This window comes from Tenrec ecaudatus, chromosome 14, assembly GCF_050624435.1.
Source record: "Tenrec ecaudatus isolate mTenEca1 chromosome 14, mTenEca1.hap1, whole genome shotgun sequence".
NCBI lineage: Eukaryota > Metazoa > Chordata > Mammalia > Afrosoricida > Tenrecidae > Tenrec > Tenrec ecaudatus.
Window position 1 is genome coordinate 117,290,329 of NC_134543.1, and position 109,936 is coordinate 117,400,264.

The window sequence follows — 109,936 nt, forward strand, 5'->3', positions numbered from 1 at the left end:
TGTATAAGCTAGGCCACGGGTATTTCAAATACCAGCAACGTCCCTGGTGGTGGTCAGGTTCAGCAGGGCTTCCGTTAAGCACGTTAGAGAGCGGTGGCTCACTTCTGATTAGCCACCGAAAACCTTACCGAGAGCAGTGGACACTGTCTGATAGTGTGCGTGAGCCCAAGTTGGAAGGCATCGTTGATCCTAATGAGGTAGCTGGAACATTTTCAGGACCTGCACTTGCTAACTGGCCACAACTCAACATGCGAAGAAACACTTGCAAACACCCATTAATAAACCAAACGTGGACTGTAGGAGGTATAACTCGAGGAGAATGCTAAGTCTTCAAAATGAAATGGAAACGTGTAAAGCTCTTTATCATTGGGAAGAATGAGAGTTCCACACACTGGGTTAAACAAAATGCGTCCACGGCGGCGTTAACAGGCAGTCGTTCACACAGAACAAGGGAGACTGCCTGACTTCAAATGAGGAAAAGTGTGCATTATGGTTGCATCCTTTCACCAAACATATTCTAGTCAGTAAGCTGAACAAATATTCCAATAAGCTGGACTACATGAAAAATGCAGCATCAGGATGGGAGGAAGCTTCATCGACAACCTTGACTATTTAACACAAGCCTGTTGACTTGAGGGGTTGAAGTACTGGCTGATGAGGATCAAGAACGGCAGTCTTCAGTATGGGCTGCAACTCAATGTAAATAGAACCAAAAAATCCTCACGCCGGCACCGAGAGGCAGCATCACGATAAACGGAGAGTACAGTTGCCACGGATCTCATTTTACTTGGATACTCAGTAAACTCATGGGTGCAGCAGTTTCACAGGGACAACGGCAGCAGATGTCAAAGCCAAGCATCAGGCATATGCACGGAGCCAAACTACTGCACAAGACTTCTTTCACAGTATCGGAAGGCAAAGATGTTACTTTGAGTACTGAGGCGCATCTGACCCAAGCCAGGATATTTTCAATCGCCTCATACACATGTGCAAGCTAGACAACCAAGACCACAGAGAATTGATGCCTGAGTTACGGTGTTCGTGATGGACACTGTGTACTGCTAGAGGAACATACACATCTTGCAGGAAAGACAGGCAGAATACGCCTTGAAAGCAAGCATGACACGGCAGTCTCTGGTCCGTGGAAAGACATCACGATTGTTTAGGTAGGAGGGCAGTGAAACGAGGAAAGCCCTCGGGGAGGTGGACTGACACCGTGGCTGCAACAATGGGCTCCAGCACCCCAACCACTGAGGCTGGCGCAGGACCAGGGTGTGTGTCATTCTGCGGCGCGTAAGGTTGCTCTGGGTTGGAACAAAGCAACAAACCTGAGAAGGGAGCGAAAGAAGAGAAGAGACGGCGGCTTTGGGGACGGCATGAACCTTCCACCACTGGTTTATCACCGGGAGCAGCAGAGTACCAAGAAACAGGGTTCTGTGTCTCATCCACCTGGATTAACAGCAGAAAGCAGATTGGCAGCACTGTTTTGCCTTGTACTGGTTTTTATTCACTTCCTTGAATTTCATGCGAGCCCAGGAAGAACGATACTGGGTCAGTTTGCACAATAGCATGCGGTTTATGTAGGAAATAGTTCATAAATCACTTTAAGTTCCAGTCAGTTTAATATAAAATGTTTTAATTGGTTTTGAAAACATTTAAAAAACAATTTTTGAGCACTTTCAATAAAAAAAGAGAACTGAAATGCTACTGCAATATTCAACTACTGTAGTTTCAGCAGGTACAGCAACAGACAACAACAAAACACCGGGGGCGGGGCGGGGGGGGGGGGGGCGGGAATCTGACTTTTTGCACTAAATGAAAACATGGATCAGGGCTTGGTTGTCATTTATGGTGTAGTAAAGCACATTATAGTACAAGACTATTAGATGAACCTCGGATGCACTGCACAAAAAAACACTTTTCCTTCTTTTCAGTTCAAAAGTCAGTGCTTATTGCAATCAAATGCAAAATTATTTACTTCATGAAGTCTTATCATGATAAACATTACGCAAAATGTTTTAAACATCAAAACAATGAAAATAATCTGAGAAGAGAACATAGTCAATAATAACTAAGTAGAATTAGTAAAACATAAAAAGAAACTTGTGACTAACTATGCTTGCCTGGTTGACACTGAACCAGTTTCAATACAGCCAAGGGGGGAAAAAAAAGTGGTTACAGGAATACCTAGTACTGTACAAGATAAGTCAATAACACTCATGCACATTTTGTGATCATGTATTAACATGGTGAAGCAAACTAAACTTAATTCTTCCTGCTGTAATATTCTCATGTAAGAGAATAAGAAATAGAAATATCTCATTGAGATCAATGCACATTGCTACATAAGACAATTTAATCTGTCACTTTGATGACATTTTGTCTTTTAATAATGAAACACATTTAAAAAGTTTAATCTGTGGATTGTATTGGTTGCATTTATCCTAAGAGATGTGCCTACCACAGGTTCAACAAATTTAGTGCAATATAGGAACCCCAGAATGTTTTTTGGACGAATTCAACCAAATTTAAAGTGTTTGCTGCAATACTGTACAGGGGGTTAAAAATCTCCCAGTCTTTATTATTATTATTTTTATCAAAAGAGATTTCCATTATTTTTATATTAGTAGGAAGCTAATAATGTAAACGAGGGATCAGAATGGCCTCAAAATCTCCGTTGCAGAGTATCTCCGATAGAAAGGCTCTCAGCGTTAGTGAAGAGAAATCACAGTTCCCTTTGGGTATTGCGTACTTTGGTGTGCAGTAGTGCTGTGTCTCAATGTACAGTGAAGAAATAACTAGCATCAAGAAAAAGGTAGTAGGTATCTAACAGATTATTAAATCAAGATTAACAGCAAACACACGAATGCCAATAACGAGGACATATCAATATATAAACCTCTGAGCCAACCCTAGCACCATTTATTTATCAAAATATGTTGATACTCTACCTTGCAAATTTATGGAATAATGAAACCTTATTAAATTAAACCCTTCATCACATCTGTTAAATATTCGTTGATTGTAGTCTTCTGATTGACTTAATTAAGGTCAAGGAAAGCTTAGCAAGGTTCAAGGTTGCATAACAATGGTTTAATGTTAGCTCTAAAGACTTAAAACAATCTTAAAATCTCTTTGAAAGTGATTTCAAAACTCACTAAATGGATCTGTCAACAAGTGAGCAGAGTTGTGTTTACATGTAATTTATATATAATTATTTCTAAAACAAAATGAGAGCAACAACAACAACAAAATACAAAACAAAACAAAACGGGAGCCATAAAGAGAACATTTTAAAACAAATCCTGAGTGCTTCTTTTGCAATTGTGGTTATCACAATAAATAAATTAAGCATGTAATAAAATGCTCCTCTTCTTCAAGTACTATTGCTATCCCCTTTGTTTTAGCAGAGATAGAAGATGTGTGGCTTCAGACCTTAGGTGGTAAATATTTCTGTTTAGTTTTGATGTTAACTCCTTCCTGCTTATTTGATTTTCATGATCAAATTGCATTAGTTATATTCAGGAGGAGCAAATGAGTCGGTCACTAAATGGAGGGGTGGAGAGGGCCCGGAAGATTACTAAAGTATATTATAATGAAAAATTTAAAGAGAACCCTTACATAGAATTTTAACATGTGCATGCAGCTATAGCGATAAAAACTAAGAAAATACTTGAATTCTCTTTCTTACTTCCCTTATCTCAACTACCAATAAGGAAACATGAAGCATTTCCCTAACATGCTTGCATTTACTCTATTCAAATGAGCCTGGAAGGTCTTTGTTTCCTGGGTGTGTCTGTTCGCCAAAACCAACATTTAAAAATAAGCCTAGTGCAAGCAAGGTCACACACACAGTGGCTACTCGTTTTTCCTCTTAAAATTTTCCATGCAGCTTTTGCTTTCCTTAAATATTTAATTTTTCCATTATTTTCTCCTATTTAAGCCCTTCATTGTAGGTTACGTGGTACTGAAGCCCCAGAAAGTCCTACAGAGATTTTTCACTCTACAGTAGCTTTATGCTTCAAGCCTAAATACTTATAATAACCTGAATGTCCCTGTTTGAAGGAAGACCTTCTTGTCTACATACAGTTCACTTCAGCTATGATTCCACACCTAAAATACCCACAACAACAAAAAACAGCCTAACCCTAAAATCAATGGTTCCTCCTAAATTCTGTGCAGATCAACAGATGAATTAAAATGAACTTATGCAAAATAAAAAAGATCTAAGATTGCTCATGAAAGCTGGTTAGTCAATTGTTTACTAGCTAACAATGTGATTAAATGGGGGACATTATAAAATTTAAAACCTAATACTGGTTCTTCTACAGCCTACTGTCTTCAGAAACTTGTTAAGAACGGAGGCAAGTCTAAACCATTTCCTACTGAAGAAGAAACCACTTCTGCAGCAAACGCTTTTTAAAATGTCACAATTAATAGTAAGTGTTTCTGCTGCGGAGGCACTTCCATTAAGACAAATACAATACATATGTCTTTCGATACAGTGTGCTACATATTATAAAACTCAATTTAACCCAGCATTTCAACAGTCGGATGGTCCTTGCTTTCTATCCATTCGAAACCTGATGAAGTCATGGGGTTCAGGGAGTCACTGCAAATTTGTTGAAACAAGGGATCGTTCTTTAATTCTTCCAGTGTAGCTTCATCATCTTGTCCCTGCTGACGACCTGGATCAAACAGCAGATTTGGATCTAACGTGTTCAAATCATTGATGCTGCCTGAGAGCTCAGAAGACAACCTGATATCGTTGGAGAAATCAGACGCAGTATTGGTGAGATCAGACGCTACCTGACCTACCAGCTGCTGGTTGGTTTGCAAGCTGTCTCCACTCAACAGGTCTTTAACAGTGCTATTGAAATCTATTTGTTGCTCTCCAATTTCTGATTGTGCTTGATTATCTCCAGGAGAAAAACTGATCTGATCGGTGCTATTACTTTTGGTGAGGTAAGATGGTGTTTGGAATTCATAAACAGAAGTGCTGGAATCAATCATAGTCTGCGGGTTGGCACTAGGAAAAACAGTGGAAGTTTCCAAAATCTGAGTGAGATTCATCCGGGCGGTGTAATTGGAAGGCAGGTTGTTCATTCCCAAACCTCTCACTGCATCATCATTGTCTGAATCAAGTTTGCTCAACAAAACATTGGTTATCTTTTTACTGTTCACTTGCTTCTGAAGCGCATTCGGGAAGGCTGTCTGCATCATGACTGTCAATGGAACCGACTGACTTCTTTGAGCTATGTTGTTGGCACATGCGTCTGTGTGAGCATTCGTGAAGACCTGAACTTCTGGGGTTACTGGACTTCCAAAGGAAGCCACGTTAGACCGTGGGATATTCGATACTGGATAGAGGGTGCTTCCACTAAGATTTCGCTGGCGATGAACAGCAGGGCTCACACTCCGGCATCGGAAGTTGCTGCTGGCAGACGAATTCGTTCCTTTATTATCAAGAGGCGCGGGGACCGCAAAACCCTCCTGTTTACTGTTGTTGCTGACAGTGGCACCTTGATGTTGCACAGGAGAGACAGGAGTCAAACGGCCAAAATGACTGTCATGATATCTGGATTGAGACTGATAAGACTGTCCAGGCACGGCAAAAGCGTGAGGTTTCCTGAAACGGTCTTCTACTAGTTCCTGATAGCTTGGGAGAATGCCATGGCTAGAAACTGATGAACTGCCCACCCCACTGTACCCATTATTCATCCATTCAAGCTTGGTTTTGTCAGGGTGGGTGGCCATGGGTCTTTGCATTGGCTTCACAGGGCTACTTGAGACAATGCTGGCATCGTGATATGCCATACTGGAGCTTATTGGGGTAAATGCAAATGGATTCCTGCATTCAACAGGGCTGGGAGGGACGCTACTGCTGCAGTTAGAATGTGGAGTACCAATGGGTGTATGTCGGCTACTTCCTAAAGCACTGTCCACAGGGGTAGTCTGGGCGAGCCTGGAGCAAGGGCTCTCCCGAGAGAGACCCTGAGACCCAGCAATCATTTCAGACGTTGGGGTTGGAGTTGGGGTCGGGGTCGGGGTTGGGGTTGGGGTGGGTGTGGGTGTGTGGATTGGAGTGCCATTGCTATGGATTGGATGATAGAAGTGGGCGCTGGAGGCATGCGAGGACATTGGGGCTCCTGGGGTGACTGGCTGACTCTGAAGGGGCATTCCCAAACAGCTGCCGAAAGCATGAGAACTGTTCATGGACATCTGCTGCTCCATAAGCACCAGCTCCTCCACGATACTGTCTTGGGTAAGCTCATCGTCAAAAGGGAAGTAGCTCTCACTCGTCTGAGGAACAGAAGACTCAAATTCCTTCAGGTCGGACTGCAGAGGTAACTGATCCGAAGACTGTGCTTGCATCGGATTCAAAGACGAGTCTTGCATCTGGCTATGTAGCTGCTGGCTGTATGTGTCCTGTGGCATTCCCTCCAATTCCCAAACAGATTTCTCTAAGTCGTGGATATCGGGGTGCTCAGAAATTGCCATAACGCTGATATCTTGCTGTTGTTCGCAGTTGGCAGAGATAAACGCAGAATCCTTAGTGACCTGTTGCCATTCGTTTGGATTAAAGCTGCCATCTGACTTGGAATCACTGTCCAAGAGAAAGACGCTTCCTTCAAGTTTTACTTTTATATCTGGAGATGACGACGGTGTGGTTTGCTGGTCCACAGCCGAATCACTGGGAGTAAGGGCAGAAGAATTCAAGGGTTGACTTGCCACTACATGTGAACTGACACTTACGGAGACCGTGCTAGGGCCTTGAGCACCGGTTGTTGAGCTTTCTGTTTTCCCTGAATGTGGAACCTTTTGGTCCTTTGTAACACTGTCTGGTTTCTGACCTTCAATGATAACCACAGAAAGCTGTTCCACAATTGGTTTCTTTACAGGAGGCACCTGGGACTCTTGTAAGGTTGAAGACAGTCGCTTTCGTGGACTTTTAGTGCATAATTTAGGGTCCTTATTTATTGAGTCACCATTCGATGGTGAGCTGGTGCTGGTGAAAGTTAAGCTCTGAGTGGCAACTGAGAGAGTGACCGTGCTCTGATGATTGCCCGTGGAAGTGCCTGGCAGAATTTCATTACAACGACTTTTACATTTGGTCCTCTGGTCACAGACCTTATTTGCTTTTAGTTCAGTGAGTCCTTCATTTGAAGGTTTTTGCACTACTCCATCTGCATGACTTTTCTGCCCTAGAAGGGCACCAGGTGTTGTTTTGGGAGCTTTAGCCCCGTCAGAGTTGTCTTGGCACTGCACAGGCTGCTCATCTGACAGCGTTTCAGGTTCCATTTTGACTTCCACAGCAGATGGCCCCCCAGCACTGCTGGTCCTGGGCCCAGGAGACTGAAGGGAAACAACAGACCCATTCTTGATCTGTGGAATGGTCCTCGACTCTTCTGTCGCTCCTGCAGCGCTGTTTACCGAGGCAGAGTGTTTCAGAGGAGCACTGCTGTTGCTGGGGGTCAGAGATATTGCTGTCATCTTCACCACATTCAGGGAGCTCATGTGGGAAGCAGGGACCACAGCAGTTTTGATGGGGCTGCTAGTAAAGAGGACAGTGGTTGGAGAGCGGATGGTGAGCGCGCTGCTGTTGGCTGGCTTGGGCAAGATCTGAGGGTACCGGTGCCGGGCAGAACGATCCCCACCAGGACTGGCTGGAACGTTCTGAGGGGTCTTTGGTGCCTGTTTCACAGACTGCATGTGCTGAGTGACCACCTGCACATTGAGAGGAAGAACTTTGCCATCAGAAGAACTCGCTGGGCCTGGTGAGGTTACCAACTGCCTGGTCCTCTGGACCTGTTATGAGGAGGAAAAAAACAAACACCAAAAGCCAGATTTAGTCCGTCTGAAATGTCAACAGTAATTTACAGATGAGGCATTTATTAAATGTTATTTTTTTTAAAAAAAGGACAGTTCCTAGGGCAAAAGAGAGTTCTCTCGGACGATGCCCTACATTGTCATAAATAATTATAATAAATACAACCACAATGCAACAATGTCACAAAATAAAGTAAGAAAAATAACATTTTTCCATTTACAAGATTAAACATTTCCCATGAATACTTGGTGAAATAATGACTTTTAGGGGTCTTTTAAGAAAAGGATAAAATCTTGAAAAAAACATACAACTAGAAAAGGGTCTACAGGAGTCTACGCCATGTAACTCACTTACGAGGAAACGGTCTTATAACTAAGTCTACCTTGGACTTTGATTTCTATGTAGCACAATACTGGGGGTGAAAAAGGCCCGGTGATCTGCCTCTACGAAGATCTCAGCCAAGAACACCCCATGGAGCAATCCCACTGTGAAACACATTAGGGTACCAATGGTCAGAACTAACTCCGTGGCAACTGACAACAATTAACATCTCGGACCTTAGCTACACTACTATGAATACAATTCCAGAAAGAACTACCATGTGCCCAAGTTTACTTTTTAGCAAATCGTGCCAGAGCGTATAACCAGACAGTCCACGTTTTAATAACATGATGATGGTGATGATAAATACAACAAGAACAAGAGAAAATAAAATACTGCCCAATAATAGCATCAATAATGACGTATCACGGTCCTGTAGCAGGAAACTCCTTTATTTGAAAAGCCCTCTCCTCTAACTCTGGTTGTGTGCAGCAGGAAAGGAAGGTGCGATTAACCTCAGATAAGGAGAAACAAAGCTCAGAGTCGTTAAGGAAATTTCCAATGCTAGCAAAACAGGCCATAATTTTCTCCATCTGCATGTATATTTTTAAAATAATACATTTTTTAAAGTTTGCAATTGTGTCATCTTGGCTCAGTCAGAGATTAAACAACTCAAAAATGACTCATTGTTTATGTAAGTTCTCGGTATTCACATATGCTCATTTCGCATCGCGCTTTGTAATCAACAGCACATAGCTTGAATGAAAGGCAACTTGATCAAGCCAAATCTGTCTATGGCCACAAAACCAGCTTCTCACTGCATCTAAATATGCACCTTCCTCCTTTCCATCTACCACGTTTTACTTCTCTGACTGACTGCCACCACCTCAATAAAGCCGACCAGAATTCAATGACATTACCGGGATGGGACTAGGGACAGCTGCAACAACGATACCGATAGGCTGAGGAGAAAGCATCGCAGGATTGCCATTAGAAAGATTAGGGACTCCGTTGCTTGTAGCACTTTCGGATTTTTTTGCTGAGGCTTCTCCTGGCAGAGGGGACTGCAGTTTCTGTTCTTGTTGCTTCTTTTGGATTTTCCGTTGCAATTGTTGTTTAGCATCAATCGGAGATGGCAAAGTCTTCACTTGAGGCTGGAAGGAATTACTTTCAGCTGTAGGTATAAATGCAGAAGGCTGGGCAATTCCTTTAATACCTGTAAACAAATGGAAAGAAAAACTAAAGCAAATACTCTTGTTTACAAAGGGTAGTTAGCACTCAGTCTCTTTGGATGTGCAGCCATCTACTGGACAAAACAACCAAAGCAGCAACTTTCAAGTCATACTTTCTTTTTAAACATGCTTCCAATTTACATATATTTGTCAAAATGGTTTTAAGTGATACCTTAAAGTACAGTTCAACTCAGGTTAAGTTTTCAAAAAAAGGGGGGAAAAAGTCCATTTTCATTTGTAATGTGGAACTAGGAACATCAACAACGATGATGGGCAAAAACAGAGTGGGAAAGAAAACAGAGGGAAACACCCTCCTCCTGGCATGACTTGGTCTTCCTTTTCGGAGTCCTGTCTCTGCTTTTCCTTACCCTCACTGCCACTGAGTCCATTCTGACTCCCTTGTGTGGGTTTCCGAGCTCTGCCTCTTGCCAACTGCAGCCCAGCTCAGGTCAAACGGCTCCGCCGCCAGGCTCCTTGAGATGATTGCCCTTTACAGGAGTGGGATGCCTCGGCTTTCCCCCATGGAGTGCCTGCCCTCGAGGTTAGCAGCTCGGTTCGTAACCTGCTGTGCCACCAGAGTTCCTTTTTCTTTACCCTAGTCCACACCAATAATTGGGGGTGGGGAGAGCAGCAGAGAGGAAGACCAGAGTGGAAATCCTCTTCCGCACACGCAATCGTGACCCCTTTCTTATTCCCTAAGTGCTATTTTCTTCTCCTCAAATCCAGCTCACTATCCCTCGCAGACCCGCTGCATCTCCGGCTTCCCAGCCACTGTACCCGAGAGCCTCAGTCAATGGCGCACAGCTCAGGCGGTTTTACCCCGTCAGTGTTTGTAGAGAGAAGTGATGAGCTCCAAGCAGCTAACAAAAGCAAAAGGGCATTTGGAACACAACCTGTTTTTCATATATACATGTCCCCAAATTCACCTTCAAGGGACAAAGATAAATCACCACTATGATGGATATTCCTAATAATGTAAGAACTGAGAATATTTCTAGAAATTCTAAAACTCCCTTGAGTAATAATACAATCATTAGTGTCTAGCCTCCTCAGGTGCCTGCTTTCAGAAAGAGAAAACACACACACATGTAATTTTTAGAAGTTTTGTTAAAAAAGCACGTTATACTTTATGACCCATTCATTATTTCTTTAGGCCAGCCTCGGACTAATGTGGAGGATGAGCGAGAGAAAGGATTCTTTTCTCCATGACGTTTCCTAAATCCTCTACCTGTTAAAGCACTACACTCTAGGAGTCAGTAGGAGTCCTGGTGGGGTAGTGGCATTGGGCTGAGATCTGCAAGGTCGGCAGTTTGAAACCACCAGCAGCTCTTTGGGAGGCAAGTGGGGCTTTCTACTCCCCAAAACAGAGTCTCAGAAACCCACAGGGGCAAGTTCTATACCCTTCCCTCCAGGGTCATTATGAGTCAGTACTGACTCAATGACAGTCAATCCATCCAGGTACCAGTAGTGGTTTGAGAGAGAGAGAATACAGAAAAGTCCACATGTTTTAGAGCCTCATCTTCCCAGAAAATGAGATTCAGCCTCCTCAAGTAGTCTGTTTCCCAATCATTAAAATGAAATAAATACCACCGACCTCACAGGACCCTTGGAATATTATGTGGGTTATCTAGGCTATACGGTCAGTCAAATCCTACTTGGTGAACAGGTTTAGGTGTTACAGCTTGCACTGAAGCACTCGGGTGATGTGACTAGACTTCAAATTCAACTAGAGTTTACTTTGTAACACTGTTCCCCAGTTGACCATAAAAGACAGAGCAATACACACACACTCTCTTTTTCCTCTGGTGAAAAGGTAAAGCACCCGAGGAATGGAAACTGAAAGAGAAATGACAATATGGAATTAAAATGTACCAGAAACCAAAAGTTTTTTAAAAGCCAAGCTAATTAAGACACTACAATTCTGGATGGGAGAAATCTGTAGGTTTTAAAAGCTAAAATATTTAGATTTAATCATGAGAAGAATCAACCTTAGAAAACAATTTTCACATTAATATGTTTTCCACAGAAGTAATAATTCCTAACAGTAATGACACAATTTAATCTGCTAGTTCTTTAGGTTTCATGGTATTACTGCACAAGGTATTTTTAAATTTTCATAAGAATTGATACTTAACAAATTTCAGTTAACATTTTAAGAGGAAGAGAATTACTCTAACAACACCATCAATTCCTCAAACATCCCTCTTTGAATGAAAATATCATTTAAAAGAAAATATCACTTAAACACATATTAAAAACATATCACTTTTGCTACCTGTAATGCTTTATACAGTCTATCTTTTCTAAGATTGGGGTACCTTTCACAGTGCCCCCAGATTATTTTATTTATAAGCATTAGTTTCTTGAGGAACTAATTTCAAAATTCAATCTTGTTATTTTACTTCAAGTCAATTTATCAATTTAGTTGCACATATGTGGAGGTTACAAGAAGTTTGCCAAAATCTTTCATTTCATCCTTCCACAGACTTTTTGAAGCCCTTTCACCTACACGGACAGTCACATCTGTAGAGCACATGTAGTCACTTTCTTTAACACTTTTAAAAAGCAATACAAAAAACAATACCAATGGGGAAATCTTACTTTTCGTATGTACTCCAGCAAAACAAGAGACAAAAACAGTTTCAGTTTTATAATGAGAGGACTGTTATTTTGTGGTTGCTGGTTCAGCAAACCAGCCCGAGTTTAGTGATTAAGTGGAACCAAAGTGAAGGTGTATACACACTCCACAGGTGAAGTTCTTTGGCTCAACTCTTCTTTCACTACTCATTCTACATTAGTAACGTTCTGGTCTCATCAATTTAACAATAGTTCATTCCGTACCTGCTGGTGCTGCCGCCATTACCGTGAGAGCTGCCATTGACTTGGTGCCTATATAGTGGCTCTTTACAAGGAAGCGGGCTAGTTCCAACACTGTGTCAAATGGTTGGCTTAAGACTTTCTGGGCCCATTCACACACGAGACGGCAAGCAGAAGAGATAACTTCTTCATCAATATTTTGAAGCTGCCCAGAAGGTTCAGCTCCTTCCAACTAAACAAAGGAAAAGGAAAATCAACCTTTAAAGTTTGAAAACAAGTTTAATTCAAGCCCACCCTTAATCAGGAGAGGAAATCTAAATGGGTTGGGTTAAAGTGGTATGAAATGACCTTTGGGTACCTTCCACCAAACCAAATCCCCTGCTATGCGTTGGTTCTGTTCTACAGCCACCCCATAGGACAGAGTAGAACTTCCAAAATGAAATCTTGATGGAGGCAGACTGCTACTTCTTTCCCCCATGGAATGGCCTGTGGGGTCGGGATGCCCACCTTCCAGTTAGCAGCTGAGTGCTTTAACCACATGTTTCCAAGGCTCCTTCTGGAATATTAGAACCTTACACACAAGAGCTCTACACCTGCCAGTGGACAGTCACAAGCTGCGCTGTCAATATAACATACTGAACAGCATGAAACAAATAAAAAAGCCAGTATGAAGGGGCTTTCAAAAAGTTTATGAGGAAAATCCCATTGCGCTATAAGCTTTCGGAAGCTCCCTTGATCTGAACAACCTTTCTAAAAGAGCTTGACCACATTATAAAACACATTATACTGCTAGCCTAGCTCTACTTTCTCTGTCAGCTGTCTTTATGTCTTCTTCTGGGGAAAAAGCACACATGTATGACCTAGGAACTTGTGTTTGAGCTCCTGGTACTATATCCTGGCTATATTTATGAATCAGTCATCTCAAACTATCTCTCATTTCCCCAGCAGTATTGACGTAAATCAGATATGCTAACAGGTTGCTGACACTAGGCTTTTTTGGTTTTACCTACTTTGTGCGGTTCCTGGTCCTCACTGTGATCCAAATCTGACTATGCAGTATGCATCATTAATAGAGAAGTACAATTCTGCTTATTACAAATAAAAGAAAGAAAGGCTTACCCCATCTCCAGTTTTGTGGAAGTCAAGGTTGGGCAGTGTCGGCATATGCACAAGAGCTTTTTTTCTTAATCCACTGTAGCAATACGTATTAGAGAGTTAAGGTCTAAAAATAAGGCAAATTCAATGAACTATTTATAATATATGTATACATTAAATCTTGCATCTGAGCAGTAACTATATATGAAATTGGAATAAAATTAGCATGAGATAACCCCTTTCTGCATTCCTGAGTAAGAAAAGCATTACTATTAAAACTCAAGAAAAGTTTACTCCATCAAAGCCGGAATAATCATTGTATGATGTTAGTATCGCAAATAAAGTGATTCTCTTCTGTTATAAATGTCATGAATAAATGTTCCTAACAGGTTGTGCCAGCCACCAGAGACAAACAGGTCAGAAGGAAAGGCCTAGCCAGATGGAACCTGGCACAAGGGAGGGAAACTTCAGCCAGGGCATAGAGACAAAAACATCTCTTAAGAGTGTCACAAGGGCTTTAACCTTTTCATTTTTCTTTTTCCACTGAAACACACAAGATTATCACCTGTAACATGCCAGAGACATATCAAGACACTTCTGCTTGTATTCAGGAAACAAGGAGCATTCATGGAGCAAGCGGCTTAGGAACATCTGGGACCATTCAGAAAGGGCCTTCCTCCTTCCCCTGTCCTCAGACTCCCCCACAGTGGCTACTTTTATTCTTTACAAAAGATCAACAGCTATGCAGGGAGAAAATGAGTTATTTCTAATATAATACAGAGACCTTCTATTTTACATTATTTTTCCCAGAGCAGAAAGAGTTTGACTAAATTTTTAATCTTGCAGTTACATTTCCACAACAAATTTTTTGGATTATTTTATATATGTACATATATGTATATGTGTGTGTATATATATGATCTCAATATGTCTAAGTTACAGACAGAAAAAAGAGGTAAAGATTAATATATACTATACCATTGCTGAACTATCGTATGTCCGTAAAATTCTAACTAGTAAAGAAAAAAGTCAGAAAAGAAAAAAGATTAGCCCATTAAATACATAGCAATGATGAGTAAAGTATACTCTATACCAATCCTAATACACAAAAAACATTATCTGCCTAATACACAAAAAAACATTGTAGTTTAATAAGTAGCTGGAAAAATAAAATTTGCAATTTTTCTACCAAGAACTTGTAAGTTGTTTATATTTGCTGATTTAAATTTATTTCTAACTATAGCTGTTAGTTGAATGACTACAACAGATGTTCTGTAATAAGTGAAAACTTCGGAGATTCCTAAAACCCTTTTGGTAAAGGATATTTCGATTTGCCTCTCGTGCCCAGGCGCCGAGCCTTCATATTTGGAAAGACGTTTTTCATGATCTTCCCGAAGTCAGCAGCACTCAATGGGTGGTAACCAAGATTGTCACAATAGCTCCTGCAAAAGAGGGAGGGATCAATCTACAGAACAACCCATCAAAGTGATGCATAGCATGGAGCAAGACAAGCTCATTCATATGATTATCACGTTTATTTCTTCTGAATTTTACCTTGTTGAGAATATACACAGGAAAACTTGTATCAATTCCAAACTGAGTTAACCAACACTGATTACATTTGTTTGAGTTGGTAACTAGTCTCACCTTCCTTTTCTGAGTTGTTCCTTCCTCCTCACATCAATTGGCCCCTCAGGTTTCCATTTAATCTTTGAGATGCTGTTATATATTTGAAACTATGGAAATAGTTCTTACAAAAACATATCCTCAAAAAAGCACCCCCCCTCAAAATAGCAAAGCTAAATTGTGGTATGATTTAAAGATGATTCAGGGGGTTATCTTTTGGTTTCTGACTTACACATTATCTCAGGGCAATCATTTTAGTTCATCTAGCTTCCAAAGCTCCAGAATGTCTAGTGTCTGTCAAAGTATGAAATTCTGTTCTATGTTTTCCTTCTTTTGATCAGGATTCCTCTACAGAATTCTTTGATCAAACTGTCCAGTAACAGCGGCCAGGCACTGCCCAATTCGTCTAGCCTCACGCAGAGGAGGCTCTTTATGAAGGATTTGGGCACTGCAATACAGTCAATTATTTAATGAAGCTCTTCCAGCCACGGTTTCTGTAACTCTCACTCACTGGCCTTGTCCTGAGGAGCCTGGGTCATTTGAAGGTGGGGAATATACTCAAAGGTTTTAAGGTGTGCTTGTTACAGGCTTCATTGTGACTGCCATCCTGCTGCATATAAAATAAGTCAGGACCAGATGGTGTTTAGTTCTGTTGTGCATGAGGTTGCTATGAATCAGAAACTATTTGAAGGAGCCGAGCAAGAACAAGAAAGATGTTTCATTGGCTACGCAAAGGCATTCGACTGTGTGGATCCTCACAAAGGATGGACAGCCTTGAGAAGAATGGGGACTCTGTGCTCATGCAGAACTTGCGCATGGATCAAGAGGCAGTTGCGTGAACAGAATACGGGAATACTCTATGGTTTAAAATCAGCAAAGGTGTGTTTCAGAGTTGCTTTCTCTCACCACGTTTACTCAATTTTCACGCTGACGGCTCAGCAGAGAAACTGGATCACATGAAGACAAATCCAGCATCGGGGTGGGAGGAAGGCTTAACAGCCTATGATTATAACACAACCTTGCTTGCTGAAAAGGTGGACTTGAGGGCACTTGCTGTTGAAGATCAAGGATTGCAACTTACAGTCTGGATGACAACTCAATATTAAGAAAACCCAAATCCTCACAACTGGACCAGTAGGTAACATTATGATAAACGGAGAAAGGGTTAAAGTTGTCAAGGATTTTGTCTTGCTTGGATCCACAATCAATGCCCATGGAAAGCAGTGGTCAAGAGATCCAAAGATGCATTGCATTGTGTGAATCTGCTGCACAAGACCTCTGTAAAGTGCTAAAACAGGAAAGACTACTTTGAGGACTATGGGACCTGACTCAAGCCATGGTATTTTCAAGCCATATGAAAGCTGGACACTGAGTAAGTAAGACAAAGGGAAAATCAATGCATATGAACTACGGTGTTAGCAAAAAATATTGAAGGTATCATGGACTCCCAAAAGAGCAAATAGATCTGTCTTGGAATAAGTACAGCCAGAACGCTCCTTAGAAGCAAGGATGGCGAGTCTCTTGTATTTTGTACATGTTATTAGGAGAGACCCAAACCTGGAGAAGGGCATCATGCTTCAGTAAAAAGGAGAAAGGCCCTCAGCAAGATGGACTGACACACTGGCTGCAACAATGGGCTCAAACATAAGAACAATTGTGAAGACGGCAGAGGACAACGGGCGGTGTTTCGTTCTGTCATGCCTGGCGTCGCTATGGGTCGGATCGGACTTGAAGGCACTTAACAGCAACAACAAGCTATGCGAGACAAGTGGTACCGTCATTCCCTACCATCTTCCTATTCCTGATTCTCCTCCGTCTGTTTCTCTAGGTGAAAAGAGATCAAGTGCTGTGCTCTGGATGACTACTTGCAAGCTTTTAAGACTCCAGTCACTGGCCATTCCAGTTCCACTGGGGCAGTAGAACTGAAGTACCACTATTACTGAGCCGATTGACTGGGGTGTCTCATGAAACTATGAGCCTCAACTTCCAAAGTAAGAAACGAAATCTCATGAGATAAACGTTTCTACTTTTGCTGCAGTACACAAACCATCACACAACTACTACTGATTACTTTTCTTTAAAACAGGTGTACACCTTACTGACAGCAGCTGTAATCACTGGCTGTACAACTTCTACCTTTAATCAATGTGATTTTCCCAAGGCCATGAATACCTTTATCCACTTCTTCCACCCCAGTAAAGCCCAATAAACTTTGTTCTCTACATACTTGCTTTTTTCCTGTCTTTTTACTTATTTCATTACTCAACAGGAACTGGTGCTTTTTTTTGAAGGATGATTTATTTTACAATGACCTTATTTTCAAAATATCTTTAGTGGACAATAAAAGAACTGTGTAAGCATCTAAAATAGATAATTATAGTCTTTCTGGACCAAACAGAAGGTGCCCTAGTGGTGCTGTAGGTTAAGCACTGGACTGCTAACCAAAGGACGGCAGTTCAAAACTATTAGCTGCTCTTCAGAATGAGGCTATCTGTACCCGGAAAGATTTACAGCCTTGTAAACTCAAAATAGGGCCAGTATGAGTCAAAATCAACTTGATGATAGTGAGTTTTTAAACTAAATGATTATGATTCAAGCTTCTATCTTGATACTTCTTCATTTAAGAAAAAAGAGAATCTCAATTTAAAATGAACAGTAACAATTTATATTTCCTCAATTCCTTCATTTTGGATGGAATTGTGTGAGCTGGAAATGAATTCAGAAGTTTCCTAATTCAACTTCCTTCCAGATGTAGTCTTGGCCATACTCCCAAATAATGTGCTACCAAATATGAACATTTACCTCATGTAGAAGATCTATACTGCAAGATATCTTATCCAGTTTTCATCAATTCTACGTTTTGTAGAAAAAGAATTCCATTAGGATAAGTCCTTTAACCACTGGAAATCTCTGGATATTCAATGATTGTTTTAAAACCTAACTTAATAAGTATTATTATAGTATCTATTTGTAATTTTGAAACCAGTACTTTATAACAAGCCATGAGGTCATTCCAGGCCATATAGAGAACGTGGTTAGTTTCATCTCACTTTCCTGCGTCATAATTTTAACTGCTGGTTGATCAAGCAAGATATGGTATCAATTAACACCTAACGCAGCATATTATATTTATGCAAGGTTCACAAATGTTCTGTTCACAGACTAACACTAATGCATTCTTAAAAATGCAATAATTTTTTCTTTAATTCTCTCTTCAGGAGATGAATGTGGATGGGGACTGGGGATGGGGACTGGCCTTCCCTTGAGGATCCCAGCCCTGCCCCACCTCCAGATTACATGGACACCCAGTCCTGCCCCACGTCATCTTTCCTTCACCCCTGGACTCACCCTGGCCCACCCAGAGTTGTGTTCCCCGGGGCCACGACAGAGATTGGTGCCACTCCAGAGCCCAACTTACACAGCATTGGCTGAGTGGACCTTGAAGGAGAGGCTGCTTCCTAGCCTCCTTCCCGCTGACACGCCTGCCCCTGCAGCTTCACCAGCCACAGCAGCATTAAGGGCAGAGCTTCCTTCCTGAGAGCCCCCTCTGCAGGAGGCAGCTACCTCAGCCCCACTCCAGGGGTCACCAGCAGCTGGGCTTGTGGCCCTGATGGGAACAGGTGGTGATAGTCAGCAAGAGGAGGAACACGTTCATGGAGAACTATGAGTGGGACTCAGAATTTCCTGGGGATATAAAACTGCTGGAGACCTGGCACCTGGGGCTTGGCAAGCCTCCAGCTTCAATTTGAAGTGGAGCCAGAGCTAGGCACTAAGACCCCAGACAAGTGCTGACCCTGAATGCTGCTCATGCTGCTGGCCCTGAGGCCCACTGTGCTGCCCTTCCAAAGGAATTCCTGGCCTGCTGCTGCTGAAATGCCACTCAGGCCCATTTCCCAATCTATGGACAGCCAACCCCCTATCCTGGAACAGGCCCCTTGGCTGTGCTCACCCCTGGTGTGAGCCTGGGCACAGGCTCATGGACCCTGTAAAAGACGCCCCCAAGACCTAGCTCCAATCTGGGCAACCCCCCAGCCCTTGGTGCCATGACAGAGTCTATTGGTGGTGGGCTGGATCCGAGACATAGGTGCATCTCGGGATTGGTTCTTAGGTCTGCCTTTGTGGTGTGCGTGCATGTTTTGTTTCTAGTGTGGGCGAGGTTTTTTGCAGGTGAATAAAAAATTTGAAAAATGTAAAAAAACAAAAATTCTTTCTCTCTTAAACATATGCCTCATTTTTAGACTTTGAAATTAAGTCTAATATTCAAAATGACCTTAAACAGCCATTTAAAATTCATGGTAGCAATTAAATTTCTAATGTTTATTCATACCATTTACAACTTAATGTGATAACTTAAACATTGTCTAAGGATATAAAAATATAAGTAAACATATTAAAAAGATGGATGGAAAAAAATAAAGACATACGATAACCAAGCATTCCTGACTTTTTTGTTGTGGTTGTTGAGATTTTATGAGACTGTATTACCTCATTTAGTCATACCAATGCCCTTAGGCAAGTATTATTATTATTATATAAAATATATAACATGAAGATGAGGAATTTACACAGAGAAATAAACCTGAAAAGGATCTTGGTCATTCAGTCTAAGTTAACTTAGAGATGAAATGCTTTTGTTGTTAATCACTGTAAACATAGTGAAAGCCTTTAAAAACCCAAATGTTATGTTTTTCTAGTATTTACAAAGAGAAAATTTATTGAGACATCAATTTTTAAATCATAAAGCTTGTTTTGTGCAAAGACCTACACTGTTATTTCGCTGTGTAACAGCATTCATTTATGATACGATAAAAAATGAGTACAGAACTTTAGGGATGGTTCTAAAGATGATAAAAGTACATTTCCTTATAAGTATTAATCAAACAAAGCATCTTCTAGGTGATCTGGAGGACAAATGAGAAAGTAACATGAAAGAGGACTTAGATAACCCTTCTCTGACACTGCCGGAATACGACCATATTCCTGAGAATACAGACGGTTGCACATCTACACAGGGCTGTGTGAATCACCAGGACAGACACAGACGGTCCTAAGCTGTCCCCTCTGGCTACTGAAGCAGGAAGTGAAGGCTACGGCAGAGTTGCCAATGTCCTGCCTGACTGCTGACAACATGAGAAATATGCACACAGTCTCTAGGGAAAGGCTGAGACTGACTGTGCTCAGGTGTTTAAGGGACTCTGTCAGATCATTAGTTGGAAGTTAAGCTAACTGAGTAAAACTGTATTCATGCAAGACAATGAATACAGATGTTACAGAAGTTGTTCAGCAAAGCAACAACTGAACAATCAAACAAAACCAACAACATGAGGCGGTCTACATGTCTGACTCAGTTGACAAAGATCGTAATCAGCAACTTAACCACATTCAAATAATTATGGGAAACCATGCCTCACCAAATAGAGAATCTCAACAGAAACAGAAGTTACAAATAAAGAAACAAACAAATTCTGGAGTTGAAAAGTAAACTGATGGAAATGAAAAACTGAGCAGAGGGACTCAGAACAGATTAGAAGCACTGGCAAACATGAACATAAGCTATTAAAATGATCCTTTCTGAAGAAGAGAAAAATGAACGAGGAAAAACAAAGCATCCAGAAACCCCTTGAGACAGCAATATACATACGGAAGTCTCAGAGTAAAGTAAAGCAAAGAGAGCCGCAGGAAGCACTGAAGAAATAATGGTCACACTTCCTAAGTCTGATGAATTGCATTAATCAAAACAACATAGTTGTAGTAACAATGTAGTTTGAAGTTCAAAAAGACCCAAGTACACTGAAATACTTCACAACCAAACTTTTGAAAGTTACAAAGAGAATCAAGAAGAGATACACAATTCATTATGTACAAACAACACTCAAGGATGACAGCTTATTTTTCATCAGATCTCATGGAAGCTAGAAGGAAGTGGGATGACCCATTTTTAAGAAAAAGATTGTCAGTTAAGATTTCTACATCCAGCAAATAGTTACTCTTCAGATATTAAGGTGGAAGACATTAAGGTAGTCCCTGTGAAACAAAAATTTGGAGAAACTGCCACTAAAACATTTACCCTACAAGAAATACTAAACTTTAAATAAAAAGACAATATACTCAAGTTCACATAAACAAATAATGACCACGGGTAAAGGCTATGTGATTGGCCTCACATGTATTACTTCATCTTATCCATATGTTTATTTAAAAAAGAGTGTAATGGAGCACAGACAGAAATAAGAGGGCAACTTCTTTCAATTGTTGTAATTGATTGCCAGCATTCCTTCTCATTAAATTTCCTGATGTTCCAAACCAAACCAAACTCACTGCCACTGAGTCAATGCTGACTCATAGTGAACATGCTGTGGGTTTCTGAGACTGTACCTGTTGACTTGAATAGACCGCCCAGCCTGTCTCCTGAGTAGCTGCTGGTGGTTTCACGCTGCCTACCACTTGGATTGCAGTCCTACGGGTAACCACTACACCACCAGGGCTCATACAGTGTTACTTAAAGGTTAAATGATTTTGAGTACTTTCTCAAACTACATGCAGTCCTCCTTCATTGACTATGTTATCCGACATTTTACATTAGAACACCTTTCACTGCTGGGTCAGTGAGAAAGAGAAAGAGCCTGGATGAGACGGACTGACACAATGGCGGCAACAATGGGCTCAAACATAACAACTGTGAGGATGGCGTAGGTTAAGAGCAGTGTTGCATCCTGTTGTACATAGGCCCACTATGCGTCGTCGCCAACCTGATGAAACCTAGTAATTCCAATTTGTCACTTGTTGTATTTTATTTCTCTGGGTAGACCATTTACCATGTGCCATCCTTATGGGTAGACTGTAACATCATGTAACAGCCTTATTTTAAAATTTTCATGATTACATTTAATAGACGTTCCACTTTTTAAAAACAGCCAAAATAGGATTCATTTTCTCCTACAGTTCTGTATTAAAATGAGTTACAGTGGACAGATTTTTTGCTTCTTAAAATAAAATATGATGGGGTTTACTATTTTTATATCTATTGAGATCATTATATAACCCTGCACAGGGTTTCTGAGACTATAAATCTTTACAGATAAATAAATCGCCTCATCTTTCTCCTGCAAAGAGGCATGGTGGATTTGAATCACGGATCTTGAGGTTAGTTAGCAGTTAATCGATTATATGACAGTATCACCCTCCATTCAAATCCTCTTGCCCAAAGAGCTGAACATCTACCTGTCTGTTAATGCCCTGTACCTCATAGATGGGTAATTCATTTCTTACAGTGATATCTCAGATACACTCACCGTCTTGCCAGCCATTTCCCAACTCTCTACCCCCAACATCCTTCCCTTCTCTACCTCCCACCCCCTAATAATGGTCTTTAAACTCTCTAGCCCACCTGCCTGCCCCTCCTTCACTCCTACTCGGTACACTTTTCCTGCTTTCTCTGACTACTACCACATTCCAGTGACTGCCACCACAGGAAGAGCTGTGGCCTTAGGCCTGGGAATCACATAGAGCGTCCTGGCCAAGTAGGATGATGCTTCAGCATATTAGGCCTGAAAGCATTTGCACCCTTCCTGCCTGGGGAAAGCACAGTAAGACAGGCAATCACAGATGGGCACTGGGACCCTTCCCACCCTGCCTCCGTAGGACTACTTAGGCAGACATGGGAGGGTCCTAGAAAGGTAGTTTTAAAAAAACAACATTATCGGATACTTAGCAAAATATTTCTGCCACATTCTGCTCTCCCACTAGGGTTTTGGAACTCTATTACAACTATTATAACTCTATTATAACCTCAGGTGTTTCCATGAGTATTGATTATGTATCCAATCAAAATGAAATTCCTGACATAGTCCATCTTTTCTATGTGTATCATGTCTACTGGTACAGTGGTAAAATATGGTTTTGTTTTCACGTTTATCAAATCCACATTGATTTGATCTTTATTAGCAAGTGTAACAAGGTAGGTCCTGTCAACTGCAGGTTGTTAATGAGCTTTCCTGCAATCCAAATGCTGTATTTTTGTTCATGCAATTCATGTTCTAGTATATAGATTCTACCAGTATATTGAAATACAACCATGACACACGCCTTCCTAATTTTAAGCCATGCAATATACCCTTGTTCTGTTCAAATAACTGTCTCTTAGTTTATGTATATGTTCTGCATGAGCATAATTAAGTGCTCTGGAATTCCCATTCTTCACCCTATAATCCAGTTTGTCATGATTCACGTAGTCAAATTTCTTAGCATAGTCAGTAAACACAAGTAAACATTTTTCTGATATTCCCTACTTTTATCAAAGATCTCTCTCAACAATGATATGCCTCATTCATTTTCTAGAATCTAGCTTGAATTTCTAGAAACTTTTTTGATGTATTCCTGTAACCATTTTTGAATGGTCTTCAGCAAAATTTTACTTGCATGTGATATTAATGGTATTGCTGACAATTTCCACATTCTGTTGGACCATTCTTTTTTTTTTCCCCAGGGGAGAGCGTGAACACACAGGGGAGAGCGTGAACGCAGTCCTCCACTACCACAAATTATGCAGTCGAGTTTCCTGCATTTGGGGAAGTCGCAGGGGTCAGCACAGCTGCAGTGCAATGGATGAGCCTCACCCTGGGAAAACCGCCTTCCTGATCATGGTGTCTCCCCTGGCAGGTGGACCATTATTCTTTGGAATGGGCACACGCAGAGTGCATACAGTTGGTTGGCTGGGTAGCTGTCTTTCAAATTGCTTTGCAAAAACTACTGTTTACAGTGCTGCATCGTTGTTGAAACATTTCAGTGGGTTTTCCATTTTCCTTTTCAATAACGTCTTCAGTGCGGCTTAGAATTTTTCCTTAACATTGCTTCTTGATCATATGCTACCTCTTGAAGTGATTGAATGCCAAATAGTTCTTTCTGTACAATGACTCGGTGGATTCCTTTTATCTTTTTATGGTTATTACATCATTCAACACTTCCCCCATAGAAACCGTCAATACTGCAAGTCAAGGTTTGAATTTTTTCTTCAGTTCTTTCTGTTTGGGCCATGCTAAGCATATTTCCCCTTTTCGATTTTCTTACTCCAGGTGTTTGAACATTTCATTACAATGCTCTGTCTATGAAAACTGCCCACAGCTGGTCTGGTCATAAATGTTGAGTATGTTCTGCCTTTTCTTTAGATGGTCTCTAAATTCTGGTGCCGTATGCACAAGGTAGAACCCTCTTAATGTTACCTAACACCATAATGTGGAAAACACTGCAGAGAATACAATAGTGTGTAAAGTACAATCGCAGTGAAATGATTATCATTAACACTATTGGATAGATTTAGGAGAAATTACCAAGGGGAAAAAAAAGTCAAATTCAAAGAGGAAAGCAGAAGGAAATAGAGGAACGAACTAAGAGGCAAAGGGTATTTATAGAGGTCTAAATTCAGGCATGTACATATGTAAATATATATATGACGGAGGGGAAATAGATCTACATGCATTTATTTATAGGTTTAGTATTAAGGGAGCAGATGGACCTCCACTCAAATATTTACTCAACGAAAGAACACTTTGTTCTATTAAATTGGCATACCATAATGCACACCTTCCTGATATGATCAGTGAAGACAAATGTGTACATAAGCAAATGTGGTGAAGAAAGCTGATTGTGTCCGGCTATCAAAAGATATAGCATTTGGGGTCTTAAAGGCTTGCAGGTAAACAAGCGGCCATCTAGCGCAGAAGCAACAGAGCCCACATGGAAAAAGCATACCAGCCTGTGTGACCACGAGGTGTAGAAGGGACCAGGTATCAGGCATCAAAGAACAAAAAATCGTATCATTGTAAATGAGGGTGAGTGCAGAGTAGAGACCCAAAGCCCACCTGTAGGTATCTGGACACCCCCTTACAAAAGGGTCGTGGGGAGGAGAAGAGCCAGTTAGGGTGCAGGGTAGCAACGATGAAACATACAACTTTCCTCTAGTTCTTAAATGCTTCCTCCCCCTACTATCATGATCCCAATTCTACCTTATAAATATAGCTAGACCAGAGGATGTACATTGGTACAGATAGAAACTGGAAACACAGGGAATCCAGGACAGATGATCCCTTCAGGACCAGTGGTGATACCTGAAAAGAGGGTGGAGGGAAGGTGGGGTAAAAAGGGGGAATCAATTATAAGGATCTATATATAACCTATGCCCTGGGGGATGGACAACAGAAAAGTGGGTGAAGGGAGATGTCAGACAGTGTAAGATATGACAAAATAATAATATAAATTATCAAGGGTTCATGGGGGGGGGAACAGGAAGGAGCTCATATCAAGGGCTCAAGTAGAAAGAAAATGTTTTGAGAATGATGGCAAAAAATGTACAAATATGCTCGACACAATGGATGGATGTATGGATTATGATAAGAATTGTACAAGCCCCCAATAAAATGATTTAAAAAAAAGTCAAACCCAAGTATTCTGTATGTAGTACTATTTTGATCATAAAGAGGAACACAATCATTAGCACAATTACTTAAAATTCCACACACAAAATTGGCATTTCTTTCCCAGCCATGTTATTTAAAAAAAATTTCCTTATAGGCTACTTCCTTTGTAAGTTTTGTTTTCTGTAAGCCACTTTTTAACTCTGTTGCTCTCTATTGAACTGCAATTTAATTACTTAAAATTAGAGCTCCAGAATCCCCCAAACACAATGTGATGCTTTTAGTCTATTTGTTTAGAATAAACCTTTTCTTAGTATTAAAACAAAACACCCCTAAGATTTATGGAAACCTAAGAGAAAAGTTTTCATGAAAAATGCAAAGAAATACTATAGAAGCATAAAATAAGGCATCCCCTCAGGGAGGACATGCTTATGAACCTCAGCCTCACTGAACGGGCCAGGGTCGCACTTCAGTGAATGCAGGGTGTGCTGACGAGTCCTCAGAACTATCACAGGGTCTGCAGACTGAGGAAATATCCATAGCTGTAGACTAAGAAATGAACTTACAGACTTGGATCCTACGTACTCTGTCTTATTCTTTCTACAAAGAAAGTAACTTATAGCTCTTTGATTTAACTACCGTCCCTTGATCGTTTCAGACTTTTTCCCTCTAGACTTTCACTGGCTCCATACATGTCTTAACACGAGGGACCAGAATTTCAGTTACGTTAAAAGTTTCTTTGCAGATACCAATTACCTCCCTTAACAGGGAACACCAGTGGTTCAGTGACAGACTTCTTGCCTTCCACCAGGGAGAACCAAGTTCAACTCCAGGCCACAACCCAACTGTCAGTATAGGTTTGCAGGTAGCCATAATGTCTAGCAAGTTTAAGCAATGCTTCCAGAGTAAGATGCACTAGGAAGAATGGCTTAATGATCGAATATTGAAACATAGCCAACACAAACCCAGTGGATCAAAATAATCTGATGTGTAAATGATCAAGGGCATAGCCCAGGAAGAGGCACCATGTTGTTCTATTATGTGGGGTTGCCGTGAGTTGAGATAGACTCACTGGAGGCTGGTAATAACTTTTTCATTGTATGTAGTTCCTTTGCATTACTTTTTGCATTGGTTAGCAACGGAATGCATTTGACACCTTAGTGATGGCATAAACACTTCTAAAGATCTAAACAGGTAATACATTTTTGTTTTGCTTTATGTGTTGACTTCTTGTCTTCCACTTTCGCTTCAACCCCAGATACATGATTATCATCCTTAAGCCTACAAAGGAATCCTTTTATTTGGCTATCCTGCCCTGTATTACAAGTCACTAGAGTCATCGCTGACTGATGGCAACCACAGTTGTTAGAGTGGAATTATGCTCCAACGGTGGCACAAATGGTTACACACTCAACTATTAGCCAAGAGGTTGGCAGTATGAACCCACCTAGAGGAACTTTGGACAATAGGCCTCCTGATTTCCTTCCGAAAGGTCACAGCTTTGAAAGTCCTATGGAACAGTTCTATTCTGCTCACACGAGGTTGCCATGGGTTAGAATCAACTCGATGTCAGCTAACAACTCTCACTACCATCAAGCTGATTCATAGTGATCCTGCAGGACAGCGTAAACTACCTCTTTGGGTTCCTGAGACTAACTCTTTTCAGGAGTCGATCACGGCATCTTTCTCCCGAGGAGTGATTGGTGGGTTCAAACTACTGACCTTGTGGTTAGCAGCTAAACACACAGCCTACTCCACCACCAGGGTGTTTCAACAAAAACAGTACCGTTTTATTACAGACAATATAACAGAAGCGTAAAGCTAGGAGGAATCCTGGAAACTTCCAGTGCAACTCCCACATATCAGTTTGATATTCAACAATGATAAAACAAACCAGTGAAGCCAAATACAGTAAGCCAGTTTTTGAATGCAGCAGCATGGCTGTGTATACACATAGTACTTACTTGTACTCATCATAGACTTCCTGTTTGGGCAGGGATGTCTCAGCATGTTCTTCTAAGGTATTCCGAATCCAGGAAAAGGCATGCATTTGCTGTGCCCGGCTGGATGACATGGCATTCTGATCACTAATCATAAAATGAAAGCATGGTTGAGCTGAACTAGATAGTTCATTGAAAAATTCTCCAATAAAGCAAAAGTAAAGCTCCCGAAATATGTGCAAACAAGTTATAAATGACCAAGTCAAACTTGGGCATTTAGTTAGTCTAGCTATCTACGTAAAAATTGTTCTCTTCTGGTTGTGAGGCATGTTCCACAGCTCGCTTGCAACTGTTTACTGCCCTGGCTCCATCCCTCTGTTCCACGGTTAGCCAAAATAACCTTCAGATGGGCATTTTTTTCACATCCTTGCCTATTATTTTGTCTGAACTTACTAAGTTATTAAACTTATAAAATTATGGGGAAATGACTATTTTCTATTTAATCAATACACTCGAAGAATATATAGAGAAAGTAATTCTTAGGACAGCACTAGATGCTCCAGAAGGGAATTCATGTAAGACAGATCTTGATGAGAAAAATTCCCCCCTTCTGTCCTGTCCACTGGGTACCTTGTCCTAGGTCAACACTTCAGCCCAGTAATTGATTAAGATAGCAATAAAAGTAGCTTTGTTGATGTGTCTACAAAGTCAGTAAGCAAATCTTCTCTTGAGAAATTAACACTTAAAGGAGCCCCATGAAAAAGACACCTACAGAGCACGGGGAAGCTACACTGTCATTTCTGACATTCATCTCAGTTAACTGAGAGAATGATTTCTTTAGTTCCAAAGAAACTACCACTACAGTTTGCAGGACATGCAATTATTTGAATAGTTATAAAACTTGGTCTTTTTATATACAAACTTTAAATTAATAGAATGTTAGGGATAATATATAAATTATGAGCAATATTTAAAAGGGTAAGGAAACTCCATATTTTCTTGAAGAGAGATTCAAATGCATTTAATAATGAAAACATTGTAAATCCAGCCATTAAATTACCTTAAGTTTATATGAATATTGTTCTTTATAAAGAAAATCTCGCCACCACCTTCCTCTCCCAATTAAAAAATAGTCACCCTTTATTCTTCAGAATTCTTTATCTATTTATCCTGTTGGTTTCTGTTCAATTTTCACATGATCACAAATTGTGTACATATATCCATCTGTCTATAAAATATAACCCAAACTACATTTCACAGCATTTACTCGGGTACCAAAATGTAAACTACAAGTAAATATGAACAAAGACTACAAACATCTACTGTTTGTTTTCCGATGCTTCCAAAGATAATGTGAAGTAGCAGCAACCACATCACACCCCCGGGTGTCCTTATGGGTGCCTTGTAAACAATGCAATTATGGTAGAGACAAAAATAAATTACCTTTTCTCTCCATTGCTGAGACCAGAAGGCAGCTGAAGGTAGAGGTAGAGTTTCTCTATGTCTGTAAACTTCTCAACTTCTTGCTATTACAAAGAATTAAAAAGAAAGATCATTTTTTAAAAGCCTGTCGTTGCCCCAATAAAATTCATGAATAACTCCCTAAAAATACTGTTTAAGTTTAAAGTAGATTAAATGACTCACTCTGCCAAAAAAAAACCAAAAATCTGTTTGTCTTTTCCTCTCACCACTAAAAGAATAGTTAAATTGAATTGTTAGTAAGGAGAAATGGTGCTTTGTTATGAATTCTTATGTTTTTAGTATAAATATAATCAAAGATTAACACAGACGAAGGTTTCTCATTTTCACACCTTTGATGAAGGAGGGTTATATAGCATTTCAACAGTAACACTGGGACTGGGAGCCAAAAGATATATTTATTATTTATTGTTAAACTAATCACTAACTGGCTCTGAAACTTCAGTGTTGTGGCAAACTTCCCCTGCAACCGTAAAATGAAGAAGAGGATTTCTAGGATCCGTTACTTAAATATTACAGCATGTGACTAATGACTATTGTCATCTGTGGATGGAGCTGAAATGACAAATACTGAAGTATACAACCAACCACCTTTTCTTTGGAATTATTCTTTGACTTGCAGAAATGGCTAGAACCAACTTTAAAAATTCTCTATTCTATGGTTTCTGTAATTATGTAATTTGTCTTTAAATGCATTCTTTAAAGTAATTTGTTTCTCTTTTTAGCTTTCCTTTCCAGCTGAGTTTGCTATAGAACACTTCAAATATGCTACAAATCCTATTACAATAAAAATATTCAGAGTACAATTTTGGTGGTTGAATTTGAGTAATTACAACTTATCTGTCAGTTTATCATATGGTAACAGCACGCTGCTGTGAAACTATTGAGGTTTCACTGGTATTTCAAATGCAAACAGGGTTGCCCAAAGTGAACAAGTTTCAACGGAGCTCGCAGAGTAAGAAGAAAGAATAGACTGTCCCCGTCAGAGGAATTAGCCACTGACAACCCTAAGGATAGCACTGGAACACTGTTAATTACGGACAACCTAATGAACAGAAGGGGAACACTGCCAGAGACGGTGTCAGAGATGAGCCCCTCAGGAAGAGGGTACTCAAAATGTGACCGAAGAAGAGCTGCCTCTCAATGTGCTGACCGCAATAACGAGGATGTGTAAGCTTGTGGGAGTAACGCCTTCAGAACCTTCATTTGATGATGGGGCACAACTCAGCGTGAAAAGAAACAGCTGCAAACGTCAATTAACAGGACCCAAAGTCTGAACATTATCAACAGGTAACATCGTGATAAATGGAGAGATTTAAATTGTCGGGGATTTCATCCTGCTTGGATTCACAAGCAACATCTCACAAAAGCAGTGATCAAGAGATTAAACGACGTACTGCATTGGGTAAATCTGCTGCACAAGATCTCCTCTTTCAAGTGCTGATCATTAAGGTGTGCCGGACACAAGGCATGATATTTTTAATTGACTCATATGCACATGGAAGTTGGACATTGTACAAGGAAGACTGAAGAAAAACTGATGCACTTGAATTATAATTTTGGTGAAGAATATTAAAGTACCACAGAATGACAAATGTATAAACTTAATCTGTCCTGGAAAAATCTGTCAGGAACTCAAGCAGAAAGCGAGTTTTGAGAATGATGAGGGCAACGAATGTATAAGTGTGCTTTACACAACTGATGCATGTGTGGATTGTGATAAGAGTTGTATGAGCCCCAATAAAATCGTTTAAAAAATTGCTGTCATTTCACGTCCCTGTTCATTTGCAGAAACCAAAAAAAATCACATGGAGCAAAGTCAGGTGAGTAAGGTGCATGGGGCAATAGAGGCATGCTGTTTTTTGCCAAAACCTGGCACACTGAGATAGCTGTGTGCGCAGGTGCCATGACATGGTGGCAAAACCAGTCCTTGGCTGCCCAAAATCAGGCCTTTTGGGTCACATACTGTTATACAATCTTTTCAGAATCTCTATAAATAGAAAGCTTAATTAACAATCTGACCTGTCGGAATTAACTCCAAATGCATTATCCCCCTCCCATCAAAAAAACAAATGAACATCTTGATCTCTGATTTCAGTTGACGAGCTGTTCTTGGGTGCGGTGATGATGGCTTCTTCCACTGGCCTGTTTGATGTTTACTTTCAGGGTTGTAAGAATAGCACCATGTCTCATCACCAGTAATGACCTTCGAAAAAAATCTTGGTCACTTTAGAGCTATTCTTTCAAAGCATGGCATGTTTCCACTTGACACTCTCTTTCCTGGTCAATCAGAACCCGAGACACACATTTCACAGTCACCCTCCGCATTTCCAATTCGTCTGCTAAAATTCTCTGCACCAAGCTCCAATATAGTCCAGATAACTTCCCCACCTCTTCAGTGGTCTCTTGTCATCAGTCTTCGAACACAAGTGCATCAATTTTGTTGACATTTTCTTCCATTTGGAAGTTGACAGATGTCCAGAATGAGGTTTGTTTTCAATTGACATGTCACCTTTTTTGAAATGAGAAAAACACTCATACACTTGCGTTTTTCCCACAGCGTTGTCCTTGTAAATTGTGTTCAACATCACAACAATTCCATGGCCTTTTCCTGAGCAAGAAACAAAATTTCATAGCCATGCACTGTTCTCTTAAAGCAGCCATCACAAAAAACGAAGTTTGAGCAAAACTCCTTTTATGAAAAAATTCACTGTGACCAAAGAGAACCTTCTCAGGCGATGCCACTGGATACACTAACTCAGAGTGAATTGCTGGATGCTCACTTAGCAGGAAAAATGCATACTATGTGCGGTAGTCACCTGATCTGACGTCAATTTAAGGATTAAGAGTGTAGGGTGGCGTCTAGACTGTCAATCTGGAGTTAGCCAATGAGACTTCTGGGGGCATGGCCTTCTCCTGAGAATTCTGGGATATTTGGTACTTCCTTCTTGGAGAGGGAACACACATCTCTTTCTGCTACTCCCTGAGAGACATTCCAGAAGACAAGCCACATGGATGCAACCAGACCGCAGAAGCTGGAGAAGCCACAGAGACCCCTGCCAGTGCTGAGATGTTTCCAATGACACTGGACTTTCTACCCACTGGCTTGAGAACTTCTGCATTCGGCGTCATTGCATGTGTTTCATGAGTCTGAAGAGGACTTTATAGATTGATATTGGGTTAATATCAGACTTATGAACTTGATCTGAACTGGGATGTTTTCTCAATATTCAATTGCTCTTATAAATAAATCTCTTTCTTATACACATGTGTGTTCATGGATTTGCTTCTCTAGTCTACCCAGACTGACATATTATGGTACCAGGAGTGGGGTGACACAGACCTTCATTCCTGAGGGGGTCTGTCATTAGATGTCCTGTCAGGATTGGGTTGCTGTGTCTCATCATTTACTTTAATCACAGGGCATCGTAGCATTAAGAGTTGGCCTATGGGATCTCCTTGGTAATCAGGATCAATCACACCACTCAGTAAAGTGACACCCTTCCTGACCTGTTGGTTCAAGGGCATGAGAAGCCCAAAGTGACCAGGGGCATTCTCAGCTGCCAGTTCAGTGGAATCCGTGCTGTGTTTCCAGGTGGGAGAGTTCCTTCATTCAGGACCAGGACCACCATGCCTGAAGCACACAGGGTGGCTGAGACAGGAAGCAAAAATGTTGCAAGGGGACCACTAGGAGTAATAGTGAGTGGTGCCACGCCAGTTTCCACCCCTTGGTTCCTGGACCCATGAATTCTGGCTATTGGAGACACAGCACCATATACTGGCTACTGGTTTAGAGCATATACAGCTTCCTGGAGAATATTGTCCCAGCCCGGCAAGTTGTTGCCACCTTGTTGGCACCATAATTGTGTCTTTAGGAGCCCATTCCATTGTTCTAGCAAGCCAGCAGCTTCAGGATGATAAGGAACATGCCATGACCAGTAGATTCCATGGGCATGGACCCATTGCCACACTGCAATTGCTGTGCAGTGAGTTCCTTGATCTGAAGCAATGCTATGTGGGATGCCATGCCGGTGGATGAGGCAATTGGTAAGTCCACGAATAGTAGTTTTGGCAGAAGCATTGCCTACAGGGAAAGCAAATCCACATCCAGAGTAGGTGCCTATTCCAGGGAGAACAAAACACTGTCTCCTCCATGATGGAAGTGGTCCTATGTAATCAACCTGCCACCAAGTTGTCGGTTGATCTCCCATGGGAATGATCCCATATCTTGGACTTAATATTGGTTTCTGCTGCTGGCAAATGGGGGACTCAGCAGTGGCAGTGGCCAACATCCCAATAGTTCTGTGGCCTTTTTCCCGAGCAGGAAACAAAATTTCACAGCCACACACTGTTCTCTTAAATCAGCCATCACAAAAAACGAAGTTCAAGCAAAACTGTTTTGAGGAAAAAAATTCACTGTGACCAAAGAGAACCTTCCCAGGTGATGCCACTGGGTACACCAACAGAGTGAATTGTTGGATTCTCACCTAGCAGGAAAAATGAGTACTACGAAAGCCCAGAGCAATTCTGTTTTTTTCCTGGATACCCAATCATAAGTCAAATTCTATCAGCAAGTACCTGAGTTCAGAATTGAAAATTTAAGTTACCTTCATCTTAAGAAACTCAGGAAATACTTAAGCTGGTAGCTTTCACCAACTCAGGTGATATAACAGAATAATGAGGCTCCACGTTTTCTTTGAAAGAACGAGAACTTGACTATAAGATACTAAAGACAATGCTCTGGAAACACAGGCCTTGGTTAGGGTGGGTGCATGGATATAATCCAAGTCAGAAAATATTTGACAACAGTTTTCCCAACCAGAAATCAATCTAAATAGAACAGGTCAGAAATAACAGCTCTTCCCAAATGGAACAAATTGTGTAAATTTTCTCTTATTTTTGTCATTAAAGAAAAAAACCAACACCAAACTGAAACAATAAACTGTATTTCAAATACTGAGTTAATTTGTGATGTTCCTGTTTGTTTGCTTGGGGCTTCTATTTCTTTTTTGAGGGGGCATGTAATTTTCTTTATTAATATGAAACCTTGGAGGCATTGTTCGCTAAACAAATAGTTTAAAAAACAGGTGTTTGTTCTGGGTGGTACAAATGGTGGCGCTTGAAAAGCAGGCAGTTGGGAGTCCAAAGGTGCCTGGGAAGAAAGACCAGTGATCTATGCTCAGAATTTCCATCACTGAAACTCCCATGGAGCACTTCTTCTTCTGACACACATGGGGTCATGACACAGACGTTTGGGATTGAATCCATGGCCACTGTTTTTTTGAGGCTGTTATTGATGTTGGTTCATTTAAAAAATGTTAATAAATCATTTTATTGGGGGCTCTTACAACAATTTATTTATCTATGGTATCAAGCATATTTGTAACATGTTGTCATCACCCCTTTCTTTAAAAAATCATTTTATTGGGGGCTTGTACAACTCTTATCACAATCCATACATATACTCATTGTGTCAGGCAGATTTGTACATTTGTTGCCAACATCATTCTCAAAACATCTGCGGTCTAATTGAGCCCCTGGTATCAGCTCATTTTTGCCTCTCCTTCCCAGCGCTCCCCTCCCTCATGAACCCTTGATAATTTATAAATTATTATTATTTTGTCCTATGTTATACTGTCTGATGTCTCCCTTCACCCATTTTTCTGTTGTCCGTCCCCAAGGGAGAAAGTTATATGTAGATCCTTGTAATCAGTTCCCCTTTTCCACCCTACCCTCCCCCCATCACTTTTTTCAAAACATTTTCTTTCTACTTGAGCCCTTGGTATCAGCTCCTTTTTCCCCTCCTTCCCCCATCCTCATAAACCCTTGATAAATGATAAACTATTATTATTTTCATATCTTACACTGTCCACTGTCTCCTTTCACCTATGTTTCAGTTGTTCATCACTCTAAGGGAATTGAAGGGAGGGGTTAATATGTGGATCATTGCTATCAGACCGCCCTTTCCTTCCCCCACCCCTCATGGTATCACTACTCCCATTACTGTTCCTGAGGGGTTTATCTGTTTTAGATTCCATGTGTTGAGAGCTCTTATCTGTACCAGTGTATATGCTCTGGTGTAGCCGGATTTGCAAGGTAGAAGTGGGGTCGTGATAGTGGGGGGGAGGGGGCACTTGAAAGAATAGAGGAATCCTGGCTAGCTCGTCCCTTCCTTGTGACCTTTCTGTGAGGGAATGTCTAATTGTTTACAGATGGGCTATGGGTCTCCACTCTGGTCCCCCTTTTACATTGATATGATTGCTTGTTTGGGGTCTTCTGAAGCCTGATACCTGATTCTGTCAACACCTCATGATCACACAGGCTGGTGTGCTTCTTCCATGTGGGCTTTGTTACTTCCTAGCTAGATGGCCGCTTGTTAATCTTCAAGGCTTTAAGACCCCAGATGTTATATCTTTTATTAAGAGCTTCTGTTTCTGTCAGTACACATCAGGGCTTAAAGCAGATAGTAAGTGTGGTAGTTAAATAATCTCCTGTCAACTTGCGAAGGGGTGGAGTCTAGCCTGTCAATCAGGGTGCAGCTTGATGACCTCATTTGGAGACATGAAGGAGATAAATAGCTCACTGGAAGTCAGATACACACACTCTGTCTCTCTCTGCTTTGTCTTTCTGTTGACAAGACACATGGTGCTACACCAATGCAGCGAGAGCCCTGGAGCTGGAGGAGCCACATGGAGACCTATGCCAGCGCTGAGATGCTTCCACTGCCACTGGATCCACAAGAATTTTCTCCCACTAGTCTGTGATCTTCCTGCATTCAGCATCATTGCATGGTTTCCTGAGTCTAAAGAGGAATTTATGGACTAGTATTGACATATGGGTTAATACCGGACTATGGACTTGGTCTGGACTGGGCTGGATGTTTTCTTAAGGTACAATTGCTCTATTGATATAAAGTTCTGTCTTACACTGAGTGTTTATGAATTAGTTTCTCTAGTCTACCCAGATTAACACATTAAGGAAATATGCTCCCCTCATTTATTGACATTGAGCACCCTTTCAAAGCCTGAAGAAATTTTCTGTTTCTAGGGGCCTTATATTTCTTATATAGGGATCCCTGGTAACATAATGGTCATGTGTTGGGCTGCAAACTATAAGGTCAGCAGTTTGAAACTACCAGCAGCTCCATGGGAGAAAGATGTGGCTTTCTACTCTTGTAAACAGTTACAGTCTTGAATCTGGATTCAGTATTGGCTCGATGGTAGTGAGTTTGGTTTTGGTGTATTTCTCTTATATGAAATCAAATTCCTGTCAAGTGATAGGTTTCCTTTATGAGAATCTTCCCTCTCAGGTGTCTTTCTCCTTTTTTTTTTTAACAAGGTCACAAAACTGGAGAAAGGATATTGTTTATAAAAACTCACTGCTATCCAGTGGATGCCAACTCAAGGTAACCTATAGGTCAGGGCAGAATGCCCTTGTGAGTTTCTTAGGGGAGTAGAAAACCTTTCTCCTGGGAGAGCAGCTGGTCATTTTGAACTGCTGACCTTGTCATTAGCAGCCCCATGAGTAAGTTAGGCCCCAAGTGCTCTAATGCGCATGAAGATCGTAAAAACTAAGGACTTGATTGTGGACTTTTCATGCAGAGGGTTGAAGGCACATTCACACCCAAGGATCATTATCTTTATTTCCAGAAGTAGAGAGTCTCCTGTGGGAAGTCACAAACACCTTTCAAAGAATTGGCCATTTAACAATGGCCAAGTTCTGATGGAAGATAACTAAACTTTCAGAGTTGAATGCCTTTGCAGAGTCAATAAAACACAAGTAACACTTTTCTGGTACTCTTTTGCTTTCAGCCAAGATCCATTTGACATCAGCAATGATATCCTTTCCACGTCTTCTTCTGAATCCAGCCTGATGGTAGCTCCCTGTCCAAGTACGACTGAAACTGTTTGTTGAATGATCTTCAGTAAGATTTGCACATTCTATTGGATCACTGTTCTTTGAAATAGGTATAATATCAATATCTTCCCATCAGTTGGCTAATTAGCTGTATTCTAAATTTCAGAACAAACCCTTACACTTGGGGTCAACTGATTTTGACAAAAAGTGCTAAGCAACTCAGAATAGAAAAGAATAATCTTTTCAACTATTGGTGTGGGACAACTAGATAACTATATGTGTGGGCAAAGGGAGAGGGAGAGAAGAAAACTGTTCCGTTCCTTATATATATAACACTGAACTCCCCCGCCCCCGCCCCAGGTAAGAGCTAAAAGTATTAAACTTCTAGAGAAAATCCTTGTGATCTACATTATGAAACTATGTCTTTTATGTAACATCAAATCATAAGCGGTAAAGCAAAATCGTTATCAACAGATTTCATAAAAATGACAATTGTTCTTCACTGACATGAAGAAAAATTAAAAGTTGAGGTCTAAACTGAGAGAAAATATTGGAAATTATGTATTCCTAATGTATTGGAATTATGTATTCATTATGATAAAGGAATTATAAGGAATTCAGGTGTCAAATTGGGTTAAACATTGACCAAAAGGCCTGCAGTTCAAATTCATCAGCCACTCCTTAGGAGAAAGAGGAGGCAGTCTGTCTCTGGAAATTATACAGAGCAGCTCTACACTGGAGCTACGGGTAGGGCTTTAAGGAAGTTCTATCTAAAGTACGCGAAGAATTTCAAAACAAAACAAAACCCAATTTAAAAAAGGGCAAGAGATCAGAACACATGAAAAAATGTTCAACATTGTTAATTATTACGGAAATGCAAATGTAAAACAAAATGAGAAAACTTCACCCAGTAGAATGTCTAAAATCAGAGAGATAAAAAAAAGGTAAGGATATAAAAAGATTTATATAAAAGGATTTCTAATGAGAATATAAAAGGGGGCAGCCACTTTGGAAAAGTTTCACTAATTCTCAAAATACTACACAAAACTACTATACACTTTAGAACAATTTAACTTGATATCTACCCCCTAAGATGAAAACAGAAACCCGCACAAAGACACATGAATATCCATAGCAGCATTACTCATCATAGACCAAACTGGAATAATCTAAATAGCCATTAACTGTGAATGACAGGAAAATATATGGTAATGGGCATACATGTATAAAAAATACTATTCACCAATACAAGAAAACTAACTACTGACACACGCTACATTAACGGACCTCAAAAATATGCTAAGTGAAAGGAACAAGGACACTTGTAAATTTCCATTTATAAATTTATAGAAGGAAAGTAGATTAGTGGTTGCCTGGGCGGTATGCATAAGTATTAAATATAAATGGGCAGGCAGGATCTTATTGTCAATGAAAATGTGATAGTTACACTACTCACTAAATTTAGTAAAAATCACTAATGCATATATTTGAATGGGTTAATTTTATGATATATATAAAATATACCTATTCAAGAAGAAAAAGTATGCCACTAAGTCTTGCTACAACATGGATGACCCTAAAAATTATGCTCAATCCAGAGACAAATGGTCACATATTATATTACTCCATTTAAAAGAAATTTTCCAGCAAAGAAAATTCTGTTAATGTAGGAAGCAGCTAAGTAGTTGTCTGAGAGTGGTGTTCCTAGACAGGAAAACAAAGAGGGAGGACATTCAAGTATGGCAGTAGGAAAGTCTAAAATAAAGTATGAGAGCTATTACAGAGGTAAAGAAATGCATAGGGGTTGGGAATTGCACAGGGGGTAAGGACAATAAAGCAGTAGCAAAGGAGAGAAATATGTCCATGACAACTCCAAGAAATTAAGTCCAATTGACAAAAGTATCATTAACAGAAGGAAGGGACAGTGAAGTAGCAGCAGATTTAACAAGGAAGGAATTTAGTTTTAATATGCTAGAGTTAAAAAAAAATTTTTAAAACAGCAGCAGCCCTGGTGGTAAGTCTTTGGCTGCTAACTGAAAGGTTAATGGCTTAAACCTACCAGCTGCTCTACAGGAGAAAGAGGCAGCAGTCTCTTAAGATGGTATTATAGCCGCAGAAACCTTCTAAGGCAAGTTCCATTCTGCCCTTTAGGGTGGCTATGAGTAGGACTTGACTCCAAGGTAATGGCAAAAATTAAAAAGTAACACTGTATATAAAATCAAAAGTCTTGGTCTCTATTATGGTTCTATTACTCAGAAATGAGACATTTTTACTTAATATTTTATATGAAAGTATAAATCTTAGTATGTTATAAATATTTCCTAAGTACCCTTCTGTTTTCTCTGCAGTTTCTACTCTGATCTCTAGATTTCTACTCAAGAGCAATGTCATCTATAAAACTCCTGATTCTCCCAGGCATTTAGTTGTTCATTACCTACACTTCTATACTTAATATATAGTAGGACTACATATGAATGAACACTGATTTGTTGGATGTTAGCTCAGTTATATTTATCTTAGGAAACACGATGGCTGGATTTTCCTTTATTATAATACTGATAGGTGCCATAAAGCTTTTTGTTTGCCTATCTTCTTTCTTCTACTAACCAGTGAACTACTTGAAGGTGGAGTTAGTTTGATAAGATCGGCATTTCTAGTACTAGAGCTATGTTACTGTGATAAACATCACCAATTAGAGATTTTCTAATAAATTTGAGATAGTCAGTTCCTGAGTTATGAATGTCAGACTTAAGGACAGACAACTCATATTTGCCCTTGAGTGAAGGGCTTCAAACCATTTCTATCTTGGTCAACAAAGCAAAATTGTACAAAGAGTTTGTACTATTTGAGCAATTCATCCTGGTTACCAAAAGGGAAAAAAAAAATTATGAGCCAGAGCCCTAGAATAGGAGACTTGGGAGAGGTGTAATGAGCTCTTTCAGGAGCCTGATGCTTAAGACTGAATCACTGGCAGGACTGCTGAGAGAGCCACACATATTCCAAACTTATAATCAGCTCTCATCTATGAGTGTGACAACTCCATCTTTGCAGCCCTGTTTTACTGTGACACTTGCCTTCACTTTGAAATTACTGATCCAACGTAACTTGCAACAAATTCTTCTTCACTATCACTGCTACTTCCTGCAAGAATAGCTTTGGAATTATAGAAAAGGCTTGTCTACCAACAAATTCTGAAGGACACCATCAGAAACAGATCTCATTTGCAACCTGATACTATCTATAAAGAATAACATTTAAAACTGTGATGGTGTACGGCTTCCAAATCCACATGGTTAACTTTCATTAGCTTTCACATAAACCACTTATATTCAACCCAGTTTTAAAAGATTTCATTTATTTCCACTTTAATCTGAATTATTGCTTCCCTTCTGCTTCATTTGAGTTTGTTCTTTTTATAGCTTCTTAAGGTTAGAGGTTAGGTTACTGATGTACTGTTTTTCTTCTTTTTAAAAATAACTTTCATAGCTATAAATTTTTCTGAAAGCACTGCTTTTGCGGCTCTTCATAATTTTTGCTATGCCGCATTTTAAATAATATATTTCTTTAATTAAAAGATCATCTTATTGGGGGCTCTTACAACACTTAATTGCAATCTATACATCAATTGTATCAGGTATATTTGCACATATGTTGCCATCATTTTTTCTCTAGACATTTACTTTCTATTGAGCCCTTGGTGTCAGCTTCTCTCCGTCCCCCGCCCTTGTGACCCCTTGATAGATTATAAATTATTATTTTCATATTTCACACCGACCACTGCCTCCCTTCCCCCATGGTTTCTGTGCTCTTCCTCCTGGAGGTGCTTATGTGTTGATCATTGCGATCAGATCCCCTTCCTATTCCTGGATTCCATGTACATGTTCTGGTCTAGTCCAAAGTGAGAGGCAGCACTGGAGTCATGATAATGGGGGTGAGGAAGCCTCAAGGAACCAGAGGAACATTGTTTCTTTTTTTTTTAAATAGTTTTAATGGGGGCTCGTACAATTCTTATCACAATCCATACATACATCCATTGTGTCAAGAACATATGTACATTTGTTGCCATCATCATTCTCAAAACATTTGCCTTCTACTTGAGCCCTTAATATCTGCTGCTCATTTCCCCCTCCCTCCCCACTCCCCTCTACCTACCTCATGAACCCTTCATCATTCATAAATTATTATTTTGTCATATATTATACTGTCTGATGTCTCCCCCACCTACTTCTCTGCTGTCCCTCCCCCAGGGAGGAGGCTATACAGAGATTCCTGTAATCAGTTCCTCCCCCCCCCTTTTTAAACATTTTATTAGGGGCTCATACAACTCTTATCACAATCCATACATATACAAACATCAATTGTATAAAGCACATCTGCACATTCCCTGCCCCAATCATTCTCAAAGCATTTGCTCTCCACAGTTCCTCCTTTATATCCTACATTCATTCTCTCCACCCTCCAGGCATCGCCACTCTCACCACTGGTCCTGGAGGAGTCATCTGTCCTGGATTCGCTGTGAGGAATATTGTTTCATCGGTGCTTTACTGCACCCTGGTTGACTCATCCCTTCCTTGTGACCCCTCTGTGGGGGGATGTCCCATTTTCTAGAGATGGGCTTTGGGTCTCTGCTCTGACCCCCCTCTTTCTAAATACTATGTTTTTGTTTGTTTGTTTGTTATGGGTCTTCTGATGTCTATTACCTGGTCCTATTGACACCTCATAATCACATTGGCTGGTGTGATTCTTCCATGTGGGCTTGTTGCTTCTTTGCTGGATGGCTACTTGTGTAACTTCAAGACTCTAAGACCCCAGATGCTACCTCTTTTAATAGCCTAGCACCATTCTCTTTCTTCATCACATTTCCTTATGCACCCATTTTATCTTCAATGATTGTGCCAGGAAGGTGGCACCAAGAATGCCAGTTTGTTAGAACAAAGTGTTCTTGTATTGAGGGAGGGTATGAGTAGGGGCCTGAAGTGTGTCCACCACCTCAGTGTATGGCCATATAAATATATGTACATAGGCCAATACCTTTATTTTATTTTAAAAATTATTTTATTAGGGGCTCATACAACTCTTATCACAATCCATACATACATCAATTGTGTAAAGCACATTTATATATTCACTAACCTCATCATTCTCAAAATATTTGCTCTCCATTTAAGCCAATACCTTTATTTTTATAGCTTACTGTATTTACATATGTACACATCTATGCTTATCCATAGCTTTGGTCCCTAGATTATTCCTGTTTCCTTTTACCTTCTTTCCTCCTGCCCCACCATCACGCTCACCCTGCTTCCTCTCCCTCTTAGTACTTCCTCTCAGCTAGACTATGGTTGCCCCAACACCCGCAGGATTTCTAAGTTGTTTATTTTAATTCCTTGTTGTTTAATACCTTAGTTGTTCCCCTATGGGGTTGCTTTCTCATCACACCGTTTCCCCACCACCTTCTCTCCACAAGTCCCTCCAAAACCATTGGTTCCCTTGTTTTCTCCTCAAGCTTGCTTCCCATGCCTGTCTTATATAAGTAGGAAAACCAACAATAACATAGACCAAAAAAGAAAACAAAAGATTGGAAAAAGAGGAAAATATATATTAGTCGTAAGGGAATTCTGGGAGCTGCCCCCCTAGCCTGCAGTCTATTTTGGGGGCTCTTTAGGGGCTTTGTGGCTTTGCTTTACTCCGGTTGCTGATCTGTTATGTTCCCTTCTTGGTTTCTCTGCTGAGGGGTGGGGTGGGGGGTTCAGACCGCACGACCTCCCCGGTATTATCCTCTGTCACAGTGTGCTCCAGTAAGGTGGCAACATGTCACGAGCTGTTGCTGGTCCCATAGTCCTCTCTGTGAGTTAGCGGCTCTGTGCAGGGATGTCGTCCATTGAGCTTGGTGTGTAACATGGGGTCTAGACCGCCTCTCCCTTTCCTTTTCCTTCTCGGTTTGCTTCCATGTGGGTATGGTATTCTGGTCCCTCTCCCCAACCTGTAAGTTCAGTGCTGCTCTCTGTCGCACAAAATTCTAGGGAGGGGTCAGTTTGGCTCTGCTTGGGGCCTAACTAGCGTATTTCTTAAACTGGTTATTTAAGAGTATGGTGTTTGATTTCACTTACTTGCATATGCTCCAAATTTCTTTCTTATTTCCCCCCACCCACATTTCTGTTACTGATTCCAAATTTAATTCCATTGTGGTTGGATAACATTCTTTGTTTGATGATAATCTTTTCAAATCTACTGAGACTCACTTTATGGCCTGGCATATAGATCTGTTCTGGAGGATGGTTCATGAGCAATTAACAAGGGTGTGTATTTCGATGTTATTAGTTCAATTATTCTAGAGATGTCTTTTCATAGCAAAATACTTTAATAAAATGTATAAATATGTTAATTTAAATAATATAAATATTATTTTAAGAACAAGAAAACCTGATAATATAGCTAAAAATGTGTTTCTTAAGTATTACCAAAGAAATGTTATACAAATATAGTATGTGTGTAACATGTACATGCATACACACACATATACTTCTTTTTTTTTTCTCACAGGGGAGAACATGAATGCAGTCCCCTACTACCACAAATTATGCAGTCAAGTTTTCCACATTTGGGGAAATTGCAGTGGTCAGCACACCCAGAGTGCAATGGGTGAGCCTCACCCTGGAAAAACCATCTTCATGATCATGGTATCTCCCCTGCCAGGTAAGTATCACACACATAGTTTTTTAACTGCATATTCTTGTTCCTCATAAAAGAAGCCCTGGTAGTACAGTGATTAAAATTTTCTGCTGTTAACCCACCAGCCATTCCATAGGAGAACGATATAGTAGGCTTAAAGATTACAGCAACACGATGGCCCAATTCTACTGTGTCAGTTACATAACCTCCTGTCAACTTGTGAAGGGGTGGAGTCTCACCTGTCAATCAGGTCATAAGCAATGAGGCCTCTGTGTGGGTTTGGCCTTCTGAGGATTCTGGGAACTCCTCTCTTCCTCCTTGGAGGAAGGACACACATCTTCCTTGTAAGACATTCCTGTTGCTCATGGAATTGCTCATTCATGGAGATATGCTGATGGAGCCAGAGCCCTGAAGCTGGATGAGTCACATACAGACCCACACCAATGCTGAGATGCTTCCACTACAACTAGGTCCACAAGATTTTTCACCCACTGTCCTGTGAACTTCCTGCATTCATCGTCATTGCATGTGTTGCGTGAGTGTGAAGAGGAATTTATAGACTGATATCGGACATATGAGTTAATATCGGACTTATAGACTTGATCTGGACTGGGATGTTTTCTCAATATATAACTGCTCTTTTATATAAAGCTCTTTCTTATACACATGAGTGTCTATAGATTTGTTTCTCTAGTCAACCCAGACTAACACAGCTACTCTGTCCTGTATGTCTGCTTTCAATGGAATATATTTTATGTGGCACTATTAAATTTATTCATCCTTCACTCTTTCCGTCTTAATCTCAATCAATCCATGACTTTAATGTGTGAAAGTTTCAATATTGGGTACTGGTACTTATATAAGTTTGAATATCGGGCACTGGAACTCCCACAATGCTTCAGGGTCCCATCTTTGTGAGACCTGAGACCTTACTTGCTGTCTAAAGGCAATAAAACTTAGCATCACAAAACCTTGATTTTTTCTGAAAGCTGCTGCTCCTCCAGTTTTCCACATTTCAGCTCATAGCAATTCTAATCGCCACTCAAGCCAGACTCTAGGAGGTATCTCTTCATCCTGGTACAACGACTCCCTATTTGACCCATGTACTGGCTCTGTATGAGCACAATTAAGTGTTCTAATGTTATCCATAATGTTCCACAATCTACACAGTTGGAGGCTTTATATAATTGATAAAATACAAACAAACAGGGAGAGCTTTTAGTCAAGAACCATCTGATGATCAGATAATAACATTCCTCCTTCTCTTTGGAATTTTGCTTAAACTTTGGCCAGTTCAACGGTGGCAGTTGTTTCCAAATTATTTTCGGCAAAATTTTGCAAGTAGGTGATATTAATGATATTGTGTGATAAGGTCCACATTCCATTTGACTGCTATTTTTTAGAATGGATATTAATATGGATCTCTTTTAGTTGGTTGACCAGTTAGCCGATTTACTCACTTTTACCCAATCATATGTAAGTTTCATGGGAATAGTAACCTTACATCTTGTTCATCACTGTTTGTCCAGGACCTAGCACAGCATTAAACAGCAGTGCTATAAAAAAGGTTATAACACACACACACACACACACACACCCATCCCCACCCTCTACTATATCCTAACCCTAAGAACAAACACTTTTTAGCTTTCAAAGATTTTTTTAATTGGGTGGAGAGTTCTTGCTTAGAATTTATAAATATTTTATTCTATAATTTTATACCAGGTTTCAACCTCCATATGCTCAATGAAGAAAAAAAAATTAGTAATCCTTTAAAGTTACCTCAGGTACTAAAAAAGTGAGCAGATGTCCTAATTAGGAAATGTACCTGACGTGCTTACCACTGTACCCTGGCACCCAGAATAGGGTCCAGCGCATACTAATCATGCAATCGTGACTGACGAGCAGATCAGGACAGTTGAGAGAGACAGGAAATGCTCTGCATGTTGGGTTGGTGGGTGGGAGAGAAACATAATGTCAACCTCTCCATTCCTGTCGCTGCATCCCACACCCTCATTTTGTAGGTTCCCAGAGCACTCTTGAAGCTATCGTAATAAAAACTGAGTTTCTTGAGGGCAAAAAATAGGCCTTTTAAAAATTATTATTCCTCATAGGTCTAGAACTGGCAGACAGGTGTTCAATAATAATTTAACAAAATGCTAAAGTATCAGCTTCTTAATTTACAAAGGATTATGATATTATCTACTTTATGTATGGATGGATTTTAATAAGTGTTATATGAGCTCTCTATAAAATTATTTTAAAACTAAAAAGAAAAAAATACAGAAAATTTTGAAAACCAAAAAAAGAGAAAAATATTAAAGAGGTAAAAAAAGAAATATCTACTTTATATGGCTAATGTTAGAGAAAAAAGACTAAGTGATCGGTAAAAGAGAAAAAACACCCCAGAATGTCTTCTTTCTTAGCTACTGAATTAGAAAAGTAAGTTGCTGAGGAGATTCCAATTCACAGTGACCCTACCAGGGCCGAGCAGAAAACCACCCGGAGGGTTGTGCTTTGTAGTCTTGAAAGCAGACTATCAACATGCTTTCCTTGTAGCGCTGCTAGTGATTTGAACTGCCAATCTCTGGGTTAGTAGGTCAGCATTTGACCCACCGCACCACCAGGACTCCTAGAAAAGTCAACTTGATCAAATTATCTCTCTCCTAGAAATTACCACTATTCTCAAACACCTCAATGCTAATACAATATCATACGTCATTTCAGCACCAGATGATTAAAAACAAGTCAGTGATGAGTTATACATAGGAAAACACAAACCTGAAGTCAAGTGTTGGGAAAGAATACTAACTAAGGGGAACTTGACAGCACAGACACTCGGTGGAATTCAACAGTGCAGAACCTTGAATGTTCTAGAGTCTAAAAAGCAGAGTTTTTGAAAGAAAAGAGTAGCCCACAGCTCCATGGTTCCTTCCTTTACATGCTTAGAAACTAAGTCCTAAGAAGTCATCATCTAAATTTAAATGATTATTGCTTTAATATTTAAAAATTAGCCACCCAAATATGCAAAGTATGTTTCAGCTGCCAAAACTATAAAAAAGAATATAACATAAAACATCCATCAAGCATTTAATAAGCTTTTCTTTAAACAAATTATTATAGTTTTTAATAAAACAATAATAAATTCAAACCAGTTATGATCACTTTAATGTCTAATGGTTAGCATCTCAAATACAAAAATCATGCTATTGTAACCAAGGACTCATTTAACATCTAAAAACTTTTCTTTAAGCCAAGGCTTAAAGATTTATCAGGACATGAAAATAAGCCTCTACTATAATTGTTTAAGTGATCTTTTCAGTAAAGGCTTGTGAAATTTTTAAACATTTGATTATTTTAGATTGCAATTTCTTTATTGATGAATTGTAGGAAAGTGTCCACATAGGGCTTATATACAATTCATTAAAATTGGGATATATTTAAAATCTATATTTACTTAATAATAATATATATAACAGTAAAAACCTTGTTACAGAAGAACTTTAAAATGTAGTATTTTACTTACCAAGATGCAGTCCACTTTAGATTGCACAGTTTTGCTAGAAGAAAAAATAAGTTAGGTTAATAATAATCACAAAGTATACTGAAATACTTATGAAATATTCTTAGATATCTTTTTCTAGCACGGAAGAAGGGAAAACTAGTTAAGTAAAATGTTTAAAGATTCAGAATTGTGTTGTATATTGTATCTTTCATAAAGCAAAACAGGAACTACTTCTCATTCATTATACTAAGTTAAATCCTAATATACATTCTAAGTATTTTCTGACTCAACTGCATTGCTTAGCCCACTATGGTTATACTATATTATTACAAATGATCAACAAACAACTATAAGTTTTTAACAATATGTAAATGCTGATGTATTATACTTAAAAATAGAGTAGAGTTTACAATGAATTATAATTTTTACTGTCTGCTTGCCATTCTGGATGATGATTTGCTTAACAGTTAAAAGCCATTGCAACTTGCTGCCATTGAGTGGATTCCACCATAGATCTAAAGACTTGATATTGGGGAGGAGATGAGTCACTCAGGGTGCAGTGTAGCACTGATGAAACTTACAACCTTCCTCTAGTTCTTAAACGCTTCCTTCCCCCACTATCATGATCCCAATTCTACCTTGCAACCTGGTTAGACCAGAGGATGCACATCGGTGCAGACGGGAACTGGAAACACAGGGAATCCAGGACAGATGAACCCTCAGGGCCAGTGGTGTGAGTGGCCAGGGCCAGTGGTGTGAGTGGCGATACCAGGAGGGAAGAGGGAAGTGGGGGTAGAAAGGAGGAACCAATTACAAGGATCTACATATAACCTCCTGCCTGGGGACAGACAACAGAATTGTTGCTATGCACGAACCCACTGTTGCCACCCTTGTCAGCCAGCTCAATGGACTCCTCTTCTACCAGCACCTGACCGTATGGATACAGAAAGCGGACAACAGTGTCTGTCACAACCAAAACTATACGCAAGATTAAAAAGTCCAAGAATTTCCAGCTAGTTAAGAAACCTTGCAAATTATTTAATGGCGTCTTTTCATTTTATTTCATACTTAATAAAATAGAATGATATAAATGAAGTTTGACTCCTTTGTTTTGCTCAGTCTCATTTTCCTCCTGTTGCACCAAAGACAACCACCATCATTAATGTACAACCTTCTCCATTGATTATTTTAATACTTTTATTACATATGCAACTATCTATAAGAAACATACATGATCGCTCTGTGGGGTTTATAAATATTAATATAAATATCATTACCTATTCTGCAATGTTTTCACTCAATATTATTTTAGGGAGCCAGCAATGAAGACACACTTAGATGAAGTTCATTTCACTGTGTTTTGCAGAATGAATATATCAAATGTATTCATGTACTCCTCTACTGAAAGATAATTATTATGTAGTTTCCAGTATTTCCACAAATAATGCTGCAAAAATGTCTTCATATATATATTTATTATTATATATACACAATAATTTGTCAGTTCTAACTTTAGATGTATATTTTCTGGGGCTTAGGTAATAAATGTATCTTTATGATATTATATATTAACCAATTCCTCTTCAAAATATAGAAATCAACTTATATTTTCATGTATGCATATTTCCTATTTTCCCATACTATAAACACACACACACACAGATACAAAATGGCATTTCAGTCTTTTAAAACATTGTCATTTTTTTCAATTACTAACACTATTGAGTACCTTTTCCCCAGTTTACTTGCCAGATGGGTTTTCTCCTCTATTCATTGCCCATTTTAATGATTTATTTTTAATCATTTCATTAGGGGCTCATACAACTCTTATCACAATCCATATATACATTAATTGTGTAAAGCACATTTGTACATTCATTGCCCTTATCATTCTCAAAACATTTGCTCTACACCTAAGCCCCTAGCATCAGCCCCTCATTTTTCCCCTCCTTCCCCGCTCCCCTCCCTCATGAACCCTTGATAATTTATAAATTATTATTTTGTCATAGCTTGCCCTGTCCGACGTCTCCATGGCATGTTTTTAAATGAAGTTGACTATTTGCTAAGTTGTTCTTCATGTATTTCAGATGCTAACTTCATAGCAGTTCTATAGGACAGAGTAGAACTTCTTCAGAGGGTTTCCAAGGTTGTAAGTCTTTACAGCAGAATGCTCCATCTGTAGCTTGTGGATTTCAACAGCAGCTAAGCATTTAAAATTTAAATGTGTGATTTAGTCAAGTTTATCCATTTTCCTCCTTATGATGTACATTTTTTCTTATTTAAGAAATTCTAAGGTCATAAAATATTCAACATTTAATTTTAAAACTTTTGAAATGAGCTGCTCAGATTTTTATCTCGTTTGACTGAATTTGTTTAATATTACATTTGAATTATATATGGGTGATTCTGTATATATGTGTGTGTATATATACACGAGGAGGTACCCCCAAACCCTGGAATCCCCTCTCCTTGCTACCTATTTAAATATTTTTACAAAACACCTGCATCGCCTCCACAGTACTCTCCATGACACTTAAAATATTTGTCAAATCTGTGAGTTCATTCTTGGAAACATTTTTCAAACTCATCTGTTTGGATGGCTGACAGCATCTCCCTCATTTTTTTCTTCACCTCTTCTGTGTCATCAAATCACTGTCCTTTCATGTCTCTCTTTCTTCACGGAAACAAAAAGAAGTTGCATGGAGCAAGGTCAGGAGAGGAAGATGCATGGGGCAAGAGAGGCATGCTATTCTTTGCCAAAAACTGGCACACTGAGATGGCTGTGTGAGCAGATGCATTGTTGTGGTAGCAAAACCAGTCCCCGTCTGCCACAAATCAGGCCTTTTTTGTTGCACACGGTTACACGATCTTTTCAGGACCTCTAAATAGAAAGCTTGATCAACAGTCTGATCTGGTGGAAAGAACTCCAAATGTACTATGAATCGACATTTTTGTCCACTTGGGAAGTTGACAGACGGCCAGAACGAGGTTTGTCATTAATCGGCATTCACTTTTTTTGAAATGAAAAAACCACTCATACACTTGAATTTTCCCCATAACATTGTCCTTGTAAGCTGTGTCAACATCACAACAGTTTCTGCAAAATTTTTCCTGAGCAGGAAACAAAATTTCACAACTACACGCTGTTGTCTTAAATCGGCATTCACAAAAAAAAAAACCAAGGTTCGAGCAAAACAGCTTTCATGAAAAAATTCACAGTGACCAGAGACCCATCCCAGGCGACACCACTGGGAGCACTACCTCAGAGCGAGTTGTTCGATGCTCACCTGGCAGGAAGAATGCGTACTAAGAGATCTCTGCTCTGCCCAGCACGATTCCTGTTTTTTTGGACAACCCCTCGTATTGATATTTGTGCGTACTTCAACATGTCTTATAGTTTTCTCCACATATAAAGCTTCTTTAGGTAGATTATAGATGGTTTTCTCTTATGTGTAAAACAACTATTGGTTTTTCATGCTTGCATCCAAAAACCTTCTAAACTTTTGAGTGAATGTGCATTGTCTTGTAGAGGATCATTTCAATTAGAATTAATGGTAGTACGTTCTTCCTTTTGATCTTATAGGTCTTTTCCCCCCTTTCTTATCTAATTAGTTGGCTTCACTCTCTAGTACATCAGCAAAGGCAGCAGACACTGTATCCAAAGAGTTCCTTTCACATTTTTTTGCCATGAAGGATGACAGTGACCTGTTTGTTGGTAAAAGTCGCTCTTCATTTTAAGGCATGTTTTAGTCCAAGTTTGGTATCATTTATCGGGGCTTTTGCCCTTCGGCTTCCCTTTGCCAGGGATGCCCTTCACAAATGTCATCTGCAGCTATCAAGAGAACTGCCCCACCGGGTTTCACAGGCTGCAAGTCGTCTTATGGAAGCGGATTTCAGGTCTTCTCCGCAGTCGAGCTGCTGGTGGATTTGAGCTGCTGACCTTACAGTTAGCAGGGAAGGGCCCAACAAGTGCCACCACCAAGGCTCTTTCTAGTGATAGCAACAGTAGCAAATTCTAGGAGTATGAAAGGTTGAGAAAAGTGTACATAAGGAAACAAATAATCTCACATCCCTCCATTCAGGCATTTTCATTCATTTATCATTTCTTAAAAATAACTGGGATGAAAAATTAATTGGAAACTGCTGCAAGGATGTAGAGAAAAATGGAAACATTTGTATAATCCTGATGAAAATTTACTAGTGTAGAAAACCAGTTAGCAGTTCTTCAAAAATTTAAAGATATAATAACCATATAACCTATCAATTCCACTAAGTATATATAAAAAATGGAAAATAGATATTCAAACAAAAACACATATTTCGAGCAACATTACTCATAATAGTAAAAAAGTAAAAACAACCAATGTATTATCAACTAATAAAAGGATTATTAAAAACATGTCCATATTGAACCATATTATTTAATCCAACAAAGGAATAATGTACTGCTACATGCTATTACATGATGAAGCTCTAAAACATCATGCTAAGTGAAGGAAGCAAGACATTGAAGGCCACATAGTATCTGATCCATATGTATGAAATATCCCAAACAGGAAAATGCATAGGGACAGAAAGCAAATTATGGGAGCCAGTAGCTGGGGGTTGGGAACTAGGAATGAACTGTGATTGCTTAGGGAGTACTGGGTGGTTTCCTTTCAGGGTGACAAAAATGTTTTCAAACTAGATAAAGGTGACGGTTAACAACTGTAAATGTACTCAATGCCACTTAATTGCATACCTTAATTGGTTGATTTTGTTATATCAGCCTTAGCTGAATAAAAATACAATTATTAGGATCATCAAACTATGAAAATCGTCATTTGGACGCTACTTGTGCCTAAGTAATCCACAGTACCAATTTTTGTTTTCTTAAGCTCAAATTAAAACTTACTGTGGAAAGTTTTTGACTGGCCTATGAAGCTTTAAGGTATCTGCTTTGGAAAGAGTGTAACCTACACTCTAGAGTTTCTCAGTGGAGAAGTGACTTGGTAGACGGTATTCTTCTTGATTGTACATACTGCACTATGGGCGCTTGGCATCACGTGATGCTGCTTCCTAAGTGCCAGGAGTATTAGGATTTCTGAAAATCAAAGAATACCTAACATATTTCCATATGTACCTAACTGAGAGTCACTGCGCTAGACTTCAGGAAACAAAGCAATTTTATATGCTATGTCCTGAGAGATACATTAAGACTAAGAACTAATATAAGCAACAAAATGTCCTACAGATTTGCCATTTCAAAATTTTTTGGGGTGTGAAAAGTGAACGCCACGCTCTTCACTAAGGAGGTTATCAATGCTTATTAACGTCATTATAACGCTCATTTATTATCATTACCCTGAGCATAAAAGCCAATTTGAAGCAAAAGAGTTAATTTTATCCTTTCGCCTCCCTGAAACATATTACATACACTCCTCCAGTGCTTTTTGTGAAAATTAACAGATGATTTATATAAAAATTATATCATAATAAAAAGCATATAATAGATTCATTCTACGTGTAAAGAAAATGAGGATCACAGAGGTGAAATGACTTGTACCAGGACATACAGTGATACTTATTTGACACTATTATCCAGTAAAAATGCTAAAAGAACTTATAATCTGACTTTAATTAAGAACATTTTATGCTCCAGTCTCACCATTTGGAACTCCTTTTCCCCATAAAAGTACGAGGTACTGTCAGCAAGTGAGGTAGGTGAAGATTTTGGCGAGTTCTCAACTCACTTATATACTTTTCACTGATCTTCAGTGCCATCTGGTGCTGACTCTTCAGAGGCAGCCTTGGGCTCCCAATACAGAGAAGGTTGCCTGGAACACCGGGCAAGAAACTGTCACCACAAAGAGAATGCAATGCATGCACATGGAGCCTCGTCTCTACGGGTGACTTTTCTTCGAGATGAGATTTTTGAAAGGCTTTACTTTCTTTTAAAACTTAAAAGGCTCTTTATACTTATTGCACTGAATGCTCTAAACAAAAATGAGTAACTCTTAAAAATGGGACAAAAACACGGGACAAGAGATTCAGGTGGGTAGTCTGGTGTGGAAGATAACTACTCCCCCACTACTGCACAATTTCAGAAGTTATACAGCCAAGCAGTTAAGTTATCTTCCATTACACTGTAAAAGAGGTGGGTCAGAGGTAAGACAGATCTTTATACTGAAATATAGTTATAAATAAGTATTATGTATGTACATCTATATGTATGTATACAGCTATCTATCCATCTTTGGAGCTACAGGCAAGTGGACTCATTTTCTTTGTATGTACCTTAGATGTTACCCTTAGGTGCTGTGCTATGTATGTGCAAGTCTTTTAAAACGGAAAAGCCTTAAACCAAAGTGTGGTGTTCATTATTAGATGCTTAACCTAGATTCAAAATAAAGAAAGCCAAAGTGGGAATGTGAGGATGGTTGTAGAGGACTAAGGCTAAAATGAGATCTCCTCTTAGATGGCAGAATTCAGCAATGATGCTTGATGTGATTACACTATGCCAATGCTTCATAAAAATTGCTACAAGAGTTGGAAGAACACACCAACCTGTGTGATCGAGTGGTCCCGAAGGGATCAGTTACCAGGCATCAAAGAACAAAAAATCATATCATTGGCTGCACACCTCCATGATACGATCGCAGAAGACAAACGGGTGCATAAGCAAATGTGGAGAAGAAAGCTGATGGTGCCCGGCTATCGAAAGAGATGGTGTCTGGGGTCTTAAAGGCTTGAAGGTGAACAAGCGGCCATCTAGCTCAGAAGCAATAAAACCCACATGGAAGAAGCACACCAGCCGGTGCGATCACGAGGTGCCAAAGGGACCAGGTATAAGGCATCATGAAAAAAAAAAGAATATACATATACATACATATATACATACATACATACATATATATATACCATAGTGAATGAAGGGGGAAGTGCAGTGTGGAGACCCGAGGCCCAAATGTCGACCAGTGGAGATCCCCTCATAGAGGGGTTTAGGAGAGGAGATGGTCAGTCAGGGTACGATGTAGTACCGATGAAGAACACAGCTTTCCCCCAGATCCTGGATGCTTCCTCCCCCCAACTACCATGATCCGAATTCTACCTCGCAGGACTGAATAGGCAGAGGTTGTACACTGGTGCATATGGGAGCTGGAGGCACAGGGAACCAAGGGTGGACGATACTTTCAGGACCAGGGGTGTGAGGGGCGAGGCTGGGAGAGTGGAGGGTGAGTGGGTTGGAAAGGGGGAACTGATTACAAAGATCCACATGTGACCTCCTCCCAGGGAGATGGATGGCAGAGAAGTTGGGGAAGGGAGACTCCGGATAGGGCAAGATATGACAAAATAACAATCTGTGGATTATCAAGGGCTCATGAGGGAGGGGTGACCCGGGAGGGAGGGGAAAAAAAAGAGAGGACCTGATGAGGAGGGCTTAAGTGGAGAGCAAATGCTTTGAGAGTGATTAGGGCAAAGAATGTATGGATGTGCTTTATACAATTGATGTATGTATATGTGTGGATTGTGATAAGAGTTGTATGAGCCCCTAATAAAATGTAAAAAAAGAAAAGAAAATAATTAGGGCAAAGAATGTATGGATGTGCTTTATACAATTGATGTATGTGTATGTATTGATTGTGATAAGAGTTGTATGAGCCCCTAATAAAATGTTTTTTAAAAAATTGCTACAAGAGTATTTCTTGAAAATTGTACTTGGGGTCTGGGGGGAGGCTCCAATCCCAACTATGTGGACAGCCCCTCTCCCCCCACCAGAATCATTCACTTCAGAGGACACATTGAAGCTACAGCTCAGGGAGAGGGACATGTCTGATCAGAGCACACAGGAGCAAATGAAGGGGAACGAAGAGAAAATAAAGGGGGAGGAAGAGAGAGTGCAGCACGTACTGGCTCACTAAACCCTGAGGGCGACATTCCTGCTAAAAACAGCCAATGCACAGAGAGGATCATAGGGCTGGGCTCACTACGAAGACACGATGTCCCTCACTGACCCATAGCGCTGTGGGGTGGCAACACTGGAGACACATTGAGGGAATTGTGTCCCATCTGACCTCACCACACTTAAGCAAAACACTAAGGGCATGCAACAGAACATCAAGGGGAGCAAAGCAACAAAATCCCGAAGGAGTACCAAAAATAGACTTTGGGGCCAGGGCATGGCACCCCATCAGATTCGACTGGAAAACACTTCCAAAGGTCAACAAACAGACCTTGAACTATTTATAAGCTTCTCTTTCTTTTTTGTCATTGGTGTTTTTTGTTGTGGTGGTGGTTTTGTTTTCTTTTGCTGCTTTGTTATGCTCTGTCTTATTTTTTGTGAATATTATTATCTCTGCATGTCTATCTAGATGAGATAGGTGGGATAAACAATCTGGAGGAGGAAACAATGGATCAACAGTTCTTGAGGAACATGGGAGAGGGGAAGGCACGAGAAAGGAAGTGGGTGCTAATAAACCCAAGGACAAGAGAACAACAAGTGATCTAAAATCGATGATGAGGAGGGTGCAGGAGGTCCGGTAGGGCTTGATCAAGGACAATATAATCGAGAGGGAGCACTGAAAACCATATGAGGGCTGAACATGATAGTGGGACTACAGGAAAGTAAAAGGAAATAGAGGAAAGAACAGGAGGCAAACAGCATTTATAGAGGTCTAAATACAGGCATGTATATATGTAAACATATTTATATATGACAATGAGGAAATAGATCTATGTACATATTATTTATAGGTTTAGTATTAAGGTCAAGGATGGATATTGGGCCTCTACTCAAGTACTCCCTCAACACAAGAACACTTTGTTCTATTAACCTGGCATTCCATGATGCTCACCTTCCAAATACAATCCCTGAAGACAAGCAAATGTGGTGTAGAAAGCTGATGGTGCCTTGTTATTAGAAGATATAGTGTCTGGGGTCTTAAAGGCTTGAAGGCAAACAAGGGGCCATCTGAGAAGCAACAAAGCCTACATGGAAGAAGCACACCAGCCTGTGTGATCATGAGGTATCAATAGGATCAAGTATCAGACATCAAAGAACAAAAAATCTTATCATTGTGAAGGAGGGGGTTGTGCAGAGTGGGGACCCAAAGCCCATCTGTAGGCAATTGGACATCTCCTTACAGAAGGGTCGTGGTGGGGAGATGAGCCAGTCAGGGTGCAGCATAGCACCAATGAAACATACAACTTTCCTCTAGTTTTTTACTGAAGGAAAAAGGGGAACCGATCACAATGATATACATATAATCCCCTCCCAGGGGATGGACAAAAGAAAAGTGGGTGAAGGGAGCCATGGGACAGTGAAAGACAAGAAAAAATAATAATAATTTATAAACTATAAAGGGTTCGTGAGGGAGGGAGAGAGAGAGGGTGGGGAAGGGAGGGGGAAAATGAGCTGCTACCAAGGGCTCAAATAGAAAGAAACTGTTCTGAGAATGACGATGGCAACAAATGTACAAATATGCTTTACATAATGGATGTATATATGGATTGTGATAAGAGTTGTACGAGCCCCCCAGTAAAAGGATTAAAAAAGAAAAAAAAACATACAACTTTCCTCTAGTTCTTTAATGCTTCCTCCCCCTGACTTTCATGATCCCAATTCTACCTTACAAATCTGGAGAGACCAGAGGATGCACACTGGTACAGATAGGAACTAGAAACACAGAGAATCCAGGACAGATAAACCCCTCAGGACCAGTGGTGAGAGTAGTGATACCAGGATACCAGGAGGGTAAGGGGAAGGTGGGGGTAGAAAGGAAGAACCAATCACAATGATCAACATATAGCCCCCTCCCTGGGGGACGGACAACAGAAAAGTGGGTGAAGGGAGACATCAGTCAATGTAAGACATGAAAAAATAATAATTTACAAAATATCAATGATTAAAATAGTTTTCAAAAATAAACAACTTCATAGTCACATAAGAAAATTATTAAGATTTTAAAAAATTTTTCATATAAAGTCTTTGAAATTTACTGTGCATTTTACACTTACAAATCATCTGGAAATCTAAAAAAAAATCATCTGGACTTGACTGATCTAGCTAAGTTTCAAGCGTTCAATAGCCATATGTAGTGGCTAGTGTACAAGCCCCACAAGCTTGTAGTACAGCGTGTCTCAAGGGCTATTTAGCACACTAACATACACTGTGTGGCTATTTGAGTGGACGAGAGAGAAGGCTATAAGATGCAAATTTTCCAATTTACTCAAACAATTGTACCTTGAAGAATTAGTTTCCCAAGTTGGGAATGTGCAACAGAGCACAGGTAAATTTATGAAATTCAGTTCATTTTCTACTCTTTAACAGGACTTTCCTATAGGCCTAAGTAGTTTTGTAAGTGAAAACTTCCAAACATGCAAGTAACAGATAATTTCAACCTTACACAAACTAGAAAAAAATGGAATATTCTGTGTTTTCACTACATTCACAAACTTTTAGCTTCTTTTCTGTTGTTTTAAACTTGTATGTTTATTTGTTTTGGGTTTTTAAAAATCATTTTATTGGGAGCTTGTATAACTCTTATCACAATCCAAGCATACATCCATTGTATGTCAAGCACATTTGTTGCCATCATCATTCTCAAAACATTTGCTTTCTACCTGAGCCCTTGGTATCAGCTCATTTTCCCCTCTCTCATGAACCCTTGATAATTTATAAATTATTATTATTTTGTCATGTCTTACACTGTCCGACGTCTCCCTTCACCTACTCTTCTTGTCCGTCCCCCAGGGGGGAGGCTATATGTAGGATCCTTTTAATCGTTTCCCCCTTTCTACCCCACCTTCGCTCCGCCCTCCCGGTATCGCCACTCTCACCACTGGTCCTGAGGGGATCATCTGTCCTGGATTCCCTGTGTTTGAGGTTCCTATCTGGTCTTATCAGATTTGTAAGGTAGAATTGGGATTCTGATAGTGGCGGGGAGGAAGCATTTAAGAATTGGAGGAAAGTTGTATGTTTCATTGGTGCTACACTGCCCCCTGACTGGCTTGTCTCCTCCCTGCGACCCTTCTGTAAGGGGATGTCCAGTTGCTCACAGATGGGCTTTGGGTCCCCAATATGCACTCCCCTCTCTTTTAGCTTCTTTAAGAAGTAGATCATAATGTTTTCTCTCCTTTTGAGTGTGGGTGGAACCAAATGATGCAATGCATTAACAAAAAGAGGTTTGTAACTTTGGAGGCTAACTCAACAGAGGTATTGTGATTGCCTTGCTCTCTTCACTGGGATTACTTATTTGGGGGCAGATCATGAAGACAGGCACTCACTCAGCCTATGGAGAGATCCATGTGGTGAGACTACCACCTTCTGTCAACAGCTCTGTCCATGAGCCAGTGCTCCAGACTTGGTTAACATCCTAACTGAAACCCATTGAGAAACCCTTACATAAGGTCCCAAATGTCAATTTGGTCTATTGCCCTCTTTTCAAACAAAAAAGTACTAGGCAACCTCCTGGCAACTAAAAACTTTGGTATCACAGCCCACAATCCAACCACGATAAAGTATAGGTATCTGATTTTACAGCTCCCCCCAGACCCTGCTTATTCAAGCACATTGCCCATTTTGGGAAACATTCAGGTAGGCCACCCAAATTCTGGCCCATAGGAACTATAAGGTAACAAATGCCTGTCGGTTTTAAACCACTTTAGTTTTAGGGTAGTTTATTACACAGTAATTGATAACTAAGACATACTCCTAATCATTTTAGAGGAAGAATAATATTAACACCTGAATTAGATAGAATATCAGAATAGCCTATAATTTTATTATCCAACTCAAAGAAATTGAAAATCCTAAGTAAAAATTAGTAATTAAATTCAAAATTATATTAAAAAGATAGTATGTGTTAGCTAGCTTGAATTTATTGCAGGAGTGTAAAGTTGGTTCATTAGAAAATCTATTCATACAATTTATCCTAAATAGATTGAATGCAAATTATTTCATCATCTAAATTGATACAGGAAAATTTAATATTTTTCAGCATTTGTTCATAATTACAACTCAGCAAGCTAGGACTACAAGGCGAGGTCGTAATTTGATAATGGGTGTCTACAAGGAAAATACAAAAACCATACTTATTAGAAAAAATATTTAAAATAGCCTGTAGGGGGAAAAAGCTTAAGTTAGAAATAAGACGAGGTGCTTGTTGGTACTTTCTATCCACATACATTAGCATATTCAGAAATAAAAGGAAAATATATAAATGAGCAGAACTCAGGAAGCAAGGAAACAACAAATAAACCATACAGAAAAAATTACATAATTAAGATAGTCTAGACAATCGTTTCAGACCTGTTTCACTGACAAAAAATGAAAATATTTCCTGTGACTGGCAATTATCTCTCTGTCCTGAATGCTGTTCACTGTCATCCACCTAGAACTTCAGGGTGTATGGCCTATCCTTGAATTTTAAGAGGGGAATTTAATCCAGACGAGGGGTTTGGAGAGATCGCTGATTATGTTCTGTGTCTTACCAATGATACTTCACAAGTTTGTAGAAAATTTTGCTCCCTCAGGAAAATAACTTTCTCTTTTTGCCTTTATTTTCTTGAGACCTTTGAGGTCCTTTTTGTTTAGACCCTGGTTGATTTAAACGTTTCTATGTACATTAATCATTCTGGTTGCTTGGTTACTCCTTTAAACGTTGTGCTGAGAAGCTCACGGTAGTTTTTAAGCATGCCAGTTTCAAGTGCAGCAATTTCCAGAAGCAGATTAGTTTCTGAGCCTCACTTCCAGCTGACTTAGACCTGAAGAGCATAAGACCAAAATAAGATGCTTGTTTTGTTTTGAATCGTTTTATTGGGGCTCATACAACTCTTATCACAACCCATACACACATCCATTGTATGTCAAGCACATTTGTACATTTGTTGCCATCATCGTTCTCAAAACATTTGCTTTCTATTTGAGCCCTTGGTATCAGCTTCTCATTTTCCCCTCCCTCACCGCTTCCCCCCAATGAATCCTTGATAATTTATAAATTATTACTATTTTGTCATCACTGTGTGATGTCTCCTTTCACCCACTTCCCTGTTGTCCATCCCCCAGGGAGGAGGTTATATGTAGGATCCTTGTAATCGGTTCCCCCTTTCCACCCCACCTTTCCTCCACCCTCCCAGTATCGCCACTCCCAGCACTGGTCTTGAAGGGATCATCTGTCCTGGATTCCGTGTTTCCAGTTCCTATCTGTACCAGTGTACATCCTTTGGTCTAGCTGGATTTTTAAGGTAGAATTGGGAACATGATGTGGGGGGGGGGAGGAAGCATTAAAGAACTAGGAGAAGGTTGTATGTTTCATTGGTGCTACACTGCACCCTGCCTGGCTCTTCTCCCTGTGACCCTTCTGTAAGGGAATGTCCAATTGCCTACAGATGGCCTTTGGGTCCCCAATCTGCACTCCTCATTTACAATATGATTTTTTGTTCTTTGATGCCTGATCCCTTTGACACCTCGTGGTCACACAGACTGGTGTACTTCATCCATGTGGGCTTTGTTTTTAAATAATTTTTAACTAAATTCACAAAGCTTCCAGACTAAGATGGGATATAGGAAGAAGGGCCTGGAAATCTATTTTCAAATATTCAAAAACAAAACTCACTGCCGTCTGGCTGGTTCTGACTAACCATAACGTCAGCAATTCGAAACCACGAGCAGCTCCACAGGGGAAAAAAAAAAAGAAGAGGTTGTTCTACTTATAAAGATTTAGTCTTGGAAATCCAAAAGGGTAGTTCTATTCTGTCCTATAGGATCACTATAGTTGTGAAGTCAAATATTAGCCAATAAAAATTGTATGGATCACAATGGTCCAATCAGTGGTCCAATTCACGAGACCACCACAATTCTGCAGCATTCCGTTTTATATAGGTAGCCATGAGTTGTGGAGCAGTTCACTACAGCAAAATATGTAACACACCTTTTTGCTTTTAAGATTTTCTCTGTATCTTTGGTTTTCAGTAATTTTACTAATCTTCCAGTATGATTCAGCAAGCCAATCTTTCCCTTTAAAGCCCTGGCCAAATTTACTATAAACTAAACTATTCACCTGCTGAGTCCACATTTTTACACTTCTGATACTGAACCTATCGATTTTTCCCTTCTAAGTGAGGTGCATTTTCCTGCTTATTCTTATGTCTAGGGAATAAGCAGGAAAAATCTGAAGACTGTAGGTGCTACGTTGTCGAGTGTCTGGATGCGGTCTTCAGAGTGTGCTGATTTTTGTTATGGGAAACAGTTAATTTATTGTCAGCTCAAGGGGATCGTTTCAAAGTTTTGTCTTAATTTGGTTAAAACAGGGCTGGAATAGCTCTTACTCTGCGGCTAGAGTAGCCAAATATATTTAAAACAATTATTACTGGTTACCAGAAGTATAAAGGAGGGGGAAGGAAGAGTTCTTTCAGGGGTACCCTGAATTTGTTAATGGTAGCGGGAGAGTTGGGAAAGGGATACTGACAAAGATGGCACAAAACCAAACGTGTACGCAATGTCACCGAATTGCAAATGTGGAAGCTGTTGTTTTAGCCAATGTTTTGGTGTGCGGATTTTCCTTCCCCCCACAGTCCCCCAAAACAACAACAAACCTTCCTACAACTACAAAAAGACAATCCAATAGAAAACTAACGAAGGTCTGGAACAGGCATTTCATCAGAGACTATACAAATTGATAACAAGCACCTGAAAAGATGCTCAGAAGTATCAGTCATTAAGGGGATGAAAATCAAACCCACAATGACATTCTACCCAAACACAGAAAACTAGAAAATAGGTGTGGGTGAGGATGTGGAAAAATTGGAACCCACATCTCCTGCTGGTGGGAGTGAAAAATGGTACAGCCATTGTGAACAATGTTAGCAAGTCCTAAAAGCTGGCGACAGAACTACCACATGGCCCAATGCAAATGCCATCAGAAATAACAGCACTATGCCGAATGATGCAAACAGCCTCAATGCCCATAAATAGATGAAGGGATAAACAAAATGTGGTGTATACAGAATACTAGCCAGAGAGAAAAATTATGTCCCAATATAGGCCACAGCATGAAGGAATCTTGAAATAAGTCAGTTGTTTATACTTTCACATATATGAAATAAGCAAATATGTAGAAACCAAAGGTTATTCATGGTTACAGGGGTAGGAGGTGATGGAAACACAAAAACCCTTGTTGTCTAATCAATTCTGACTCATAGTGACCCTAGGGGACAGAGTAGAACAGTCTTGTAGAGTTTCCAAGGCCATAAATCTTTAAAGAAATAGAATGCCGCATAATTCTCCCACAGAGCTGTTCATGGGTTTCAACTGCTGATCTTTCAGTTTGCAAACTACAACGCATATGTTAGTAGTGATGGAATAACTCAGAAAATAGTAGGGATATTGGTTAGTATAACATGATAAAATCAACATCCCTGAACTATACATGCAAAAATTGTTCATGTGCAAGTGTTTTATCTCACACAATACACAATTTGTGCCACAATCAAAAGGGGTGGGACTGGGAGGTTCTCACACAGAGGAGGATCTCTGGAGCTCTTTTTAAAAGCACCCTGCCTCAACTATTCTGTTGCAAGCAGCCTTAGAGCTTCGTCTTGGCTGCACTTCACAAACCTGGCAAAAGGTGAGCTTTCATCTGAGTTTCCCTTGTTTTAGCTATTATAACCTGTGTTTTGCCATCTAGTACTTTAAAATACAGTTGCTTCATGTATTTTCTCCAGTTTTATAGATATTTATGCATAGAGTAAGGCAAGTCCAACATTCATTATTCTATGACAGCAGGCCTGGAGGTTGGTTATTTAGTCCCCAAATTCAGTTTTAATTACCTTTTAAAGATTATATTAAATACATGCTCATTAAGAAAATTCCAAAAATATAAAAATGTTTTGAAAAACCAAAACCACAAAGAATTTCTATTAACTTCTAATGTATTCTCTTTATATTCACATATATTTGTATTTATATATGCATATAAAATCATTTTTAAAATTAGGATGAAATTGGTGTTATATTTTATTTCTTCCATTTAACACTGCATACTGGGCATGTTATCAAGGCAATATATGTTAACTGCTAACAATTTTTTCATGGCTAAACAATTAAATCCTATTATCAATTTCAAAATATTAAACTACAATTATCATATATACTCGAGGATAAGCCCACCCGAATATCAGCATCAGCCGAGGCACCTAATTTCACCACAAAAATTGCATTAAAAATGTGCTGAAAAACTCAGCTTATACACGAGTATATATGGTAAATGCTTAATCCTCAGATACATGCCTGACTTCATAATTCATACCTTTACTCAAATGTTACCTTGAATCTTCTCCCTGACATGCATGTAGCCTAGTCTCTAAACGAGCCAAGGCTGACACTGTAGAGTTGGCTCTGACTCACACAGCGACCTAAAAGAAACCTCCCAGGGTTTCCAAGACTGTAGCCTCTGGGGAAGCTGACTGACACATCTTTCTCCCCTGCAGTAGGTGGTGATTTTCTAATTACCAATCTTTCAGTTCGCAGTCCTGTGCTACCACAACTCTTTTTCTTGCTGGATACCAAAACCTGCCTGCTAGTAAATGCATAATTAACACAAGGGGGCTTCACAAAGTTTGTGGGAAAATTTCAGGATCTCTTAATTTCAATTTCCCATGGATTTTAAGAAGACTCCTTAAATTTTTTGACCGAATGACTGTATCTATATGAAGGAAGGTGACAATATACAACATAATTTAAACTTGATTAAAATCAACAAAGAAAGCCTATGCATACAGGGGTAAAAATCAAGATAAGATTATAGAGTCATGTAAACACCCCATTTCCATCCAGTCGTTCTAACTCAAAGTGAGTGAACCCTACAGAGTAGAAGTGGACCCAGAGGATTTCCAAAGCTGGTGGCACTTCTGGGTGAGTGTTGGTCTGTTAACCACGAGTTTGGCAGTACAAGCCCACCAGTTGCTCTGTGGTAGAAAGATGAAGCTACCACTTGTTCCATAAAGATTTACAGGGTGGCTATGAGTCAAAATCAACTTGATGACCGCAGGTAATCTTTACAGAAACGTGAGTGGCTGGTGAGTTCAAACCACTGACCTCTGAGTTAATAGTTTGGTGCTTCGCCCACAATAACAGCACGGATCAAAATATAGGTCTTATATGAAGGAGCTTCAAAAAACTTGTGGAAAATTCCCATTGCTTTTTCATTTTTGTTTTCCATGAACTTTCTGAAGCTCCGTCATAGATGAAAATAACTTTTCATTTTTTTCCATTAAAAAAAGAGATGGGTGACTATAAGATCTTTAAAATTTAAGACCCCTTAAATTTGTTAACTGAATAAATATATCAGATTAAGGAAGGTTCCAATATACAACATGATTTAAACTAAACTAAAACCAATTAATTCCAACACAGAGTGACTCACAGAACCGAGTGGAACTGCTCCATAGGATTTCCAAGGTTGAAAATGGCTACAGAAGCAGACTGCCACATCTGTGTCCTATAGATAGGTGTTTTTATATGGTGATGTCAATGTCTGGCTGTGCCGCTATCTGCTCAACTTTTTACCCTACTCAATACACTTATGAAGTAGCCCTGGTGGTGCAGTGGGTTAAGCATCAGCTGCTAACTACAAGGTTAGTGGTTCATACTCACCAGAGACACTTCAGGAGAAAGATACAGCTATCTGCTCCCCATAGTGATTTAAGTCTCAGGTACCCTACTCTGTCTTATAGGGTAATCATGACTTGGAATGATGTGGGTTTGGTTTTGGTTACAAATATTTTATCAAAATAACTTATTCATGTAAAAGGATAACCCTCTTTAAACATTTAAAATTTTCTCCTGTCTTAACTTTTAGTTTAATTTGGATTATATATAGTTCAAATCTTTAACACTTTATTTTTGTCATTTTAAATTTAAAAATGTTCTTCCTTCTGCTAGTTCAAAAAGGGAAATATTTTACATGTCTAAAAGTTGATCTCTATTTTATTCTAGGTTACACCCCATTATGTCAACTTCTAAATTATTTTTTTTAAATATAACAGTCGTAATTACCTGTTGCCTTTAACTCATGTGCTACTTCCAGTGTCCCTTTGCCTTCGTAATATTTTGCTGAACTTGATCTTATTCTATATCGTCTTTCCCTTCACTCAAGTTAATAGGAATCTACCTCCTTGTTTAGTAATTTCCCCTCCCTCCCTCTCTGTTCTTGATAACCTCCATATAGACTGCTGCCTTTGTTTGCTGTGAAAATTTTCTCCTGACGTTTTATAATAGTGAGCTGTCTCATATAATTCTGGTCCTTTTGTGACTGGCTTACTTCACTCAGCATAATGTCTTTCAAGTGCATCTGTGTGTGATGTTTCATAGGCTCATCTTTATTCTTTTATGTTTTCTAAAGTTTATAGAAAACTTCGACAGCTCAACAGCACACCCTGTGGTGTGCCTGACCCTGTCCATGGTATTTTCAATCGCCTCATACACATGTGAACATTAGACACCGAATAAGGAAGACTAAAGAAGGGTCGACGTGTTTGAATTGTGTGCTGGCGAAAAATATCTACAGCACCACAGACTCCCAAAAGGACAAACCAATCTGTATCAGAAGTAAGGATGGCAAGACTTTGTCTTACAAACTTTGGACAGCTTGTCAGGAGAGACCAGTCCTTGGAGAAAGACATCATGCTAGGTAAAGTAGAGGGAAAGAGAAAATGAGCAAGGCCCGCTATGAGATGGATTGATACCACAGCACAGGAACAATTGTGCGGATGGCATAGTGCAACAGTTCTCAACCAGTGGGTTGTGACCCCTTTGGGGGTGGGGAAGGGGGGAATGTCGAACGACACTTTCACAGGGGTTGCCCGCTTCATAACAGTAGCAAAATTACAGTTATGAAGTAGCAACGAAAATCATGTTATGGTTGGGGGGTCATCACAACAGGAGGAAATGTGTTAAAGGGTTGCGGTGGTGTTAGGAAGGTTGAGAGCTACTGACATAGTATTCCATTCTGTCGTGCACAGGATTGCTGAGTTGAAACGGAATCCAAGATACCTAACAACAAAACATAACTGCATTCATTCAGTTTCAGATGTACTCTGTCTGAGGGAAAGACTGTTGACACCCCTGGTCAATGGTTTCCTTGTGGGGTCTGTGCAAATGGACTTTGGGCTTTCACTGACATCCACAGCCTTCTGCACACCAGACATTCCGAATTTAAGCTCTATTATAAATCCTTCCTATTTACAATCCTTGGGTCACAGAGGCTGGTGTGCTTCTTCCATGTGGATGTAGCTGTCACCTCACTTAGATGACTGCTTGTTTTATGTCAAACAAGCTTTTAAGACCCCAGATGCTACTCTTTCTGATCAATCAGATGCTCTCAGACTCTTCACCATACTTTGCCATGGCACTCATATCTCCAGTGATCCCTTCAAGATCCTAAGAACTGACTGTCCACAGGTTAGGGCTTATGGTTAAGTGTGAGTTCAAGTTTCATTTATATATCTAAGGTTTATGTATAGTCCCGTCCCACTTTCGTATCAGCCTCATCAGTTAAATATACGTTTAAATATTGATGCAAAATCATATAAACCTTTAGTAAACAAAAATATCAAGATGTAAAGTTACTGTTTCTTGATACATTCTCCACCTAGGTCTATATACATCTCACAGCAGAGTTTTTTAAAAAAGAAAACCTCAAACTCACTACCACTGAGGTGGTTCCAACTCATAGTGACCATAGAACACAGTAGAACTGCTAATGTAGGTTTCCAAAGCCGTACAGTTTTATGGGAGCAGAAAGCCCCATGTTCCCCAAAGAGCAGCTGGTGGGTTTGAACAACCAAACTTGTAGTTAGCAGCCAACAGCACAGCCAACGATGCCACCAGAGCTCTTAAGTCTTCAATGTACACTTCGTTAAGATGGATGTTTTGGTATCCTTGATAGACTCAAATCATGTTCTTTTAAAATGTTTTGCATTTGGGGAATAAAAAAAGAAGTCTGAAGAGGCAAGATCAGGGCTCAAGGGTGGGTGACCTGAGTAAAGTTTCCCAATGAAACTCTCAGAGGACAGTCCTTGCTACCTTCAAAGAATGAGCACAAGCCTTGTCATGGTAGGGGAAAAAAATCTTTAATGCAAATTTCTGAACGTTTCTGAACATGCTCACCAATCCAGTTTCCTTTAAAATTTTCTTTTATCATCCTGTGTCTTCTGAGGAAGTCTATCAAGACTGCTCATTGAGAGAGTTTCCTCTTAAGACCCAAATCACCATAACTTGCTGAGGTGATCTCTTTGCCTTGAATAGAACTGACCCGGCAGATGGCCATGGAAGCTACTATTTTGATTGAACTTTTTTTTTTAAGGTACCCAACAAAACTAAGATGCTTGTATTACTGGGTGCATTTCACTATAGTAATCTAATGGTTGATTACAAAGAGATGTTTAAACATGTTTTATTAAGAATAAATATGTACATGCATGAACTGGAATTCTAGTAACAATACAAGTGTATTACAAGTGTAATGTGTGGTAACAGAAATAAAAAACAGAGAAAGAGTAATCAGGGACTTAATAAATACTCAGGGCTCAGGAAAATGCCTGGAAGATATCAATAACTGAGTTTATCTCTGAAAGATAAGTAGAAATTTACTAAGAAGGTGGGGATGAGGGCAAATGGACCAAACAAATGGTAAGCAGGTGAAGGGAGAAATGACAAGATCTGAGGTATGTCAGTTTAACCTCTTAAAAGCACTATCTAAATGAGAATTTAAATCTAAATTGAGATTTTAAAAACAGTATTTTACAAACTCCACCACATGAAGAAATCAAGAGTAACCGCTGAGCTCCTTCATTATTATAGTAAACAGCACCACTTTAAAGTCCTATTTTAAATAGTGCAATTTTCAAAGTATGTTTTAAATTATATTATTTAAAAGTAATTAATATTGTTAATACCAGGAGCCCTGATAGCACTGTAGGCATATGGGATACTAACTAAAAGGTTGATGATTCAAAACCACCAGACACTAGAGGGAGAGAGATGTGGCAATCTGCTCCCATAAAGATCTGCAGTTTCAGAAATCCAACATACAGTTGCTTTGAGTGTGAATCAACTAGATGGCAGTGAGTATGGGAGCCCCAGTGGTACAATAGTTAAAACACTTGGCTGAGAATCTACCAGCACTTCTGTAGGAGAAGAGATCTAGTAATCTACTTCAGGAATCTTTATGGGCAATCTATAGGGTTGGAATCTCAATGGGCAATCTATATGAGTAGGAATCAACTCAACAGTATATAATAATATTGACACATGGTCAGTTTCTTCTCTTTAATAACTAAAATATGTAAAATATTTTATTCTCATTTTTAATTAATTAGGTCATGTATTAGTCTGGGTACTTTATAGAAACATATCCACAGAAACTCATATGTATAAGAGAGTTTTATATAAAGGTTAAGCGAAAACATCCCAACGCAGTGCTGTCCAAATCCCACAAGTCCAATATTAACCCATATGTCCAACACCAGTCCAGAAAGCCCTCCTCCAGCTCACAAAACAGACACAATGACGCAGACTGCAGGAGGAAAGCCAAGGCAGTGAATGTGTAAACATCTTAGCGCTGGCAGGGGTCTCTACATGGCTGCTTCAGCACCCAGGGCTGCATCAAGGTAGGTCCATGTGGCTTCTCCTCAGGGATGTCTTGCAGGAAGTGAGCCTTGCCAGCTAAAGCAGGGAACTGGCTAAGCCAGTTGCACCCTGGTCCAACCATCACAAAGCAAGAGACCAGAGAACTAGAAAGGCGGGGCTCACCAAGCCATTTATCTCTTGGCCCTTCAATTAACTCCCACATATGTTTATCAGCCAGGTTGGCACAATAAACTAACTACCTCAGGTCATTTATTCAAAATTATGTCTAATTATATTCCATTAGATAATGAATATTTCCCCTCTCTGATGACAAATCTTTCCAATTTAGTAAAAGCATCTAAGATACTGTACTTAAAAAGCAAGTACGTCCCTCTAAAGAACCTACTGTATACACTCGTGTATTAGCCGAGTTTTTCAGCACATTTTTTAAGTGCTGAAAAACTGCATTTTAGGTGCCTTGGCTGATACTAGGGTCGGCTTATACTCGAGTATATACAGTTTATGCAGCATAGTTATTTTTTTATTATCATAGCTTTATTTTTTAAAACTATAATAGTTATGGCTCGTGATGACAAAATACTCTTTAAATTTTTCAGAAAACAGAGGAAAGTATAAAGGGAAAAGCAATGACCCTCAGCTCACTGAGTAGCTGAAATAACCATTTAATATTTAAATGTATTTATATATTCTTTTTACACACACAAACAAAAACACATGCAGCAAAATTTCTATAATCTAGTAGTCTGCTCAGTAACCACAAATTTTCTGAAGTACAGTTGGTTCTAGTTGACAATGTCAGTATTATGAATTTTAAATAACTATTACTAGTTTTATGTAACAAATTCCTTGTGTTATAAAAAATTTTTATCATATGTAATAAATTACTGTAGTATTGACACTCGCAGCTTAAATTACTCTAGTATTCACCCTGAGAATAAAAGAGAATGTGTTTTCATTAATTAAAAATAACTTAAAGGTGTTATAGATCTTATAATTACTAATCAACCAGCAATATCTGCCACAGTAAAATATAAGAAATGGATTAGAAACACTTTCTGGTGTTTACCTTTAACTGCCTGATTTTTAATTTTTCCTAATACCCGGACACCTTTTTCTACAGTTGTGCAGTATGTGCTGAACTTCAAGATTAAGCTTTCTGACATGATCAGTAAAATTAAAACATAACAAAATTCTTCCTAATCTATTTCTTTAGGTATCTCTCGGTTGGTGACATAGTTATTTTGCCAACTGTCAAAGTATCCTGCCAAAACTCACCAAAATAATAACCTTGCATGAATACCAAACAAATCGGAGGCTAGTGCAATGAAATTTTCAAGATTAATTGCTAACTTCAGGAACCCTGGTGGTGCTATCAGTTAAGTCAGCGGTTCTCAACTTGGGGGTCAAATGACCCTTTCACAGGGCGCCCCACTCACAACAGTAGCAAAATTACCGTTATGAAGTAGCAACAAACATAATTTTATGGTTGGGGGGAGGTCACCACAAGATGAGGAACTGCATAAAAGGGCCGCGGCACTGGGCAGGTGTGGAACCACTGAGTTGAGTGTCAGACTGCTAACTATAAGGTAAGCAGTTCAAATATATCAGTTCCTTCTTGGCAGGAAGATGAGGCTGACTTCCCATAAGGATTTCTGAGGCCTCAAAAAATGCCTGTTTAGGGTCGTGATAAGTCAGAATCAACTTGATGGCCATAGGTTTGATTTCTGTTGTAATTTAATCATTCCTACTTTAAGAATGCTTTCAGGATGGCAGCACCTAGGCTTTTAACGCTCCTAGCACAGAGGCAAATTAGTCTAAATTGAGCTGAAGCTAGAGAAGTGACGTTTCCCTACTGTATCGTTAGCTATTATAGTACAACAGAAACTATACTTATTTTTTAAAAATCATTAAAAATAAATCCTCAGTTCCCTGGAATCTTGTATTTTATAAGTTCAAATTTCATACAGGCCAAAATATGTTAAGATGTTTGTGCATATGATTAAGTTTCTCACTACATTAGATTTAAAATGCCCCTATGCTGCTCCATTATTTTAAGTAATGAGTAAGCCTTATGACAAGGTGTATGATGGCATTTTAAGTTACCCTATAGATTTTTAAAGTGCATTCTCTATTGAGAGGTTTCAATAATACTTAATGAAAAACAATTTATAATTTATAAAAAAAATTACAACAATAACTTTCTGATAGCTACATTCTAACTCATTGCCGTCAGGTTGATTCTGACTCATGGAAATACCCAAATTATAGAATATGGCCCCAAACAAAGCTTAATAAAAGAGGATGAATCTTAAAAGGTTTCGGTGAAGGAAAGGGGACTGTCTGACTAGATAAGACAGAAAACAAGGGCAGAATACTAAAAGTACATAACCAACAAAGATAAGGGTATGGGAAGATACTTTTCCAAACCACAGTAACTTCAACTGCAGATAATTTTAGTTGTTACACTTGATGTTTCAAGAGACAGATTATTTAGACACATTGTGCAATCTAATTTGAAGGTATGACTATATTGAATCACGCCAAATCATACAGCTATCGCTGGGTAAACACAAACACACACACACTTTTTTCTCCTATTCAATTTCTTAATGAGAGAACCGTGTTAGGTTGAATGGTAGAATCGCTCCTTACAAATGGAAGACGACCTGGATCCTATTCCTGGTCAGTGCACCCCAGGTGCAATCACTGTCCATCCCCGTCAGTGGAGGGTTATTCGTTATGAAACTAAGGCTTCGGCAAAAAGTCCAAATTAAGGCAGACTATGAAAACAAGCCTGACCATCTATTCTGAAAACTAGTCAGTGAAAAACCAGCAGGTCATAACGGTCTGATCAGATCTCATCACAGGAATGGCACAATACCAAGCAGTGAGCAATCCTTCCTATTTCATTCAATTGAAGATAGAAGTGTTATGCATAGGGCTGAATCTGCAACAGCAACTAACACTTCCTTGATAGGCACGCACTTCACATTTGTTCACAAATCTATAACTCATCAAATCCGTTTCAATTCTGGATCAATTTATTTCAACACCTTATTATTTGATTGGAAATTGCTCAGTTAAAGACCTATTTCCTCAAAGTATTAGCTGATATTGGCACAGAAGCAGCATACAGGAAACTGTACTGCATTAGGCAAATTTCCTGCAAAAGAACTCTTCAAAGGTTAAAAAGCAAAAATTTAAATCTGAAAACTAAAATATTTTTGATTGAAGCCACTGTATTTTCAATCATTTCATATCCACGTGAAAGGTAGACAATGAAAAAGACAGAAGGTTTTGAATTATGGTGTTGGCGAAGAATACTGAATAGACTGCTGACTACCAGAAGAATGAACAAATCTGTCTTGGAAGAAGTACAGCTAGAATGCTTAGAAGTGAAGATGGCAAGACCTCATCTCATATATATGTGCTTCTGATAGATAAGGAGAGGCCAATTCCTAGAGAAGAACACCATGCTTGGTAGAAGTTGAGTGACGATGAGGAAGACTCTCAACAAGATGGATTAACAACAACAAAAAAGTTGGATGAACACAGTGGCTACAACAATGGGCTCAAAAATCGCAATGACTGAGAAGATGGTGCAGGACCGCGCAGTCATTCCGTTGTACACAGTGATGCTTTGAGTGAGAACGAACTCAACTGCAGTTAACAACATCAGTGCCATCACCACTACTGATTAAGAGTAAATATTGTTCATAAAACTGAGAATAAAAGCTATCTTCAGTAATCATTGATAAAGCTTAAATAGGGCCTTAACTAGAATAAAGAAATCTGACATTTAGTCCTACTTATTGCTACTAAGTAGAATCTTTCTGGGGCTCATTGTCCCCATGTGTAAAATGAATGAGTTAGGCCAGGGGTCCTCAAGCTGTGGCCTGGGTCCACATGTGACCCGCCGAGGACATTTATCCGGTCCACCAGGTGTTTTTGCCCCGTTTGTTTTTTTACTTCAAAATAAGATATGTGCAGTGTGCATAGGAATTTGCTCATAGTTTTTTAAAAAAACTATAGTCCGGCCCTCCACCATTCTGAGGGACAGTGAACTGGCCCCCTATTTAAAAATGTTTGAGGACCCCAGTCAGGCTATACAAGAAAGGCCTAGCATAAAAATTCTGAGTAAATCACAACCACCTTTGAAATAATCTTTAACACAGATAGAACAAGCAGGGAGGAATACCTTACAGTCAGGGAAACTAAGGGAAAGGAATGTGGTAACAACTGAACCCCTTATGAGTAGAGTCCTTTTAGAAATGTAACCTACTGTGTACTGTACAATTCTGCAGAATATTGAAAAAATATGAAAGTCCACGATATTTTAATACCTGGTACATGGTATTAACAAGAACCCCAAATATTAAGTACAATTTTGCTAAAATTACGTTAAAATGTCTATGCAGTGATAAGACAGAAATAATTATATAGTATTTTATATAGGCAATATTTTAAAAGTAAAAAGCTCTTTGAACTTTATTGAGGGTATAAATTAATAATCTACATGTATTAAGTACTCACCATGTGCCAGATTCCATACTAAATGCTTTAAGTGAATTTTCTTCTGTAATTCCCCTAGCCTAGATGAGGTAAGCACTATTGCTACTGTCGCCTTACAGATAAAGGAAACCGTTTCAAAGGCTTGGTGATTTGAAACCCAGGCAACTCATTCCAATTGTACTGGAATGCCCACTACTCTGGACTGCTTTTCTGTGACTTTTATATTTTCACTTTTAAAATGTTACATATGCGGTTTATGTATATTTTATGAAAGTCACTTTATTTTGTAAGCTCTTGTTTTTGGCAGAGAAGCCGTCTCTTCAATCTGCCATCAAGAGATAATAATTTAGGAAACACAATTACCTCACTGGTTCAAAATAGATGGCAGGAGAAATAAGGTAACTGTCATCTAGCGAGCGCTCTTGTTGTGTATGCCTTCAAGTTAATTCCAACTCGCAGCCGTCATACATGACAAAGGAGACCTGCCCCATAGGGTTTCCTAGGCTGTGACATAAAAATCGCAGGAAAAAGAACAGGTCATCTGTTCCCCTAAACACTAAACAAAAAAGAAAGAAAACTCTGAGCAAGTTCTACTTTGTCACACAGGGGCATGTGAGTTGAAACAGACCCCGCAGCGTCTAACAACACAAACACAATAAAGAAGGAGGTGTCTGAAAATAACAAGCGCCCTAAGAAGAGTCACCCCGGAATCCAATCCGATATGGGGAAGCTCAAGGTAACACTTTTAACAATTTTCTTTTAGCAGCCAGGTAGCGAAATAGAAAAACGAACGGCACTGTGGTTTGGCTTTGTGCTGCTAGCCGTGAAGTTGGCGGTTCAAGCCCACCAGTCACTGGGGGGGAGCGCTGAGGGTGTCTGTTACTGTAAAGATTCAGTCTCGGAAGTCCTGTACAGGCTAAATGGGATTTAGAATTGACTGGACAGCGGTGGGAAAGTAACGAAAGACTGAAACAGAAAAGAAGAAAGACGGGGTGGGAGGGAAGAATAGCTCCAGTGCAAATTCATCTTTTGGGTTTTTAGAAACTTATGTCCAATTGTTTAGTCTCATTAAATTGTAAAAGCATTTCTAATTCATGCTGTCTTTTGACGTTCCAGAATTATATTTATCCTTTTCCCTTCTAATTGCTATTATTCTATACAATTCAGTAAATATTATTTACAACATACTGCTTTTAAAATCAAATGTTCTAAAGTTAGAAGGTGGTGAAAACTGCACAAGTCTGTAAATATACTAAAAATAATGAATTGTATAGTTAAAATGGGTGAGGTTTTTTTCGGTAGTAAATTAACTCAATAAAGCTTCTTTTAAAATCAGAATCAAAAAAAAAATCAGAATCCACCTAAGTGCTTAATAACTTATGAAATTAATTCTAAATGGAGGAAATTAAACAACTTACACACAAAAATGAGCACAGAATACAGCCCCTTTCCTTTGAACTCTATTATTTTAGTTGCACCCTTTTATTCTTTAGCAAAAGTTCTTAAACGTAGTGTCACAGCACATATATAATAATAGCCAGTTACTGAATCATAAATTACCAAAATCTATTAATGATATACTTTATTTTAGGAGCTAAGAGGATATCTGAAAAATAATTCTCACTCATTTACATTCTTACATCCTTTGCAGACAATCCCAGATTTACATATGGAAGAATTACAGGACAATTAATATTAAGCAGATGGCCCTTTTCTATTCTTTGTCAGTATACTGAGAACTTTTACCCATCTCCAGTTATTTTTCCAAGATTGCAATGGGTCACAGAGCTTTATAAATGACTGCCTGAGGCTCACATACTACCAGGTAGGACAAATCCCACCATGTCCATGCCTTCATATTTTGTCTATGGTTTAATTTCTTCATATCGCAGGTTTGAGAGGCTGTACAGTATACTCCAAAGCCAAGAATATTTACTATCTGACCCTTTAGAGAAAAAAATTCTTGAGTTATAACATCCCATACTCACCAGCACATCTGATCACTGGAGTTGTGTGTGTGCGCGCATGACTGTCTTTTAATGGCTGATCACAGGTGAATACAATGTTGACTATGAACTAAATGTATAATTTTAATTGTTCAATTCAATTGAAATACAGGAGTTCTAAATTCCACCCGGGTTACAAAGGCCTAAGGATCAATTTCCAAAAGATCACAGTCATTGAAAACTCTATGAAGCACACAGTTCTACTTCAGAACTCATGGGGCTCCTATGAGTTGGAATCAAGTTGATGGAAACTGGTTTGGGACTTTCGGGTTTTAGGGCACTTAAAATTATGGCAGAGGAAGTTGGGGGGAAACAGGGAGCTAATCGTAACAGTCCAACAACAAAATTTTTTTTTCTTAATGCCATAGTTTTTAGACTTCCGAGGGAAGTTGTATCTGGACCCATGGTGGCCAGTTGGTCATGTATTTAGCTGCCAATCATAAAGTCAGTGGTTTGAACCCACCAGTCACTCTGAAGCCTTTGAAGGTTCAAAGGTTTAGAAATCCAAAGGAGCAGTTCTTCTCTGTCCTGTAAGGTCACTATGAGTTAGAATCGGTTAGATGACAGCAGGTTTTTCTTTTGGGTATGGGAGTCTGTACAATATATACAGAGACTACAGGACGGATACTGAAAGCCAGAGCACAGGTTTGAGAAGAGCGGAAAAGAAAGAAAATTGAAAAGGCACGTATATGGAAGGTGTGAGGGGAATTTAGAGTGTAAAAATTTAAGACTTCATAGCAATTTTCGTAAATATGTTGACGATCTAACTTTTTCTTCTTCAAATTATACAGTAAACATTTCAGAACATATTTTAATATGTAGAAGATAATTCACATTGAACGTTCTGGAGGTGAGCTTGACTCCATGCTTCTTTGTAAGAAAAATTCTAACTTTTCTTTTAAGTTGTGCCATCTTATAAAAAGACTGGAACACTTTAATTTTCATAAACGAGTTTAAACTCTGACAGACCCATTTTGGGTTCCAGAACATTTGAATCTCTATTTATTGTGCCAAACTCACTACCTGCTAGTCAATTACTACTCATATGGACCCGATAGGGCAGAGTGGGACTTCTCCTACGGGTGTCTGAGGCTGTAAATCTTAGGCGAGCGTGAAGTCTCATCTTCCTCTTGCAGAGTAGCGGGTGGAACCAAATAGCTCAACTTGTGGCTATGTAGTTAAACAGTCAAACGCATAACCCAGTATACCATCAGGGCTGCTTATTACTTAGTAATTCTATTCCTGGCCCCTTTTTAGATACAAAATTGGAACTACCTGCTAAAAGGATGTGACACCCAAAGAAAATTCCAAGCTCATGTAATTTGCACTGTTCAACTATATCTTTGGGTCAAAGGACATCATGCGAAGTATAACTTGACCTAAATATTCAGCACAACCCAAAGTACTTTAAAGCCAGTGTGCACTTCCTTTATCTGAGGCTAACTGACACTATGTTAAAATATCCTGATTTTTTAAATGGGTGAGCAGAGTGAAGAGTGGCATATGGCATATAGTCTGCATCTCTAAAATGAAAAGAGATAGCAGAAAACTGATAGTATTTTTGGAATGAGCAGATCAGATGTACCCAGAAACAAGTTTAACATTTGAGGCACCAGAATGTATGTTGGTCAGTGTAAAGGTTAAAATAATTAAGAAAATGTTCTAAAAATTGTTAGTGGTTGGTAGACACACAACTCTTTTTAATCTATTCAAACCACTAAATTACATAATATGTGAATAAAACTGTTTCAAAAATTAAAAGAAAATATAAGTGATTGTATACACTAGAACTTTGGCACATAATAGTCTACAAGTATTTATTTACTGGAAGATATAAACACTAATCAGTGGTTCTCAAACTTTAGAAGCTGTAAGAACGACCTTGATGACTAGTTAAAAATGCAAGACTGCGGGGCATCCCCGAGTGTCATTAGAAACAAACGCAGGCATCTCAAACCAGCCTCTAGGTGACGCCACCGTTGCAGGGCTCCTGGAACCAGTGTGTGAACCACCACCCTAACCAAATAGACCAGTGAGTAGTGTTATACAAAATACCACTTTAAAGCTAAAACCGTCTTGTTAAAACAACCTAGCTGCTGTATCCCTTGAGAAGCAAGGATATCTATCAGAGTATAAATAAATAAATAAATAAAACTCTATGCTCCATAGCAAAGGAATATGAGTAGCCAGTAGACTCGTAAATAAGCTGTTTTGAGAATCTGAAACATGGCAGGCCCTCGGTTCTTTTCTATTTCAGTCAGTCCCTCTTCACTTCCCAAATAACTCTACCTCCCTCAGTTACAGGCCTCCATTCAAGTTTTCTCTAGAGTATCTTGGTGCTTAGGGCTTGGCTCCAAAAAAGTTGGCCAAATCTTCCATAAGGGCCAAGCTATCTCTCGTTCCATGCTCAGGGATCTTTTAAACTCAAAGTTCAACTCTTGGGAACTATACTGGGACACAGAATAGCTGGTGTGTTCACAAAATCCTAACTAAATACTGTCGTATACTCAATTCATGAAAGACTATAAAAGTGTTTAGTAATCAACTGGTTCGATATTTTCAAAATGTGAGATAACGGCTCTTAACTGGGACATGCATTAATTTTTTTATCTAGAAACATAGTGAAAGACATGGGAATATTAGAACTGAAAATCTTATTAATGATCACTTCAGTTTCACCTTTGACCTGAAAAAAAAAATTACTATACGACTTCTGTAAAATCCAGCATGAATTTATTAGCTCATCTGGGGAGACAATTACATTAATTATATCAAATCAGAAACATTAGTATGTAGAGAAAAATTAAGTGTCTCTAAAAATGTAGAGAAGAGAGAACAACATGGCTGGCCCTACTATGAGACATGATGCCCCTCAGTGACTAAGGGCGATACAGGGGACAGCACCGGAGACACAGTGTGGGAATTGCACCTGACCTGATCCCACCACACCGAGGCAAATCACTGGGGGAGTGCAGCGGAACAGCAAGGGAATGGAGGGGCAAGGTCCCCAGGGAATGCTGAAAGTGGACTTTGGGGCCAGGGCTTGGTGCCCCAACAGACTGGACTGGAAAACGCTCCTAAGGGCCAGCAAACGATCCCTGAACTAACTACAAGCTTTTCTCTTGTGAACTGTTTTGTTCTGTTCTTTGTCAGTGGTTTGTTTTTGTTGTTTTGTTGTCTGGTTGTATACTGTTGCTTTGTTTTCCTTTGTCTAGTTTTCGTGCATGTTAGTGACTCCACAGGTCTGTCTGAATAGGACAGGCTGGATGAACTATCTGGAGGAAAAACAACGGGACCGACAGTTTTGGGGGGACTTGGGGTGGGGGGGTAGGGGGGGTAAGGAAGTGGTGTTAACAAACCCAGGGACAAGGGAAAAACATGGGACCCCAAAGGGTAGAGAAGGGGGAGTGGCAGGCATGGTGGGAAATGATCAAGGGTAAGGTTGCTTAGAGAAGAGGTATACTCTAGCCCAGGTGGCAACGAAGCATGGTAGTAGGGCAGGAGGAAAGTCAAGGGAGATGGAGGAAAGAGCTAGGAGTCAAAGAGCATTCATGGAGGTCTAGACAAAGACATGTACATGCAAATATATATAGGAGGATGGGGAAATAGATCTATGAGTCTATATTTATAGGTCAAGTATTAAGGTGGCGGAAGGACCTTGGCCTCTACTCAAACACTCCCCCGGTGCATGAATACCTTCTTTTATTAAATTGGAACTCTATGATGCTCACTCTCCCGACACAACGGCTGGAGCCAAAGTGGGTGAACAAGTAAATGTGGTGAAGAAAGCTGATGGTGCCCGGCTATCAAAAGAGATAGTGACTGGGGTCTTAAAGGCTTGAAGATAAACAAGCGGCCATCTAGCTCAGAAGCAACAAAGTCCACATGGAAGAACACACCAGCCTGTGTGATCGAGTGGTCCCAAAGGGATCAGTTACCAGGCATCAAAGAACAAAAAATCATATCATTGACTGCACACCTCCATGATAGGATCGCTGAAGACAAATGGGTGCATAAGCAAATGTGGTGAAGAAAGCTGATGGTGCCCGGCTATCAAAAGAGATAGTGTCTGGGGTCTTAAAAGCTTGAAGAAGCACACCGGCCAGTGCGATCACGAGGTGCCAAGGGACCAGGTATAAGGCATTATGCAAAAAAAACCAAAACAAAACAACGATATAAGTGTGTGTATGTATATGTATATATATACCATATTAAATGAAGGGGGAAGTGCAGAGTGGAGACCCAAGGCCCAAGTGTCGGCCAATGGAGATCCCCTCATAGAGGCGTTTAGGAGAGGAGATGGGTTAATTAGGGTGCAAGGTAGTACCGATGAAGAACACAGCTTTCCCCCAGATCCTGGATGCTTCCTCCCCCCAACTACCATGATCCGAATTCTACCTTGCAGACCTGGATAGGACAGAGGCTGTACACTGGTACATATGAGGGCTGGAGGTACAGGGAATCCAGGGTGGATGATACCTTCAGGACCAAGGGTGTGAGGGGTGATGCTGGGAGAGTGGAGGGTGAGTGGGTTGGAAAGGGGGAACTGATTACAAGGATCCACATGTGACCTCTTCCCTGGGAGAGGGACAGCAGAGAAGGGGGGAAGGGAGACTCCGGATAGGGCAAGATATGACAAAATAACGATGTATAAATTACCAAGGGCACATGAGGGAGGGGGGAAAGGGGAGGGAGGGGGAAAAAAAAGAGGACCTGATGCAAGGGGCTTAAGTGGAGAGCAAATGTCTTGAAAATGATTGGGGCAGGGAATGTATGGATGTGCTTTATACAATTGTTGTATGTATATGTATGGATGGTGATAAGAGTTGTATGAGTCCCTAATAAAATGTAAAAAAGAAAAGAGGAGAAAAAATGATTAGGGCAAAGACCGTACAGATGTGCTTTATACAATTGATGTATGTATATGTATGAACTGTGATAAGAATTGTATGAGCCCCTAATAAATTGTTAAAATTAAAAAAAATGTAGAGAACAAAAGCAGTATTCACTAGTACCTACAATTACATGAAAACTAAAAAGATATAAAAGGGTTTGTTCCTGGGGTCAAATAATTTTCTGTTTATTAGGACAACATACGGGTAAACAATATGAGTGACTAAGTGCTAAATTGTACAAAATCCACTATAAACATGAAGCCCAACCTGGACTTGCGTACTTAAATGCTTCAAAGTATGACTGAGAGTCTTGACTTCAAGAATGGTTAAGACATGATAAAGTGGGATTTGAGGACAGAGAAGAGGCGATTCCAGAAAAGATACAAACCAGGAACAGATGCAGAGCAGCAAAGTAAAAGGCAGACAGCGAGGCGTCTGCTGGACGGAAGTGGATGGTAAATGCTGGTGAAGAGCATGAAACAGGACTGGGTTGAGAGCAGTCTTTGAAACCAGATGGAAATCTTCAGACACGATATGGTGGGCAACCAATCACTGTAGATCTTTAGAAGGGGACTACGACAAAAATGGTCATTTTAGGAGACTGATTTTGGCAGCCGTAAACAGTACAGGTCAGTGGAGGGGCACACGAGGGGCAGAGTACAGCATGCTGCTGCTGTAAAACCCAAGAATGAGATGGTAAAGCACTTAACTCTGGGCGTGGGAATGGAAATAAGATCAAAATTAAGTGGCATGGCAAATTTGGCAACATATTGAGTATGGTAGGAGAGAAAAATCAAACACTATTTTTAACTTCTTTTAGAACTCAAACACGATTTTTAATATACATCTGGTTGCTTAGACTTGTCTGGTCCACCTACTTATTTCTTCTTGACAAAGTGAAGAGACTTCCTAAAGTACTGAAAAAACAAGAAAACATTATGAAGACTACTGTACACATGATCCAAGTCATGTTAGTTTCAATGGTCCCATCTGTGTAAGCTGCACCACGGATAAGAAAGACCAGAGGAAAAACGATGCATTTGAATTACGGTGTTGGCAAAGAATGAATCCAGAAAAATGAACAAATTTGTCTGGGGAAGAAGCACAGGCAGAAAATTCCTTAAAAGTGAGGATGGCAAGATTTAATCTGGAAGAAAGAAAAAAAAAGATTTAATCTGGGGTACTTTGAACATTTTATCAGGAGGGGCTGGTTTCTGAAGAAGAGCATCATGTTTGTAAAGTAAAGGGTCCGTGAAAAAGAGGACGACCCTCAACGAGATGGGCTGACACAGAAACTGCAGCAATAGGTCCACAGACAGAAACGATTATGACCGTGACACGGACCACGCAGTATTTTAGTCTGTTGCTCACAGGGCTGCTATGAGCTAGAAAGGACTTGAGGGCACTTGGCAACAGAGGCCGTGAGTGGGCAGTGGTGGTTCCGAGATTGAATTTTCAGCTTCACGAGGGATGAATTCGGGGTGAATGACCTGGGTTTGATTCCTGGAGGATGCATCTTATTCACAGCCACTACTATCTGTCAGCAGTCTTGGTGTAACTATGGTGGCAAACAGGTTTTAACAGCGCTTCCAAACTATGACTGATTGGGAAAAAAAGCTTGGTGATCTACTTCTGAAAATAAGCTAACGAAAACTCTATGATCACAACGGACTGGTTAGCAAGTGATCAGGGGGTAAGAGTACAACTGGGCAGTGCTTTGTCCCCTCATGCCATGAATTGGAGCCAGGCTTGACTTGTAGTCAGCAAACAAGGAGATAAAGAGAGCAGAAAAATGTTAATCAGAGGTAACAGAAGTCTCCACTACCTGAGAGAGTACGTGAGAAAAAGATAGTCACCAAAAAGGAATACATAAAAATTACCAAAAAGAAAAAACAACAACAAAGTTGAAAATTTTGCTTTTAACAAGAAGAAAACTAAAGTCAAAATAAAAAAATGAAGTCAAAATTTTAAAGAGGCCATTGAGTTAGCAAAAAGGGCCCAAAGTCGCACTACATGGGTTAAAAGGAGTCAAAGCAGAGACAAAGAGAAAAATGGAGTCAGGTAGTGGGCACGCTTTTTTACAGTAGCTAAAAGGGTGTGTTAGTCTGGGTCGACTAGAGGAACAAATTCACAGACACTCATATGTGTCTCAGAAAGAGCTTTATATACAAGAGCAGGTGAATATTGAGAAAACATTCCAGCCCAGTCCAGATCAAGTCCTTAAGTCCTCTTCAGACTCACAAAACACATGCAGTGACTCCAAATGCAGGAAGATCACAGGCCAGTGGGTGGAAAGTCTTGTGGACCCAGTGGTGGTGGAAGCATCTCAGCACTGGCAGGGTTTCCACCTGGCTCCTCCAGCTCTCAGGCTCTGGCTGCATTAGGGTAGCTCCATCAGGCTCATAGTAACGTGTGGCAGGGAATGTGTATCTCGCCTCTGGCGAGCTATTTATTTATCTCCTTCGAGCCTCCAAATGAGGTTATCAAGCTGCGACCTGATTGACAGGCTAAACTCCACCCCTTCACGCTTAAGTCTCAGACTGACAACAGCTTATGTAACTACCACAAAGGGAGAGCAATAAGGTGAGGCCGGCATTTTAGCTGTTTGGTTATTTTGTCCAAACTAAAATAATGGCTTATTCAAGTAAATTAGAAGACTAATGAAATAAGGGGTGGGAGTCAAAACTTTCTTCCCTCACCCAAATGTAAACATCGTTACCTCTTTCAAAATGCATATCCCAACTTACTCACCAAAAGCTCAAGTAGGCTTATAAAAGTACACATGACAGAAAAATAATTGAAGGGTAGGGAAAAATGAAAACCACAAAAGCAATGGGTAAGGGCTAATACAAGGAGCGGCTATTACAGATTTCAAATGTGGTTAATAAACAGATACATATATTTCTCTCTTAATTCTTTATTATGGAAGTTAAAATGTTTGCCTGTTTATTAATATCTAAGGACTGTAGTATTCTTTTACAAAATGAACATTTGCCCCCTTCATTCATTTACCTGATGACATTGTTTTTCACATGACTCAGAATGAGCTCTTCAGGTCACAGATAGCTACCCTTTATTTTACTGCAAAATACTTTCCTACAAGGTTGAGTGTTGTTGCTTTTATAAAGTCATAAAACATATCTAACGTCATAAGAAAAGAAGCTTATGGGAAAGAAGAGTTTAATGATGCGTTAGAACAAAGCCCCAAAATATACGGAAAGAGATGAATACAGAGTAATGGAATAAAAACTGCCTCTAGGAATAAAAAAAACAACCATGGGTATAAAAGTTAAATTACAGGCTGAATGAGGTACATGAAGGAACTCACATCAAATATCCTAAGCCTCTTCATGGAGTAGCTTTATTGCCCGAGTCAATTCAGGGCATACAGTACTATTCCAAGACTGCTTTGCAGCCAGCTCCTAGATACATTATCCTCCTCAGTCTCCATGCAACCCCAACCTTTTCATTTCTATTTTTTTTTTTATATTCTTTCATCTATCTTTGAAGATCAAACTTCAGATGAGAAGATAGGGCTTGGTTGGTTAGGAGCCCACCCTCCAAATAAATTCAAAATTCACTCTGTCCCAAATTACTTCCCACTGATTAGTCCCCTTATTGGTTAGGTTCACTGTCATCAGCGGCTCTGACACTTAATTCCTGCTGTTAAGAATAAGGTTCTCCCAGCAAATCTACTGTTAAACGTGTTTGCACCAATAGCTCACCCCTTGACTTTTCAAGTTAGGCTATCATCCCAAGTTTTGCCTATAAAAATATTATGTCTGTCTACATAATGTTAATTTCTTCCACTGATTACATCATTATTGCATTTTACACCATCTTTTGTTAAATTGATAATGGATACATCTACCACACAAGAACGTTTTGAAAAGGACAGTAGTGTTTTACTACTTTTTAACCTTTCTATGCCTTTTATGTGGTAGGCAGTACATATATTGAATTCAGTTTTAACTGATTACTTGAATCTGTAATTTACGATTAACCTTTTTGACTATCTCACTTTTTTAAAAGTTGAATTGGCCAAAATACTGCTATATTAAAAAAAAGGAAGCATCATTTTAAAATCTGACCATTAAATTTCAGAGTTAGACTGCTTATATACATACGCAAAAACAGGATCTAATGACTGCCATCAAATTTATGAAGAGATTCACTTATATTAACTGATGCATCTTATTCAAATACAGAAGGTTTCCAGAAGTACTAACTTTATTCCACACAAGGTGTCATTGAAATGGAACACATTTAAGTCTAAAGTTTCATATGCAAGGGTAAGTAAAAAAATACTGCTATAAAATCATAGAAACCTTTACTAAACAATGTGAAGCTAATTCTTCTCACTACATCTTCCATCTGTTTTACACACACCTGAAGGTGTTATTTTCATCTCTCTAACCCTTCTCCAAACAGCCCTGATGACATAGTGGGTTATGCATTGGGCTGCTAATTACAAGGTCAGTAGTTTGAACCTACTAGTCACTCTGCAGATGAGGCTTTCTGCTCCATAAAGATTTACAGCCTCAGGAACCTAAAGGGGAAGCTCTCCTCTGGCCTTTGGGGTCATTATTAATTTGCTGTCAACATGATGGCACCGAGTTTGGTTTTGGTTTAATCTTTTTCTGGAAAATTCTGTGTTCTTCAGTTAACATCACATCAAATGGTACCTCTGACTTCCCCAAGGGACTTCAATCCTCTTTGGAATAAATTCACACATGTATGAGCCTAGAAGCAATACCTTTTGACATGTACTTGTATATTACAAAAACAGAGACACATCTTTAACTGCCCCATGAAAATTAAATATTTTATTGGGTACTGGAATGCATACACATTCTTGCAATACACTTAGGCTTAGGCTTCTTATTCTGAAAAAAGTATACTTCTTGTGCCATGGGGAAAATTAATGTGGAGGTCAGGTTTAATACACAAAACTCAATTGGCTGTCTTCCCAAGTCACTGCAGTTTTAGAACAAGTTCACGGGATGGCTGCTCTACATACAGCACCAGTTTTTTAGATTAATCAAGAGAAAGAAAACAGTCAGCCTGAACAACGGAAGAAGCTGTGGTTAACGTCACCAGCTTGGAAGAACCTTGTAGAATCAACATTAATGAAATAGTTACTCAAGTTGGGATCTCATATGATCAAGTATTTTTAATCTCAGAAAGCTCTGGCTTAATGGGTGCCAAAGCCAATGCGTGATGATCAGCTAACTCCAAGAGTGGATTTTTCCAGCAGTCTTTTAAGCAAGATCAAACCTAATGAAGATGACTTTCAAGAATGAATAGTAACCAGAGTTGAGTTTTGGGTTTATCATTATGACCCAGAGGGCAGGGTCCAATAAAAACAGTTGCTTCTGAGGGAACCTGATGACTTCATTCCATTCAAGGCAGAGAAGTCAGGTCAGTGGGTTGTGTATGGATTGGGTGTGCTTTGGAGGATTCCAAAGAGGCTAATCTTGATAAGATTTTCTCAGAGGACACAGGACAATCATAAGGGCTTAGTAGGAAGAAGTTTTAAGAAAACGGAAAACTGCACTGCTGAGAGAAAGATCAGGCAAGCTGCACTGTGGAATTTTATTTCCCATCACAAAATGTACCTGTTGATGGTTAGCAAGGGCTTTCCAATGAAAATGTACTTGGGAAACCTTACCCTATCCACCGTCCTGCCCTGGTCTTACCCCTTCAGACTTCTTTGTGTTCCCCACAAAGAATATTGAAATGAAACACAATTTGAGTCCCTTGAGGATAACAAAACTGCCAATTTGATGTGGTATAAAAAGAAGACTATAGAAAGGTTAGAGAGATAAACACTGTCTTTTGAAGTATGTAGACTTAAATGCAGGATATACTGAGAAGCATTAATTCACATTTTGATGCTTTTGTTTAAAGGATTCTATGATTGTGTAGTAATACTTTTTTATTTACCGTTGTGATCACTCATTGAACTCCTATGATTTGTACATATTGGAAAACCAGTCTGTTTTATTTACACTCAGTAAAAATTCACTAATACGAACTCATCTCAGATAAGACCTATCCAAATTACTCGGAAAAAAGTAATTTACACAACTCAAATCATTGTTTCCCCAAAATATGGACAGTTTCACAAAGGCGGGGTTTATGAGTTGGCTCTTAATGCTTTTATCAGTAGAAAAGAAGGGGTTTTAAGGTAAAGGGCCAGCTCAGGTAGAGCAGAGCAACAAGGTAATGAAATTATAGTCCAAATTGAAATAGCCACTTACTACAGTAATCCTCTCATTCTCATCTTGTAGCTACTTGGCAGCACCAAGTGATCAAAGCAGGAAAACCACAGAAAAATTTAAATACAGCCCAGAAAGAAAAACACAAACCCAAGTGCTCTCTGTGTTAGTGTGTATCCTAGCAACTCTTACCCTTCAAGACAACCAATATTCTGATACTTTACTTATAAAGAGCTTCAAGTACTAAAAGTAATTTCACAGAGAAAAGGGGAGCCAGGGGCCGGGCTGCTTACCATCCCTTTTCAGGCCCATGGTCTTGACAGGCATCACTAATCAATCAAATTTAGGCTGCAAATTCACATCAATTTGCCAATCCTTTGGAATGTGCAAAGGTATCCGTCTCTATGTGAACACTTACTACCCAAACTCAGAAAATAAATGTTGTTAGGTGTCATTTAGTGAGTTGGTTCAGAAAACAAATGGACTTAGATAAATATTTTCCTAAGTAAGACTATCTGGAGGAGATTGTATTTCACTCTGAATAAAGTAAATGCCAAAACACACATACAATTTATAGAATATCAAAAAAGGGAAACCAAATGTCTTGAATTTTTTACTCATAGGTTAAGATCAAACACTGTCTGAATCTCATAGTCAGCAAGCAATGGCATTAAAGTCCTTAAAGTTTATTGTTCCTTATTTTATCATCCTGCCCCGAGGAGAATTATTATTCCTCCTACTGGCCCAGGCTGCTCATCTTTAACCTCAACTCTCAGAATCTCCTAGAAGGTAGAAGAGAAAGCAATTAAAAGGCTAATGGTAGGAAGACTGATGGAGGAGGCACTGGATAAGTATGAGTAAAAAGGGTTGTCCCATTTTCCAGTGATCTAGCTTGGTCAATATGTGGAGTAATCATCTAATTTATAATACATAAAAAACATTCTGTCAGGCTTGCCCATTAACAGGTCTAACCTAGATAAAAAAGTTGTGAAACTCAACCTTACACTAAATCCTTCTGAAAATAATGTGTACCTTTCTTATTTACATAATTAATTTTATCATAATATTCACCACTGTCTTTAAATATTACATTCTTACTATAAAAAGATTCATACATAAGAATTTATAAGTACTGAGCACTTCTCTATAAAGAAAAGACACAAATCTCTTTCCCAGTATAATCTCTCAACTAGCAGCTAGTAAACTTCCCCAACGAACAATTACATAATCATCTTTAAAAACATTCTAAATGTAATACATATTCAGTAAATATTTGAAGGCTGAATCTCACATAATCAAACCCTTACACTATCTGTTTAAGTAGTTACATACTATTCTTGCTTAGAGTATTCAAATTCACTTAAAGGACAATTTTAATTATATCCATTTGTAGATTTTATGTACATTTTTTCAAATATAGAAACTGATTTGATGTTGTTTTTTGGTCAAAGTATATCTTTTTAAAAAATAGGTATTTCTGTCTTTTCTACAATGTTGAAGCTCATTTCCTCATGTACACCAACTACTAGTGAGGCAGAATCCAAAGCAAGTTTGCACACACCATCATTCAAGATGCTTTCCAAGGGGAAGAGCCTAATGGTTTATTAATTGTATATATTGCACTAATATAATCAGACATAAAAAATAACCTGTTACCGTTAGGTGTCACTGAGTAGATTCCAACTCATAACGACCTTACGTATAGCGGAACTAAAGAGTGTCCTGGACCTGGGCCACCCGCACCATCAAGGAAGGCTGTGTGCCAGCACATGGGTGCAGCCACTATGGCAATCTACCTTGTTGAAGGTATTGTTTTTCACTGACCTTCTACTTTACTGAGCATTATATCCTTCCTAGGAGCGGACGGCCTATTTCATCTTTCAGCACCCTATCCGACAATGTTCTGCTGTTATTCACAAGGTTTTCAGCAGCTAATCCCTCAGAAGGGGACAGCCTATTCCTTCTTCTTGTCTGATCTCAGTATGGAAACTGCTGAAACCTGTTCACCTTGGGTGACCCTGTGGATAGTTGAAATACAGGTGACTCGTTTCCAGAATCAGAGCAAGACTCAAGCTACCACAGTCCTGACAAAGTGGTCGTATATAAGCGAAACCAAGCTAAATATCAAGGGCCTTGAAGTTGCTCAGCCTGTCTCTTTAACCAGTAAGGAAGACAATGTTATCAGCTTCAAACCATAGGAGAGGAAGTAACTGCCTCCTTTCTTGCATCAGAAATACCTAATGTCTAGGACACAACTATCAGCTGGCGTAGATGTGAATGAGCAAAAACTATCTTATACTTTTTTGTGTTTTTGGCATAGGAGACAGGCTGAACTCAGGGTAGGTGGGATGTCAACCAATTAGCCAAAAATATACAAATGTCAATGAATGTACTGCTCATTCTCCATTTTAAAAGCAAAAAGGATGATCATAGACTTATGGTTAAAATTATTTCTAAAGTAATAAGCTATCTAATTAATAGCTCCTATTTCAACTAAAGGAATAACAATTGTTTCTCAGAGTTGTTAAATGTCCTGAGCCGTAACCATGGATATAACAAGAGCTACTGCATTCTAGGGTTTGGGGTGAAACTCGGGACTAACATCGCATCGCTATGTAAACCTATGGATCACCACACACTGGTCACTACAACTAAGATGCAAACAAGAGATGTTTACTGTCACTAAAAAAAAAAAAGTAAACAAAATTACGCAATTTTGCTTAATACTAGAATTTATATAGACCTAAAATGGTCCATATACATATATATGTATTCTTTGATTATAAATCTAAACAATTCCGAAATCTGCATGTCTTCTAGAAGGAGCCTTGATATCGCATTGGTTAATGTGCTTGGCTGTTAACCAAAAGGTGAGGTGAGCGCTTCAAACCCACCAGCCACCCCAGGAGCGAAAGATGTACCAATCTGTTCTTCTACAGACGTCAACTGTGGAAATCCTATGGGACATTTCTACTCTGCCCTGTAGGGTCACCATGAATTGGAACGGACTTACTGGCACAACAAGCCTTACAGAAATGATAAAGAAAAGGAACTGTGCTACTTCTAGGGTCTGAAAAATCGGGATCAGGAAATCTGATAGCTTTCCTTCATTCAGTTTACATCTTTTCCTAAAATGGAGACATCGTCTAAGACGGTTTTAAGAAAGCTTAAAAGGAAATGAGCAAGTTACAGAAACAAAAATAGCGATTGTTAACGGATTTATTTTTGATCCCTGAATTTGTCTGTGGAGTAAGTAATTAGGATATTTTCTACAACACATTTGATTTCTTCTGAACTTCTAGATAAAAGTTTATTGTCTTTTTTCTTTCGTTATATGTCTTTTTTGTATAGTATATACAATATTTGTCTGTTTTTCTTTTTTGCATAGTAAATGTTCTCTATAAGGACTTCTAATAAAACTACTATAAAAGAAGCGAAAAACTGCTTTTAAAGGAGAGAAAAGCGCAATCTTTCAGTCTAAATGAAATTAATATTCTTTCTTTTTAAGTGTTTTTACGACGAAAATACTGGGACACAAAAGGAAGGGAAAACTTACTTTGACATTCTTTTTCAAGTAACAGAGAGATTACCTAAATGTAAGTCTAAGAAGTGTTTCAGAAGGTAGGTTATGGCTTTGTTTTAGGTTTTATGAGTCTTTTTTGGATAAAGGTCTGGGCTACTAGTTTTCTCTCCTTAAATAAAGATGTTTGTTACAGTGCTGTTCATAAAAGACAAATAACATTCTTCTGTGATACACCAAGCAAACCAAATCCACTGCCAGCAGGCTGGTTGATGGCATCATCATAATGACCCTTTACAGCAGAGCAGAATGGAGCTCCCTAGGGTTTCCAAGACGACTGTAATTCTTTACAGTAACGGAAAGTCTGCTCTTTTTCCCAAGGTGGGTTTGAACTACCAACTTGAGGTTAGCAGGAACAGATCTCAATCGCATGATGGCAAATGGGCTCCTTCTCAGAAGATATTCAGTATTAAACATACCTCTATAAATGAGGTTCCTCAGTGAGGTCTGGGAGTGTGGGAATGAGGGTGGTCAGGAAAGGTACAGGCTTGTTAACCTGAGCTGCCTGTTGTTAACTGACGCCAAGTTGGTTCCGACTCATAGCGACCTTATTTATTCATGTACAACAGATTGCAACACTGTCTGGTCCTGTGCCATCCTCACAGTTGTAAGTTATGTTTGAGCCCATTGCTGCTTAAGCTGGGCTTACGTTCAAGGTATGAAAAAATAGATTATACTAATATTACAAGAGTTATCAAGCTGTTTTCCTAGAAACACCTTAAAAATGTATTACATTCCAACTCTTCAGGAATAGTATTTCCTATCTCAGTACAGTGCCATGGCTTCTACTTTGAATACTTAATCTCTTCTTTTTCAAAGACAAACTTAATGCTTGAAATTACAATGGACATACTTTTATCAGATTGCATAATAAACAGAATAAATTAGTTATTAACTAAGATAATAAGTGTCTCATTGTCCAGCTAAAGGCCTACACCACATACTATATTTGTCCTGTAGGAGGACATGTACAGACTTGTTTGTAACCCACAAGTCGAGTAATTTAAAAACTGTGATCAAGCTAAATGCAAAACCCATCTGTTAATTTTTAAATGCCACATTTCCTTCTAATGTGATTAAAAATTAATAGCAGTACCAAAGGATGATATAGAAAGTACTATAAAATTAATAATCTCCCTGAACAAATCAGATGTTAAAATATCTTAGAAACGAGAATGGCAAGATCTTCCTTGTGTACTCGGGACATGTTGCTAGGAAGGACCAGTCCCTGGAGATGGGCATGTTGGGGAGGTCAGTAAAAAAGAGGAAGAACCTCCACCAAATGGACTGACACGGTCAGGGGCTGCAATAATGAACTGAAACATAGCAACAACCGTGAGGATGATGCAGGACTTGGCAGTGTTTCATACTGTTCATAAGTATGTTATGAGTTGGAACCAATTCCTGGTTAACAACAACAGCAACATATTTGGTAAAACGGTATTGCCTCAAAATATGTAAAATGAGCTACTCAAAGAGTTGTAATCTTATCGCTTCAAAATGTTTTAATTTAATAGAGATATTCCATATCTTAGGATAAAATAATAAAGGAATTTTCCCACTTCAAGATGTTTTATTTATATTGTCACTTGATGAATAATATAAACCTAGTCTTGAGGAGCAGAAAGCATAACAGTATAAATATGAAAACATTTTTTGCAAATAGCATTTCCAGTGTTGAAAATGCTAATAATTCATATTCCATTAAAATATAAATATATAAAATTGCATATTTGGGGATCAAGATGTTTATTGCCCATCCATTCTTGTTTTAGAGCAAGTGCCAAAAACTGAAGTCCACTCTACTTCAGGAAAAGTATTTCTAGATTAAAGCCACTGCATTTAAAATGCAATGGGTGTGAAAAACGCAATGGGTGTGTAAATATAAATTATCAATGGGAGAACAATGAAATCATATACTCTATCAGAAAGAACATTTCACTATCATCACTGTTCAAATGCTTCGCCTAGTTGCCTCTCAGTTCACTCTTGTTTAAGAAGTGGGAATGAAGGTGCCTTTTCCCTATTGTTCACACAATACTACAACACACATTATTAAACTTTTAGAGTGTCCTTTCTTAAAGATGCAGAAAGCAAGGTAATTACTTCAGTCTCATGGACACCAAATTACATTAAGTTAGTAAGAAAAAAAAAAGTAACACTTTGGTTTTGTGGAAACCCTGAAGGTAAGCAGGAAATTAAGCTTCTCTTAAATTATAGCTTTTAAACAGAGTTGGGGGGGGTGTCCACCTGAAGAATAAGTGCCATTTACATAAACACACAGATAGTATTTTACTTATCTGACCTATTCAAAGTTGCCAGAACATGCCTTGTCAAAGCCCCCACCCCCAAAAAGCTACTCTAAAATAGCTAAACTTCAGTTTAAATTTAAGACTGAAAGCAAGCTATTGAATTGCCAACTACTATGTCGAATGAAACTATTAAAGCCTGCATTGACCTACTTCATATTAGCATCATGACAACATGGATGCATGCCAAGAAAATAATGAAAATCACTCCACGAGCCTTAACTTTGCATTAAATGGGAACTGCTTTTTTAAGGTACAAATATGCAAAATTTTTAGGATTAGAATACAATAAAAATATGGAGCTTTGATATGGCAGAAGTCATTTTCAATGATAGACCTGCAGGATTTCATTTTCAAATCTGAGCTTTGTTTACACCACACTTAAATTCTAATTTTTAATGTCTACTAAAAGCAATCTCTTACAACAAATTCTAACATGGCTTTCCATTTTTGAAAAAGGACTACACTTTGTAAAAGTGTCAGGGAAGAATCCCACCGAACAATGCATTCAAGTTCATGTTCAAAGCAGTATTTTCAACCACTCAAACAGAGGTTGCCATCAGCCTGCAAGAGCGTTCAATATAACGCTGGAATCTTGGAAATTCTCATACAAGAAAGCCCAGGAATAGCAAATGATATCTCATCTACTGTTTCTAAAAAAGGCATCCAGTGGCAAGACACTTATTTGATTCTCAAAAATCAGTCCATGCTGCCAACCACCACGTTCAAATAAAATATTCTCATTCTAAAAAAAGACACTTTATTCACAATTAATGCAGTGTCTACGGTGTCTGGAGAAGGGCAATTTAATCTTGGAATAAAGGAGCCCACAACCCTCCAGAAACAGCAGGGGTTACCAACTGAGAGGAAGAGGCACATTAGGTTTTGTGCTGCATATTAATATCCCTACACACATTGTCTGTTGGGTGAAAAATCACAATACACCCCTCCTTCCTCCAAGACTGCAAAAAGGAGTAAACACATTTTCCATTCCCTAGTCCCCAATCCATGCTCCCATCAATGCAGCATGACTGCCTTCCGCCCCATGTTTCGCTTACACTAGGTGAAAAACACAAATCTCTTGTTTATGATGTGCTCTCACAATCGAGAAGGGGGGGGTAACAGGTTTTGGTTTTTTTTTTGGGGGGGGGACCCAGGGAGTCCAGGGGCTGATGCAAAGTCTCCACCCCTCCAGTGGTCCTATAAATATGCACCCGCCTCTGGAAAGCCACAGTCAATGAATGCATCCAGCCGCCGCCGCCCCCCACCCCCATCCCCTTTGCAGCAGAAATGTGCTGGGCTTTTTACCCCAGCGATGGAGGATCCTCTTACCAGATGGAGTTCTTGATCTTGTGTTGCAGCGCGCTGGCCTCTGTCCCTGGCAGCCCGGGCACCAGGGCTGGCAGGGCCACCCCCGGGTGGGGGGCGCTGGGGGAAAGCTGCTGATGGGCATCAGGCGGCTGTGGTGGCGGCGGCTGTTGTTGTTCCTCTGCCATCGCTGCTGGAGGGGTGGGAGGGAGGGAGGGAAGATGGGGGCGCGGGGAAGGGTGCGGGAGGAGACGGGGAGGGGAGGGCCGAGGGGGGGGGGAGAGGAGTAGAAGGGGGAAGGGGAGAGGAGGAGGAGGAGGAGGAAGGAAGCTGAATAAACTAGGCCTTTACCCCAGGGCTCGAGTGAGTCGCTTTCGCCTGCCGCCTGGGGGACATCACCGGGGAGACCGAGCGGCTCCCTCACGGCCCGGGCGCTTCACCGCGGGCGAGGCATGGCGGCGCCCCTCAGACCCCCGCCGCCTCCTCCCGTCAGCGGCTCGGGGGTGCGCAGGGGGCGTCGGAAGACGAGGCGGGGGAAGGCGCTGCCCCCGCGGTCCAAGGAGAACAGTCCCTGCGGGTCTCGGCGGCCCGGCCTCTTGCGTGGCCCCGGGGCTGTCTGGTGCGGGGGCCCGGCGCTGCTGCAGCCCAGGCTCGCCTCCGCGCCACTCCCCTCGCCGCCGCTCGCTCCCGGCCCCGCCGCCGCCGCCGCGGCCGCCGCTGCCCTGCCAGCCCCGGAGGCAGCCCAGTGCGCGCAGCCGCACTGCGGCCCGGCGCAGACGGCACAACACCTACCGCTCCCCGCGGCGGGGGGGGCGGGGAGCGCCGCGTACGAGCGCGTGCGGGTTACGAGCGCTGCGCCGGGGGGCGCGCGGGGGGCGCGCCGGGGCGGAGCGCGGGGGCGCGCGCGCGGGCGCGAGCCGACCCGGGAAACGCGCCCGAGGAGCCCTGAGGCGGCCCGGCGGAGCGGGTGGGAAGCCGAGAAGCGGGGGAGGTGCTGTGACAGACAGACAGACAGACAGACAGACAGGAGAGGGGGACTCGCTAGGGAAGAGGAAACAGTTGGTGTGGAAATGGGATTTCTTTTTTTTTTCCCTTCTTTTTGAGTATCTGAAGAGCCCAGTGAGCATCACCTCCCCACCCCCACCCCCGCCTCCTTGCCAAGTGCGGGGTGACTTCCCTTCCCGTGTGAATGAGCACGGGAGCAGGTGAGAGGATCAACGTGACTTTTTCCAGAAAGCCCCGGGAACACCCATTGGCGTTCGCCGCCCTTTGAGTAAATTTGGTCTGGAAGGGAAATCGCAAGCGGGGTGCGTGTGGAGCGCGCCTCGGCGGGGCATTCGAAGCCCTCCAAATCTGGCCCCACTGTAGCCGTCCAATCATCGCTGTCCATCCCCCCGTAAGCACTCGCGGCTCCAATCAGCGAAGTCTCCATGCCATCCTCCACGCGCAGCAGATTCATTCTTCCTCCGCGCCTCGGCTCGCGCGGGTCCCCTCTTCCTCCCACCACGCCCCCTTTTCAGAAATGCCCTCCCTCCTCCGCTCTGTGGCTCCCACTCCAACCCGGGCTCGAAGGCACGGTTCAAGTCGCAGCCTGTCAGGGTCCCCTGGAAGCCAGGCCCCTGCCTGCCTCTGAAAGAAGCACGTGTACTCACAACATGGAGGCTCAGGTCCCAGCAACAAGCGCCTTCCTGTCGAGTTGGAAGCACCCCCCACCCCCACCGACCTCCTCACGCCTCTCTCGCTTTCCCATTCAGGCTCGCATGAGCTTTGCCTTCCAAGAAGACTCCCTGCCACAAACCAGCAAGTCCCCTTTAAGAGCAGAAGATTGGGATTTTCTAGGTGGGGCTGCTCGGGGAGGCCTGAACTGTCTGGACTGGAAGACAACAGCCAAGGCCTCTGGCAGCAGATGGAACAGCTGCTACACTCGCGCTGACCTTTCTCTGAGCTGTAACTTTCCGACTTCGTTTCCATCAGGTTTCTACCTGTCAGATTCTCTGGCCATTTTGCTGAGGTGCTTGGACTCTGGGCTGTAAGGCTCGGCCACTTATACACTCCTAGGATGTGGTAAATCTGATTGGCTTGGCCTAGCTGGCCTTTGGAGTGGCAGTCCAGTGCCTTGCCTTGGCACCATCTTGCCTCGCCCCACTGTACCCTCAGGCTTGTCGCAGAGATTTTAGATTCACCACCACTGTGCTCTGAATAGCCACTGCACTGATTGTACTACACTTTACCATAACCTAAGGTCACTATTAGCTTAGCCCATTTGGGAAGCCATAGGTTGTTTGTGAAAGTCATTTTGCACATGTGTTCTTGTGTTATGTGTCTAAAAACTCATTACTATTGATTCCCAATCACAGTGACCCTACAGGACAGAGTAGAACTGGCCCTGCGTGTCCGAGACCATAACTCTTTAAGAAAGTAGGAAGCCTTGTCTTTCTCACAAGGAATGGCTGGTAGTTTTGAACTGCTGACCCTACGGTTAGCAGCCCAACGATTACCATTAGGTCACTTGGGCCAAATTATAGATATTGTGCGTGTTGTACCGAAGCTTCAAAGAAGACTATAAATAGTTAATGTTTAGGGGAGACTTTCCGTGCACCAGCATTGTACTTTCCAGGTATGATCTTAGTTCGCCTTCCCAGGAACTGTATAATGCAGGTTCTATTATTCTTCCTGGGGGTGTAGTTACATGTTGAGTTGCTAAACACAAGGTTCACTGTTTGAAACCACCAGCGGCTCCTTGGGAGAAAGAGGAGGCTTTAGACTCCAGTAAAGACTTCCAATCTCAGAAACCTACAGTGGGAGTTTCGACACTGTCCTCCAGGCTTACGAGGCAGAATCGTCTAGATGGCAGTGAACTTTTGAATTCTTTCTAAGACTCCTTGGGTAATGTAAACAGTTAAACACAACTACTAAATGAAAGAATGGAGGGTCAAACTCACCCATTAACACCTCAGTAGAATGGCCTGGCTATCTGCTTCAAAAAGGCTACTTCATTAGAACCGTATGGAGCACACGCTGAAAGACACGAGTGGACCAGGAATAGACTCGTATTCTATTTTAGAGATTAAATCGAAGCTTCAAAAACTCAAAATTAAATGCCTTCAAATGGATTCCGACTCATAGCGACCCTGTAGCTGAGAGAAGAACTGCCCCATGGGGTGTCCAAAGCTGTACTTCTTTGGGAGACGTGGAGGCAGAAAGTCTGCTCTTTCTCCCAAGGAGGCGCTGGTGGGTTGGAACTGTGGGCATTACAGTTACCCAACGCGGAACCCACTGCACCAGCTTCCAGATCAATAACATTTGTAAAGCGAGCCAATCAGTAATGCAGGAGCCAGAATTTGAGTCTAATTCCAGAGTCTGTGAGTCATGCTGACACTATCAAAATATTTTTCATGCAGGTATGAGTCCATATCCACGGGGAAGGTGCAGTAAATAAAAAAGCATTAGTTAATGTTCTTAAATTCCTCAGGTCCTCTTTTTTTTTTTTTAACCTTACCAGAAGGAAATGAGAATTCCACGTCACGACACCCTGAAACGGGGAGACCCTCAGGGCGTTGGAGGCTGATCGGCGGAAGAGAATTTCTCTGAGACTTACCCAAGGCCTTAAGACAAGGAAGCCCAGGACCAGGACGTTTAAAAAACTTGGCTACCGGGTGTCACACAGGCTGACTTCCCGAGTGCAACTTTTTTGAGTTTTTAATAGGTTCCATAAAGGAGGCGTGCGGCCGCGCCACCACTAGAGGGCGCAGTGCGGCTGAAGCCCGAGCCGCCCCCTCGTGGTGGTGCGGCCGCAGCGCGCCGTCGGCGGCGGGCCTGCCCGGCTCAGCTCGCGACAGTGGCGTTTGTTACTGTGAGAAACTGAGGCCTGAAAGCAACCGGACGGCAGTTACTGACAATCTTGGGTAAGAGAGTCAAGCCAGAGTCAAAGATCCCGGAGCAAAGGCAGCAGGTGCTTCCGTGGTTTGATGTGTATCCTTCTGGGTAGATGGTCTTCTACTTAAAACCTTCAACGCCTCAGAATCAGTGTGGCTCGCTTTCTCAGCGTGTTCATCTAATTCGGGAGGAAATAAGGTCAAATATACTTCACATGAATATGTAAGATAAAACACTGAATGTCACAGCATGTGGGCGTATATTTGTCCACCCCGAGGAAGAGAAATCTGAAAAATATGGCTCTAGTAGAAGCACACTCTCACACACAAGCACTGGTGTTGGAATCCGAAGGCCTGGGAATTCAAAAGCCTCAGGAGGATGAAACTGAAATGGTGATGGTTCAAACGTACCCAGAGGCGTCACAGAAAAAAAGGTGTGGCAAACTGCTTCCATAAAGTTTCTATCCAAAAAACACCTCACAAAGCAGTTTTTACTCTGTAGCACATGGGGCCACCATGAGTTGAATTCAACTTGACTGCAGTTTTTTGTTTCTTAATTTGACTTCCCTCTCTAGGATAATGCTGAAAACGACTTACCTCACTGTCAGAGAGCAAGAAGCCAAGTACTGTGCAAACCACAGGAGTGCTACCCAGATAGAAAGAGAGTTCACCGGGTGGGTTGTGAGCATCTCACAGGTAAACCATGCTTTCTTTTCCCCAGTCACAGGACACATTTCCAGAGTGGGTATTTAAGAAATATGTACATTACCACACAGAGGACAACACTGGGGACACAAGGCAGGGAGGGAGTCCCCACCCACTCACCCACACAAACAGTGGGGCAAACCAAGAAGGGAACATAACAGATCAGCAATGGGACCAAAGCCAAGCCACAAAACCCCTGAGGAGCCACCAAAATAGACTTCGGGCTAGGAGGGGCAGTTCCCAGAAACCCCGAAGACCAGTGGGGATATAGTCATAAAGGTCAGCGGACAGACCTGGAATTATGTATGCTTTTTCGTTTTTTTGCTAGGTGTTTTTCTCTTTTTATTCAATCTTTTGTTTTTGGTTTGTCTCCGTTATTGTTGTTTTGCCTAGCTACATAAAATAGGCATGGGGAGCAAGCCAGAGGAGAAAGCGATGAGACTGACAGTTCCCAAGGGACCTGCTGGGAGGAGGAGGAGGCAGGGAAAGAATCAGTGAGCAAACAATGCCATAGACAGAGGAACAACTAGGGAATGAAAAGTAAAAATGAGGAGGATGTAGGGGTCCTGAGGGTGTTGGAGCAACAGCAAACTAATTCTGAGAAGAATTACTAAGAGGCTAAAGAAGGGTGAGCATGATGGTGGGACAGGAGGAAGGTAAAAGGAAACAGAGGAAAGATCTAGGAAGCAAAGCTATGGATAGAGGTATAAACAGAGCTGTGCGTTTACATACCTAAATATATTAATTCCTAAAACTAGAGGTGTTGGCCTATGTACATATATTTATATGGCAATACATTGAGGAAGTGGACGGACTTTGGGCCTCTGCTCAAACCCTCCCTCAACACAAGAGAACACTTTGTTCTAACAACCTGGTATTCTGTGATGCTCACCCTCTCAACACACTGAAGACAAAATAGGTGCATAAGCAAATGTGGTGAAGAAAGCTGATGGTGCCCAACTAGTAAAAGATATAGCGTCTGGGGTCTTAAAGGCTTGAAATTAAACAGGCAGCCATCTAGCAGAGAAGCAACAAAGCCCACACTGAAGAAGTACACCAGCCTGTGTGATCATGAAGTGTCAATGGAATCAGGTAACAGACACCAACCAGAAGACCCCAAACAAACAAAAAAACATATTGTTGAGAACAAGGGGGTGCAGTGGAGGCAGAGACCCAAAACCCATCTGTAAACAATAGGACATCCAGAAGGGTCACAAGGAAAGGATAAGTCAACCAGAGTGCAGTATAGCACCGATGAAACACACAATATTCCTCTGGTTCTTTTAGGCTTCCTCACCTCCCCCCACCCCCACCATCATGACCCCAGTCCTGCCTTTCAGTTCTGGCTAGACAGGAGCATGTGCACAAATTCAGATAAGAGATAAGAGCTCACGACACACACAGAATCCAAGTCAGATAAACCCCTCAAACAGAAATGGGAGTAGGGTACAGAATGGGGAGGGAAGGGTGAAGATGGGGGAAAGGGAGGAGAGAAGAGGAACTGAGGCAATGATCAATGAATAACCTGCCCACCCACCCTCCTGGGGGGAATAAAAAAACTGAAACGTGGGTGAAGGGAGGCAGCAGTCAGTGTAAGATATGAAAATAGTAATTTATAATTTATCAAGGGGTCATGGGAGGGGAAGGAAAAAAGAGCAGCTCACACCAAGGGTTCAAATAGAAATTAAATGTATTGATGGAAGTATATGTATTGATCAATGTGAGGGTGCTTCAAATTTTTTCGCATGAACATTTTAAAGAAGTTATATTCTTTATGCCTAAAAGATATATTAATGTGTAATAATTACATAAGACAACGAATGCTGTAGACATGTCCATTAGGATTTGTTGACATCAGATAGATCTTGGATGAAAGAGAATACCAGAAAAATATTTGCCTATGCATATCATAACAAATTATGGATAACATTCCAAGGACGGGGAATTCCAGAGCACTAAATTGTGCTCATATGAAACCTGTACAGAGACCAAGAGACAATCATATGAACAGAATGAGGGGATACGGTATAGTTTACAATCAGGAAAAGTGTGTTGTCAGAGTTTTACCTTTTCACTATACTTTTTCAATCTGCATGCTGAGCAAATAATGCAAGAAACTGAATAATATGAAGAAAAATGTGGCATTGGAGGAAGGTGCATTAACAGCCTACAATATAGAGAAGGCACAACCTTGCTTATTGAAAGTAAAGAAAGACATAAAGGACTTACTGATGAAGACCAAAGACTACAACATTCAGTATGGATTACATCTCAACATAACGAAAATAGAAATCCTTACACCTAAACCAGTAAGCAACATCATGATAAAAAAATTGAAGTTGTCAAGGATTTCATTTTACTTGCATTATAATCAATGCCCATGAAAGCAGCAGCTAAGAAATCAAGCAATATATAGTAATGGACAAGTCTGCTGCAAAAAGTTTCTATGAAGTGTTAAAAACCAAAAACATCACTCTTAGGACTAAGATGCACTTGACCCAAACCATGATATTTGCAACCACTTTATAGGCACATGAAAGCCAGACAATAAAAACCGGAGACCCAAAGAAGATGTTACACCTTTGAATTACGATGTTGCAGAAGGATACTTAATATACCATGGACTACCGGGGGGTGCGGGTGGGGGCAAACAAACACCAATCTGCCTTGGAAGAAGTACAGCCAGAAATCTCCTTAGAAGTAAAGATGGTGAGACTCTGTCTCATATCTTTGGACGTGTCATTAGGAGGGCTGCAGAGCGACCCCCTGTGGGTTTCTGAGACTGTAACTGTATGGGAGGAAAGCCCACTCTTTCTCCTTGAACCGCTGGTGGTTTCGAACTGCCGACCATGCGAATCACAGCCCAACATAGAACCATTACACTACCAGGGTTTCAAGGCATGCTTGGCAAAGTAGCCCAAAACGAACAAACAAAACAAACTCGCGGTCATCCAGTAGATTCTGGTTATAGGCCCGGGCAGAACTTCCCTCTGTAAGTCTGGAAGACTCTCAATGAGATGGACTAACAAAAGTGTTACAGTTATGGTCTCAGACATAGCGGTGAATATGGCAAAGGACCAAGCAGTGTTCTGTTATGTACAATTGGATCACTGTAAGTCAGAACCGATTCCATGGCACCTGACAGCAACCATGCTGGTGCTCTGGTGATAGAGTGGAGTAAGGGTAAAAGAACACCGTGGCATTCAATAGGCCGAGCACTGATGATTCAGGTAATGGGAACGCCATGAGCACAAGTGTAGAGTCATGAGGGAACGATGGGATGAAATATAAAGCAAAGCCCAATGCTCAGACTCAATGGAGCGTGTAAGGAGGAACTCTAAACCAGATTAACTCCCTGCTGTGAAAATATCAAGGGAGACACAAGACCATCCTACAAAATGTTATTGTATGTTATTAATTATGATTGTCTATGAAAGGAAGATGAGGCCCAAGTCAGTTTCTTCCTTGGTAAATATTGACTAATTTCTTAACGTGTACTTTTTTATTTCATGACTATAAATTATGGTGGTTTTCCAGATAGGGAGAAGATAGGTTCCATCTTTTTCATTCTTCCTTAAAAATAAAAATAATCTTAAAGGCTTGAAGTTAAACAAGCGGCCATCTAGCAGGGAAGTAACAAAGCCCACCCACATGGAAGAGGCACACCATACTGTGTGATCCCAAAGTGTCTATGAGATCAGGTATCAGGCATCAGAAGACTGCAAACAAAAAACCATTTCTATGCAAACGGGAGGGGTTGCGGGCCGGAATGTAGACCCAAAGCGCATCTAGGCAATTGGACATTCCATCACAGAGTGGTCACAAGGAAGGGAGGAGACAGCTAGGGTGTAGTATAGCACTGATAAAACACACCTCATTTCTCTAGTTCTTTAATGATCCCCCATTCCCCACTATCATGACCCCAGTTCTACCAACTTGGCTAGACCAGAGCATGCACACCAGTACAGATAGGAGCTCTTCACACACAGAATCCAGGATAGATAAACCCCTTAGGACCAATAATGAGAGTAGCAATACCATGAGGGTAGGGGGAAGGTGGGGGGCAGAGAAGGGGAACCAATCACAATGATTGAGGTACAATTCCCTCCCCCCTTCAGGACGAACAACAGAAACGTGGGTGAAGGGAGACAGCAGACAGTGTAAAATATGAAAATATAAATAATTTATAAATTATCAAGGGTTCAAGAGGTTGGGAGGGTTGGGGAGAGAGGGGGATTGAAAGGAGCTCAAGTAGAAAATATTTTGAAAATGATGGCAACATATGTATAAATGTGCTTGATACAAGTGATGTATGGGTTGTTTGTTATAAGCTGTAAGAGTCCCCAATAAAATGATTTATTATAATAAAAAATGTTAAATTTAAATTTTAAAAAATGAGTGAATAAAAATAAATTCATCCTCTTTTCCTTTGATCATCACTTCTGCCTTCTCCCTCTGCAAACTCTGCCTTTAGGAAATGAAAGTAGAAAATGAAATCACCCATGTGGTGTTATTTAAGGGAACAAAGAAGGCTTGTGTGCACCACTGAATCTGTTCCAACTCATAGCAACTGTCTAGGATGGACTAGAATGTTCCATAGTGTTTCCAACAGATTCCCGACTCTTTTCGCCCTCACAGTGACTAGTGGCGTCAAACTGCCAGCATTTCCATTAGCAGTCGAGCACTTCCCATTATGCCACCATGTGGGGAGAGGTCAAAGGCTTACAGACATCCTCCCCAGGGTAGTTAGTCACCAGACTATAGGGTAGGCCTCTAGGGCAGTTAGTCAACCAGACTATATGGCAGGCCTCACTGCCTGCTACTGGGGACAATAAATTATTCCTCCTTGAGGCCTGCGACCAAGGGTTCACACCCTACTGATAATGGTTCCTATGGAGATCTAGGGAATAGGTCAAAGTTAGGCCGCCATCCTAAACCTAGGACCTGCCCATCTTGTCACATGTATAACCCCAATCCCTCCCCTTCCTAGTGCGTGTATGTCCCTAGACCACCCCCCTCTCATTACTGTATTACCTATAGGACAGCCCCTTCCAGTGACGTATGTCCTCACCTGTAATTAGAGTGCTTGCATGTCCCCAGAGAATATAAAAGGGGCCAGGGCTACCATTAAAATCTCTCTCTCCCTCCACGTGGACCATCATGCGGGGCAGAGGTGAGCATGCTACCATGAATTGTGACTGACTCCCATTTATTTCAATACTTCACTTCTATCTCTCATGCTCTCTATAACTTTACTATGATCTTTACTTACTATTGCTGTACAATTGCGCCTACCGGACCCGTAATGATGTGTTAGGGGCTGGCTTCCCCTGACACCACCAGACCCCTTTTAAGGAAGACAACCACAACTCACTACCACTGAGTCGATTGCATCTCATTGCGATCCCAAAGAACAGAATAGAATTGCCCCTATGTATATCTGAAATGACCTCTTTAAGGGAGTATAAAGCCTTTCTTCCTAGGTGTGGCTGGTGGTTTCAAACTGCTGACCTCAAAAGTCTTCTTCCTTGCTACCAGAAAGCACTATTATTATGGTTAATTTCTTTAAACTAAGCTTTTTTTTTTTCAAATACAGGATATCCTAAGAGGACTGATATATTAAGTTGCAATGCTGTAGTGTGATAATGGCTTTAGGTCCGGGGAAGGAAGGCAGGGAAGCTAGGTAATAAAAGAGGAAGCAAAGTTATAAAAGAGGGAGACTAGGTGTTTAAAAACAAGTAATCATTAGCAAATTTGGATACCTTTTCTCAATTCCAAGATATGAAAATGTGAATTCTATTATTATAGCATACTATGGCATTACAACAATGGCCTGTTTAAGGTAAAGCAAATTAGCAAAATCCCGGGCAAGGAAACAAGCTGCGAACAAAACTGTCACTCTGGCTAAGTGACCCAATCTATATAAGCCATTCTTTCAGTCCTTTAACTATCGCTAAGGATTAATAGGATAAAGTTCACATGATGAACTTGGCTCTTGGAGTGCAAGGCATTAGGAAAATGACTGCCAGGTTCTACTTTTATTTCACTTAGAAATTTTCCAATGTTGGTACTATATGCTGGTTTATGTTGTGACTTGAAATTTTCTATATATTAAAATAGGCTCCAGTTAACATCATCTGCCTGAATTTCAAAGGAAGTGTTTATTTTTATTTGGTACCAACAAGGTAGAAATTTGATATCTTGGAAAATCAGACCAGCAGCTGCTGTGAACAGAAGCAGTTAAAGAAAAACACATTCCTTAACCCTAAAATCAACAATGAAAAGACAAGAAACTAGTGCTAACCCTAAAACGAGGAAGAAGTCTGTGCCGTTACAGTCTGAAATGGTAGAGCCTCACCAAGAATCCACAAACTCTTGTCATTCTCAAATCAAGATACATCTAACTGCTCACTGTGCACCGATTACTATGTAGGAGCCTCAAAAAGATTCCTAAAAACTGGTGGACATACAGCATCGTACTCATCTTCAAGATTATTAGTTCACAATCTTGTGGGAGCAATGGACATTTTAGCGCATTTACATTTTTAAACAAATAGAAATGCAAGGGACAAAGAAAAAAGTAGGTGCGTGACAAGATAACTTACGGAGCAATTGATTTTATTTTCGCTCTTTTTATATATCCTCTCCCCTCCATTCCAAAGAGGCTTCAAGGAAGTTTTTATTAGGCGGAAAGAAGTTGTCTGATAGATCTCCCATAGACAACTCCAGGTTGTACCATTCTCATTTGTTAAGTCAAGAATCCTGAAACACATTTTCCGAGAAAGGATGTCAATGTTATCCCTGAAATTAGGTCTAGGGAAGACAATCCGCCTTCCAGGTTTCTTATTCCTAGAGAGGAGTTTGTTTGGAGGTGAAAAAGATAAGGGCATATGGGAAGAGAGGAAATGAAACCAATAGAGAAAGGAGGAGGGTGGTGGGCGGGTGGAATTGTAGAGAAATAAAAAATATGCCCCAGTGGAAAGGCATCAAAGGTTGGGATTCCAGTAGCAGAGACACCAGCCTTGCTTTCTAGGGAGATAGCCAAATCTCAGATGGGTGGATGGTGCCTGTGTTAGGCCGTGTTGAGTATAGAAACAAATTCAGTGACACTCATATATGTATAGGAAAGAGCTTTATATCAAGAAGTTAAAATATATTAAGAAAACATCCCATTTCAGTCCAACTCAAGTCCATAAGTCCCTCTTTAGACTAATCAATAAGTCCCTCTTTAGACTCACACAGCCGCATGCAATGATACGGAGCACGTGAAGATCACAGGTAAGTGGGTGCAGAGTTGTGTGGATCCAGAGTCAGAAGGGACATGTCAGGCTCTGGCATCTCTCAGGGTGGCCAACTAGAAGGAAGGTGAAGGGAGAAATGGTTCTCCTTATGAGAAGGTCACACCCTCCAGGCCACAGCATCAGACAGGTTTGACTCTACCCTTAGCCAGGAGTGTCTAGTTGACATAAAATCATCTGACTACCCCAGTGCCTCTAAAAACACTGGGTCCCCTTGCGTGTCTTAATCCAGGTGCAGAGGAGTTGCCTGCCTTCAGAGCTATGTAGACTTGAACAATGAGGAAGTCAAAGTCAACCTTCCTTTGTGTTCTAGGACCAACAGTGCAATCCTAAACAACAAGCGAAGTGCATTAATAATGGAGATTGGGTGTCTTCTTACTCCAGCAAAAGTAGGTTGGGTTCATGTAAATCTGGCATGCATTTAATTTGATTTAAACAAAATCAAGAAAAGTAACATTTCTTGCACAGCCAAATATTTAGTTGGAAATGTTTAGCTCGTCACCATTTGCCTCTTGGTTTGTTGTACTGTGATAGCTTGCACGTTGTCATCATGCTGAAAACTGTGCCACCAGGACTTCAAATAACAGGGCAGGTTTCAGCCGAGTTCCCAGACTCAGAAGGACTTGGGGGAAGAATGTGGTGGTCTACTTCAGAAACCAACGGGCCTTATAAATAGCAGCAGAACACAGATATATTGTGCAACTGTGGAAGAGTTGCTTTCTCAAAGTAGAGTCAACCTTGATGATGTTGAAGAGTAGAGCTGGGATCTTCATTTGCTGATGGGCATGACTCAAGATTAGAACAAACAGCTGCATACACCCCTTACTGAAGGCTTGTGGGGAGGAGATGAGCCAGTCAGGGTGCAGGGAAGCAACGATGAAACATATAACTTTTCTCTAGTTCTTAAATGTTTCCTCCCCGCCCCCCACTATCATGATCCCAATTCTACCTTACAAATCTGGCTAGACCAGAGGATGTACACTGGTACAGAGAGCAACTGGAAGAAGAAGAAGAAGGCAAATAAAGCAAAACATCACAAAAAGAAGAAGAGAAAAAAGGAAAAAACATTCATCTGCACCTGATATTCCTGAAATCTTCAAGAAGTAACTGAGACTTTGGCCTAAAGCGTTACATTTTCAAATTTGTTTTTAAAGATTATTTGACCATGGACTTTACTATATAATAATTCTTTGCAATAAATCGTAGTCCTTCCCATATAGACTATTTTTTTATGTATGGCACCATTGTGTTGGTCTGGGCAGACTAGAGAAACAAATTCATAAACACACATATGTATGTAAAGGAGAGGTTTATGTACAAGAGCAACTGAACATTGAGAAAACATCCCAACCTAGTGCAGTCCAAGACCATAAGTCTTATATTAGCCCATATGTCCGATACCAATCTACAAAGTCCTCTTCAGACTCAAGAAACACATGCAATGACGCCAAATGCAGGACGATCACAGGTCAGTGGTTAGAAAGTCTTTGGGTCCAGTGGCATTGTAAGCATCTCAGCGCTGGCACTGGTCTCTGTGTAGCTTCTCCGGCTTCCAGGGTCTGGTTGTGTCCATATGGCTTATCTTCTGCAAGGTCTCCCAGGGAGTAGCAGAGAGAAAGAGAGAGAGAGGTGTCTCCTGGCTCCAAGGAGGAAGTCCCAGATTTCCCAGAATTCTCAGGAAAAGGCCATGCCCACACAGAAGAGTCTCATTGGCTATCTCCAGATTGACAGCCCGGACTCCACCCCTACACTCTTAATTCTTAAATTGACACAAGATTAGGTGACTACCACAAGAATTATCCTTTATCTATCTACCTATTTATATTTAAATAGTTTACAGTTTATTAATTTTCTGGTGAAAAATCCACACAACAAGTGCAGAACAAGTCACTGTAGAATATTCTTTCTTTTTGCCAGCACCACGGTTGGCCTTTGCAGGCCCCCTGACTGTCTTCGTTCTGTCCTTGCATTCCTGACGCGGTTTTCTTGAGGTCTTTTTCTTCTCATACAGGCTATGTCTTGCAAGTCTGTGTTTAGGTTCATTTCCTTTGCATTATCCAAAGAATCGTAAATCCTGCTGAAGCCAGTGGTCTTGCCACCACCGAAATGGGTTCTGCATCCAATCCAAATATGACATCTGGGGTGGTCTTGTACATTTTGGCTAGTTTCTCACGAATTTCTGCTTTAGGCACTGTTGCTTTCCCAGGGTGAAGAACAGCGATGCACTTGTTTTCGCTGAACCCGTCCGTTGGCCATGAACTTCCTGGATCGTTACTGTGTCATTCATGATGGCGTAGAAGGCTCCAGCAGCCAGAGATGAAAAGCGCAAATTATTTTTTATGTGCTCTGACTAGCAGCATGAAATCAGTCTTGTTACATGATTTAAAAGAAGAAGAAGAAGAACTGTATCCTCTGGGAAAACGTCCTGATCCATTACCCATCTCTCCCCAACCCAGGTTTAAGCAAGTTGTCTCTTTTCTGTGGTACTAGAGAGGAAGACATTCGTGGGGGTGGGCTGACTCCATTGGTGCAACAATGGCTTGAAGCATTGTGAAGGTTGCCCAGGCCCAGGCAGTGTTTTGTTGTGTTGTACATAAGGTCGTTATGGGTTGGAACGGACTTGATGGCACCGAACAACAACAACAAAGCACCTTGAAGGAGCCCTGACTGTACTGTGGATTATGGGTTGGGCTGCTAACTGCTAAGGTCAGTTGGCTGCTAAGAACCAGGGAGAAAGATGGAGTTGTCTGCTTCCACAAAGGTTTACAGGCTCAGAAACCCCAGAGAACAGCTCTACTCTGCCCTATAGGGTCACTGTGAGTTGGAATTGACTTGGTGGCAGTGGATTTTGCTTGGTTTGATGAGACATGCCAAGCACCTGAGTTGCCTAGTGGTTCGCTCAGCTGCTAACCCAAAGGTGGAAATTTTGATCCCACCAGATGCTCAATAGGAGTAAGATGTGGTGGTTTGTTTCCATGAAGACTACAGCCTTGGAAACCCCAGGAGACAGGTCTCTTTTTGTCCCGTAAGGTCATTATGACTGAGAATCAACTTGGAGGCAAAGGAGTTTGTGTTTTTGCATTCTTAGCAGCACCTTGCATATTCTTACATCATAGACATGCTCCCATTATACAGTAACTGGAGGTGTACTTGTCTACTTCTGTTGTATCTACACTCCTACCCCTGGCTCCCAATTCTGTGAACTATTTGAAGTGAGGTGGTATGTTTTAATTTTTTTGCCTATCTCCGGTAAATAGCACAGTCTTTACCATAAATTAGCCGAACAATAAATATGACTTGACTTGATTAAATTAGAGTCCCTTTCATCTAGGCTAAGAAAAAAAGGCAGAATGAATTCATAAGGTAACTCAATAAACTATCCATAATGATAGTACAAAGCTGAGACATAAGTTAACTCAGAATTAAAGCTCATGTTTATGGTTCTATGGAAAATTCCAAAGCAATCAATTTTGACTTCTCAGTTTTGCAACTGGTGCTAGAATTCTCCAGTTGTAAATGTGTACTATGGCTAGCCGTGCTCCTTTTAAGGAGAAAAGGGCCCAGTTTGACTTTAGACTCCAGTTTCTTATCAGAATTTAGAGAGACCATCCTGAGGCTGCCTGGAAGGAGAGCATTTGCAGAAGATCTCTTGAGCTTAGATGCTCATAGTCCAGGATCTGATCCCAGCCCTACCACTTAATACTTATGTGACCTGGAGTGTTGGGTTCTAACTGGTAAAAACAAAACAACAACAACAACAACAAAAAACCCCAAAAACAAAGCAGGAGGGGCGAGGATAGTAATTCCTACATTCAGTTGTACAGATGGTTTAATAAAAAAATTGTGAAAACATCCAGCATAATGTTGTACACAGTAAGAGCCAAGTACATGTGAATGTTCCTGAGGTGGTGGCCAACGTGATGAAGGTACTAGAGTGATGACAGGTACAGGGTGATGGCGAAGGGTAGGGCCCTGACTACAACAAAAGTCCCCCAGATGAAAAGCAACAAGCAGCCTATGACTATGAAATGTGACCTAGCCTGGGTCACTAACAGTCAGACTGCACCTGGAGCAGTTGCTGCAGGAGAGTCCTTGCTCAGAGCTTGGAAAGATCTTCAAATTCTACTGTCGGCAATGGGGACACAGCAGGGAGTGAGCTAGTGATCTCCGTTAGCTAGTGCTGCTGGAACAGAAATACCACAAGCACGTGACTTTAAAGAACAGAAATGCATTTTCTCAGAGGTCAGGAGGCCAGAAGTCTGATGAGAGCAATAGCTCTAGGGCAGTGCTTCTCAACCTGTGGGTCGCGACCCCTTTGGGGGTTGACCAGCCCTTTCACAGGTATTGCCCGATACATCACAATAGCAAAATCATAGTTATAAGTAGCAACAAAAATCATTTTATGGTTTGGAGGTCACCACAACATGAGGAACTGTATTAAAGGGTCGCGGCGGCCTTAGGATAGTTGAGAACCACTGCTCTAGGGGAAGGCTCTCTGGCCTGTGGGAAGGTCTTTGTCTCGTTCATATTCTATAACCCCAACCCTTCTTAGTTCCTTGGCTATGATCATGTGGTATCTGTCTTCCCTGCTAATGCTTCCTTCTGTGTCTGATTCGCTCTTTTTATAATTTCAAAATGATTGTGCTTAGGACACACTGATGTGGCCTTATTAATATAAAAAGAAAACCCTATATCCAAATGTGATGACATGTGCAGGCATGTTGTTCTTAGGTGCCCCCGCCCCCTGTCAAGTTGGACTCAGAGAATCCCCACGTGACCCAGCAGAGTTCTGCCCCAGAGGGCAGTTTTAGAAGC

General features: G+C 40.4%; 1 protein-coding gene and 2 non-coding genes across 5 annotated transcripts; all 3 read right to left on the minus strand.

Annotated features, from left to right (window-relative positions):
* Positions 1–1,619: 1,619 nt before the first annotated feature.
* On the minus strand, positions 1,620–94,019 carry RFX7 (regulatory factor X7). 3 transcript variants are annotated; one of them, XM_075532162.1, is made up of 10 exons: positions 93,595–94,019; positions 93,268–93,433; positions 46,806–46,839; positions 28,715–28,797; positions 27,296–27,418; positions 14,622–14,738; positions 13,321–13,405; positions 12,226–12,433; positions 9,073–9,368; positions 1,620–7,809 (listed from the first exon to the last, which is right to left on the minus strand). In XM_075532162.1, exons 2-10 carry the CDS (start codon positions 93,429–93,431, stop codon positions 4,531–4,533), a joined length of 4,389 nt encoding a protein of 1,462 aa, XP_075388277.1. In that variant the 5' UTR covers positions 93,432–93,433; positions 93,595–94,019; the 3' UTR covers positions 1,620–4,530. The 3 variants fall into 3 exon arrangements, with proteins under 3 accessions (XP_075388277.1, XP_075388278.1, XP_075388276.1); XM_075532163.1 differs by having other exon boundaries at positions 93,268–93,436; XM_075532161.1 differs by having other exon boundaries at positions 93,268–94,019.
* On the minus strand, positions 23,425–23,588 carry LOC142426902 (U1 spliceosomal RNA). The gene has a single exon (XR_012779782.1). It is a non-coding gene; the product is annotated as a U1 spliceosomal RNA (small nuclear RNA).
* On the minus strand, positions 43,148–43,311 carry LOC142427069 (U1 spliceosomal RNA). Its single transcript, XR_012779900.1, has one exon. It is a non-coding gene; the product is annotated as a U1 spliceosomal RNA (small nuclear RNA).
* Positions 94,020–109,936: the final 15,917 nt, after the last annotated feature.

Excerpts from the sequence above, each read along its gene's own strand:
- RFX7 (XM_075532162.1), bottom strand. The coding sequence starts at position 93,431 with ATGGCAGAGGAACAACAACAGCCGCCGCCACCACAGCCGCCTGATGCC. Across the intron at positions 46,840-93,267 it reads AAGATCAAGAACTCCATCTG|CAAAACTGTGCAATCTAAAG; the intron begins GTAAGAGGATCC and ends TTTTTCTTCTAG. Across the intron at positions 27,419-28,714 it reads CTCAGCAATGGAGAGAAAAG|TGATCAGAATGCCATGTCAT; the intron begins GTAATTTATTTT and ends TTTTATGATTAG.